The 121,896-nt window shown below is 42.7% G+C and overlaps 2 long non-coding RNA genes and 2 other non-coding genes across 5 annotated transcripts; 2 read left to right on the top strand and 2 right to left on the bottom strand.

Moving 5' to 3' along the window:
- Window positions 1–2,190: 2,190 nt before the first annotated feature.
- LOC116285309 (uncharacterized) lies at window positions 2,191–86,294 on the top strand. Of its 2 annotated transcripts, XR_012063747.1 has the most exons (4): window positions 2,191–2,451; window positions 3,170–3,299; window positions 84,154–84,375; window positions 85,798–86,294. It is a non-coding gene; the product is annotated as an uncharacterized lncRNA (long non-coding RNA). The 2 variants fall into 2 exon arrangements; XR_004194954.2 differs by lacking the exons at window positions 84,154–84,375; window positions 85,798–86,294 and adding an exon at window positions 71,893–71,980.
- Window positions 30,550–30,622, top strand: TRNAA-CGC (transfer RNA alanine (anticodon CGC)). Its single transcript has one exon. It is a non-coding gene; the product is annotated as a tRNA-Ala (tRNA).
- Window positions 69,913–69,984, bottom strand: TRNAV-AAC (transfer RNA valine (anticodon AAC)). The gene has a single exon. It is a non-coding gene; the product is annotated as a tRNA-Val (tRNA).
- An 11,863-nt stretch (window positions 86,295–98,157) lies between the features above and the next one.
- Window positions 98,158–104,508, bottom strand: LOC140688946 (uncharacterized). The gene is made up of 4 exons (XR_012063768.1): window positions 104,434–104,508; window positions 99,204–99,275; window positions 99,017–99,107; window positions 98,158–98,332 (listed from the first exon to the last, which is right to left on the bottom strand). It is a non-coding gene; the product is annotated as an uncharacterized lncRNA (long non-coding RNA).
- Window positions 104,509–121,896: the final 17,388 nt, after the last annotated feature.

Below are 121,896 nucleotides of genomic sequence, written 5' to 3'. Positions count from 1 at the left end.
TCTTTTATTTTAATAAGAGATTTCTAACCAAGGGATTGTTTGACATTGTCCCTCTTTCTATGAGTTTTTCCTCTTCTGTTAGAAAGAAAAACAAAGCAAAATATCCTGTGTTACTTTTATTCACCTCTAATTGTGTATAAATAATCAGAGCTGCAGGACCATAAAACAAGCATAAGAAATAGTCCTGCTCAGAAGGGCTTTGTGTTCTGTGAGCTTTATTATTGCTTCTACTGAGACCTAAACATTGGCCCAGAATTGCCCATAGAGCATCTCCTGGCTCATTTAATATTTTTTGTCTATTAATACTAAGGTAGAATTGTACAATAGAGGGTAAGAAATGTTTCAGTTTTTCATGTCTCCCCTGCCCCACCTTCCAATTCAAAAAGTGCCACTGCTTTTTAATTTTTATTTTAAGTTGCAGTAAAATACACACAGCATAAAACTTACTGTCTTAACCATTTTAAAGTGTCCTGTTCAGTAGTGTTAAATACATTCATATTGTTGTACAGTCCATCTCCAGAAATCTTTTCATCTTGCAAACTGAAGCTCTGCACCTATTAAACAATAACTCCCCATTTCACTCTCCTCTCACCCTTGGTAACAACGATTTCACTCTGTTTCTATGAATTTGACTATTTTAGATAACTCATACAAGTGAAATCATGCAGTATTTGTCCCTCTGTGACTGGCTTATTTCACTTAGCATAATGTCCTCAAGGTTCACCCATGTTGTAGCACGATACAGGATTTCCATTCTTTGTGAGGCTGAATAATATTCCATTTATGTAAACACCAAACTTCATTTATCCATTCGTTCATTAATGGATATGTGTTGCTTCTGTGTTTTGATTATTGTGAATAATGCTGCTGTGAACATAGGTGTATAAGATATTTGTCCCAGTCCCTACTTTCAATTCTTTGGGGTACCCAGCAGTGAGACTGGTGGATCATATTGTAGTTTTATTTTCACTCTTTTGAGGAAACATCATACTGTTTTCCATAGCAACTGGACCATTTTACATTCTTACCAGGAGTGCATAAGGGTTCCAATTTCTCTGCATCCTTGCCAACTCTTATTTTCTGTTTTTTTTTTTTTTTTGATAGTAGCCATTCTCATAGGTGTGAGGTGATACCTGCTATGGACTGAGTATTTATATGTTGAAATCCTAATCCCAGTGTGATGGTATTTGAAGATGGAGCATTTAAGAGGTAATCAGGTCATGAGGATTAATAAGAGTAGTGACCTTGTAAGAAGAAGCCAGAGAGCTAGCTTGCTTTTTCTGCCATGTGAGGATTGGCTGCGAAGCAGCTATCTGCAACCTGGAAAAGGACCTTCACTGTAACCTGTCTACACTGGCGCCCTAATCTTGTACTCCCAGCATCCAGAACAGTATGAAATAAATACTTGTTGATAAGCCACCCAGTCTGTGGTATTTTTTATGCTAGCCTGAGATGACCAAGAAGTACCTCATTGTGGGTTTGATTTGCATTTCCTTAATGATTAATGATGGGCATCTTTTCGTATGCTTCTTGGCCATTCTGCATACCTCTGTGCCTCTTGATAACTCTGCTTGACCATTTAAGGAGATGTGTTTGCTAACAGGCTGCATGTATTCTGAGACATTCTGAACATCTCTGCTGCATGTTGACCTGTAAACATGAGTCTCCTAGGGATAAAATCACTTACTCATTTAATATTACTTAATTAAATTGAATTTTTTTTTCTGATTCAGAAGTAAAAGAAAGCTTTAGTCTTTGATGAGAGAATAAAGGTGCGAAGCCGATATCTAGAGCACACGCTTTCGGTGACAGGCCTTGGGCAGGGCCATTTTATAGGGCCCTCCGCAGAGGGGTGGGGCAGGGTAGGGAGAGGAGGGGAGGGGGGAAGCGGTGGAGAGGGAGGGGAGGGTTCTCACTGGGCATGCGCAGCTGTGCTGGTCTCGCATCAGACCCGTTCCCGTCGCTCACGGCCTCACACCGCCAACTTCAAATTTAACTTTTGTAACACAAGAAAAGAAAGAAAGAAAGAAAAGAAAGAAAGAAAGAAAAGAGAAAGAAAGAAAGAAAGAAAGAAAGAAAGAAAGAAAGAAAGAAAGAAAGAAAGAAAGAAAGAAAGAAAGAAAGAGAGAAAGAGAGAAAGAAAGGAAGGAAGGAAGGAAGGAAGGAAGGAAGGAAAAGAAAAGAAAGAAAGAAAGAAAACTTGTGAACCATCTCCAGAAATCTTTTCATCTTGCAAACTGAAGCTCTTCCCCACCACAGAGGGTCAGCCTTTATAGGGAGGACTTTCGGCTCACCATATCCCACAGTGCCGTTCTCCAGGCACTGGCGGGAAAACAAACCAAGCGCAGTTCACGACGAGGAGGGCTGAGAAGATGGCGGTGGCGGTCTGGGAAGGAGAGGACAGAAGTTGCGAGGGCAGAGGGAAGACTGGGCAGGGACCGCAGGGAGAAGGTAAGAGGGGGCGACTTTCAGGCTCAAAGCGCAGGAGAGACAGAGCCGCTCTTGGTGAGGGTTGGGGAAGGAAGCTCATGAACTTTTCCTGTCAGAAGGAAAGGCCACATGCTAGAAGGTTCTCCCGTAAGATCTGTTCGTTGTCTTAGGCTGCGTCTCCCCAGAAGCAGGCACTGAAACGAGGATTTGAGTCCAAGTAGTTTGTTTGGGAGGAGATCTCAGGAAACGGCCGTCAGACGGTGGAGAAGGGCTGCAGGGGAGAGAAGCCAGCCACTCTAGGGCGCGGTGGAGCTGCTGTTGTGGGCAGCGGCCCTCAAGCCCCGACGAGCTCCGGCCCCAGAGCTACTCCCCTGAAGGGTGAGGACGTGAGCTCCTTGTCCTCTCACTCCTGTCCGTCCCGCTGACAGCGGCTCCCAGGGGTGTAAGCTCCGCACCGTTTCTGGCCCACCCTGTAAGCAGACGCGGACTGGACTGAGCGCAGGGGACATCGGGCGGGAGGCGCGGGCCGCGGCTGAGTGCGGGGAGCAGGACGAGTGGTGCTGGCGGCGTCTGCCGCGCTGAAACTCCTACTGAATGCTTCCAAAATGTTGTTCTTATTTTATTATTATTAAATTATATATTTTATTATGAAAATTTTGTTGTTTTCGTCAATTGTAAGATAGACCCTTCTCCCCAGTTTTAACACTACTAAAATTAGAACCCCACTCATAATCCACAGGACATCTTTCAGTTGCTTGTGGGCAGCCGGTGGTTGTGACAGAGCTTTCCTTGCTTGTGCATGGATGACCTTGGATATTATTCTTGGCGTGACTGGACAACTGCAATCTCTTGATGTCTCCAGTCAAAAGGTATTTAAGAACCATTTGAAAAAGTAGTATCTTCATTGTCTTTAAAAAAAAAAAACCAACCCAAAATAAACCTTTCACTGATATCTTTGGGGGAGTACAAGATAGGACCAGTATCAAAACTTGCAGAATGAGTATCAGCAGCCTGGAAGAAAATTCTGGAGGTAGAGCTCTCACTTATTAGGTTGAGTTGTATGAAATTGCCGTTTTTTGATCACAAATGTCAGCAGTTTCATTTGGTTTCTTATATTTAAAAAGTTGCATCAGTAGCATTGTTGATGAGGATGAAATTGTGTGCAAAAGTATGGACACTAATGAGTCTGAATTAAATATCTGAAAGAGCTGGACTCTGAATATATAAAGAAGTCTTAACCAATTTATTTCATTTATATTTTCTTTCTCTTTATATATGACAAGGATAATATTTTAAAAAATCATCCCAAGTAAGTCTAAGAGCATTTGCAAAAGTGTAAAATAAAATTTTACACGATAAGAATACATTGTGTCATACTTAAAACAGTAGTTTTCCTTTCTTAAATTTTCCTCCCCTTTTATAAAATGATGGGATATCAAAAAGTGTCTCAGATTTGGTGAAATAAGATATTTATTTTTTCTCATGGATATATTACACTGCATTTATCATACTGACATTTTATATCTTAATAAATGCTAAACTAAGTTCCCCTCTTTAATTCTTTATAAAAATCACTTGATTTTTTTTTGGATATTTCTTCTGTATGAATTTTATGAATAAGTTCACTGAGTTCTTTAAAAAGTTCAGTTGGAATTGCACCGATTTTGTAGATTAATTTTGTGGAAAATGCAGGCAATCCATCCAAGAGAATGGAATATCTCCCCATTATTTCAGATCATTTTCTACATCCTTTATTAAAGTTTAAATTTTTTTCCCACAAAGGATTTATGGATTCTTGATTTAGTTACTTCTTAGATATTTTACAATTTTTGTTGCTGTTGTGAACTGTGCCCTATTTTTTAAAGGTAGATTTTTCTAGTTGATTATGCTTGGTTTGGACCAGAAATAGGCACATTTTTTCTATAAAGGACCAGATAGTGAATGTTTTAGATTTTGTAGTCACATTAAGTCTTTGTTGAGTATTCTTTTTCTTTTTTTACAACTCTTGAAAATGTAAAAATTATTAGTTGGTGGAGGCTTACCAAGACAGATTTTTGTGGGGATTTGGTCCTCAGGGTCTTAGTTTTCCAATTCCTGATGTAGAACATTGCTATTGATTTATATGTTGCTCTTTTATTCTGTAACTTTGTTGAGCTCTGTTATTCTAATGGTATTTTGTTAGTTTTTTTTTTTACATAGATGATCATCTGCAAATAATAGCATTTTTATCTCTCCCCTTTTCCTTCTAATTCCTTTTACTTTTTTTTCCTTTTCCTATAGGATTGGGCAGGACTTTCACTGTAATGATCAACAGCTATAGTGAGAGAGGGCATCCTTATCTTGTTCTTGTCTTAAAGGGAATGCATTTCAAGTTTCCCTCTTAAGTATATATTTATTGAAAATTTTGGTATATAATCTTCACAAAGTTAAGAAATTTTGCTTCTAGTCTTAGTCTGCTAGGGTTTTTTTAAAAAAGCCGTAAGTGGTAAGTTTGATCAGAAGCTTTTCCTTCATTATTTGAGATAGTGCAATTTGCTTCCTGTAGCCTTCTAGTGAGGTGGATGAATTTGATAAATTGCCATATAGTGAATCATCCTTGCATTCTTGGGATAGACCTTATTTGACCAGGTTTCAAATGGCTATTATTTTATTTAAGGTTTCTACCTTATCTATATTCATAAGTGAAAGAGGCCTACAAATTTCTTTTCTTATCACGTCCTTACCTGATAATGTAATCAAGATTACACTTCCTTCTTGCTTTTTAAAATAAAATTTGTTCTGTTAGGCTTTCTCCAGTTTTTTGAGTTGAATTATCTCATTTGGTTATAATCTTCTTATTTTCTAGTAAATATGTTTAAAAATATAAATTCCCCTTTAATAGTGCTTTAGCTGTGTCCTCCAAAATTTGACGTATAGTGCTTCATTATCATTTAATTCTAAATATTAATTTTCTTTTAAATCAAATGTTATTTAAAACCTTGCAAAAAAGTTGCAAAACATAGTATTATTTTATAATATGCTTTTTAATTTCAATATTTATAATATTTTTAAGGAAATATTGTTTTTAATTTCTGATTTTGTTGCATTATAGTTGGAGACATAGAATTTATTGAGGTTACCTTTATGGTCTAGTACATGGTCTTGTTTTGTAAGTGATGTAGGTGTCTTATAATTTATTTATGCATTCTCCTACTGATAGACATCCTAGTTTTGTTCCAGTTTTGTAAACATAAAAAATACTACAACAAACATCCTTGGATCTGTTACAATGAATGAAGTCCAGAAATAGTTCAAAGAATATATTGTAACCTGATACATAAAAGTAATATTTCAATTCAGGGAGGAAGGATGATTTATTTATTGAATGATGCTGGTATAATTAACATTTTTTATGTAGGACAGAAACTCATATTCCTTTCTTACATACAGAGAAAATAATCTCCAGTTACAATGACTTAAATGTAAAAAAATAAAAATATTAGGAGAAAAGTTGATAGAATATTCACTTAATTTTAGAAAAAAATTTAAGACATTCTGGAAACCTGGAAATAATAAAGGGGAAAAAAGTGAACAGATTTGAATGTGTAAAAAATTTAAATGTTTTATGTCTGAATATGACACAGATAATGCTAAAACTTTTTCTTCATGTCATCCTAAGGTCAAATAAATGTTTAGGTCCTGGATTTTGTCTGGTGAGGACTGGTGCAATCTTATTACAAAGCCTGCATAACTATACCTAAATATATATCTACATAATTATATCTGATGTTGTTGTAACAGGATTTTGTTCTAATAATTATGTCTCTTGAAATCACATCTCTACATTCTGGAAGTTTAACAGACCCTATAAGATAATTCTTTACTGGAGATTATTGTGTGGAAAAGGTTACATAATTCATACCACTCCAGAATCTAAAATGTTAATATGTATGTGTGTGTGTTGAAGTTTCTTTTAGAGAGGGTTTTGGAAATTTCATTAAATGAGTGATAGAGGTGGTATGATGGCTGAAAAGAATTTAAGAGTAATTAGAGTTCTTTTGTTTGGCATTTAGGTAGCAAAACATTTAGCCGTGGCTGACATGCAAATATACATTTGTATATTTCTTTTTAAAAGGTACTTTGTTAACAGACACCAGATTTTTTTTTCCTAGCTCTGATTAGTTATAAATGGATCAACTAAAGTATTGTTTTGCTCCACTAGCACACTAAAGGAGGATTCACTCTTTTAAATCTTTAGAAAGACATTTATTACTCTAGTTCACTAAGATCAATGGTTATAAATTAGGATGTTTCCTCCGAAATTAGGTTTATGACCAGGGTCTCATTTATTTTATTTTATTTTATTTTATTTTATTTTATTTTATTTTATTTTTTTCCAGGATCTCATTTAATCAGGAAAAGATGATATTGTTCTATTCCAGTCTTACCTGTAGATGAGGACACTGGGGCCAGAGGGATTAAGTAACTTTTCGAGTTATGAATAGCAGAGCTGGGACTAGACCCTTCTAGCTGTTGTTACGTTAATAGTGAACCAGGCTGCAAAGATAGGTGGCAGAAAAAGAGTAGTACCAAAGGCACTGTCTCAAAGGCTCTTAAATTAGGACTATAATAAATGTCTCCCCCAAAATTTCATACTGTCCTAGTAGATGATATTTTATGGGCAATACCCACTTCCTGACACTTTCTTTTGCTTTCTGAGAGAGTCCACTGAAAGCTGATGCCTGCACGGCCACATCCTAATTGTATATGCCCTGAGTTCCTGACACTTCAAATGTCAATGTTTGTGTGCATCTGGAGAATTGTTGAGTGAGCAGATAAGGGCAGGGAGAAGTGACTTAAAGGATTTGATTGGGCAGCAATAAAAGAGGAGACTGCTAGTTTGATACATGTGTTGAATCTCTCCTACATGGATCATTACATTACCTACTTCATTTTAACAATGTAGTTAACTCTAGTAGAATGTACTTGGGCTTCTGTTTCAAGATTAATTGTGATTTCTTTACACTTCAAGTTCAAGACTCATAAAACAGACATGAAGAAGTGGAAGAAGCAAGTGGACACTTTTTTAGAAAAGGGAGGAGTTGGCTGTGAGGAGTAGTTGGGGGATATTTAGGAGGAGGTGTGTGTAAGTTTGCTTGAGGTCTAGGAGGAAGAATGATATGATGCACATTTGTTCCATTCCCTCTCATGATGATATACACTGGTCAGAAGTTTTCAAACTCACATGATGTTAGGACAAATGATGTCCTGTTGATTCAATATCTCTTGTATCTGCCCTCTTGCTTCCTGCCCCTACTGTTAAATCTGTATTTTAGTCCATCATATCTTGCTTGGGAAATTTCAATGGGTCTTCTCATTAGCCTCATTACTAACTAGCATCACTCCTTTTCTGATCCATTTTCTATGCTACGTCCAGTATGATATTAAAAAAAAATGTAAATCCTATTCCATTATTTTTTGTTTGAAACTCTTCAGGGCCTCCCAACTGCCTGAGGATAAGGCTTAAAATTCTCTGGTAGTTAAGTTCTGGCCCCTGAACTCTCCACCTGTATCTCCCATTGCACTCCTCTGGTTGGCCCCATACTTCATTCAATCATCCATTGAATAACTGTTTACTGAGTGTCCACTGTGTACCACGGGGTGTGCTGCATCCTAGGATGTAACGGAAACATGTCAGTACCCCCAGAGGAAGAGAGCTGGCCATGGCTGTAGGGTGGCACATGAGCACATGGAAAGGTGTTCATCACCATTAGTTATTAGGCACGTGCAAATTAAAACCTCAATGAGATATTACACCTATTGGAATGGGTAAAAGTAGAAAACAAAACAAAATAAAAGCCTGGCAGTACCTAGCCTAACTGCTAGCGAGGATGTGAAGCAGCTGGAACTTTCATACATCCCTGGGGGGAATACAAAACAATACAGCCACTTTGGAAAATAATTTTGCGGTCTCTCATTTACCATACAACCCAGCAATTTTACTTCTAGGTATTTACCCAGGGAACATGAAAACTGATGTTCACACAAAAACGTTTATGTAAATGTTTAGAGCAGCTTGATTTGTGATTGCCCCACACTGGAAAGAAAACCCCAGTGTTCTTCAACTTGTGAATGGTTACACAGACTTGGTATATCCACACCATGGAATACTACTCAGCCAAGAAAATAAATGTGCTTCTGATGTACATAATAACATGGAGGAATCTTAAGTGTATTATGTAAAGTGAAAAATGCCAGGCTTTCAAAGCTATGTACTGTATGACTTTCTTGAAGAGGGAAATCTGTATGTACAGAAAACAGGTCAGTGGTTGCCAGAGGCTGGTGGGGAGGGAGGAGTGATTGACTACAAAGGGGCCAAGGGGAGCATTTGGGGTTGAATGAACTGTTCTATATTTTGATTGTGGGTGTGGTTACATGATGATAGACATTTGGAAGAAGTCACAAAACTATGCACTAAGAAGGGTAAATTTTAATGTAGATAAATTGTATCTCAATGAAAAAAAAATCCTTGTTTTGATATAAGAGCCAGCTGGCTGTATCTATAATTTCAGCATCTAGTTAGTCCCACTGTCTGCCATTTGCACTGGGCTGTGGGGCTGCCCAGGTTTGCAGTCCTCTCCTTCCCTGGGGGAGCAGCCTTGCAAACAGCCCACATATTCATACCCAACTCTGTATCCACTGCACCCTGACTCCAGGTTCTGGAGCCTGTTGAATAACCTGATGGGTAATTTATTAAATTTGAATGATAAATTAATAGTCATCTTTTTTTCTCTATTCGCACTACATTAATCATTCAGATGCATTTTAAGGATTATACTTTCTACCTTTCGCAAACTAATAATTTTTCTGAATGAAGCTACATAGCTCCTTTGAGAACTGTTATTGTTCTTTCTGGATTTCCTCTCTTTCTCAGGGATTTCTAGTCTCTACTGAAGAGTCTAGAGAAAAATGCAGAAGTAACTGAGAGAATTTCTTATTGCTTCACTCTTCTATCCAGTGCCTGTCAGTCCTGAGTATTGCTTTGGGAACTGTGATCATTTTACCTACAGCTCCTGTGCCTGCAGGGCTGAGTACATGGTTCCCAGGACATAGTGATTCCAGAACAAGTAGCTGACTTGTCTTTTCCTTGAATATACTTCCTGTTTTCTCGGGTTGGATTTGAGTTTACCAGGCGTTAGGAACCAGTGCTAAATGAATGAAAATGTAATTCTAACCTAGAGAAATACAGTGGTTAAATAGGAATATTCTCTGCATTTCCTGGGCTCTTTCTTAATTCAGATGAAAAGAGGAGGGGGTAGTTCTTGGACTCTAAATTATTATTTTTCGTTTTAATTTTCTTGCTTTACTATGATTTTAGTCCACTTTCTCCAAGCTGAATTTTAATATTTCCCAAGATGCATCTGGATTCAGTTCTACTGAAACAAAATATGTCCAGTCATAATTCTTTCTACATTAAAATAGAACTCTGATTTCTCTTTGAGTGTAAAGAAGTGTTCACTGTCCAGAGCCAGCAGAGAAAGGCGAGGGGCCTCCTTCCCACCCTCCTGCCCCCTCCCAGTTTAATGACATGGTAGAGAGGGTGGGGCAGAGGCCAAGACACAGCATTTCCTGAAGCCCTGAGTCCTCACTGAAGCAGCTTTCAAGCACTTTCCCTTCCTGCAACCAAGGCCAGCATGCTTTCACAATTCCACAGCTGACCCTGCTGCACAGATTAATTTATTTTTCCTGAATCCATCTTGTCAAAAAATTCCAGGGCCAGGAACCTAGCTATTTCCAAATCAACCTTTCACCCCAGTGTTTCCCAGTGATGTTCTTAAGGAAGGGAGAAATATGGTTTGTTTCAGACCAGGTGGCTCAGCTGACCTGGGACAGGTCGCGGATCCTTCTCCTGCAGCTTCTGCCTTGAGTGGGCCACTCTGTGAGCCAAAGTTTTGTTCAATTAAGCCAATGAGATGGCAGCTCAAAAGGAACCTGCCAGATGCCTGCCTGGGCATTCTTACTGGTCCACTATCTTCCTAGTTCCAAGGCCAGCTTAATCCTATTTTCACCAAGATGTTTTCTCCAAGCATTGACTTTCCATGGGTGATGGCATGTTTCCCCTCTAAGGTTTAAGGTCCTGGTTATATATCTTTGGAACTCTCACACGGTGCTTAACATAACATACATTTGCTCACAAATACTTGGGGACGTTTCTGCAGTCTCTGTTTCATCTTTTTTTGGAGCATGGATCTAATTTGCAGGCAAGTAGGTGCCTCCCAGCCTAAGAGGCCCTGAACTTTCTGGGAGGCTTGGCTAAGTGTCCAGATTTTCACCTCCACTGCTGTAGTCTCCTAGCTTAGTCTGAGAACCACCCACAGCAGAGGAACTTAAAGCTTTTGTTTTCTTTGCTTACCTGTGTCTGTCTCTGCCTCAGTTTCACCGCCACTGAATGACGCTGACACCGATAATGATAATGATAATAGCAGCAGGGAACATGGGAGGCAGCTTAGCTCGTGTGGATTCTGCAGGCGGAGTACCTAGGTTATTTTCTCTCTCTGCTGCTTTGCTTTGATGTGTGACCTTGGGCAAGTTGCCTGACCTCTTTGTATCTTAATTTTTCATTTATAAAACAGGGACAGTAGTCTCTATTTCACAGCGATGTTTTGAAAAATGAATTCATGTTTGTAAAGTTCTTAAAATTCCCTGGTGTCTATTATTGTTGGTTGAATGCTTACAAAATGTCAGGTATTAGTGAGGGCATCTCACATATTTTATTTAAATCCTTACAACAACTGTGTAAGATGAATATCCTTATACTCATTTTATAGGCAAGGAAAGTAAGGCTTAGGAACTCACTTAAATCATCTGGCTAGTAAGTGGTAGAGCCAATATTAAAACCTAAGGCTCCCTGTATCTGAAGCCTTGCTCCTAACCAGTTAGCCAGTCTGTCTTCTCATGCTAATGTGGTTGATCATAAATACATGGTATATTAATTCTGGTAGCTGACTTTCTTTTTAATCTGGATTTGGAGGGAAATGCAGACCCCTCTTTTTTTTTTTTTTCCTGCTTCCACGACCTCTTCTTTCCCATCATGGGTGGCAAAATACCTTGCCATCATCTTGGAGTAAAGTGGCAGCTAAGACAACCATCACTCTCACAGCTCTTCAGACCTTCTTTTGAGGTTTTGAGGATGGCTGAGTCCCTCAGGGAGCTGGGCATTCATGAAGGCACAACTGCCTGGATTGGGAGAAATTTTGGGTGACAGAGGAGATTTTGTGGTTATACTTTTGGTTTTATTTCCAGATTGCTCCTATGACTGGTTAATCATTTTTTCTAGAGTTGAGGCTGCAGACATACCTGATAGACTTGTACCATCTAATTAGCCATGTTATCCAGTAGACCTAGGCTTGAATGCTTCTTTCTGCCTTACGGGGTAAGCCTAGAAAATCGTTTAACCTCTATGAAGTTCTCCCAGAAGAAAAAGAGAAACACTTGAATGATCAGGTTCTGGAGGGAGTTAATAGTATATGTGATGTCTCTTCGTAGGCACTCTGCTAAGTATTTGTTTTCAGTCTAGAGCCAACAAGCATTGGCAAGACTTTAAAAAAAAAAATAACAGAAGGGCTTTTTAATGCACCAGACTTAACCCTTATCACTAAATAGAAAACATTCAGTGCATGTCCTATGGACTCGAATGATAACTCAGCCCTAGCCAGGCACTTGACTGAAGTACATATTCATCCTCTCAACTCCCATGTAAGATAGGAATTGTCTCTATTCTGCACTTGAAAAAACTGAGGTTCAGAGAAGTAATTTGTCCAAGGTCATACGACTGATTGATCAGGAGAGTCAAGATTGATCCCTGTGACTCTTAAGCAGTGCCATCTTTCTATGAAAGGGAGAACACAGATGTCTTTCATTCATTCATCAAATGTTTGTTATCATTTGATATGTGCTTGGCACAGTTTTAGAGGCTATGTGTGTAATACAAAGAAACATATGTGGGAGCTTACACTCTAGGTGAAGAAACAATCACACAGCTATTGCAAACTTAAGAGCCTGAACTCTGCCTACTCACTGTACCTTGCCCCTACAAAACACTTGAAAATTATGCATAAAATAAACAAATATTTTTAAAGTAGGTAATTCTTAAGTAGATAATTCTTTATTAAATTCAATAATATAAAAAAAAATCAGAAACTGACAGAAGGGTTAGAAGGACAGGATAAGTAATTTTTTTCCCTAAACCATTTGAGATTAACTTGCTGACCTGATGCCCTAGTACCCCTAAATACTTAAGTATTTAGGCAAAGAAATTCTCCTGTATAACCAAACTACAACCATCCACATCAAGAAATTACATTACATTATTAATTATTAATACATTACCAGCATTACTACTTTAAATCTGTGATGTTAGGCATCTCACAACTTACTTTGACTTTTGCTGGGATGGGAATCAAAAGTTTTACTTCTGGCCTAGAATCTGAATGATAACAGGGAGATTCCTGGTCACGCTGAGGATCTGATTGTGTCTTTTTTTTTTTAACTGAAGTAACTTTGGTTTATAACATTATATAAGATTTATGTGTACACCATTATATTTCTACCTCAATGTACCCTACAGTCTGCTCACCACCAAAAATTTAGTTTCTGTCCATCACCTTAAAGTTAATCCCCTTTACCCATTTCACTGTCACCCCAGCCCCTCCTCCTCTGGTAACCCTTACTGTGTTCTCTGTATCTGTGTGTTTGTTTTTAAACAGAAATGTTTAAATTGTATAAATGAGCTCATAGAAATGTAGAGGAAATCTCCAAGGTCCAAAAAAGAGGAGGAGCTAAATAGCAAAGTGGTACATGCCAGCATCGATGTTGGGGCTCTCCTGGGGACTGGGTGGCTGGTGGTCTTTCAAACTAGAAGCATGGGTTTTAATGCCCAAAGATTAGAGGGAATCTGAGACTTGCATAAATCTGGGACCCTCGAAGGGCCACACTCTCAGTGAAAGGATGAAATTGAGGAGGGGAAATTAACCAACAGCAAAGTAAGACAAGGAAACTTTGCCTGGAATCTGGGTGGGATTAAGATGTGTCCTGTGAGAATCCATAACAAAAGTTCCCTTAGGCAAGTTTGGCGTTTGAATTGAAACTACATATGTGGTCCAGGAGCACCCCGTACCGCCAAGCCAACTGACTAAAAATAGTGCTTCTGTGATATTAACCCTGGGGCACCTGCTAGAAGGAAATGCAAAATGGATCTGGAGGGAGATAGACAGGGTTCTACAGGTAAAGCCCCATAGACTATGAACTCACCAGCTCAAATCCCCAAACACATACACATTCACACACACCCCACCATGAGCCAGCATTAGTACACACAGTGTCTGTGGAAGATGCCACAGAGTAGCAAGGATTTGACAACTCCATGAGTTGGAACTTCAAGGCTAGCGTGGCCTGGGGCTGACAGTGAGTGGACAGGCTGATGTCCTCAGTGTGAAGATCTGGCTGCACAAAGACAAGGAGGTGGGTCTTGGTGAGTCCCAAGGCTTAATGATAATGAGTGGCTGAGACTGGCAGGAGGTGAAAGTTTTGTTTAGGGGGTAGTGAAAGATAAAACTGAAATACTAAATTAAGACCAAGTTGTGAAAGACTTTGAAAATCTTACCAAAGGTGGAGAGGTGACATGATGAAAAGTTTAAAAGAAGTCTTTCCAGAATGTCTGGTGATGCTTAGAAAATGCAAGGAAGAAGTTAGAAAGGAGGACTAGGACTGGTCCAGTGGGACACATGGCAGGTCAGGAAAGGGATAGAAGAGAAGTAGCCTGACCGTGAGACCTGAAGGAGAGCAGGTGGAGCCCGTTTATTTAATCCAGTAGTTTTCGACTGTGTCCTGCAGTGCAGAGCACTCCTCTGAGGTGGCTCAGGGGGCCCACGGGGGAGAACAGATTGCTTATTTGATTTCATGCAGTTTGGCCCTACATCAGCTTTCATTTGGAAAAACAATTTTGCAGCTTTGAAAGAAAGAGTAGAGCTTTAAAAAATTATTTGATTTTTTTAAAACAAAGAAATAAGCTGAAATCTTAGACCAAAATATCCTAGGTGAGAAGTTATTGAGATGGTATAGTTCTTCTGTACAATTAGGTACTTAACACGTAGTCTTCTTTGGGGAAGAATGTGGTAACAGTTGGTCAACCCCCTCCTGGTAGCTCTGTCCAGCATATTGTCAGCTTTGTGGAAGTCATCCCCACCCCTCAGGTCCTCCAGAACCTTGGCAAAATTGAAAGGAAATGCCTAGGTATGGTGACACCTCCCCACCCACCTGAGGCCTGACTGGCATCAAAACCAGGATTCTGTTTATTCCATGACATGGATGGAGAGCAGAGTTCTGCATCAGAGACAGCACATGCACAGGTGAGAAGGGGCCCTGTGCCTGGATGAACCTACTCTTCTCCTCCGCCTGGGCTGTCCTTCCTTCTCTGTGGCCCGGCATGCCGAGCAGTTTGAGCAGGAGCAGAAGGAAAGGTACAGGGTTTGCATGAGCTTTGCACTGGGGGCGCCCTCATCCTGCTTCGTTAGGTCCTTGGCAGAGGAGGTAAACTGAGCAGGGAGGAGAGGGGAGTTGGGGCCTAGAGTTGGGTTGAAACTGCCTAGAAGATGCAAATTGATAAATAAACATTTAAACAATGAGGCTCTGCTCCTGCCCTGACAAAGTACAAATTGCTAACCTAACCTCCCAGCTGGGATGGCTGCCTCAGTGGAACAAAGGCAGCTTTTATAGTTTCTGTTGTGTTTGTAAACTGACGGCACTGGTCAGTTAAATGGATTTACTCTCACCTGCCTCTGAGGCGGAGGGGAGGGGACAGCTAATCCTCTCTTTCTCAGGGAAACGGTCACCTGATCTGACCAGGAAAGGCCTTGGAGGATATGCCAAATATTAGCCACTTTAAAGTAACTGCCAAATTGCTCGTCAACAATGGGTTCAGTGTCTGGAGGGGGGAGGGCTGGCGAGTGGCTAGCCTTTCCAGCTGGTAACTCATGAGAGGCCTTGGATTCCCCACCCTCTCGAGCCTCCAGTTCCAGGGTTCGAGGCCTTCTCTGGGAAGGGTGGTCTTCAGTGCTCGTGGGTGCTCTGAAAGGGTGTCTCATCCAGGCTCCTTCCTATGGGACGCAGCCTGCTTCCCCTACTTCCCTCTGCAGGGCTGTCACCCAGGCTCAAGGTGTCACCTCATTCATTATTCCAACTGACCTGCTGGAACAGAGAGTCTGGCACTGAGCTCTGACACCCACGCAGACATAGCCAGCCCAAACCTAATCACCTAGGGAGGATCACAGATAAGGCCCGGCCTCCAGTGGCCTCTGGTCTCCTTTCCCCACTCGTCACCCTGCCCCTGTCATCCTACTTCCTCCACCTCAAATGTCAAGGCGTCCTGGCTGGCGTGAGGTGCAGCTACCCAAGGGGAAGAGATGGATGTTTCTGTGCAGGAACATCCTGCTGCTATTTCAGATAGAAGAATCTTGCTCACAGGTGCACAAGCTGGGTGTCTCTAAGGTATAAGGATTCCAAAGGTCTTCACAACCCTTGAATTGAGGAGCAGGAAAAAACATACATCCTTTCCAGAGATTGTTACCCAAGTCCCAAACCAGGCCCACAGCAAAGGGCTGATTTTGAACATGGACTTAGACTTAACCAGGAACATGAGGGATGTAGCCCAGCAGGGCCTTTGAGATGGGGACGAGGTGGGTTTTGGGGCCTTCCCTGACCGTGCCATACACTGGTTTAAAGGAGTTTGGGGATGCAGTACCTACTGCTATGGCCTCACTTGACCAGAGGCATCAAGGCAAAGACCCTTGGTCCCAACCATCTGACTGATGTGTTTAGACTGATGAAGAATTTTCTCTGTGGAGACTCAGATGCCTGTTTCAAGGCCCCAACTCTGAGGCCGAGGCCTGGGACTTAGTGTCCAGCGACAGTCTGCAGTAGTAGGGGAATGACGGCTGACGGAACGGGGCTGAGCTGATGTCGTCTTCACTTGGTTTGGATCTGAGGCTTAGCTCACAAAGACCTCATCCCTCTGGGGGGGGACACCTCCTTTGCTTTCCTGCCATCTTTTCTTTTTTGGGGGGGTTTGCACCTCCTATAAGTATCCCCTGTAATACCTTTCCATGCGTGCATTGCCCCTGAAACTGCTCTAGTCCATGTCTCCAGGGTGTCTGAGTGGCCAAATCCAGGGGCCTTTCCAGTCTCCATCTGAGTGGCTGGTCTCTTGTCCTTTGACTCCTGCCTTCCCTGACCCCACACCTGGTTCTCTCCCTCGTCTAGGCCCCTCAGCTGGCTCCTGTGCATCCTGTAGGGCTCACTTCTCAAATGGAGCTTCTCAGAGAGGACTCTCCTAACACTTGGGATATGCCTTGGGCCCCAAATACGTTCCCTCTCTCATTCTCTCACTGCCCCCTGTTCTTTCCCTCCCTGTACCTGTGATTAGTTTCTCTTTGTGTAGGCTTACTATCTGGTTCCCCTTTCGAGACTCGACCCCACAGGGACACTATGTCTGTGTGTTCATACTCTGCACCAATGCCCAGCACCGTGCATGGCACAGAGTGGATGCTCAGTAAACGTTTGTTGGGTGAGTGAATGGAGGGATGGATGGATGGATGCTTCCAAGGTACTAGGTATGATGCTAAGCATGTAGTGGCATTTAGTGAACTGGGGTGTATCTCAACCTGTGACTTAAGGTGTTGAGGCTCTGGCCTTAAGCTTCTCTCCATCCTCACAGCCCCTGGTAAGGGTCTACTTATGAGGCCGACAGGTGCAGTGCTTAGGAGGGAAGGCTCTGAGTTTACAGCCCAGCTTTTACTTCCTCACTTTGTAATCTTGTTTTTGTTTAATGTCTTTTGCATTGACTAGAATGTTAAGCAAAACATGACATGATAATGCTAGTACTCGGTATTTTTGTTATATTTCTGACTTTAATGGACGTGGTTTTAATATGATGTTGGACTCTCTTTAAGATACATGTTTTTATTGTTTAAGAGTATCCTAGTTCTCCAAGTTGGAAATCTATTGAATAGGTTTTTAGTATCTCTTGGGATGAATCTTTTTCATTAAAAAGTAATCTAAGTTTCCATGTTAATAAATTTTCTAATATGAAACCATCTGGGTAATCCTAGGATAAATGCTATTTGGACATATTGATCAATTATATAATTTACTACTTCAATTCAATTTTCTAAGATTTCATTTAGAATTTTCTCATCTCTAGCAGAGTGATCTTTCTAATATATAAATGCGAGCAAATGGTTCCCAGTTCAGATTTGCCTTGTTTCCTGGGCTTCATCTCTACTACACGTTCTGGAACCTACTCGTCTCACCACACTTAATTCTTCCTTTACCAACTACACTCTGTGCTGAAACCACACCCAGTTACTCGTGGTTTTCTGAATGTGTTATCCTTAGACTAACATGCTTTTGGGCGTCCCCAATCCCCAAGTCTGTTGGCAAAATCTCGCTCATCCTTCAAGTCTTACCCAGAGGTCGCCACCTTCACATGGCCTTCCTCCTCCTCGTCAGCAGAGTTCCCCACCCCCTTTTCTGTGCTCTTTTAACATCCCAGTTCCAGGACTCATTACATTGTATACAAATTATTTGCTTACAGGGCTTTCTTATCCACTAGCCCAGTGGCTTCCAAACTGGGATTCAAGCATCCCAGGGGGTGAGGAAGAGGATTCATGGTGGGGAAGGAAAGAAAATGTTACAACTTCTCTATATTTTTTATTGCCTCCTTTTCACGTTTATTGTATGTGTATGTTTTATTTATATAAGTATGTATTATTTTCAGTACTTATATAAATATAGGTATGTTTTATTATATGTATGCATATTTACACATATACACACACATATAACAACAGATCACTATATGTAGGATATATATATGATTAACAAATAAATTTACATAAACTGGGGATATCTGCTCAAATTTTTTCAACTGATGGGGCAAATGATTAAAAAAAACAATGTTGGAGACCAGTGCACTGGACAGTGAGTGGAGTCCTTGAAGGTGGAGTTGTTTTAGCCTCAGTTTATATCCTCCATCACAGTAGCTGAGACAAGATATATGCCTAATGATAGTTGAAAGATTGAAAATGTTGAGAAAAAAGTAGGCACTTGATAAGTTTTTTTGCTGGAGCTTCCTTAATATAGAAGGAGTAGTAAATTATAAGTAGTAAATTGTATAGTGATCCAACTTAAGTGGTAGTTATTCAGGTTAATTTTTTACAAGAATAAAAATCTTCAAAGGGAGAGGAAACGAACCATTGTGAATTAGATTCATGTCATTAACTCCCAATTTTCAAATGGGAAAACAGTTTTAGGTGACTTCTTATATAGCATGTTTATATTTAAGGTTAGATCTATTCATATTAGATAGAAGGTTACATTTGGGATCTTGGAGTTAAGTTCTGCTGCTAAAATCTTTCTGCAGTGCCTCTGTAATGAGGGATTTATTAATCAATGTTTTTTACAAAAGTGATTCATCCCCACTTACAAGAAATATCCAGCTACTGAAACAGGATACAGATATGAAATACAGCAGCTTGTCTGACTATAGGAACAGTCTCTCCTGGGGCTGATCTGTAGAATTATTGCAGAGGGTAGTGCTGGAGAGTGTCCCCCACTGTGCCCACAGGTATCACACACAGTAGGAGCCAAGAAAACACGGTGGACAGCAGAGGTCTGAGGGATGGGCAGGCTGAGACCGCATCCTGGCTCCACCACTCGTCAGCAGTTTCAAGGTGGATGGAACACATGACATCTGATTGAAAAAAAGGGGGGGGGGCGGAGTGGGGGGGGGTAAAAGCTCCATCACTGGGCCATGCTGAGGATTAATTGAGGCAGCGTGTATGAAAGCTCTTCATGTAGCACCTGACAGTGCATTGGTTAAGATGCATCCAGCTGTGGGCAGAAAAGACCCTTACACACACTGGCCTAAATAACAAAGGAGTTTATTGCTTCATGTTGTTGAAAACCCAGAGGGCAGACTTCAGGGTTGTTTTAATCCAGTTGCCCGTTCCTGTGGCCAAGGCCCTTCAACTTACTGATTTCATCCCAAACTGCCGCCTCCATGCAAGGTGGTACCCTCGCTGTGCAGGGCAGCATGCTTTCTCACCATAGTCAGAAAGAAAGAGAGAAGGCGTCTCCCTCAACCGTGGACCCAGAATCCCGGGCTTCCTTTTGATGAAGCTACATTTGGTCATGTGATGTCACCCCCTGAACCAGTGGCCATGAAATGCTCAGTGTTGACTGGCTCAGGTCAGCTTTGGGGGCTCATCCCTGAGCCAATCACTGTGGCAACAGGGATGAATAACTGATTGACTCCAACCAATCAGGGCTTACACCTTGAGCTGGTAGTGGGGTAAATCCTACCCAAACTTCAGGCCTAGAAGGTGGTGGAATTTGTGCTAGCAAGACACCCACAGGATTACTGCAGCAGGTACCCAACAAACATTGTTATTGTTCTTATCAGTAACAAAATTCCACCTTCTGGAAAATGTTTCCTTAAGGCTGATAGGGAGTAGATCCCCATTGAAATAGTAACCATTGTCTTTTGGATTCTAAGAAATATTACACTGCTTTCTTCATACCTATCCCCTAGTCATAGATCCACATTCTTCGAGTGCTTCTTCAATGAATTTTAAGTGGATTTTTATGTCATAGCTGGCTGAGATCCAAAGCTGTCTTTTCTGTGAAGGTAGTGATAGTGTTGGTGGTATCCTCATTCATCTGAAGTAGAAAGAGCTGGAAAAAATTTATAGGCCATCAGCTATTTGGACCTGCCACCCAGCTTGCTGTTGGGTATTTTATCACATGGAGTTACCCTCTGTGGGCCAACTCCATGAAGTGAACATGTTACACGCATTAGATGTGAGGCATATTTGGGGCTTTGAAAGAGGATGGACATGAAGCAAAACCACATGCAGACATTTCGGCTGATGAATGACCTGTGGATGGGCAGGTCCTGCCAGGTACCCTCGAACTCTGGGGAAGGAGTTGGGAGGCAGAATGACGCAGAGGACAGCTTTTAAACCTCTCAGCCTTGCAGCCGTCACCTGGTGGTAATAATCCTGCCAGTGGGGATAAGAAAGAAGCCCTGTTGGCTTTGGTTTCTGCGGATCTTGCTCAATCTCTGCAAAGGGTAATGATCTCCTACATTTTTTACAAGACTTTGGAGTCCTTTCTGTCATGTATCTTTATCCAGCAAGACTTAGAGCTCAGGATTTCCTCTGGAGATGTGTAGGAGACAGATCTTGGGGTTACTTTGCCTCTGACATCTTTCACACCTCACAGGACAATGAGACGCTGCGGTCTGTGGTTCATTTCTCCCCTCAGAGATTGAGAAGACATGTGAGATGCAGCTGTTTTCTCAGTGGGAAGCACTGATGAGGAGGTTATGAGGCATACTTTGTTATGGAAGGAGCAGAACATTTGTGGCTGTATTAGTTTCCTATGGCTGTTTGTAGCACAAATTCAGTGGCTTAAAATCACACAAATGTATTATCTTACAATTCTGGAAGTTAGGAGTCTTAAAATTGATGCATCGGCAAGGCTGTATTCCTTCTGCAGGCTCTAGGAGAGAACCTGTTGCCCTGAATTTTCCAACTCTAGAAGCTGCCTGCATTCCTGGGCTCCAGGCCCCCTTCTTCCGTCATGGGGGCCCACACTGTAGCATCTTCAAGTCTCTCTCTGACCTTCACCTCCATCATCTAATCCCTTTTTCTGATTCTGACCTCCTACTCACTCTCATGAGGTCCCTTGTGATTACATCAGGCCCACCCAAGAATCCAGGATAATTTCCCTCTTTTATGGCTGTTAATTTAATCTTATCTGTAAAGTCTCTTTTGCCAGGTAAGATAAGATACAAATGTCAGGAATTGGAATATGGACCTTTGAGGGCCTTTTATTCTGTCTATCATAGTGGTTTAGTTTTCTCCTTTTCTGCCTGATTTTTACTTGTTTTTCCTTTTAAAATAGGTTTATTTTATCAACTCACATGTCAGAATGGCTATCATCAAAAAGAACACAAATAACAAATGTTGGTGAAGAAATGGAGAAGAGAGAGCCCTCATACACAGTTTAGTGGGATTGTAAATTGTTGCAGCTACTGTGGAAAACAGTATGGAGCTTTCTCAGAAAAACTAGAAGTAGAACTACCATATGACCTAGCACTTCCCACTCCTTGGTATATATCTGAAAAAAACAAAAACACTAATTCAAAAACATACATGCACGTCAATGTTCATGGCAGCATTATTTATAATAGTCAAAATATGGAAGCAACCTAAGTGTCCATCAACGGATGAATGGATAAAGATGTGTGTACACACACACACACACACACACACACACACACACACACACACACACTGGAATACTACTCAGCCATAAAGAAGAATGAAATTTTGCCATTTGTAGCAATGTGGATGGACTTGGAGGGTAATATGTTAAGTGAAGTAAGTCAGATAGACAAAGACAAATACTGTATGGTATCACTTATATGTGGGATCTAAAAAACAGAGCAGACTAGTGAATATAATTTGAAGAAGCAAATTTACAGATATAGGGAACAAACTAGTGGTTACCAGTGGGGAGAAGGAAGTGGGGAGGAGCAAATTAGGGGTAGGGGTGAAAGAGGAACAAACTATTAGGTATAAAATAAGCTACAAGGATACATTGTACAACTCAGGGGATCTAGCCAATAATTTATAATAACTATAAATGGAGTATAACCTTTAAAAATTGTGAACCACTATGTTGTATACCTGTAACTTATATAATATTGTACAGCAACTATACTTCAATAAAAAATAGATTTCAAAAATTTCAAACATAATATTTTCATAGGGGTTATAAAAAGAAAATAATAACAAAGAAGATATACAGATGACCAATAATCATATGAAAAGATGCTCAAGATTATTAGTCATTAGGGAAATGCAAATCTGAAACACAAGATACTACTTTACCCCACTAGACTGACTATAATAAAAAAATACAGAAAATGTGTTGTCAAGGATGTGGAGAAACTGGAACCCTAGTACATTGCTGTGGGAATGTAAAATGGTGCAGCCACTGTGGAAAACAACAGTTTGATGTTTCCTCAAAAAGTTAAATATAGAATCATCATACGATTCATCAATGCCACTCCTACGTATGTACTGAAAAGAATTAAGAGAAGGTACTCAAACAGATGTTTGTATAAGAATGTCCATAGTAGCAGCATTATTCACAATAGCCAAAAGGTCCATCAACAGATGAATGGATAAACGAAATGTGGTACACACATACAATGGAATATTATTCAGTCCTAAAAGGACTGACATACTGAAACATGTTACAGTGTGGATAAACCTTGAAAAGATTATGCTAAATGAAAAAATCTAGACACACACACAAAAACCGAAAATTGTATGATTCCATTTATATGAAATATCTAGAGTAGGTAAATCCATAGAGAGAGAAAATTGGTAGTTACCAGAGTCTTGAGGCAGGAAGAATGGGGGAGTGATTGCTTAATTGGTACAAGATTTTCTTTTAGGGTAGTGGAATGTTTTGGAACTTGATAAAAGTGGTGATTGTGCAACACTGTGAATGCACTAAATGTCATTGAGTTGCACAACTTTAAATGGCTAATTTTATATGTGAATTTCATCTCAATTTTTTTTGAAAGGAAAGCAATAAGCAAGGAATACATTGAACAATCTCATTCCTACCTCTGCCCTATCTGCTCCATTTTCCTCCACCCATGTAGATAACTATACTTAGTTCCTTGTGTATCCTTCCAGTGATTCTTCATGCAGAAACAAGTGGACGTGAGTTATATGTCCTATAACTTTGTTATTTCAAGAGTGCTGTATAAACAGAATCATATAGTATATAACCTTTAGAGATTATCTTTATTCACTCAGCATAATTCTTTTGAGACCCATCTAAGTTATTGTGTGTATCAATAGCTCATTCCTCATTCTGCTGAGCAGTTTTCCAAGGTATGGATGTACTGTCATTTGTCTAACCATTCACTGGTTGAAGGACATTTGGGTTGTTTCCAGTTTGGGTCTATTATGAATAATGCTGATAAAATCATTCACATGCAGGTTTTGTGTGCATGTAAGTTTTCATGTCTCTGGGATGAATGCTATATATCCTTTTACTTTCATCCTTTCCTATACCATTTTGTTTTAAGTGAGTCTCATAAAATAGCACATAATAACTGAATCACTATGCTGTACACCAAAAACCAATAAAACATTATAAATTAAAAAAATTTTTTAAATAGTATGTAATTTGAGCATTAAAAAAATCCATTCTGCCAGTCTCTTTCAATTGATTTATTTAAACTATTTACATTTAATGTAATTATTTCTCTGTTTGGATTTTTATAATAGATGCTTTAAGTCTTTATCAGGTAATTCTCATATCAGTGTCATCTCAGCATCTGAGTCAAGATTTTCCTAGTTCTTCATATGATGAATAATTTGTGTTAGATTCTAGATATTTGGAATATTATGAATCTCTGGGTCTTTTATAATCCTATGGGAAATGTTGGAGGGGTTGTTTGTTTTTGTTTTTTCACAATTTAGTAAGCAATTGACCCAGTTGGGTTCAGGCTACAAGTTCCAACCAGCCTTCTGTGAGTAGTGGCTTCAATGTCAATTCTACTTTCAGTCTTTGCACTGCTTCTCAGATCCTTCCTGCACGTGTGCCACCTGGTGGCCAGTGTGGGTTGTGGGTGGTGGTCCAGCTCAGTTTATAGTCCATCTCAAATCTTTTGGTATACTGTTTAGGGTCAGGTTCACACGCTGCCACTTACATAAAGGTGAGCCCAGGGATTTATAAAGGTCACTTCCCCAAACTCTTTCCTCTCTTCAATGTGCCCCGTACTTTCTGGCTCCCGGGGTTCCCTTTTGAGTCATCCAGTCAGAAGATAAACAGAAAACAGGAAAATTCTCTCTCTTTGAGCATTAGGAGACCCCTTTCCTGTTTCTTAAGCCAGAACCAGAGAGTTTCTCCTGGAGCCCACATACAGTTTTGAGATACCTTCTGTCCAGACTGGGCAATACCAAGGCTGACAGCATGGTGAACTCACTCTTGGTTCAGAGGTACTTTGAACTCTGATATTCCATCCCAATCCATCTGCTCCTATTTCCAGATCCTCAAATTGCTACTCCATCCGTTCTGCCCAAGTGATAGCTGCGTTCAGTGGGAGAGACAGGGTGGAGTATGATTATTCCATCTTACCTGGAACCTGGGGCTGAGTTTTGAATCACACAGTTAATTTGACTAATATCCTATTAGTGGACACTTGGGCTGTTCTTCTTGCCTTTTAAATTGTGATGTTTCTGAGAATCCTGTCTTCTCTTACCTCTTCATAACAGTGGTTCTCAACTTGGCTTATCACTAGAATCACCTAGTGAAATTAAATAAAATACCTCAATGTCTAGGCTATATCTCAGACAAATTAAACAGAATTCCTGGGAGTAGGTCCCAGGCATCAGTACTTAAAATTTTTTCTTTTCTGTTTTGCACACCTCACCCCATTCTGCAATCCTCCCAACCTGCTCGTCTATAAAAGTTCCTTATTTCATTTAATATTGTCACCATCCCCCAGACTCTCAAGTAAGACATTTCAGAGTTGGGCTAAACTCAGCTCCCAAATCCTGCACATCCAGGCTACTCTCCCTCCTAATGATGCTAACTCAGAAATGTCTTCAAACGTGCCTCCATCTTCACTTCCTTAAATCAAGTCCATCTCCCATCTGGATTACTACACAGCCCTGTTTTTTCTCTATTTTAATTGAAGTATAGTCAGTTCCAATGTGTCAATTTCTGGTGTATAGCACAATGTCCCAGTCATGCATATACATACATATATTCATTTTCATATTCTTACATAGTCTTATCATCGCCTCCCTCTCATTGGTCTCTCTCTTCTTTGCTATAGCTCTCACTGATAACAGGGGATCTTCCTAAAAGAAGAATCTCATCATATTACTCCCCTTGCAAAACATCTGTAGTACCTTCGTGCCCACAGTGTAGAGTCTAGACTTGAGCAAAGGACACGAAGCCTGCCATACCTGGCCTGGACTTCTTCTCCTACCTCCTCTCCCATCACGTGTATACTTCTGCTCCCCACATCCCAGAGTCACACAGGCAACTCCTGAAATACTCTAGGCCCTATTATGCCTTCTTATTGTTGGTCCTACTGAAATGCTTGCCCCCTACCTTGATACTTGGCCATCACCTTTTCAACCATTGTGAATCGCTAAAATGTTAACCACTCACCAGTGCTTCCAAGCTGATGTCATTGCTGGATTCTCTGTGTTTCTCCAGGTTTGACTGGAAGTGTAGAAGAGTGTACAAAAGTGTATAATAGTGGCCACGGGTGTATAAAACTCCATTGAAATTGTCAGTTTGCATGACTGCCATCCCCACCAGACTGGGAGCACCTTGAGGGTGAGAATTTAGTAATATTTTGTCTCTTCAGGGAAGAACAGAGTCCCCTGACTCAGAGCAGACCCTCAGTGGACATTCAAACAAATGAATTTATAGCAGATGGTGGCCAAGGCAGCAGCTTTGTGAGATTAGAAAAGTGAAAGAAAGAGGATGAAATGTAGGTATTAAAAAATGCAAGAATGTTTACAAAATGAAATGAGATCACCAAAGTTTCTTAGCTAAAAGAGAGAAGTCATTTCTGATGTTGATACTATCTTGAAAAGCATCTTGGGTGCTTTGTTATCTGAAGGAGAAGGAGATACCAGGGAAATAGAGTAAATTTGTAAAACAGGTGTAAACTAAAACTCTAAGGAGCCAAGGAAATGCCTCTGATTTGGGTAGCAGCAGCATCTTGCTGTATTTGAATTCAGTTCCCAGCTCACTATTTGATGCTGGGTGAACTTGGGCAGGTTAATTAACCTCTCTTATTTCTTAACATGTATAAGGAACATGATATTTCCTAACTTACAGGAATGTTTTGAGGGTTGAATGAATTAACACATATTTTTGGCATGTAGTTAAGGGCCCAATAGATAGTATTATTTTTAATTTCTGGTGATTTAGGGAACAAATTGGCAGAAGTAGATGGAAAACTCCTTGGAGAGAGAGCCGCTGGATTCCCAAGTCCTGAAGTCCAGGGATGAGCTGACAGGCCAGTTGTCCTCCTCGGGCTTTGGCCGTGGCTCTTGGTCCAGTTGGACTGGTCCTTCACTTGGAGAGCTACAAAGCTGACCGAGCTCCAGCACAATCCCTTCATACAGGGAGAGATTTATTTCTCATCCAAGTGTCCTTGACACCTGAAATAATAGAGCAATATTTGAACATGCTTTACCTGGACAGGCCCTATTTGCCAAGGATATTCTAAAAATATACTGTTGGGATTTAAAAAAAAAATCTCCTGTGATTCTAAAGGTCTCTGCAAATGCTACCTTCTAAATTTATGTCAACAGAAATAGCCGGAGCTTGACATTCGTAGTATATGAAGCATTCAGCTACAAAGATTACTAGCTTACATTTCCAGGATGCAGCAATGATTATATTGTTGTTTCTTCTGCTAATTTTATTTTTTATTAATAGATCACCGTTGTTGACCACTGGTGACAATTATGTTCTCTGATAACTGAAAAATACTGAATAGCTCAATAAAACAATCAGTGCAAAGCAATCAATGTCCCTGAAGATGATATTATTGTATCTGTCTGTCCTTAATCTCTCCTCCTACTGGGGAGGTAAAAAGAACTGCATCTTTCCAGCATCTCAGTTTCAATAGGAGGGAAAGAAACATAAGAAAAGAAAGAAAATGGACATTAATGGAGAACTTACCATGTGCATTTTCTATATCTTCTCACTTAAATTCCACAAGCCTTATTATTCCCATTCATATGGTGGAGTAAACTGAGACTAAGAGTTTAAACGGCTTTCCCAGGTTCACTCACCCACCCAAGAGACGATGCTGAGATTTGAATCCGAATGAGCCCACTCTGAAACTGACTTTCATTCCAGCCCCAGTCAGCAATAGCTGTTTAATTTTCACCTACTTCTCATTTGTCCCTCTCTAACATCTTCTCCACCCGCTTTTCCCTTCTGCAAGCTTCCCCACTGTGACTTTCAGCTGCGCGGCAATTCCCCAACTCCCAGGCAGCAATATATCTACAGGAATTAATGGAAGACAGACTTGACAATACATTCAATCCATTTGCAAATTTCACTGTAATGTATATCTGTGTGTGTGTGTGTGTGTGTACAAGGAGGCACACATCTATATTTCAAATTAGCAAGTCAGTCATGAGTTACAACTCCATGCCAGGAACGTCTTTAGATAGCCAGACACACAGATAATCAAGGCATAGATTAACTCGCTTTGACTGTGCAGTAATTTAAAGCTCTCAGCTTATATGGCCAGTTTGTGGTGGTGAAACATTCCTACAGCATATGGTAACCTTTAGTAGAAAACTTGCAGTGAGAAGTGTGGGATCCCTATCAGACATGCAGAAAACATGTGGTTGATATTAGAGTGTGCATTCACCACTCAGGTCCAATGGACTTGGCCTGTTTTCTCTCCTTTCCCAAGACTAGCTCAGGACTTGCTTCTCTGCATTAAAAAAAAAATCCAGAACCATGGGGTTCTTGTATTTGTTAGAAATTTCATGCTGAATTAAACAGTAGCAAAGTGCTTTAGATTGGGAGCGAGGAGGCCAGAGTCTCATCCTCACTGAGTGGCCTCGGATCCGTTACAGTGTCCTCCTCAAGGATTCGCTATTTTCTGAATGATCACCTCCAGCTCTGAAGACTGTGGTTCTAATTATTAGGATCAGAAAGAGTAAACTTCCTGGGCTGGGTATTTGAATTCTAAGGCTCTTTCCTAACATTAGCTACTGATGTTTGATCTTCCTGAGGAGACAGAGACCACCAGGCAAAGACTTCTGACCCCCTCCAGCCCACCGCACACCTTTCCCATATCCCTTCTCCCATGCTCTTAGAAATCCGTGACATGTGTCCTCCATCCTCTTAGAAGCTGGCCTGTGCTCCTGAGGATCTTGCGAAAAAGTAGGTTCTGGTCTCAACGATCTGGGGTGGGGTAGGGGAGCCTGAGATTCTGCATTTCTAACAAGCTCCCGGATGATTCTTGTGCTGCTGGTTTATGGACCACACTTTCAGTAGTGTACTAATGCAGGGCTGCCATAACAAAATATCACAGACCAGGTGGCTTAAATAGAAATTAATTTTCTCACAGTCAGAGACTGGAAATCCAAGATCAAGATGTTGTCTGCGTTTACTTTCTGGTAAGAACTCGCTCCTCAGCTTGTAGATAGCTCCTTCCTTGCCGTGTCCTCAAGTGGCCTTTTCTCTGTGCACGTGTGTCCCTGGTCTCTCTTCCTTTTCTTATAAGGACATTAGTTCTATCAAATAAGAGTCCCATTTGTGTGATCTCATTTAACCGTAGTTATTTCTTTAAGGCCCTATCTCCAAATACAGTCATACTGGGAATTAGGGCTTCAACATAAGAATTTTAGGGGGAAACAGTTCAGTTCATAACAAGTAGCAAAAGTCTAGAGCAGCTCTGGCCATAGAAATAGCATGCAAGTCACATATATAATTTTAAAATTTCTAGTAGCCACAATTTTAAAAAGTAAAAAAGAAATGCACAGAACTTATAATCTTTTATTTAACCTTGTATTCCTAAAATATAATTTCAGCGTACAATTGATGTAAACATTATTGAGTTTTTTTTAATACTAAATCTTTGAAATCTGGTGTGTATTTTACATTTAGAGTACATCTCAATTTGGACTAGCCATGTGTCCAGCATGTAATAGTCATATCAACTCTTGCTGGAATTTGTAGTCTACCCACCTGCCCTACAGATTTCAGAGTTGCCAGCCCCTATTGTCACACATGAACCAATTCTTAAAAATAAATCTTTCTCTCTCTGTCTACACACACACACACACACATGCACAAACACATACACCCTATTGGTTCTACTTCTCTGGAGAACCCTAACACAAATAGTGCTTCTCAAACTTTAAGGTATATATGAATCATTTGGGGGTTTTGTTCATTTGCAGATCTGGACTCAGTACTTCTGGGGTGGGACCTAAGAGTCTGCATTTCTAAGTTCCCAGGTGAAGCTGATGCTGTGGGTCTGTGGGCGACACTTTGAGTTGCAACAGCATATTCTCTGAGTTCTCAGAGCATTTGGGAGTGGGGCTAGGTCTTCTCAGAACTTTCTAAAATTTAAGGAGTTCATAGTTATCTTCTTCCTCAAGGACAAGGGTTGGCAAACGTTTTCTGTCAAGGGCTAGATAGTAAATATTTTAGGCTCATGAGCCATGTGGTCTTTGTTACATCTACTCCCTCCTGCCATTGCAGTATGAAAGCAATCACAGCAGTACATAAACTAATGAGCATGATTGTATTCCAATAAAACTTTATTTACAAAAAGCAAAATGGGAGCTGGATTTGGTCCATGGGCCAAAGTTTGTCCAGTGCTGGTTTATAGAGTCTCTTGAGAGTGAAGTTCCTTGGGGCAGAGTTATTACTCATCTGGGCAGCTCCAGGACTTCATGTATAAAAGGAATTGGATAGATGCTAATGAAAAAATAAATTATTGAATGAGGTCATTAAGATTTGACTATTCATAATTTGCAAAGTGCAGATTCTCCATTGCCAAGTAACTATCTTTCATTGTCTTTTCAGTTTCTGTTTCAGAGAGTGAAATAAGAATATGTTATAATTTTTGTTTAAGTGAACTTTCTGGCACCTGCTTGCTACCTTCTGGTGCCCTGTTCCTTAGGCCAGAGAATTCATAAGAAAATAAATAGAATTTATCAGAAAATTCACTAGTTCAGGGTAGGATACGGAAATGTGTAATAGAAATATCGTGGCCAAAAAATGGTAAAACAAGTACAGGTACAGCCAGTGCATACAAACTAATTCTTAAATTTGTGAACTATTTTACACATATAAAATGCATAATGTAATATATGTGGTATAAAAATTAATACGACTACCAATGCAAGTGGTTTTTATATGTTAAAAATGATTCAAATAAAATGCATTAGATTTTCTTTCCTTTAAAATATAACATATATGGGAGGAAGGTATAGCTCAGTGGTAGAGCGTGTGCCTCGCATGCATGAGGTCCTGGGTTCAATCCCCAATACCTCCCTCAAAAGGTATAAATAAATAAATAAATAAACCTAATTACCTCCCCCCACCAAATAAAATATAACGTATTTTCCCTTTAGAAAATGGGATTTAAAACTCTATAATCCCACAAGCCAAGATCAGTAAAAGGCTGTGAAAAATTGCAGTTTGAAGTGGAGTTGGAAAGTTCCATGTGGTGGCATTATTGGATGATGTTAGATAGTACAGGGCACTGTGGGAGGTTGCTCAGCAGTTGTATCACCGGGGTTCATCTTCTGTGGGATAAGCTGTTAGGGGTCATGCTTCTTAGCCTACTGACCTCTTACCACTGTAAGCATTAAGCTCTAAGGACTTAGGGGAGGGCATCAGGAGGAGTCAGTGAAGGCTCTTAGCTCTTAATGCCATCCTTTTGGATGGTGGGTTTTTAATTCCATGGTGGGGTACAGTAGGCCACATGGCAGCCTCAGGACTATGGCTTCACTAACTGAACAGCAAATTTAATATTTATACTTATTTCCCAGGAGCAAAGCAAGTTTGCTCTTATGGTTACACCCATATTTGCATATAAACCCCACATGAAATTGGCTCCCTCCCTAACCAAATACTCCATTTCCACGTATTGGTTGATGGCTGTTGATGATGGAAAAGATCTATTAGTAAATTATTATAAAGTACTTGGCTAATCAAAATGAGGGCTAAATAACCCTTTGATAAGGCTGGGTTGTGACAAGAACTGATAACCCGGGTCCTGCTGGCCCTTTGTGAGGTCTAGCTTTGGCAGGAACCTGTGTGATATGGTGCCTGTGTCCCCAGCAGTCCATATTGATTGGATGTCCCCCAGGTGCTGAGCATGACAGGAACTCTGCAGAACCCAACAAATGCACAGTCCTTGGTTCCTATCTTAAAACTGATCTCAATATAATGGGGTGACCTAGCCTGTTGGCCAGTTTTTACTAGCCTTTTAGATAGGCACCAAGTGGTTTGTGCATTGGAGGAGAACTTAATTTTAAATGTTTAAAAACACTACTCATCAAATAGATATTTGTATACCCATGTTCATAGCAGCATTCTTTATAATTGTGAAAATATGGAAGCAACTCAAATTGCCATCCATAGATGAATATGTAAGCAAGATATGGTATAGATGCACAATTGAGTATTATTCAGCCTTAAAAAGGAATGAAATTCTGATACATGCTACAACATAAATGAATCTGGGAAACACTGCTAATAAAATAAGCCAGACACAAAAGGACAGGTATTGTATGAGTCTGCTTATATGAAGTACCTAGAATAGTCAAATTCTCAGAGACAGAAAGTAGGATTATGGTTGCCAGAGGCTGGAGGGAGAGGAGTATAGGGAGTTAGGGTTTAATGGGGACAGAGTTTCAGTTTGGGAAGATGAAAAATCTCTGAAGATGGATGACGGTGATGGTTGCACAACACTGTGAGTACTAACTGCCACTGAACTGTACACTTAAAATGGTTAAAATGGTTAATTATATGTTATGCACATTTTATACAATAAAAAATGTATATGCTCACACCCCACTACTCAAAGCATTTTCTTTGATGATTTCCATTTAAAGTTAGAAAACCCCAAAAACTTCATCTTCAGTTTGAGCCTCACCTTCCTGTTGCCTCTTGATGGCTCATGTCCATCTGGGCCGTCTTTGACCCAGTGCACAGAAACTAAGTCAAAGGCAGGTCATTCTGACTTCACCTTGTCTGTGGCCAGAGAGACAGGCTGATGTCAGGTGTTGGCCAAACAGGGAGGAATGAGAATGGGAGTCTGTGGGACTGGGATGGAGAGATAGGGCTATAAGGTCATAAGGAAGAGATTAATTGGCAATTAAAGAAAAATGGCAGCTGGTAGACTTGACCACAACAGGAGATCTTGGGAGGGACAGGAAGTGATCCCTTTGGATCCGAATGAAGGCTGTTCTGGGGGAGGCTTTGCAGGACTCCCGGAAGTGGGGCTAAGCTGCAACCACAGAATGGGCTGAGGGGTGATTTGTGTTGCTCACAGTGGTTTGGTCTAGAGCAGAGCTGGAAACGGCCATTCCTGGAAACAGTGTACTCTGCGTGTCCCCTTTATTTGTCTCCCCTTGATATTCAATCTATTTTCTTAAAAGAAATGGCCCTGCAGTTTCCTATGAATTGGGAGATTTGTGTCAGCGTAGGTTCTTCCCTCACTACTCAGAAACCTCTGGAAATTTGTTTCCTATGGCTGGAGAGCAGAGCTAAAGCAATCGCTTCAGTTGCCAAATGAGTTGGGAAGCCATCTGAACTTGCTGTTCTGCTCTCTGCGGAAGTAACACTAAACATTAGGTGCTGAGGGCTCCTGGCAGGGTGCAGTGGAAAGTGCAGGGAAGCCCCTGGCACAGGGCACCGGGGATTTGCTGCTGCTGCAGGTAACGAGGCAGGAAAGGGGAAGAATTCGACACAGCTGGTCTAACCTTCAGCCCCACTCACCTCCTGGTGTCTCTGCTGCTTAGCATTTCATGCTCAGGCTTCTGCTGAACTTCTATGAAAACCAACCTCTTATGATTCTGTGTGTCCCTCCAGCCCCATCTCCTGGCAGGTGAAAACGACTTTCGTTTAAATATGTTTCCCCTGAAATTTCCATGTCAGGCACCAGCAAGGCTGACTTGGACCACAGACAACCTAAGAGAAGCATCTGCAAAAGACACAAGCAGGCATTTCACAGAAAAGAAAATACATGTGGCCAAGATCCATTTAAAGAGCTATCCAGTGTTCTCAGTGGTTGGCCAAATGTTACATCCTTTCAACTGGCAAAAATCAAAGTCTGACAATACTAAATATTGGAGAGGATGCAAATCGAAAGATCTCTAACACATGGCTAGTGGGAGTAAATTCCTACAACCTCTTTGAAAAGTTGATTGGCATTATTCCCTAAAGTGGGAACGTTTACAGACTTTATGACAGAGCAGTTCCACTCCATGGCATATGCCAAAGAGCGATTCTTGCATAACAACAACAACAACAACAGTAAAAAGCACACACAAGAATGATCCAATAGTCCTGTTCACAACTGCAAAAAATTGGAAATGTCCAAAGAGTGGATGAATAAATATTACACAGCAGTCAGATGTGTGAACTAAATAAAATACAACAATGTTAATGAACCTTAACATATATTAAGTGAAGACGTAAGTTCCAAAAGATTCCAAACAGCATAATAACCTTTTTATAATTAAAAATAACTAAAATAAAAATATGTACTTTAAAATATACATATGCAGACCTTCCTCGACCATCATTAAGTCGGGGACTGTCTGTAGAATCAACACAACTATTTATAAAGGAAAGTGAGGACATGGTGAACAGAGGATCAGGAGAGCAGGAAGAGGGTGAGGATGGGGTCATACAGTTAACCGTGGGTTATTGTCTAGTTGCTTGCTTTTACTTTGGGTGGTGGGTTTGAGGATTTGAGGGTGCTTATTAAATTGGCCTGAGAATATTTGCAAATTCAACTCATTAAAATTCACTTCTTTTTACTTCAGGCACTGTTGCTTTCTATTAACATGCAAACAGTGTAACGCAGGAGCAGCAGAATATGATTTACTAGTCTTGAATAATGTGTTTTTAGAACCACCTCAACTGTTGTTCCATGTCTCTCGCTATAGATTTATTTCATTCCTGTAACAGCTGCATAGGTTTATCTGCACCTTAGTTTATTTAACTCTGTTCTTTTATTGGTAGGCATTTAGATTGTCTCTAGCTTTTACAAAAAGATGCTACAGTAAATAAAATGCTTAGGGAATATTCTTATATGCTTGAGTGAATATGCTGGTAGAGTGAATTTCTGGAAGAATTGCTGAGTCAAAAGAAATACATATTTGCATTTTGGTAGCCACTGCCAGATTGCCTCCAAAAGGGTTATATGTATTTCCAGACTCACCCAAGTGTGTCACAGTGGGTATGATTGGCTATGTCAGGAAGCCAGCTTTTTATAGCTTTCTTCGTTTTCTCTGAACTTGCCCCATAGGAGGAATGGTTCTGTGACCAGGGGCCAGGGGGGAGAAATACTCACTTCCTGACTTTTAACCTCTCCCCTCTGTGTTTTAGTTGCTAACAGGCAGAGGCTTTGTGCTTCCCTCTGGCTGCAGTAGGGGCAACCGTCTCTCCTTGGCCTGCCCTCTGCCCCTAGTCACCCACAGTGCCTTAGTGCCGGGAACTGTTGCAAGTATGTCTCCTGACCTGCCTTGGGGGTTGATACGCTTAGGATTTGTGAAAATGCCTTTGGGATGAAAGGTGCAGACATACATACATTTGCACTTAACCAGCATAGCTCCATAAATAACAGCACTGTTGGAGAGGCCAGAACAGAATGTCACAATGTCAGTGAAAACTTCGTCACTCATTCAGAAACGCGACATCTTTGTTTTTGGATTCAGACTGCCCAAGGTTTGGTTTCAGGCCGACTGCAGTATTCCCCCACCTCATCCACCCCCAGCCCAAGCTCATGGTCATTTATTCCCCCTACTTGTAATCTGATGGCAGAAAAGATTCTTTCCCCTTTTCCCACTTTCACCAGTTTCATCAAGGTTCATTTAGCACGCTTACAGGGAGCTTTCCCTCTCCCAGGGTAAGGTTTTATTAAGATCTGGAGGCAAACATCCTCAGTGCTGCCTGGTGGTCCCCACCTGACTGACCCGCCTGGACTTTGGTGAGGACCTAACTCCTCCTGGACCAGGGCTCTCAGCACCAGCTCCGTGGGCTGGAAAGCAGGGCTGGTGCCCACCCATTGCCCTGCTCTCTCTGGGGGCTCTGACATTTTCACTCTTGTTTTGTCCTTTCAGAATAGAGTGAATAGAAAATACAGCAATTAGTTTCTTGCTGGTAAATACAAATATAATAATACCCAAAGTCAGGATAAAGTTGTGTGTGTCACTTGGCTCCATGTAACCCTTGGCAAAATTGGCACACAGGCTACTGAGCTGTGTGGTCGCTTCTCAGGCCAGCTCAGACCTGGGGTGGCCCTCTGCTCACTTCCTGAATTTCACTTCTAGTTTCTGCCCTATTGTACCAGGAGCCATAAGCAGGCTGTCTTAGAGGTCACTTATACCCCAGGGCCAGGGTTTGAGAACCACTTTTCTAAGCTTAGAGACCTTTGGTGACAGAGGTGTGGGGTGAGGGCTTGTTGAAGGAGGTTGAAATTATGTCCAGAGATGACCCAGACCGTTAGTCTCCCTAGCTTGTTAAACAGTGTGTAGAACTGATCTGGCCTTGGTATGACGAGGATTTTAATTAAGTAGGGGCTATGCATCAGGACTTTGAGAGGCATGGAGAAGCAGGGTGAATTCTTTGGCATTAAAAATCACCTTTATGAGCAGAAAAGCCCAACATGGTTAGCAATAATTTAGAATAACATTAAGAAAGTAAACTTGATAATATGATTAATTTTTACATTTAATACTATAAGTGTGCAACTATAACATCATGCCATTATAGTCTAAAGGTTATGGCTTACATAATGTAAGTTATAAGGATATAATATGATATTGAATGTTTACACACCCCTGGGCTTAATATGTGTTATTTTGTTTAGTCCACAAAATAGTCCTATGAAATGGGCAATACAATTTACCTGTTTTACATGTCATGCCCATGGTAAAGGTCAATAAAGACAAGTGCAATAATAATCATAGTAATAATAATTAAAGTAAGTTACACTTATTTAGTGTTTATTATGTTCAGGGAGCTAAACTAATCACCTTTACACATACTTCATTTATTCCTCCTTATCCCATGAGGTAGATGTTATTATTCCTATGTTCTGTTTAACTTCTCAACTAAGATGGAAGTTAAATAACATATTTAAGGCCACAGAACTATTAGGGCTGAAGCTGGTATTTGGAACATTAACAGATAGGGTAAAGCAAAAGCCATTGTTCAGTTAAAGAGCAGGAAACCTAATTCTTTTTTGGTAAAAAGGAATAATTTTCTTTCAACTTCCACTGTATTGAAAGATACATAAGGCAAAAACACTGGACAAGTGAACACTTCATGTTCCAGTTTGCTGCTCTCTATCTTAAAGTGACCTGCTGGAAAGTAAATCACGTTTTCCCATGGGAGCAGTGTTGTAATGAAGGGCCTTGTTCTTGGCCGAGAATTTCACATTAAATAAATCAAACCAGTGACCAATAATATGGTGGATGAGCAGAACCAAACAATAAAAGTATACTACTCCTAAGTCAAAGGATTTTTGAGTTCAAAGGGGCCTCAGAAGCTATGTAATAAGTAGTTTTAAAAGTATCTAAATAAATCTACCTTTACTCAAAATAAAAAAGTGTTTTAAAGCAGAAGAACCCTTTTTTTGGGAAAATCTTATTAGTCCATATAAAAAACAGCTGAAAAAGGAGCCAGGCCATTTGTACAAGATGGGAGATTTGATATATACATTTATATAAAATATATATACTTGTTACATGTATAAAACATACATATACATCATATATATATCACAAATTATATATACTTGCTATGTGTATAAAACATACACATACATGTATAATATGTATTATATGTTATAACATATATACCTGCTTGTTATGCCTTGAGTACCTCTCAGGGAAACTAAGCAAATGGCAGCAGCAGGTGGGTTGGGTTAGAAGGATCCTTCTGTGTTGCTCCATTCCTTTATATTGTTTGACTTTTTAAACAACAAAACATAAATGTATCAGATGAAGTTGCTTTGCTGTGTTCTTCCTTGCTTCCCTCCCTAGCTCCACATCATCCACTCCAGCCCTGGAAACTGCCAATATGCACTGAACCCTTGAAAACCTATTTCCTGCTACTTAACCAGCTGTGGTATGGGCTGTAGGCACTTCACTTCACTAGGCCTTCACTTTTTCATTTGAAAAACAAAGATACAAAACTCATATGGTTGTTGGGAAGAATGAAAAGAGTCTGTGTACGATAGAAATATAAGGGAAGCCACAAGTGTGAGCCACAAAGGTCATTTCAAAAAAATTTTTTTAGTGATCACTTTAAGACAACAAGAGGAACAGGTGAAATTAACTTTCATAATTGATCTCCCTTAACCCACTGTGTCCAGCATAGGATCATTTCAACATGTAATCAGTATAAAAATGATCACTGAGATATCCTATGCTCTCTTCTTCAAACTAAGTTGTTGAAATCCTCTGGGATTCAATGATCTCAGTTCAGACCAGTATCATTATAAGTGCTCAATAGCTGGATTTTAGTACATGCTTAATAAATGCTAGCTGTCATTAATTTGTACCTTTGCATGTGATGTTCCACCTCCCCCTTTTCTGCTGAACTCTTGCTTATACCTTAAGACCCAGCCAACTGGCCACATCCCCTGGAAGGCCTTCTTGATACATCCTGTCCTGATCCCTCCTCCACTTTTTGCTCCTCCAGTGCCTATCTCCTTTGCAGATACTTTGTTTATCTTCACAGACCCTAAGCTCCTTAAGAATTGTGACCCACTTTTTGTTCTTTATAGCCCTGGGGCACAGGAGAGGGACTGAATCATTTGAATGAATAAACGTCATTTAAATGAATAAGGAGTTGCATGCATGCTCTTTTGCTTTGATGGCAGGGCACTTATGGGCTGCTTGTTTCTCTTTCTCTTTGCCGTTAATTTTTATATACTAGTTGGCAGAGCCAGCTCCCCCTTCCTTCTCAAACTTCCTCTCAAGGTCATTTCCCCAAGCTGGGCCTTGCTGCAGAAAAATCATGATAAGAAAAGCAAATGTCTTCCTTAAACAGTGGGCCTGGAGAGAAATCATGAAATGTAAGCAGGATCACCCAAATACACAAATACCTTTTGTGCACTCTGTTACGTATGTATTATAAACCTTTATGAAACTGAAAGAGACACTTTTCAGTCTCTGTTTGGTTCAGGGATTTGACCCCATGAGTAAGAAGGTTTGTGAAATACTGCGGAAGATGAGGGTGCCAAGGAGAGAAGGGAGGTATTTTCAGTGAGTGTTCTCTCTGGGAGCCAGCTTTTCTGCTGGGGAGTGGGGCGGCACCAGCACAGGAGTGGCAGTTTAAGAAGCAGTGTTGCCGCGTCCTTTGCTCACATTCTCTCTTTAAAAAAAATTTCTTTTAATTGAGGTATAGTCAGTTTACAATGTTGTGTCAATTTCTGATGTACAACATAGTGTTTCAGTTATACTTATACATATATTCCTTTTCATATTTTTCATTATAGGTTACTACAAGATATTGAATATAGTTCCCTATGCTATACAGAAAAAACTTGCTTATCTATTTTATATATAGTAATTAACATTTGCAAATCTTGAATTCCCAATTTATCCCTTCCCACCCCCTTTCCCTCAAGTAAACATAAGTTTATTTACTATGTCTACGAGTCTGTTTCTGTTTTGTAGATGAGTTCATTAGTGTCTTTTTTCCTTTTTTTAGATTCTATGTATGAGTAATATTTTATGGTATTTTTCTTTCTATTTCTGACTTACTTCACTTAGAATGACAATCTCCAGGTGTATCCATGTTGCTGCAAATGATATTATTTTATTCTTTTTTATGGCTGACTAGTATTCCATTGTATAAATATACTACAACTTCTTTATCCAGTCATCTGTCAGTGGACATTTAGGTTGTTTCCATGACTTGGCTTTTGTAAATAGTACAGCTATGAACACTGGGGTGCATGTATCTTTTCAAATTAGAGTTCCCTCTGGATATATGCCCAGGAGTGGGATTGCTGGATCATATGGTAAGTCTATTTTTAGTTTTTCGAGAAATCTCCATACTGTTTTCCATAATGGCTGCACCAAACTACATTCCTACCAACAGTGTAGAAGAGTTCCCTTTTCTCCACACCCTCTCCAGCATTTATTGTTTGTGGACGTTTTAATGGTGGCTATTCTGACTGGTGTGAGGTTTTGTAGTTTTGATTTGCATTTCTCTGATAATTAGCGATACTGCTTTGCTCGCATTCTCTCTGTCACAGCGCTGTAGCCCCATTCTCATGCTGTTTCTTTTCCACCTTGTTTCTGCCCTGGAGAGTGGAGTTGAGGATAGGTGAGAAGGGAGATGGAGGCATTTTTGACCCAGGCTCATTTTCACCTTTTGTCAAAACCGTGTGTCAAGTTTGGCTGTCACTATCCCCAGCACATCCACATCTCCTATAACTTTAAGGAACTGTGGAGTTTCTGCGTTTGAAGTGTCTTAACTTTAACACAAAGCACACCAGGGCTGGTTAATGATCATGAACTGTCATGGCAGCCACTCTACAAAGGTGACAGTGATGGATGGGGCCCTGCAGCACGGAGGGAGGCGGCTGGGTGCAGGGGCAGAAGGTTTATTTAAGCCAAGGCTGATAATAGAGGGGGCTTCTCAGTCACTGACCAGCAGGACTTTAATGGGATAAAAGGGGATGAGAGCACTCTTTCTGCACTGCCCTTGGAAGGGACAGTTCTCACTCTTTTCATCTGGTCTATCAAATAAAAGCATTCCTTGGAGATGCAGATCTATTTGAAATCTTCTACTAGGAGGCAGGGGGAAAGCCCTTTTCTGTGATCAACCTTGTCATCTTTCTTGATCTGGCCTCATTTATCTAACAGTCCATGTTCATTGTACTTAACTATTGGAAAATGACATCTCAAAAGAAACTGTGGGTCTAGGCCTGAGTACAGATGAATCCGGTCTTCTAAATAGGCTTAATCCCTTTGGGATTACCACTGAAATGTGGATAGGAGTAGAGACTTCTATATGTCAGGTGGGGCTCCTTAAGTGATTGTATCAGGGGGAAAAAGTCTAAAAAATTATATAGTAAAATTTTTACACCCATCCTTGTTTTTGGCTTTATCAATCATCCCTCCATCCAGTGCCCAAACTAGGGACACCATCTATGTTTTCTTTAGGTAAATATCAAGATATCATTATCAAGTGTAAACTCGCCCATAGTCCCAGCAGGCAAGCCACACTGTGATGCTCAGAGGTTAGAGGCCAAAACTTCTCTCTTGCCTCAGATGTCATTGTGCCACTTAGGTTTCATTAAAAGAAGCTCCACTTGAGTGGCCTGACCACAGAGTCCTCTTTGGAGATTCCAAATTCAGATCACCTGGGGACCTTTAATCCCCCAGGGAGAGATGTGCTATCAGGGTCCACTGATAATTCTATAGTGTGAGGGCTAAAGCCTGATGGAGACGTTTAGTTGGCTCTCCAATTACTAGATTCAGCAGCTTGTAGCCCCTCCCCATTGCCGAACAGCATAAACATCAGGTTTTGGTAAATAAACTTTGACTATCATGCAACTGTCCCACACACACTTAAGCTGTGACTGACAGCTTGCTTGGGAGGACTTGGAGTCTAGAGACGAAGCTTTTGGGTGCAGAGGCTCTGAGGTTCCAAGATAAACAAACCTGTCGGTGAGAGTGACCAGAGTGTTAGGTCAGTCCAAGGGTCACCTATAGGTCATCCCGCTGGGAGCTTGGTCTCTGCTTTGTGTTTATCCTGGGAGGGGAAAAGCAGGGGGGCTGGGGGTAGAGGGATGCATCTCTACTGGGAAAACATCCCTGGCCTGCTCATCAGAGCTTTTGGAAGTGAATCAGCGCCCATCCCTCTCTGAGTAATCCTGTAAAATGTATGGACGCAGGCTTCTGTTCTTTATTGGGATTAACGAACAAGTATTTTGAGAAATACAGATTACAAAATACGTAGGTCCCACTCACCTGAGCTGCAGAAGCAGTTCAAGGGATTTTCAGAGCCCAGAGTGAGTTAATAGTTTACTGTTATGAAATGGTGGCAGTTAAAACTAGAAAAGCCAATTGGAGGAATGGAAACCTTTTCCTGTTCTCATCCCTCTTCTTGATCTTACCAGTTTTCCTGGTAAATATTTCCTCAGTTTTACATTTCTTACCAGCTGGGGGCTTTTTAAAAAATGATCCTAAACTTTCTTTTTTTGCTGTGCATGGCTCTTTAAGACTGACAGAGAGGTGAAAATGGGGGTATGTATTATGAGCTCCTTAGCTGATATTTAGGAAAGCAAAGACCTTCACCTTCCCCCAAATCCCTCTGTTTAGTTACCTTCCAATTCTGTCTCATTTGGAGGACAGTCTGGCACAGGAAGATGATGTGGCATCAAATGATGGACATTTAGAGATGGTGGCTTTTTTTTTTTTTATTTCAAGGTTGCAGGTGAAGAAGACTGCTTAATCCAAGATTCAGCTGTATTCTCTGGAAAATAGCCTTATCTAATAAAAAGTCTAAAGAGACAGTGTCTTCAGATAAACAGAATGCTGAAAGTACTCAAAAATAAGATTTTGGGGATATTGGTAGACAGCTTTTAAGTAAACTCAATTTACAAAATATATAATACATTGAAGATACATTTAAAGATACGTGCAGAGATACATGTAATGATACAATTAAAGGAATTGAAATCCTATCGAGTATCTATGACCAAAATGGAATCAAACTAGGAGTCAATACCAGAAAGGTATCAGGAGAATCTGCAAACATTTAGAAACTAAACAAAAAGAGAAAAGTCCTTTTATGGATGTCTCAAGGAACACAAAAAAATATATTGAGCTGAATGAAAATGAAAATACAATATATCAAGATTTGTGGGATACGGCTAAAGCAGTGCTGAGAGGAAAATTTATAGCATTAAATGCTTACATTGGAAAAGAGGAAAAGTCTCAAATTAATAATCTAAGCTCCTACCTCAAGAAACTAGAAAAGAAGAGAAAATAAACTCACAACAAAAAAGAGGAAGGAAATTAAGAGCAGAAAATGGTGAAATTGAAAACAAATATTAGAGAAAATCAATGGAACAAAGAGCTACCTCTTTAAAAAATCAATAAAATTGACAAACCTCTAGGAAGAGAGAAAAAGAAGAGAGAATGATCACTAGAATGATACCCAAAGACAACAAAAGGATAAGGGAATACTGTAAACAACTCTACACCTGTAAATTTAGATCTGTGACAACTTAGATGAAATTACCATTGCCTTAAAAAATGCAAACTACCACAATTTATGCAATATAGAATAGTTAATTCAAATAGCCCTATAATTATTAAAGAAATTAAATTTATAATTAATCCTCTAACAACCACAAAAATCTTTAGACCAGATGGTTTCACTGGAGAATTCTATCAAATTTTTAAACAAGAATTAACACCAATTCTACACAATTTTTTTCTCCCAGAAAACAGAAGAGGGAACACTTCCCAATTCATTTTATGAAGCTAATGCTACCCTGATACCAAAATGAGACAAGGACAATACAAAAAAGAAACCACAGACCAATATTCTTTATGAATACAAACTAAAAAATTGTTAATAAAATGTGAGTAGATAGAATTCAATAGTATATGAAAATAATTATATGCAGTGACCAAGTGGTATTTATTCTAGCCATTGCAAGACTAGTTCAATATCTGAAAAATGAAACAAGGTAATCCACCACATTAACAGATTAGAAAAGAAAAATCACATGATTGTAACCATCAGTTATTTCAATGAACATATTTGACAAAGTTCTACATTCTTGATGAAAATCTTTCAGAAATCCAACAGCAGAGAACCTCCTCAACTTGATAAAGAGCATGTATAAAGTACTTTGAGCTGGCATTATATTTGACGGTGAAAGACTGAATGTTTTCCTCCTAAGATCAGGAACAAGGTAAAGATGTCTGCTGTGACTACTCTCATTCAACATAGTGCTGGAAGTTCTATCCAATGCTATAAGGCAAGAGAAGGAAATAAAAAGCAAAAATCGTAAAAAGATAAAAAATAAAACTGTTCCTATTAGCAAATAACAAAATTATCTACATAGAAAATCCCTAGGACTCTAAAAAAAACCCTCCTAGAACTGGTAATTCAGCTAGGATACAGGATACAAGGTGAATATACACAGATCAATTGTATTTCCATATATTAACAATGAAACATGTTAACAAACAAATATACCATTTATAGTCATTCAAAAAAAAAGAAATACTTAGAAAAAATCTGACAAAACATTTATAGGACTCATATGCTGATAGCAACAAAATGCTGGTGAAAGAAATCAGACAAGACCTAAATAAATGAACATATATACCATGCTCATAATTTGAATACTTAGCAGAGTAAAGATTTTAATTCTCTACAAATTGAAATACAGATTTAACTCAATTCCTATCAAAATTCCAGTAAGATTTAATTATTCTAAAATTTTTATGGAAAAACAAAAGAAGTAAAATAGCTTAAACAATTTTGAAAAAGATAAATAATGTAGGAAGATCCAGTTTACCTGATTTCAAGATTTATCTAGCCATACTAATCAAGATGTGGCTTTTGGCTGAGATAAGTACATAGATCAATGGAACAAATTAGAGAGCTTGAAATAGATGCTAATTTTTGCCAAAGGTTCAAAATTCAATGGAGGAAAGATAGTCTTTCTGATAAATAGTAATGGAACTATTGGACATCCATAGGCAAAAAGTAAACTTTGTCCTAAGTCTCATACCTTATATAAAAACTGGTCTAAATTGACATAGGCTTCAAAAAATAAAAATTTTAAGAAAAAAAATAGGTTAAAATCATCAAGATCTAGGGTGAGGCAAAGAATTCTTGGACTTGACATCAAAAACATGATCTATAAAAAAATGATAAATGATACTTCATTAAAATTTAAAACTTTCGTTCTATGGAAAACCATTTGAGAAATGGGCAAAAAAATAAATTAGAGACTGGAATAAAATGTTTGCAAAGCATATGTCCAACAAAGGACTAGTATCTAGAATATAAAAAGAACCCCAAACAATAGTAGAAACACCAAACAATCCAATCAGAAAATGGACAAAAGACAAGAAGATATATTTCATTGAAGAGAATATACAAATGCCAATAAGCATATGAAAAGATGTTCAGTATCCTTAGCCATTAGGGAAATGCAAGTTAAAAACCACAATAAAATATCACTAGACTCCTGTCAAAACAGCTAAATACAAAGTAGTGACAATACTATTTCTGCTGGTGACAATGCTCAACAGATCAGCATACCTTGCTGGTGGGAATGTAATATGATACAGCCTCTCTGGAAAACAGTTTGTTGATTTCTTAAAGAACTAAATGTGAAATGACCCAGCAGTTACATTCCTGGGCATTTATCCTGGAGATAACATAAAAACTTCATAAAAACTTCTACATGGATGTTTATAGTGGCTGTATTCCTGTCAGCCCCAAACTGGAAACAACCCCAATATCCTTCAGCAGTGGAAAAGTAAACAAATAGTGGTACATCCATGCCATGAAATACTACTCAACAATAAAAAGAAATAGAAGGTTAATACACACAACAGAAATTGGATGGATCTCAAGGGCATTATGCTGAATGGGGGGGGGAAACCATTATCCAAAGGTTAAATACTGTATGCTTCCTTTTATATAAATTGTAGAAATGAAGAACAAGTTAATAATTGCTGGGTGTTAAGGAGGTAGTGAGGTGGAAGGGAAGTGGGTGCGGCTCTAAAAAGGCAACAGGAATGATCCTTGTGGTGCTGGATCTATTTTGTATCCTCATTGTCATGTCACTGGAATGCTGTCAATATTCTGGTTGTGATATTGTGCTATAGTATTGCAAGATGTTACCATTTAGGGAAACTGGATCGAGGACACACAGGATCCCCTTGTATTCCTTCTTACTATTACATGTGAATTTACAATTATCCTAAAAGTTTAATTAAATTTTTTCCTGTGTTATCAGGGTTTATAGTCTAATGTCTTTAAATTTTGAGCTTGCATGGTATGTATATTTTAAGTAGCTAATCAAATTAATCCTTAAAAAAATCTACTTTATTTACACATAGTGTTCTGGAATGGACTGTAGTGGAAAGTGACCTAAATTTTTGCTCTCACCAAAACCTCATGTATATCTTTCCCATATATTTGTTCTATCATAAAACCTCTCATCCATTTCCTCATTGATTTTTTTCGTTCACACAACATGTGTGACATGTGGACCTGAACAAGGCTGGGAGACACACACTGTCCCATTTTGGCGGAATATCATTTAAGTCAGAATCTTTTCACCTGGATTCATGGCTCTCAGATATTGTAGAAGGGAAATGCTGAAGTCTGCTTTAGATTCCTTTGTGAATTTGTGATAATTTCAGAGTGTCCATTTTGGGGCTTTTGAAAAACTTGCTTCAGAATTTGCAACCCAAAGAAGGTACAAAAGGCCAGAAAGCTTTTGTAGGTGAAATATGACAGCCTTGTGTCCAGATGCCTCTCTGATTTCTCCCAAGATATTGCTCTTTAGATCAATGGGCTTTTTAAATGACATGGAAAGCAAAGAAGCCCTTTCTTTTTCTCCTTTATGGTTTTGTAGATCACATATATATTATTTAACTCAAAAATATGGATGAAAATATAAAGGATAGTTAGATCGAGATTTTTCCTCTCAATCCTATCAAAAATGAGCCTGCCAATACCAACTTCAAGCCTAAGGATTCTTAATCTGTGCTTCCTGCGTAAATCTGGGCATCTTCTCAAATTGTGTATCGTGTTTTGGTATATGTACATTTTCTAGAAAGAGTCAAGAGATTCCCTAAGTCTCTGACTCAGAAAATATAAGAACTTCTGCTTTAATGGATGAAGGATCCAGGAGAAGTAGCCAAAACGAGAGATATGTGGCGAAGAGCCTGTCCATAGGCAGAGTCTCATCTTGCTGATGGCAGTCTGCAAGGACTGGCTCAAAGGGCTCCTCCCTTAAGAAGTGTGCTTGATCCGTTTACCTCTACTCAGCCAGAAGTCATCTCTTCTGTGAACTCTCAGTGTCCTTGTTTGCTCCTCTCTTAAAATATTTATCACTTTCAATCACATGTGAGAGTCTAGACTTCACCTTTGTTTCCTACCCCTGTGTTATTATGGATTCAATCTAAGTAGATAATCTATAAATATTTGTTGGGTGAGTAAATGAATTGTAGATGGTACCCATCGAGCTGTCAGTTGGTCTTAACAGGTTTGGCAGCAGCCCTTGCAGAAATATCTTGGAGGGACTTGGAGGTTGGAATGATGGGTTCTTTTTCTTTTCAACCTGCCAACAGGAAATGTAAGGCACTGGGCATTGACTAGGATTTCGTGTGATGTCGGCTGCCCAGTGTGGAAGGTATAATCAGTCCTTCCACAGGGACCGGTGGATCTCCTAGGGCAGCCCAGGTGCAGAACTGAAAATTGCACCCTTCCTTGTCCCAGGTGTCTTATTTGGGAAATACTTTAAAAATCCTACCAACTCCCTGAGTTCAGGTTTTCTGTAGCTTAAGTCCAGTCTTCGAAGGGAGGGTGGGAGTGGAGAGAGGGAATCAGTTATTCCCTGATCCAGTGGAATTTGCCCCAGTGTACCTCAGCATCACTTCTAGCCTAGGTCTTGCATTCTTGGCTTTTGAAGAGGAGAGGCTCCCCCTTCTTATCTGGGATTAGCTGCTTAAACAAATGCAATGTGGTGGTATTGTCCTTTGGAAACTTAGTCTGGGACACTTCACCAAGTGTCTGCAAACATTTAGATGCGCAAAACTGCCCACTGTAAACGTCGAGCCATTGTCTTGCCTGAAAGTGGCTTGGGGTCGGGGGTGGAGGTGGTGAGAGTGGGCCCAAGGGAATCGCTCAGCTGGGGCTCTGGACTGGGGAATTGTGCTGCTGTTTGTTTAAACAACCTGAGTGTAATTGCTATTGTTTGAAATGCCCAAGATGTTTGGGAAGGTGGGGGTAGGGAGGCAGCTTGCTGGGGGAGTCACCAGCAGGGACTTTGACGGGTGGCTGGCTGAGTGGTTGTCAACCTCCTGATTGCAAAGCCAGTGGGAAGGGTGGCCCTTCCGGCTTGACTGTGGGCACACCAGGACCTGGGTCAATAGGTCGGCCCTCAAAGTTGACAAAATATGAAAGCTAGCATTTGAGGGGTGGATAGGATACAAGGAATATGTAACTTAAAACCAGTTACCTTTTAAAAATCATAACAACTCAAGGGAAGCACAAACACATAGATATTTGTTTGTTTGTTTTCAGCTCTTAATTTTACAATCCCATAAACACAGTTGTAATGACCAACCCAGGTTTCAGTGAGGAAAGTAAGAATGCTGGGTGAGGAATTCCTTAGGAGCACTGACATCATCCCTCAGGACACAGAAGGGCAATTCGCGAGTATTCAACCAGCTGGCCAATCAGAATGTCTGTTTTTTTATTGTAAAGCTCATACCCTTTCCTTTGACCTGGGGAAAATGTCAGAGGGCGTTAAAAAATGAGAAGAATTTGGGAATAATAGAAGGCATCTCTGCAATGTGGGGCCTGGCCAGCGCCACCCTGAGTGATTAGGCCTTACATGTCCCTGATTCTCAGGTCAGAGGCAAGTGGGCTTGGGGGAAGACTCCAACACCAGGTGTGACTACTTACCACAAGAAAGGATCAGAAAAATAACGAGGCTCCTACTGCATGGCAGAGCTCAGCATATGTTATTTTATTTTACTAACAGTACAAACCTGTGACATCAATTTGTAGAAAAAGAGACAATGGCTCAGAGGTGTGAAATTAATGTGCCCAGACTATGGAGTGAAATGGTCAGATCTGAAAGTGAATTAACATCCTTCTGTTTTCAAACCCCTTTCTCTTTCCACAGCATCATTCTCAAAATACCTCTCCTCAACAAAGAAAGAAAATGTAGAATTCATCACTGTGCAAGTTAAGAAACAACTATCTTTTGATATGCTAATGGGACATCACACATGTAGGCCTTCAGCTAAATAAACAAGCATTAAGGAAAGGATAGAAATGTTAATATCTGTCAAACCTACTGATCTTCTGAGTATTTGTGGATAGAGTGCTTGTCACCTTCATTTTAAGGTGGCTATTGGTTTTTTACATTACCCCTTATACTTTCTTAAAATAAAATTAGAACCAAGTATTCTATAACGGATTTAGTGGAGCAACACCTAACAGGATGCGATGCTCTTTCGCTGTTAGTGTGAACAGCTCTATAACGTGAAAATAGCTTTGCAAAGTTAAAAAAAAATTCATGGTGGTATTTTGACAAATACTTTAAACTATTGCTTTCCGAGAACAGGGCTTTATATATTTCCTGAGCAGCTCGGTTTCTTGCAGACGTGAAAGTCGGCTACTTTTGTTGCTCTGGGTGGCCAGGATCATTTCATGGGCACAGCAAACCACAGAGCAAACAGTGGTGTCACAGAGCACAGAGCACTCCCTGTTCCGATTGCATTTGGCAGCTCCATTCTCCTAGGCTCTGAGGGCTTCCTAAGCTCTGAGCCAAAGAGCTTTTCAAAATCAGACCATGACCATGCTTGTTTCAGTGGAAGCTGGGAGCTTCTTCTAGCTCTTCAGGTTTTTGACGCCGGAAGGCTGCTTGGCTCCAAACACTTTAAAATGAAAGATCTCAGCGAAGTCAAGGGAATATTTACAATATGGATAAAAGTAAACATGGCGAGGCCGGCAGTAGGGTACTAGAGAGTCAGATGGTGTCTTTTTATCAATCTGTGCAGTTTGTAAAGGATGTGAAGGGTGAGTCTTGGGGACTTAAGAGGGGCTGTGACGCTGAAAGCTACTGGGGGCGACCCTGCTGGCCTCCGTCAGGGCCCCCAGATCCCATGGACACTAGGAACCACCTCCCGTTGGCCAAGCTGGGGATCTGAGCTGTGATAGGTGAGCCACTTTACGTTTCTTTTCCCCATACAAATGTCATGTTGACAAATTTTAGAATAATAATTGCTTTGCATTCTGCTGTTCTCACTAAGGCATACACGGCTCCTTAAAGGTTAGGAAATTTTTCTTAGATTAGATGGAGGGTCCTTCCATACTCTTTTTAAAGAGTGCCCCCTCCTCCTCCAACTTCCATCCCAGCTCCCCAAATTCTGAACTCTGAACACTCAGAAGGTTTAAACTTTGTTGGTTTTAATGATGGCACTTTACAATTGACAAATATGTTGGTAATGGGCGTTCTTTCCTGTAGGTTTGTTTAGAAGTGAAAACAATGTGGCTAGTCATAAAAGTTTCTATTTGTTTTAGGCCCATAGCTCACTTGTTCAGAGGAGGAATGGCCCCTGACAGTCAGCCTTAGCCTGATGTGTATAATGAGCTTCATGGCTAACGAATACAGACTCATGTCTGTGGCTCAGGAGAAATAATCACCACTTTAATGGATTCAGATTCTGTTACACATAATAACTACGACTTAGTTTAAATAAGACTCTGTTTCACAGTTGTCAGAACACATACTGGTATATGAAAATATACTGAATCAAGAGGACTCAGATATCTGGCTGGAGCAACATGGTAGATTGTGGTACCATTTCCTGTAGAAAGACCCTGGAAAAAGTTTGTCAGGTATTTATTCCCTGTTTTGATCATTTCCAAAATGTCATTCTCCTCTCGTTAGTGAGCGTTTTCAAAATGATTAAAGAATAAGGAGAACAGGTTGGGGTGTGTATGTGTGTGCATCAAGTCCAGTGCTCAGAACTGCAAATGCTGGATTCAAAGTTTACGGATTCAGATCTCACTTTCACCACTTACTGCCCCTGTGATGTTGGGCAAATGGATTTATCTTTCTGTGTTTCTGTATCCTAACATATAAAATAAGTATAATTATAGAATGAAGTCAAATCATGTATATAAACTCCTGTGCTGAGCACATGGTAGATGCTCAGGGAATGAAAGGCGTGTTTACTAGTAGTTGTGGTAATGGTAGTAATAGTTCTCCTTGGGAATGGCTCAGTCTAACGAGCTAATGGTAGGTGTGTCCTGATGGGCAAACACAACAGGAGGGAACAAGGTCCCAAATGTTACCTGTGGCTATGAAGAAAGCCAGTAGCAAGAAAGCTTTGATACTGACATCTTGGGAAAAATGATGGTGGGCTGGGCTTCAGGGAGATTGGAGAAATGAATCCTGGAATTTGGAGCAAGTTCTCTGAGCCTTAATGTCATCATTTGTTAAATGGGGATTAAATATATCTAAAGGACAGGGTTGTTGTGATGGTAAGCAGCGTAATTATGCAGACATATCCCACTTGGATGGATATGCAGGAAATGTTTGTTTTCTAAATAGAAGCTGAGTTGAACTGAATAATGAATCACTGAAGGCTTATGGTTCTCAGAGCTTGGAAGCCAGGAGCAACCTTTGAAATACACCCGGAAGGAGCAGGTCACTCCCAGCCTCAGACCATTCATCCAGGTGGCCTTTGGTCCTTGTGCTCTGGGGGCAGGAGCCTCAGACTCACGTCTTTTCTGGCCCGGCCCCTTCTTAGGCCCATTGTTCTGCCAGGCCTTGTGCTATTTGTTCATCTAATCCGTTAGCGAAAAAGACACACTGAATATCCTTCACTTGGACCCCTGGCTTGTGTCCTGCTTGCAGTAGTCTCCGCTCTGCCTGTACTCGCTCCTCTCTGGCCCCTCTGGAAGGCCCTGTGCAGAGAGCAGTGGCAGCTGCCTGGGGAGAGGTTCCCCGTCTCTGCCTCTTCAGGCTGGCTGGGACTTGGTTCCTTTCCTTCTAATGCCAGGCAGGGCCCAGGAGGGCCCTGGGACAAGCCTGTCACTGGAGAGCTGGCCACCTCCTCTCCACACCCCTACTTTTAGGGAAACACTGGACATGGGGCAGCTGGCTGAGTGCCCTTGACCACCTCTGGGACCAGCCTGTGAGTCGCCACCTTGAAAACGACCCATGGGTCAGAGCCGGCAGGTGCCCAGCTGCCTGTCACCTGACCCTCCTCCGCGCCACTAGCATCCCCCTCACCTGGTTCTTTTATTCATTATTATTTTAAACTAGGGCCAGCAGAAAGAATACGATGAGAAACCATTATTCTGCCCAAGTTACTAATAAAAGTAGCTAAGGTTCACACAGGTGTGATTCTTTCTTTTCTTATGTATTAAATAGTGAGGCCAGGATCCAAAGCCACTTTTCCTAATGGTAGGTGCCCTGCTGACTGCTTATCATTCTGGCTGCTGCCTTTCTTAAGCCCTTCCACTGCAGGATGACAACCACGCTCTCTGGCCTGGCTTCCGAAGACCCCAGGGTAATCAGCCCTCCGGCTGGCAGGCATCCCACCCAGGCTTCTCTGCCCTGTCTCCTGGACAGGGGCCCCTCCGCCCTCTCCACTGCTCCCTGAAGATACCCTAGGTGCACTCCCCGCTCCCTGGGCCTTCGGAACAACATTCCCTCCAAACCCCAGTATTCCTTTAGGTCTCGGCCCACGTCCTGTTCCTTTGGGCTCTCGTGCTACCTAGTCTGCTCTCCGAGGGTGGGTGGGGGGTGCTGCCCATTGGTAGTCTGCCGTGCAGTCGCTGCTTTATCGTCAAGAGTTTTCTGTTTAATTTGTATCTTCCTGCACCTCCCTTCCACCCTATACACATATTCCAGCTAGATTATAGGGCCCCTAAAAGACATCCAGCATCAGACTACCTGTGGCTATTGCAGAGGTTCCCCTCCTAGGAGAAGCAAAGACTGTGTCCCCTTTCCTGCAGACTCCACAATACCCTGTTCCTGCTTTGTGGGAGGCCAGTGACTCACCACTAGTGAGCCCCATCGTCCAGACTCTTACTTTCCTAATTTAGACTAATTATGAAATGCCTCTTACTGTGAGGTTCTCTTCAGGACTGGGTTGCTAGAGAAAAATAGGTGTTTGAGTCGATAAGTTTCATTAGTAACATAAGTAAAGTGTGGAGTTCCAAGGAGAAAACTCTGGAAAGACCTCCCCAGGGCCTGTGCTTAATGAAAGGAACAGCCTCCCTCGTCCATTCCTATTCACACCTGCGGACTGAATGTTTATTAGCTGCTGACAGCCTTCAGGACTGAAGTTTTCTCCTGCCATTGATGGGTGTTCATGTTCCTGAAATGAGATGGACAGTTAAATATCTTCAATATCATTCTACATATGCAGACATACACACATATATGTATATGTATTTTTTTCTTTTCTTTTTTGTTGTGTGAAGTCAGAAAGGTCTGGCTGATTTCAGATCCCTCATCTGCTACTCTGCTACACCAGCTTCAGGACCTTGGGTCTGTCTCAACCTCTCTCAGCCCATTTCTCATCTATAAGATGTGGCCAATATGCCTTCTTTGAAGGGATGTCAAGAGGCATAATTGAGATAAAGTGTGTGATCAGGGACCTCCAGGGACCTGCAGCATCTCAGGGAAGCTTGTAGAAATGCAGAATCTCCAAGAGCCACAAATCAGAATCTACATTTAACAAGATTCCCAGATAATTTCCATGCGCATTAACTGACTAAGAATCCCTGTCCTCAAGGAAGGAGTGATGAGTGTATGGATCTAGTGGCCTGGATAAGAGTATTTGTAGAGTTCTTTTCAGCCCTTTTGAGGTGACTTTGGACTCAGCAGTGTAGACTGGAATTGGGTCTTGATAATGTCTTGACAAATAGCCTTAGTGGCAGGTAGAATCTGAGACAGGTCTAGGAGCAGACTTGGGAGGGATGAGGGGAGGTTGTGTGGACTATTGGTGGAGGAAGAAGCTGGGAAGGGCATGAGAAGGGGTGAGGTACCTGAGCTTGAGGAAGAGTTCTTTAAGGGTTTGGGAGCAAAGGGAGGAGAGACACAGACAGAAATGAGTCTACTTACATAGAATTTGCTAGAGCAAAAACTCAAAACTCACTCAGTTTATAAAACTCACAATAGCTTATACATTAAACTCAATCCACTATGATACATCCGCATTTACAGGAGATGGTAATAAAGCAAAATTATGATCAGTTTAGAATATAGGTGTTGGAGTAGCAAGGGAATTTGGGGGATCATCATTGATCTAACCCTTTAGCCCCTGAAACCCGCCTAGTTTTAGGACTTCTCACGTCTGCCACTTACAGTATGATCTAGAGTAAATGATCTCCTCTCACTAAACCTTTTTTTTTTCCCACCTGGGCTGTGAAATGAGAAGGTAAAAGTACCTGAGTTCATAGGTTATTATGAGGATCCAGTGTGGTAATGCATGGGAAGTACCTATCACAGGCCTGATTCCAATTCAATAATTACACATAGTTTTATCACAGCCAGTGACCCATAGGAAGTAGAGGGAAAACCACCATAAATACCACTATTAGTATTAATAAATAGCAAGACAATAAGTTAGAGGTTCAAAGAGTTGAATATGTTTCTTGTTGGTACCAATCTGGATAATGTTGAGGGTTATTATAATAATAAAATCAACAGTACCCATAACAATAATGATAATGCCATAAATACCAACCATAGCCAGCATTAATTGGGTGCTTATTATATGCCAAGCACTATGTCAAGCACTTCGTTTGGATTGTTTCATTTGATTCTACAAACATATGTTGTTTATAGTACTACCGCCAGTTTATAGATGAAGAAACAGAGGCCTAGAGAGATAAATAATTGGCCCAAGGCCCAGAGCCTGTAAATGGAGCTGGAATTTGAATCCAGACCAACTGCTCCCATAAACTGTTCTCTTATGCACTGCATTGGCTCCACACTAAAAAACCAACAAAGGAAATGTTCTTTCCATTGGTTGGTAACATATGCACGTGCTGTTTGTTTTCTGGCCTGGTTCTCTACTACATTTCAAAGAAAATGCATTGCTGCAGGATGAAGAAGAGGGAGCAGCTTGAAGGCAGAAGAAAGAAGAAGCAGATGAACATCTGTTAACCCACTGTGTACTGGGTCTGTGCACTCACATGCATGAGCTTGCTGATGCTGATGGTTCTCCTTGGATGTGGCCTACATACTTACAGTGGGCACCACTGAGGCTCAGGGAGGTTCAGCCACCTGTTCAGCTTTATAAGTTAGTGAGTGAAGGAGCTAGGATTTCAGCCTGAGACCAAAGCCCACACTAGTTCAAAAAAGGCCTGGATTCATGACTTGTAATTGTATCTAAAGGAAAATTACACCCTTCCCAATTTCCCAGAGTCCCTAAGACCTGAGTCTATTCCCAGACCCCTCCATCACAAAATCTTCAAATAGTTTGAAGAAACGTCCCCGGGTTTTGTCTAAATTCCCATCCTGGAAGGGCACACACATAAAGCTCCTTGCTAGAAGTCTTTGATTTTGACTTGTGGTTCATCCCTTTCCAATAAAAATTTCATATTTCAAGGCATATTCTGGCCTTCAAGCTAGATTGTAGGGTGGGTGTCAAGCTCTTCCTTTGCCTGGGAGGTAGGTCTTCTGACGAGATGCGTGTTTGACTGAGGAGCCATAGGCCTCAAGGTGTGTAGCAGTTTGTAAGTTCCTACTTCCTGTCCTCTTTGGTACCGGTTGTATGTGATGTTTCGTTAAAATACCTTTTCTCTGTAATGCACTCCCTCCAGTCACCTTGCATACCATTCCATTGGAGGGGAAGGCACAGCTCTTCCCATGATGCACAAAGCCTCCTCCGCAAAAAGATGGAACTCCCCAGCTCTGGGCAAAGGGGCCCACCTGTAGCGTTTTCCTCATTTATGGCTATCAGAAAAATAGGGCGGGAATCAGCCTACATCACATGGACTCCACCTTGTGTCAACAGCCCTCACAAACAGAGGGGCCCAGGAGCAGCCTTTGACACCACCTGGTACTGTACACTGGAACCAGCTTGCATGCTCCGCAGAAAGAAAAACAGGTGCCGGCCCTGTTCTGATGGCAGGCCGATAACGCCGCCCCTCCAGTCAGGGCGCCATTGTTCTTTCCCTCTGCTCCTTCCCTCGTTCCCTCCAAGCAGCCCTGATAAGTCTGTGCACGGGGCAGGCTTGTGTTTGAGTTGGGGTTGTCAAACCTATTACTCAAAGGGAGGATGTGGACTTGCTTTGGGAAGGGCAAATTCTGGTCTTAAGGAGTAGGAGAGAATACAGATGATTTATAATTAACTAAGTGGCCACACTGTTGAGTTTGGTTTCACTGACTGCTGTTTGAGTCACGGCTCTTTTGTGTGGCTGGTGTGTCTCCATTGAGATGTGAGTCAAGAGTGACCACAGAGGAAGTCAGGCAAGAAATTAATGAATGACTGGCATTAGGGCAGCCCTGTCACCGCGTGAAGGGAGAGGGGCACTTTGATGTGACAGGGACCCATTAAACAGGTACCCGAGGGAGTTGAACTGGGTACGATCCTGTGGATGTCACTGGAGATGTAGGGAAATTTATCTGTAAGAGTGAGTGAGGATAATATTCTCCTTAACTCTCCCCACTCTCAAAGCTTCAGGCTCCTTTATGAACTTCTACTGGGAGTGAAGAAGCAGCACAAAAGAGTGTTTTTCCTGGTACCGCTGGTGTTAGGGCAGCAAAGGGTGGGAGCTGACTGAGGTGGAGGGGTTGGCTGGATGAGCTGCCCAGGGCCTCTTAACATATTTTTTTTTTTCTGTTTTGGCCTCATGGAGGGTGTTAAAGTCTAAAGAGTTAGTTTCCTCGAGTTGGCAAGAGAATAAAATGTGTGAACACACTGAAAAAGCCGACGTATCATGCAGAAAGGAGGCAGTATTATTATTTCCTTTTGTGCTGACTACAACTCTGTGAGGACGACATGCCAGCTGTTACTGTCCTCTTTTTTAATTTGCATAAATGAAGGCCCAGGAAAGCGAGGGTGCCCCTCCAAAGCCAAACAGCTGGGAGGCCACATCTCTGAGGGGTCAGCCTGGCTGGTATGGCAATAATGTAATATCTAGGAGGAAAGGTAGGAAAGATAGGAATTTGACTTAAACTTCCTTTACCTTTTAAGAACATTTCCTTTATCATTTAAGAAATTAAGTATTTTTTTTCTTAATTAAAAATTCCTGATGTGGAGACATCCTATGCATGAGAACCCCCAGCTTTTTCTCCCCCTGGAGTCCCCGAGAACGAGAAGAATTCCCTGAGTGGACATGTTCTGTTGTAGCACCTGGGGGGGGTGTGTGTATGTAGCAGAGACTTTCTCTCAAGCTCCAAGTTCTAGGAAGGAATTCAGAACACCTTTTGCCTTGAAAACACTTTAACAAGTTAATTTCCCTGGGTAGCCTTTGTAGTTTTTCCTCAACTGTAGCCCATACTTAAAACTTCATGATTTGCTAAGAAGTCATTTCTAATATTATCTACTTTTCATTACAAATTCATACACAATATTTAGAAACTTTATTAAATAGGCTTTCTGAACTAGTGCTGGGATCCAAACTCCATTTGTAATGTTGTTTCTATTATAAGAGGTGTTATAGGTTCTAAAAAGCCAACTTACCCATTTTAAGAGCACTGACCGACTGTCACTGGAAGTCTGTATAGGTGCCTGTACTGACTGTACTGCTGTCGGTGAAGAGTAACTTCCCTTATTACAAATTTCTCTGGTACCCAAGGGCATTATCTGGCGGGAGCATGCTAACATTTACGCTACAAGATAAGCAACAGGAAAACACATCAAATGTAAAAACAAATGGAAGATTCCAAACTTTCTGAAGTCTTGTTCCTGATTATTCTAAATTTAGTCTCTTGTCTTCTGTGCTTTTGGCATCCTCTCTTCTAATTTTCCAGTGCTTTAGACACCACCCCCAACCCCTCTCTGTGGTCCTTCATCCTCTAGAAATGAAGAGAGGAGGAAAAGACTTCTGAGAAGGCTTGTGCATTAGAAATTGTAGAGTTCCAGCGGTGTGACTACTCACTTCTCCGTCTTTGGTGACCCCCAGGCTATCAGAGAAGAAGAAACATATAGTGGCAGTTGTGAAATAATACTTGGTATTCTTACCCGTACTGATGTATAATTATTTTGATTTGTGAATTCTATAAATAAAAGTACTGGCTCCAGTCTAACAACAAATGGTTTAGTCATATGTGTAGAGCTTACTCCTTGCTCATTTTTGCTGTCCTGAAAACATGATCTTTAAAGGTGACCTGGGTGATAGGACCATCCAACATTTTATTCTTTGTAGTCTTCTTACTTCACTGAAGAATACAGTATTTACAAACCAACTTATTTTCTGCTGTTACAAATTACATATATACTTTCAATTTGCTGTGTTATTTTAGACATTCTACATTTGAATTTACATTTAAGACCAAACATCTCTTTTGTTGCCTTTAATATTACTTTGGATACTTGGCGAAGTGATTCTTCCAAGGATTCCATATAACATGTAGAAGAATTATATCAGAACTTTTTTCAATTGAATTTGTCTTCTGTGGTTTATTTATTTTTGGCTCTTCGAGACTTTAAAGATGATCAGCCTACATTTATATAATTTTGATGAAGAATAATAATTATAACTTATGGCCATTGTATGAACTCTCCTAGTCCCTGCACTAACGGTGCAGCAAACTGGCCCATCTAGAAATACTAATTGACGGAGATTTGTCTGTGTTTTTGAATCCTCTCAACATGGTTGCTTTCTCATATTCTGCTGTGTAGACTGAATTTCAAAACCAGGACTCAAATTTATGTAGTTGTTCACATCTGACTTGAACAAATAAATACAGGTCTGAGTTATTGCTTCACCAGCTAACTTTAGACCTGGGTCCATCTTCCCATCATAATTTTCCCATTTTCCCGTCTGCTTTCCTCGTCAGCCCCTCCCCCACTGTGATCGCTGCCTTCCTTTTATTGTTGCGAACATTTTTTCTCGTACTTGTGGGCCAAGAGCCTATTGATTAGGAGCTGGTCTGTGGGCCCCGAGGGGAACTTGTTTGGACTCCGCTCATGAAGCCTTCTCGCTCTAGGTGATGCATTGCGTGGCCAGGGGCCAATGGTTCAGTTTTACTGCAGCCTTTCAGTGCAGGAGCCCGAGCCTGGAACTGGGGAGCGTGGCTGGTTTTTGGCTCTGCTGAGCCTTCCTGATGTGTTTGTAAACCTTTTGAGCTGTGTAAGTAGCCCAGCTTACTAGATTGCTTAAGCACAGACCTGGAAATCAGCCCCTCTCAAGTTCTGATCCTAATATTCCTCATCCAGACATGAGTGTAGCCATTTATAAAAGTTATTAATATCACTTCCTTCCCAAGGTCCCTAGTCAGGTGTTTTCCTGTTCAGCCCCTCTAGGGGGCCTATACTTGGCATTTCAGGGTCTCTCCAATCTGACTCCAACCCAGTTCTTCCTATTTTCATGCTTTTATATTTTGTTCTGCCCCAAAGGGACCTCATACTGTGTTCTGAGACTGCTCTTCTTTGTGGCTCAAAATCTTGACTCTCTGGGATCTGGATATACTCTCCAGTAAATGCCTTCTAGAGCCACGTGCTGTTGGAGACAAAAGGAACCCGGAGGATCAGAAAAGTTTCAGTGAGGTCGGGTGGAGTGCTCTGGGACAGTGAGGTCACCCTCCTCGGATCGCTCATGGCTCTTCCAGGGCTTTTCTTAGGACCATACAACAAGTTACTTTGGGATGTGCTATTGCAAGTGATTGTGTTTTCTTCTTTTGTGTATGTGTCTTATCTGCACCCTCTCCCACCCAATTATGCTATGAGTCAAGACATTCTATGCTTGTATTTTGAAACAATGACTCCTAAGAGAAAAATACTTCCTTTCTAGAGAGCGCCAGATCTTTAAAGTATGAATGAAGTGAAGGTGATATTTATAAAACCCTTTGGATTGAAGGGTGAAAGGGCCTTTAAGCAAACACTCAATAATGGAAAAATCAATGAAAATGTTCTTAGGAAAAGAAACTGGCCAATCTGTCTTTCTTTGTGGGTCTCACATTTCTTTGCTCAAACGGCTTGTCTTCCATCTGATGTTTGCAAGGTCTGCCATTAGAAAATGTGACATTAAGATGGCTGAACAATGAATGATTTTTCAGCTTTGTCAACCACTTTGTTTTATTTGTCAGTGGATTTCCATATGACTCTGTTTTTGAAGATTATATCTATATTATTAAGAACATTTTTACTGATGAGCATTTTAGAGGGTTATCCCATAAATATTAAATTACTGGTTAGCTTACTTTATCGAGCCTTCACACAACAGTCTCAGATGCAGCCCATGACTTAGGACAGGGACAGGAAAAGGCATAGATGTACGAGAAGTGTAAAATGAATTTACAAAATAAAATGGATTGAGTATTTGAAAGGAATTTCACTGCAACTGCAGCCCATGTGCACTGATTGGCACCCTTAGTCTCCAGTTCTGGCCTCAGTTTTGGCTGCTACCACATCAGATTGACAATAAGCATTAATTATAATTATAAGGACATTGATGCGTGTGCAAGGCTATTCTTTGTAGGATTTTAAGTAGCAAAATTTCAAAATAATCTAGATGTTCATCAATAAGAGTTAGTTAAACATATCATGGTACATCCACACAGAATACTGTGCAACTATTAAGTAAAAAAGGGCACATCTTCATATATTATTATGGAAAAATTTCCAAGCTATATTGTTTAGTTTAAAAAGAAAGCAAGATGTTGATCAGTGGGTATTGTATGTGATCATTTGTGTAAAATAAACCAAGTGCTAGATATTTGTGTTTAATTGTATGTGCATAAGATAATTTAGGAAGAAAACACAAGCGACTGATACTGACAACCAGTTGTTTGGGGGAAGGAAATTGAAAGACTAAGGTGGGAGTGAGACATTTTTCAGTGTGAATCTTTTTGTATGGTTGGCAACTTTGTAGTGGGTCATCTTGCCTAGGCTGAACTACATTTCCCAGAATTCCTTTTTCTGTATGTTCCAGTGAGAGTAGGCCCCGCCAAAAGATTATTGTATGAGATTAGGAGGGTGGAAGTGAAGCAGAAGCTGTTGTCTAGCTCAACACATTGTTGCCTATCTGCTGGCCACCCCTGCTAGCATTGGGCAGTAGCTGGGCCCACAATGAATCACCTTCCCTTGGATTCTTTTTCAGCTTTTCTGACTTCTGAGCCAATCTGAATCCTGTGTTTAGTTGTGTGACAAGAGTACCAGCTTCTCCTGCAGGACACCAACATCAAAGGCAGAGAGAATTGACACATGTTTTAGTCCATCCTCATGGGGTCTAGAACATACTTGTGGGTTCCTGCTTATCTTTGCTCTCCCTCACTTTACATCCATCTTCTTGTGGACCTCAAACTCTAGCATCAGATATGAAGACAACAGTCCCACGGTGACTACTTAACTAGCTTCTGCAATTGTGCATAACATCCTTTAGTGTGTGTGTGTGTGTGTGTGTGTGTGTATTTCCTAACTGTTCTGCTTTTCTGATAGAACTCTAATATAGATTGTTACATTTTTCAACATTTACTATCAATTCAAAAAGTAAATAAAAATTTAAAATACAGATTTAATTGTCAGAGACTGAGCATACTATCAGTTCACATTAGGGGTTGAAGGAAGATAGTCTGGATTCATGTGAGAAGGTTTGAAACTGCTACAAGACTGCTGGGAAAGTCACATATGGTTGGGTTAATATGCAGCTTAGAATCCTCCAAGAAAAAAAGTGGGGCTCCAAAGCATGCTATTATGTTCCTGTAACAGTAAGTTGATCATGATGTACCTGGGTGTGATTTTCTGTTTCTATGCTGGTTGGGATTTGTAGACAGCCTTATATAGGTTGGCTTTTTCACCGAATTTAGGAAATTTTTGGCCATTCTATACTTAAAAATTTTTTTTCTCTCCTGATCTTTCTTCTATAGTTAGGATTCCAATTACCTGTATGTTTGATCACTTGATATTGTTCCACAGGTTATTGAACCTTTATTCATGTTAAGTCTTGTTTTCTCTTTGTTCTGTATTGATAGTTTCTCTTGACCTATCTTAAACTTCACTAATGCTTTATTCTGTCGTTTCATATATGCTATTAAGTTTATCCAGTAAAGGTTCCATTTCAGAACTGATATTAATTTCTTTTCAGTTTTAGAATTTTTGATTGGTTATTTTTCACAGTTTTTAGTTTTCTACTGTGGTTTCCCCATATGTCTACTCATTGTGTCCATCTTTTTATTTATAATGTTTAAACACATTTATAATAGCTGTTGTAAAGTACTTGCCTGCCAATTCCAATATGTGTGTCATTTCTGAGTTTGTATTTCTGTAGAAATAGACTTTTTTTTCTAGGTTATGTGTCACACTTTCCTCCTTCACATGTCTAATAATTTTTGATGGTTTACTGGACATTATGTACTATGTTTATGATAGTCTAGATTTGTTGTTTTCTTTCAAAATGCATTGAATTGTGTTTTGGAATCAGTTACTTTCCTGGTGGATCAGTTGGATAATATTAATGCTTAGTTTAAGTTTTTGTTGGGGAAGGGCTAGCCAAGCCTTTACTCTTAGGCTAGAGTAGCCATTTTTCCAAGTATGGCATTTCTGGAGTCTCAGCTGAATGCTTGGGATATTCAGGGAGAGCTCTCCAATCTAGCTGGTTAGAACTCCAATTCTCTCAGTGATGTTCAGTCTCTGGAATCTCTCTGTTCAGGTCACACACAGAACTGTTGTCTGCTGTACCTTGCAGGATCTCACTTTGTGTCTATATGACTTAATATTTAGCTGAAGACTCAAGGACAGCCCTATACAGATTTATGGAACTTCTCCTCTGCACAGTAACCAGAGACTCATGTCCTTAAAAATTTTTAATATTAATTCTTTGATAATTTTCTCCCTTCCTATATTCATTTGCTAGGGCTACTGTAGCAAAATACTGCAGACTGGATGGCTTAAACATTAGAAATTAATTTTCTCACAGTTCTGGGGCTAGAAGTTCAAGATCAAGGCGTTGACAGGTTTGGGTTCCCCGTGAGACCTCTCTCCTTGGCTTGCAGATGGCCTCCTCTCACTGTCTCACATGGCCTTCCTTCTGTGTATGTGTGTCCCTGCTATCTCTTCCTCTTCTTAGAAGGACACCAGTCACATTGGATTAGGGCCCCACCCTAATGGCCTCATTTTAACTTAATCACCTCTTTAAAGACCTTATCTTCAAATATAGTTACATTATGAAATACTGGGGGTTGGGACTGCAACATATGAATGTTGAAGGGATACAATTAAGCCCATAACACTTCCACTTTCTTTCTTTCTGTAATTCTTTGTATTTGGAAGGAGAATTTCCTGGATAGAACCTCTTCTGTTTGACTTCTCAAGAGAACGACTCCCAAGTTTCATTACTACTAAGTTTGGGGTAGAGGTGTGGTGATGGTGAGGAGTACTTGCCTGGCTGTGCAATAAAGGTGAGGAACTGACTGCTTCTGACGGAGACTTTCAGGCAATCCCTTTGTTTTCAGCACCCCTCTCTTATCCCCATCTTCTATACTAATTGCTGCCTCTAGTATCTGAGCATTTCTAGGGTTTTGCACAATAAATGGGGTTACTATCTATCCCATACACCACACTCTGCAAAATACTGAGATTTGACCCTCCTCTTTTGTGCTGAGTTACCATTTTTCCATCAACATTTGCTCTTCCTATATTTTTGTTTGAAGTTTACAGATCTTTTAGTTTCATCGAATTTCTAGTTTTGTGTTAGTTTCTTGTTCTCATTGTTTCACGATTTTAAAAAAGGATTATTTTGAGAAGAGAAGTGAATGGAAACATCTTGACTCTGCCATCTTGGAATCAAATTTTTGAAATCAATAACTTTCTCTCCCTGCCCCTCTGCTTCCATTCCTTTCCCCCAGGATCTCTAGTACGGGAAATCTAATTGTTCATTGTCCTCAGGTCTCCCCTGATCATGCAAGTCCTCTTCTTTCACATTGGTGCAGTACAGTAACAGAGACAAAAAAGAGAAGAAAAATCAACAAGTATCTAATTACAGAAATAAACACAGTGGAAAAGATGAACATGATGCTGGGGAAGAGAATGACGGGGCAGGGTGGAGAGGAATTGGGGAGATATTTAGAGAGATAGGCCAGGGAAGGCATCTCTGAAGAAATGCCACTGTCATTGAGACTTGAAAAGGAGTGGCCTTTGAAGAGGAGGAAAGAGTGTTTGAAAAACTGAAAGGAAGCCAGTGAAGCTGGAGCAGGTGGACAAGCAGGAGTGCGGCTCTGGATGGTAGGGTCTTTTAAGGCAGCTGGGATCTTGAGATTTTATTTGAAGTGTGATGGAAAGCCATGGGGAGTTGGAGTGGGGGTAGTTTAAGCGGGAGAGTGACACGGTGTCTGCAGTTCTGCCTTCCAAAATATCATGGCACATGCTTCATGTAAAAGAGATTAGGGGGTGCAGGTGGGAGTCGAAGTTGAGGGGACAGTCAGAGGGCTGTTGTAGCAGTTCAGGTCGGGGTGGTGGTGGCTTTGACAAGCGGGGCAGCAGTGGAGGTGGAGAGAAGTGGATGGAGGCTGTGTCTGTTTGGGAGGGAGACTAGACAGGATTTGTGCGGGACTGAGTGTGAGGGGTGAGGGAGAAGGATGCAAGAGTTTGTAAACAGGATGCATGGGGGTCTGTAATTACCTCCCCCAGCCCCATAACATACATCTGAGATAGTGGTTTCTTTGTATCATCCTCTGAGATGGGCATGTCCTCCTAGGGCATGTCCACACACATCTGTAAGGCTCTGTAAGGCGTAGACAGAAAGTGGGAGTTCTGAAAAGAGGTCTGCACCTACTTCAGGGCATTGTGTCTAGGTTGTGGGAGGGAAATGGTAATAATTAATATGATGATGATGATGACAGCCAGTGTTTGTTGAGTGGTTACCATGTGCCAGTCACACACAACACCCTATGAGAGGGTAAGGACCTTGTCCTGAGTCTTGCGGTGGCATGTGGATTGGCAGGATGTGCCCCCAGACAGCCCAGCTCTAGAATTTATTGTCTTTCCTATTCTGCTACTGAATTAGCTCTGACTGTGGGCAGATGAATCTTGCCTGAAATTGCCATCCAGCACCCTTTTTGGGTGTGGAACCAGCAAGATCAAGTTCAAATTCAATCAGTATTGGTGACAGATCTTAGAATTTTAGAACCAAAATTAATAACAATCACTTCTACCAACATCACCAACAATCAAACAATAACAAAAGCCTAATAAACCTGAAAGGGGACAGCCCTGGCCAGCTCAGAAGTGAGGGTCCCCATTGAAAGCTCAGGGTTCCCCCCTGGCTCCTCACTGGCCCTTGCTGAGCTGGGTCACGCTCCTCATCTCAGGTAACTGGCTCTCGCTCTCCTCCTTCCCGGGGATGAAGATGAGTCAGCCTAGAAACCTTCAGCAGGGAGCTAATCATTAACTGGCCCGATTTCTGCCCCTCCTGGGCCTTAGCTTCCACCCCAGCTCAGACACAGGACTGTCTGGGACCCCCGCCCCCCCAACCTTGGAGATGGCAAGCCTGTACGTTTTTAATTACAGGGAGATACACTTATCTCTGGCCAGTCCTTTTCTCCATTAATTTACACCTTCTCTTATCTTTTCCATCTATTGTCTCTCTGCAAGGACTGGTCTTCTCTGTGGTGCTCTGACTCTGTCACTGCATCTTAGTGTAGGCACGCCTGTCCCTCCGCTGACCCCTCGGGCAGCCTCATTTGTCTCCCTGCCAGCACTCCCTCCTCCTGACCCTGGCCAGGCCTGCTTTGATCTACCCTTGCTCCCCTCTGCCTTCACCTAGAGTCTCCTTTCTCGGTTTTAGGCGAGGTCCCTGCCCATTCCAGGAATTCTCCTGACTCCAGGAGACAGCGTTTCTGGGAGTAGAGCCCCTTTTTCCTTCCAGAAGGACGGGAAGGTGAGAAGGGGAAGTGGTCGTTTGCGTAGTCCAAGGAGTGGGCCTTGAGAACACAGAGGGGTGAGGTCCCTGGGTTCCTAATCAAAAGAAAAGAAGGTCAGAACAGGGAGGCAGGAAGCAGCTTTAACTCACGCCTTCCACAAACAGGCATGCATGGGGCACCTACTGTGTACCAGGTGCTGTGTGATGTGGCTAAGATAGGAAACCAGAGGAGACCTGGTCGGCGGCTGACTGGCCCCTCCCTACCCCGGACGCTGGGAAGGAACTTGGCCTTGGCTGGCAGAAGGCTGCCTGGGCACCCAGATGTTGACCTCTGGTGGAGGCTGGCCTGTGAAGAATCCCCAGCTCTTTTTTTTTTTTTTTTTTTCTGATTTGGCTTTGTTTTGGCTTGAGCTAGCCCTCAAGCCCTCTTGTTAACCTCCCTGTTTCCAGCCTCTTCAAAGGTAAGTGTTAAAACCTGTAGGGGTTTCTATGCCTCCCTTTTTTCCTAGGTGTCTCTTCACTCCAAAATTTCTCCTCGAAATGCTGGTGCTGGGCTGGACCTGGGCATTCTGCCACCTCCAGCAGATTGAGAAAGAAATTTTGGACTTCCTGTTGCCACCAGTGTTTGCTGTGGCCTGCAGGGGAGGGGCAGGCTCACCTGCTTGATGGACGGAACCCTCCAGTGCTGAGGGTAGGGGGTGGTTGGACCCTACTGCTGGGTAGATAAGAAAGTCAAGCACCTGCCAAGACCTGTGAGGACTGCTGGGCAGCTTGTGGTGGTATCTCACCATTCATTTTCAGGTCAAAAGCTTGAGATTAGTAAGCAAAAACCTGAACTCTGGAGAGATCCATACACAGCTGTCACCAGTGGGTGCCTAGAGGAGGCTCGTGTGGCTGGAGACGCAGTCAGTGGGGGAGTCCAGGGTGAGGGAAGAGTGGGCCTTTGAAAGAGCCTTGGCTTTTGTTCTACATGATTTGGGGGCCTTGGGAAGGTTTTGAGCAGAGGAGTGACACATTCTAAAGCTTTAAAAGAACTGCTCTGACTATTGTTGGAGAATAGACTGAGTGGGGCTTGGGTGGGAGTAGGGAGCTACCAGGGAGGCTGTTGCCATAATGTAAGATGGTGATGATAGCTTGGACCAGCTAGTGACCACAGATGTGTAAAGAAGGGGTCAGGTTCTGAGTGTGCTTTGAGGAGTGGGGCTGGCAGGGCTTTCTGATGAATGAGATGTGGTATAGGAGAGAAGTCAGGAATGACTTCGAGAGCTCAGCCAGAGCATCTGGAAGAATGGAACACTCATGTGCTGAGAAGGTGAAGATGTAAAACCACCTCCTGGACCAAGTCAGCATCCCCTTCTGACTCTACAGCAGCTACAGTCATGAAGGGATGGCAGGGAAGAAAATGCCTTTGGTGCCTAGCGTGGGCCTCCTGTGCTGTCAGCAGGCACTGTGGAAGCAATGGAAAAAAGTGAAAAAAGAACAGGAAAGGAAAGCAAATATTTGCCTAATGGTATGTGAGCAGATGTTGGGCTTTCTAGGGACAAGGGCCCTACAGTTTGGGACAATGGGTCGAAGAAATGTTGGGGTCAGTGTGAGCATTCAGGACTCCTGTGGATTCTCATTTGGGTGTTTGGTATCTCTAACTTCATTTTAAAAATTGCAAAGCTGTCATAGTCACGTCAACTAACAAGAAATGTAAAGATAAATAAAGTGCTCAGCATGTATGTTTCTGAACAAATTCTAGGATTGATGCTGTATAAGAAAAAGTGAGGTTTTATTCCAGGGGATGGGGAGGGCACCTCAGTCAGCCAGCTTTACTTTTTCAGCAGTCTTAGCTATTTTAGCTGTGCTCAAGGACAAAGAATTCAGCAAAGAAAGGACACCCACTAACATTCAGGGACTTTCCGAATTGAAGGACCTCATAGATCCTCACTTGGAGCCTAGGAACTCTTAGTTAAGGAACACTTGTAACTGACTACAGTTGTCTGGTAGACCAGGCCAGCAGGAATCAGTACAGCAGAGTGGTGAGCAGCATGAGCTCTGAATTCGGACGGCATAACTTCCCACTCTTGCCTCCAGCTGTGTGAAGAAGGGCAGGTGAATTTTTCTCTAAGCCTGTGTGTCCACATCTGTAAATGGGGGATAATGATAGTACCTGCTTCGTAGGGGACTTATAAGGATTAAATGAGGAAATATTCCTAAAGTGCTTAGCATAGTGCCAGGTATATGGCAACTGCCTAATACATAGCTATAAATCAGCATTAGTTATTATCAATATCAGCAACAAATTAGGTGCTATACATTGGAATGATAAAAGCAGTTTTTAAAAGTTACAGGCTAACATCAAGGAAAAGAGGCAGTAAATTCTAAAAAGGCATAAGCATAAAATTTAAAAATAATAAATCCCATGTCAATGTAAAGGAAAATAGCTCAGTGCACCTCTATAGCACTTGGAGGCATTTGTTGTACAGTCAGTATGTAATTAATAAAATCCTGAGTCACGAGGTAATGTTCAGGCAGGAAAGAGGCAGCACACTATGTTAGTAGGCATACTTTAGCTAAAACAGCTTTGTTTTGTGCAGGCACTTGTGTGGAACAGATTGTAAACCAATAATGCCAAAGAAGTGAAACTCCCTTATTTGAAAACTTCAAGGGATTTACCCTAATGATGACTTTAGAGTGCACCATAATCTCTTTACATATAAGCCAATGCAGTTGTCTCGTGTTTTAAATAAGTTGAGTACAGAACCCTTAAAACTTTACAGTTTTCAATGAGATGGATAGAATTAACGGAAGTGTGTGGTGAATGAAATTCTCAGGGTGTAAGTCAGAGACAGAAGCAGTCTGAAGCAGTAGGTTTTCAAGCGTAGTAACAACACACAACACACACAGAGTCACGTGACACTTATCTCAGGAAAACATTATTTTCAAACCACAAATTCGAACCTATCAAATGAGATGTACAGACGTCCTTAATTGGGTAATGGATAGAATATTTACGTTATAGAACTTCCTTGGGCCACTTCCCTGCCAGGTGTGGCTGTTTCCCATTATCTTGGCTTCCAAAGGCCAAGTGGTCCCTCCGATTTGGGCTCTTGGGCTCATTTCTTGCTCTTCGGCAATTCCAGTAATTCCCTTCTGACCCCCAGATAGGGCACCCATTGGGCTCTGTCAACCCAGACAATCATAGGTTGGGTTCTTTTGTGTCTAATGGGGACGCAGCTCCCTCCTCTTCAGACCCCAGCTCCTAGCAGAGAATTTGTTCTGTATGTAACAGGCTCTCAATAAATGCTCATGGGATGAGATTGAATTATTACGGCTGAGAATTAGCAGGGTGCCCTCACTTCCTGAGCCACCTGGGATGGTACCTCCTGGAGAGCCCTGGCCCAGACAGCCGGCCTGGCCCTGCAGATGGCCTCATCCTGCGCCCCCTGGGGGAGCCAGGCTGGCTGCCTCCTTCTTCCTGGGGACATGGGGCCTGGCGTTGGGGAGCGTCCAGCCGGGCCCTGCTTGAAGGCCACAGATCCCAGGGAGCCCAGGTGGATTGCCCTGAAGCAGAGTTTTCCCAAGGCTTGGCTGTGCTAATTATTCCTTCCCCTCCTGGTGCTAAAACCTTGGACTAGAAAATGAACTCAAGAGAGGGGGTGTGGAAGGACAGAGGGGAAGGAAAGCAGCTACAAGCAGAGCAAGGTCACCCATCTGCGGACGCCGTCCACTCTACTTATCTGTGACGCCAGCAGTCCCAAGGTCCCCTCTCTTCATTAAAACAGTTGAATCACCTAAATGATAAAATTAACTAAATTCTGGCCTTCTGCCTTAGACATAACAGAGCTTGCCTTGATATTGAGGCTGCCTGAATGGAGGCGGCTTCTCTCCTCCCTGCAGCCCTGAAGTAGGAGAGGAAACCCAACTGCTGGTGGGGAGGTTAGTAGGACACCCTGGGACCTGGTCTCCCTCCTGTGCTGTCACAGGGCTGGTGACAGGTTTCCTGCCTGGGCGATCAGAAGCACATTTCTGCAAGATTCTGTTTCCCAGGCAGGCGAGAGACGGAGCTGCCGACTCCTGCTTTCTGACAGGGTTGTGACAATACCTTGTCATCCCACACCTCTGCAGGGGACCGGGCTAAGCTGGCCCAGCTCCTCGAAGCCAGGAAGCCAGAGCACCTTAAAAGCCGTGATCTGTGTACCAAGAGGAGACACAAAGAATTGCGTGGGCAAACTCTGTCCTTGACAGAGGGCTGGGATGGAAGGGTAGTCCAGGAGACTCCAGGAGTTGTATGATCCTGAGCAAGTCACCCAGTCTCAATGTCTCCAACGGCAAAATAGGAATAGTGACCACTATGTCCTAGGATTAAAGAAAATAGTGTATTTAAAGCTTCTAGCCTGACGCATATTGTGGTGCTCGGTTAATGTTCGATTGTTCAGTTATTCTTAAACAAACGCATTAGATAAATCTTAATGCAACCACCAAAACCAAAGCAAAAAGTTAAAGCAGGGATAAGACTAATATAGAAATTCCTTAAGATTTTTAAAAATCATGGAAGCATGATAAATACTATTATTCACTCTCCATTTTTCTCCCAGCTTTACTGAGATATAATTGTGTAAGTCTGAGATGTACAGCATGATGATCTGATAGACGTATATATTGTGAAATGATTATTACAATACAGTTAATTAACATCTTCATCACCTCACATAAATACTGTTGTGTGTGTGTGTGGTGAGAACATTTAAGATCTACTCTCTAAGCAACTTTATTTTATTTTATTTTTTAAGGGGGGGTGGTAATTAGGTTTTTACTTATTATTTTTAATGGTACTGGGAATTGAACCCAGGACCTTGTGCATGTTAGGCACATGCTCTACCACTGAGCTATACCCTCGCCACTCTCTAAGCAACTTTAAAGTATAAACACAGTATTGTTAACTACAGTCACCATGCCATGCATTAGATCTCCAGAACTTACTCAACTTATAACTGGAAGTTTGTACCTTTGACCTATGTCTCTCCATTTCCCCCACCCTCTAGCCCCTGGTAACCACTATGTTTCCCCTCTTTTTCTATGAATTTGACTTCTTTAGATTTCACACTTAAGTGAGATCACACAGTGTTTATCTTCCTCTGTCTGCCTTATTTCGCTTAGCATAATGCCCTCAAGGTCCATTCATACTGTTGCAAAAGGCAAGATTTCATCAGCCATAAAAAAAAGAAAATTCATTTTTTAATCTAATGATACATCTTGAAGATCATGTGAAAACAGTACCTATAGATCTGCCTCATTCTTTTTGAAATATAGCTGCACGATAGTCGATTATATGAATCTCTTTAGACTGACAGGTGCATATAACCTTGTGCTATGTCCTACCTTGTGACCGTGAATATCCTGTACATATTTCTTGGAGCACACGAATCAGTATACCTGTAGCCCTTCACTTTCTGACAGAAGGTACATGTTTCAATTTTGCTGCAAGGGTGAGATAATACAATTGGTGGGCAAAATTCCATGTCTGTCTCCACTAGACTGTCATTTATATAGTCCTATAAGTATATGTTATGGCCATCCTTTATATATCGAGTCCCTACTGTGTGCCAGATACTGTTGCAAGTACTTGGGATCACTGAGTAAAACCAACCCAGGTCCCTGCCTTCCTGAAGGTGATAAGCTAGCAGGGGAGGATTGTGACCAATAAACACAATAAATAAGGAAATTACATAGAATGTCAGGAAGAGATCAGTGCTGTGGACAATGAGGAAAAGGTAGAGCAGGGTAAGGGAGATCCAGAATCCAGGTGTGACCTTGATGCTCGCTTAGTTTCATGACGTATTTCCAAAGTGAAATAAAACAAATACAGGTTAAAAGGACTTTATTACCTCACAAAGCAACAAATGAAGTATAAATTAATATCACTGTCTGGAGGAATAAGGATGAACTTTAAAATTAAAACTTCCAAAATTTACTTCGAATTTTCAGGAGGACTCTTTAGGGTAAGGAAAACCATCTTAAAGCTATGGACAGACTTCCTGTGATTCTGTGACCATGTGTTTGATGTGAAATACCAAATTCAGGGTAGGTAGTGAGGCCCCTCACAGCAGTGGTGATGCGGCCAGGCGAGTCTGGAACACTTAAAAAACTTCCCCCAGAGTCTTTCAACATAAACACGGGTGCTCTGCCGAGAGGCAAGACTGCTTAGGGGTGGGGGACAGGTGATGGCCTGAGGGGCTCTCTCAGACCGTGGAAGGACCCCCTCCAAAAGGGAACAGCTGCACTTCCCATGCTCCTGCCTCCTGATTCCTCACTTCACCACCCAGATGCTGCAGGGGGCAAGGGGCGGTGTCAGAATGCATCTCCCCGCCTTTACTCCTGTAGTCCCTTACCTGTGGGTTCCATTGCCCTCTGAGAACTGAGGAGCGTGTGGGCCTCTCCTGGGGAGCTCTCTGGACACATATGCAAATGTTGCCGGCAAGGTCTGCAGGTCACAGACCAGGGGCCCATCTGGTGGCCTCTGTTAGAAACCCATACTGTTGTGGTAACTGTTTCCTCTGCCTTGGAATGTTCATGTTTACTCATCAGATTGCAAATTTTTGGATGATGGTACAAGATCTTAAATCATAGTATTATCCCTGGCCTCAACAGAGTTTGGGGCACATCTGAGAAGCTCGTTAAATATTTGTTGAATTGAATTCCCACCTTAGTTTCAGGGACAACTGCTTTCTTGTTAACACAGAGAAACTGCTTCCCCCCCCCCCCAATGGAATTAATATACCTCTGCTTCTGCTTCTGCCCTTCCAGCTGCAGGCAGACCACGAGGAAATACAGCACACAGCTGATCTATGACAAGGTGATCTTTACATTTTTTTTTCTTTTGCCCAACTCTGAGCTGTGCACTTGAATAATCCCGGTTTCCGGAGACCAGACTACTGTAATGATAATCCAGGAAGTAAACTGCCCTTTGAAAAGCAAGGAAGAAACCAATCGACTAAGTATTTATTTATATGTAATGCTCCAGGGCTTCTGTTTCCAGCTTTGAAGAGTTCCTGGCAAATGCTTCTTGAAGTCATTAATCCTGGGGGCAAATCTACATGTCTTACGGGGTGCTCCTGGCCCCTGGAGCCTGGCACACTATGTTTATAAGCTGTGGGCTTTCCAGAAAGACAGGAACATGGGGAGGGAGGGGCTAGAGGCAGTGAAAGTATAAGGAACAGTTCTATTTTGAATCTGTGCTGGAATCTTTGGTCAAAAGTGAATTCTCCAGAATGGATTGATTTGGTTTTTTCAAATGAGGATGACCTGCCCACATGCTTTGCCCTGAAGTCAGGCACCCGCCCTTCAACAATCCACCCCCGTCTGCCTCGGGCTTATATCCAGGGATCCCTGTTGGGTGACATCAGCTCTGGCCCACCTCAGGATGACTGGCTTTTTTTGTGCAAGTAATCTTTGTTCATGATAGAAAATTTAGAAACTGCAAAAAAGCAAAAAGAAAAGAAATCCTAAATGCTTCCCGCATTTTATTTATTTACATAGATAGAAATATAAGCAACAAAGTGTTACACCATGAATATTATTTTATAGGCTGTTTTCCTCACTTTAATAATATTTTCTTGTGGATCAGTGAATATATACCGAGAACACATTGTTTTGCAAGGCTGCATAGCATATCACTGAATGACTATGCCAAAATATATTTAACCAGTTTCCCTGTTTGGTCATTTATGGCTGCATGTGTCTGCTAGGGCTGCTGTAGCAAACTTCCACAGACTGGGTGGCTTAAACAGCAGGAATTTACTTCCTCGCAGTTCTGGAGGCTGAAAGTCCCGGATGAAGGTGTCAGCGGGGTTGGTTTCTCTGAGGCCTCTCTCCTTGGCCTGGATGGCTGCCCTCTCCCTGTGTCCTCCCATAGTCTTCCCTCTGTACCTGTCTGTGTCCAAATCTCTTCTTATAAGGACACTACTCATACTGAACTAGGGCCCACCCTAATGACCTCACATAACTACTTCTTTAAAAACCCCTATCTCTAAATACAGTCACATTCTGAGATAGTGAATGTTACAACTTCAGTGTACAGAATTTTGAGGGACACAGTTCAGCACATAACAATGGCTACTATTTTTAGAAGGCTTAGTATGGGCCAGGAACTTGCTGATTGCTTCAAATATGTCATCTTGTTTAATCCGTTAACAACCCTAAGATATAGATACTATTACTACTCCCATTTCACAGATAATGACACTGTGGCACCGAGAGGTTCAGTAACTTACATCAAGGTCACATAGCTAGTAAGTGGTGAAGTTGTAGTCAAACTGATTCAGCTTGAATCTGTGCTTTTAAGCATTTTGATACCCTTATAAGGTATCACTTTGGAAATTAACATTTTAAAATTTCTTTCTTTATTTTAGGGAGTGGTAATTAGGTTCACTTATTTATTTATTTATTTTTAGAGGGTACTGGGGATTGAACCCAGGACCTTGTGCATTTGATGCATGCGCTCTGCCACTTGAGGTATATCCTCCCCCTATAAATTACCATTTTTGCTATTATTTCCTGGATACTTACTTGATTTCCTGGATATATACTGAAATGTGTAAGTGAATGTGTTTGAGCATTTTTAGCACTTTTAATGCAAATTGCCCTCCACAATGCCTGTACCCATTTACATTTCTCACAGCAGTGCATGAGAGAGCCAACAAAGACAACCCTTGGCTGTTGGGTCCAAATCACCTCTGTGTGTGTGTGTGTGTGTGTGCGTGCACACGTGCACTGCACATCTGAGGCTTCATAAAATGGTTGACTGAGGTGAGGCACGAACCTAAGAAGAATGAGTCATGGTCAGGCTCTTTGAAGTTTGTCTCTTAGATTTTCATTCTCAGTTTGTCCATCCTGTTGTGCAAGGAAGAATATGCAACTCTGACTGGTACAAATGAAGTGGACAGTTTGGTGAACAGTGCACATAAATATTACCTGGGAAGTGAAAAGGGAAATCCCATAAAAGTGCTTTTTGGTGTATTTTTCCCCCTTAACTTGGGTTTATTGAGATATGCTTTACAAACAGTAAAATTCACCCAGTTTAGATATGGTTCTATGAATTTTGCTACACACCACCACAATCCAGATATAAGACATTTGTATCAAAAGTTCCTTTGTGCCCTTCTGTCATAGGGTCTCCACCCCCAGCCCCTGACAGGACTGATCCTTGTTCTGTCCTATAGTTTTGCCTTTTCCAAGATGTTTTCATAAATAGAATCTTATAGTGTGTGGGCTTTGGAGTCCGGTTTCTTTCACTTAGCACAATGCATCTGAGATTCACCATCTTGCTGCAGGCATCCTCTTTACCCCTAGGCAGCGTGGATGGAAGCAGTATGGAAGTAAGCATGGATGTACCAGCTTTTTTTTTTTTCTTTAATCCATTCACAAGTTAAGTAGATTGTTTCTAGCTTTTTACTACTGTGAACAAAAGCCACTGTCAACATTCCTGCACGTGTTTTTGTGTGAACACATGTTTTCATTAATCTTGGGTATACACCTAGAAGTAGAATTGCTGGATCGCATAGTAAGTGTATGCTTAACTTTACAAAAAACTGCCAAACTGTTTTCCAAAGTGGCTGCGTCATTTTGCATTCCCACCTTCAATGTGTGAGAGTTCCTGTTGCTTTGCATTCTCATCAACACTTGACATTGGCAATTTCCTTTCCTTTCCTTTCTTTTCCTTTTTTCTCTTTTCCTTTCTATTCCTTTCCTTCTTTCCTTTCTCTCCCCCCACCTGCCCCTTTCTTTTTGCTTTAGCCATTTGAATAGTTGTGCAGTGCTAGCTCATTGTGATTTTAATTTGCATTTCCCTAATGACTGAACATCTTTTTTTTTTTGACTGAACATCTTTTATGTACTCATTTGCCATCCATTTATCTTCTTTGGTGAAGTATATGTTCAGATGTTTTGCCCATTTTAAAATTAGGTTGTTTGTTTTCTTGTTATTGAGTTGTCAGAATTCTTTATATATTTTGGATACCAATTCTTTATCAGCTGTGCCTCTTGCAAGTATTTTCTCCCAGTCTGTGACTTGTTTTTTTAGTCCTTTTAACTGTATCTTTGGAAGAGAAGACATTAAAAATTTAATAAAATCCAATTTATGAACTTAAAAAAAAATGGTTTGTGCTTTGTGTGTCTTACCTAAGTGTTTTTTTGCCCAACCCAAGGTCACAAAGATTTTCTCCTGTGTTTGCTTTTTAAAGTTTTATAGTTTTAGGCTTTATGCTTAAGTTCATGGTCCTTTTAGAGTTAATTTTTGTATATGATGCAAGGTATGGGTTGAGATTCTTTTTTTTCGCTTATGAATATTCAGTTGTTTCAGCTCTATTTGTTGAAACATGAAGGCATCTTATGATCTCTGATACTTAATAAGTCATTAAAGACTGCAAATTATTTCTCTGGGGACGAGACCTGGAGGTGGCTACTGAAAGGCTCTAGCTCCACAAATTTGCCCTGAGCCCAACATCCTTCTTCCTGCTCAACGCCAGGTGTGACCTGAAGGACACTGAGGGGAAGGCTCCCATGTGAAGCACCTTTTAGGGGCTCCATAAAGATGACACTTGAGAGCAAGTAGCCTTGGGGGTCCTGGGGCCCAGTGTGGGATGCAGCATGGGCATCAGGGCTGAATGAGAACTGCGTTGTCATCCTGAGTGACACGTTACCTTCAGACCCTCTCTGGGGTACTGGAGACGGGCCTTTGGGGATCTTTCTCATGAAAGATACAGTTGGAAACGCTCTTCTGTGTGGTACAGCGTCAGGGACCCTCCCTGTGATGTGAGGGAAGCCTGTTTGCAGCCTCCACGGCATCCCAGTGATGCACTTTCTGTGCTCCCAGAGCCATGTATGAATCTGCTCCCTCCTTGTTCAGATGGAGACTCCGAGGCTGAGAGAGGCTGATGCACTTGTTCAAGGTCAGGCAGCAAGGGAGTCCCACTGGCCTGACTGAATCTCCAGCTGCCTTCCAGGCCCTCCATCAGCTCTCAGCTCCTCAAATTCATTGTGTCCAAATCAGAATTCCTTCTCCCTCGTGCCCATCACCTGCCCACTTTCACCTGCTCTTCCTCCTGGATCTCCTTTCTTGGTAATGGTTTACGAACCACCCCGCTACCTACACAGGAGACCAAGAAGCCCTTTGACACGCCCTCCGCCTGTTCCTCCTGCACCAGCTCAGCACTGAGCTGAACCGCATCTTCTTTCCAAGCCCTCTTAACTCTGTGTCTTCCTTTTTGTCCCCTCCCAGTCCTCCCTGGGTTCAGAAAGTCACCATCTATCATCTGGAGGATTGAATTGTCCTCCCCGTTGGCCTACCTTCCCCTCATCTTTTTAAACTAATCTATTGCCTAAGTGATCTTTCCAGAAGGAAGTCTTGAGAATGTCCCTCTTCTGTTTAGAAGTCTCTTGTGGCTCCATGTTGCTTCTCTGGTAAAGATCAGGCTCTTTAGCCTGGCACCCCCGATCTGGCGTAGGCTTGGGCCACACGCCTCCTTGCCCCTTGTGCTTCAGCAATAAGGAGCTCTTATTATATGTCTGCTGCTTCTCCTATATGACAGCAGTCTTAACAGTAACAATTTGTTTACCCACCTGTCTTCCTCACTAGACTGAGAAGTGTTTGAGGGCAGGGACTGTATTTTCCCCGTTGAAGCACACTGCACAGGGCTTGGCGTGAAGTCATTACGCTCATTCATTTGATAAACATTTGTTTAATGTCCACCATCATGTGCCACATTTATAGAAAATATGACTGTCATGTTGTCCCTTTGCCAGAGTCTCGTAATAATTCTGAACTGAAGATTGGGAGTGTCATCTTTTAGGACCGTCCTGACTCCTGAGCACTTTGGACCTGCTTTCCACAGTGAAGAATGTTTGTAAATTAAAATGCCAGCCTCTGAACCCCTTTAGTGAGAATAACCCTGTTTCATGCTCCACTGACCATTTTGCTCTCTGGAAATTGTGGTAGGTCACGTAGCAGGGCTTTGAGGGGTCTTTCGGGCTGCTTTGGGAGGAGGTGATAAAAGACAAGCCTGTCCCCAACGAACTCATTATTTTGCCACCATCTCTCCACCCCATCTGGGTTGCTGCTCCTGGGTACCCATCGTCAGATGGCATCACAGGATGGCCAGCCTCTTCCCTGGCTTTCTCCCCTCACACCCGATATTCCAGCCTCTCAGAACTTTTCTGAGTTCTCTGAGGACACCCCGGACACTGGCAGATCTTCTTGCTTTTGCACATGCTGTGTTTACACGTACCCTTCGCTTGGGGGGCTCTGCATGCATCTTTGGGGTGTGTGTGTTTGTGTGTATGTGTATACGTGTTTGTACGTGTGTGTATGTATGTGCACGTGCACATGTTTTTACCTTCCCTGATCCTGCTCAAATGTCTCCTCATCCATGGGATTTTCCCAGCTCTTCTTGGAAGAATCAGTCCCTGTTTCCTCTTTTCTAGGACCTTTCACTTTGTTGGGATTATCTGTCTCTGTGTTTCTTCGTATAAACCGTGGGCCCCCAAAGCACAGGGACAGTGTTTTCTTTTTCTTCACAGATGTCCCCCACCCCAGCGCAGTTAGTGTTGAAGCTGCTCCCTCCCTCCATTCATTCATTCGCTCATCAGTCACTACCAGGCTGGTATCTGTTTTTCCTAATGCACTTCCCACTTGGTACAGGGACTTCACAGACAAAAAATCATCCCTGGAGACTGCGCCAAGGCTAAAGTCTTAGCCTCTCCTTGCCTGCCATCAGTGCCCCTGCATTCCTTCCTGAACACCTCAGGCTGTTTCTTTCCCCTCTTTCCTTCTTTAGAATACCCTTGTCTCTCTTTGCATTAGGATTTCCTCTCTATAAAAACCTGGTGTTTTCTGAGGGTTGGCCTTTTTGGGACGGATCATTGAAACCTTCACAGATGAACCTCCCCATGATGTCTGAGGCTGGGGTTCTCACGTTGAGAACAATCTCATTGGTGTATCTTTTTTTCCAGCAATATCATCTCTTTCTCAAAAATGAATCACCAGACACCTGAAGACTGAGGAGGAGGGAAATCTGGGGTAAAATGAGGCTAATTTGTGAACCAGGAAGAAAGGAGATCCTGAGGCCAACAGGAGGGGAGGGCAGGAGTAGGGAGTCCTTCGGCTGCTCAGTGAACACCAGGGGATGAGATTGCAGCAGATTGCTGGTGACCTTGCCATCTCTCCTGATCCCCCAGCCTGTCTCTCGGGACAGAGTCTGAGCCATCCCCTCCCCCGTTGCCACTATCTTCTACAACCTGCCTGTCACCCATCTGTCACCATTCTGCCTTTTGCTTCTTCAAAATGTCTCTAAGATCAGCCCTTTCTTTTCCACCTCCATCTTTTCTTTTCCATCCCTGAGGCTGATCTCCTCTGCAGCCGGTTCTGCATCTGACCCTGGTTCTGTCCTCCACACACATAGCTTTAATGATACCCCCCCCACCAGCTAAAGAAACATTAGTGCCCTCAAGGTCCTTCGTGATATACTTCCTCCCCACTATGCACACTAGATTCTTACTCCACCCTGAAAGAAGGCCTTCACTGCAGTTGATGGAGCTGGCCCTGTCTCAGGCAGCCACCCTCACCTCCCCCACCGCCCCACCGCCTCTGCTCCTTCCCCCACTGTCCAAGAACATCCTTCCTCCTCCCACACACCTGCATCCTCTAGTCCATGGACAGAGCGACTCCAGCCCAATCTCTTGCCTCCTTCTTTGCTTGCGTATTGACCGTGCCCACCATGGCTGGGGCATGTTGCCATCCTGCTGCTGTGTAGAATTGTATTGCTTTCAACCACAAGCCTTTGCAAAATTCACAGAGCTGTGTGATCTGTGACCTCAATTGCAAAGACCCAAATGGAGCAAACTTAAAGCAAATTTCTAGATGCAGGGATGGTAGTTTAGCATAAGGTTGTTTCAAATGATCCCCTAGTTGTCAGTTTTGTCCCCCAGTCTGTCTGCAGCTGCTGGAGGGGCATTGTCTCCTGCAGAGTGTTACTCAGGGAGGGGCTCAGGGGGCCACTCACTAAACACACCTTAATTGATTTATTGATTTATTCATTCTGTCTTCAACAAACATTTATTTACTCCCTGCAGAGAACTCCCAAGTAGACTTTTTCTTCTCTGCCCAAACTACACTGAATTTCAATGAAAGCCACCCAGCGCCTGTCTGAAAAGGGACTTTGACAAACTGAAGCAGCCCGATAACAGGTTTTGCTGCCTTCAGCTCACCTTGGGCAGGGCTGGGAACACGTGCGGGGAGCACACTTGCTGCTTGCTGTTTGCTCAGCAATAACCTTCCTGGAGCACATGTCTGTTGGTGAGAACTTGGCCTGAAAAAGTCAACAGAAGGCTTCTGGCTGCTTCTCTGGGAGCACTGGGCTGCTGATGCCCTCAACACAGATCTAGAACTTCCTGTCCTGGGTTTAGCAATTTTACAGCACAGGGAGCCCTGGCTGGGCCTCCCTCATCACAGGCCTGTGGTCGGGGCTTGTGCTAACTGGAGCATCCTCGAGGGAGGGAGCTTGTAAACCTATTTCTAGAAGTGGCCTCCTCCAGCTGCTGCAGCTCCCCGGTGCTCAAGCTAGAAGCTGCATCTGAGTAGATAAGTGGATGGTGGACTCTGAGGGCCGCAGGGCGGCTACTGGGGCAAAGGAAGGAACTAGTGGGAATATTTATTGGCAACAGAAATGCAAACAAATTTTCAGTTGACATGGAAAGGCCTAGTCAATGATTACATATTTTTTATTATTTACCTGGTAAAAATTCCCTAAAAAAAAAAAGAGAGAGAAAGTGAGAGAGAGTGACAGGAGGCTTGATGTTTCTCCTGAATTTTAGGCTCTGTTCAGTGTTCTTGTGGCCATGTTGGTCCATCTGAAACCTGGCTTCTGGGCTAGGCTCAGAGCAGGGAATTCGGCTCAGAGGCCAAAGGCTTGCAGACCTTGGCCTGGAAGAGGGTCTGCTCAGAGCAGAAAGTTCGGAGCCGGAGGGAGGCTGCCACCCAGCAAGGTAACTCTCCCAGCCTCCAGATGACAAAGGTTGCATTTACACCTGGCCAGGAGGTTTAATCATCTACCATTTCCAAACACAGCAGGCTAACAACCGGCTGGACTGAAAATCGTAAATTAAAAAAAAAAAAAAAGTCACCAACCAGAGGCAGTATAGGAGGGAGAGAAGAAGTGGGTCAGTGTCTTTGCTCCAGAAGCCCTGAGTGGTGGGGGCCCCTAGGTGGGGCCCTGGCTAGGGGGCTTTGGGTAGGAGGGCTGTGGATGGGGGCCATGGTTGGGGGGACTGTTGGGGGAAGGCTTTGGGTGCGGGCCCTTGCGAAGGCCCAGGGCGAGAGGCAGAGCCAGTGTTCCCCAGACAAGCACAGGCAGCCCAGTTGCCATGAGCCCGGTGAGAAAATGACTGCCTGTGACACTGGCTGTCTTTCTCACCATGGCTGTGACCGAAGAAGTCTCTGCCATAAAGATCTTCCCTTGGAGGCTTGCAGAGGGGACCAGGCCAGCTGCTGGCTCTTCTGTGCTATTCCCTTCTTGCTGAAGGATGACCAGCTGTCTTTTGGTCATCAGCTTGAGTGATCTGGCATAGGGTTGCCGGCCCCCTACTTTGTGCCAGACTGTCCAGGTTCCAATCTCAGCTCCAACACTCACTCGTGGCTTTGGGTAGATAACTTCAGCTGCCTAAGCCTCAGTTTCCCTCTCTATAAAATGTGGATGGTAACTATTCCTGCCTCACAGGGCATTGCCAGGGTGAAATGAGATATGGTGGGGTTGTTACTTCCTGGGAAAATGCAGTTCGGGGGGAACCAGTGGTCAGCCTTAGCTGTAGATTAATAGTGGCTGAGCTCAATGTGGATTAACCAAAATGATGATGAATTTCAGGTGGGAGAGACTTGGAGGTGGGAGAGACTTGGAGGCACTTGTGCCCATCAGATGGGGGTTATGTGTCACTTTTTCATGCGTGGCTTTGAATACATCGAGAAAGAGCCATGGATCCTCATGATGAGTAGGATCTTCATAATAAAGTTTTTATTGCAGAGGAAAGATCAATCTTTTTGGTGATTAGCAATAAATATTATTGAATGTCTGCCATATACATGACATGCTGGGCAGTGCAGGCAGGGGACGTGGCAGAATTGAATCCAGGCCCTCCTCCCTCAATAAATTTACCGTCTCGATAGGGGACAAGACATACATGTAAATAGATAACTAACAACTCAAGATAACATATGTTAAATGCCAAGAGAGTTGTGTTGTAGACAAACGTATTTGTGTCTTATCTTCTACTCACTCTGTGAAGACAGAAACCACATCTGTCTTGGTCACAATGGTCCCTCTGCCCACATCTGCATTATCACTAAGACTTCCTGAATATTTGCTCTGGCTGAGGCAATGTTCCGACCCTTTCTAGGCGTTCACTCCTCTAAGCTTATGATACAGGCTGTAGTGGAGACACTATGAACAACCCTATTCTCATGATAAGGAAAGTGAGGCACAAGGATGAACAAGATTCAGATCAGCAGGAAATGTGAGCAAGAACTGGAAGTGGGGCAGGAAGGCTGCACAAAAGACTTGTCGTGGGCTTGTGCCAGCAGGCTGGCCAGAGCAAATGATGTGTGCGAGTCGGCATGGGCTGGGACAGAAAGGTAGCCTGGGAACAGATCACAAAAGGTCTTGAGTACCAGGCAAAGGAGGGGAGATCCTGAAGGAGGAGACTCCACAGAAATAAGCTGGCCATGTTTTGAGGGTTTAATATTTCTGGATCTTTAGCTGGGTCCAAACATTTGATAAACCTGGCATGGCCCTTAATGTCTTCAAGCTATAGTTGTATTGAATTACATAACACCTTTAATCAAGGCCACTGGAAAATTACACAAAATGTTTATGTCATATGGCTTGGGAAAAATTTTAAACCCTTGAAGAAAAACGCCCGTGCCCTCCGACCCTCCCTGTCTGCTTTTCGTACTTTTGAGTTAATGGACTCTCTGAAGTTGTACTGCCTTATGATTGTGGAAATGGAGCGGGCAGTGAGGCCCAAGGCGTGGACTTGTCAGGTGACAGGAGAGCTCGATGCAGCTGGAAACTGGTCATTTCCATGCCAGGGGCCCTGGGGTTCTGACCCAGAGCTCTCTGTACCTCTGCTCCGAGTTTGGGCTTCCTACTGTGTGTGTGACCTTTGACACAGTTCCTGATGCCTCCAAGTTTTTGTTATTCCACCTGTGGAAGAGAGGATCTGGTTCTGCTCCCTCTGCCTGCGTGAGTGTGGTGATGAGTAAGGCGGTGTTTGCTGAAGGCCAGCAGGAACCTAGATCTCACACAATCACCTCGAGTTATGACTCTGGGTAGAATCCAGCTGCTGGACGTGTTCCTCTGTTTGTCCTGTTATAACGGCAGAACCTCACTTGACACCCCAGACCCCTCTCTTTGTTCAAGTGAAGCCAGGATGGGGATGGAGGAGGTGGCGGGTGGTGACAGAGGAAGTAAGACAAAGACTGTTTTTTGCTTTTTGGTTGGCATTTCTTATTTTGTTTTCAGTGTTTTCTGGACATTTGGAAAGTTTTTAAAAATGTATGTAACTTCAATATCTGACAACCTACACTTCGATGAAAAGTAGATAAACTTGGCCAATATTAAAAGTCAGAAGATGGAGGCACTGGTATTTAGCTCTCTAATTTCATGTATAGCTCTTTGTATTTCTTTTTTGTTTATTTTTGGAAAACCCGTTTTTTAGGGAGAAAAGACAAAAATAGCTTTTTAAATTGCCAAAAAGAAGTTAAAGGGTCCTTTGTAGCTGTTGTAGAATCTTCTCTCCCTTGTTTTAAGCCTCAGAAAAGTAAGGTGAGGTAGAGCCAGTGTAACTGTGGGTCATGTGGGACTTACTGTGAGGAGCAGACTCATCTGAAAATAGGTTTGAGATTTTCCTCAAAACTCAACGTGTATTCCAAATGGGTATTTGAAAACCTTTGATTAAGCATGCCGGCTTTCTTGTTTTCCTGTCCTCTTACAAGATTCAAACTAAGCTGGCCACCCACTGATATGAATCTGTAAATAGACTAAATCCTCCCTTTGAACACACTGGTCCCTTGCTTGCTATCTTATGAAAATGTTTGAGGGATGACAACATCAGAGGCTCAGCAGACATGAGTGTGTCTGCCCTGTGCTAAGAAGACCTGGAAGGCGCTAAGTTCTCTTGGAGAGGACAGGAGTGCAGAGGACAGACAGATGTAATATGCCCGCAGAGATTCTGGCTCCCTACCCCTTCCTATCATTGAGCGTGTGTGTGCGCGCGTGTGTGTGTGTGTAGTGTGGTATGGTGTGGTGTGTTTGTGGTATGTGTGTGGTGTGTGTGTGGTGTGTATAGTGTGGTGTTTGTATGAGGTATATGTGTATGTGGTGTGTGGTATGTTTGTAGTGTGGGTGTGGGTGTGTGTTGGTAGTGGAAGATACTGATTCTGTAGAGATCTTTATTTGCATTTAGCCTTGTGCCTTGTGATGAGATAAGAGAAATGTGGAAAACAGAATTTTTAAAATTACTATTTTTATTGAGATATAATTGACATTAAATTATTATAATGTACAACATAATGATTTTATATTTGTGTGTATTGTGAAATGATCATTACAAAAGTCTACTTAATATCCATCGTCACACGTAGTTACAAATTTTTATTGTGATGAGAACTTTTAAGATCTACTATCTTAGCAACTATCAAATATACAACTCAGTTTTATTGGTTATAATAACCATGCTGTACATGATATCCCCATGACTCATTAAAACTTTAAAAAACAATTATCACATTACTTAAGCCCAATTTTTCTGTCTTTTCCCTTCCCTCGCCTTCCAGTGTTTCGTATTTCCTCTCCTTTCTTTATTTCACTTTTTTCTTTAAATGGATCCTTTCTGCTCCCATCTTATTTAATTTTTCTCTCATCATCTCCTTTCTCTCTATTTTTTTTAAATTTAATTTTTTTCTCCTCATTCTACCATTAAACTTCCTTCCTCTGATCGATTTCTCTCTTGCTGCTCTTCCAGGAGCTGTAAGTCGGAGAACTTGAACTTGACCTGGAGCACGGCCAGAAGCATCAGTTATACTATAGATGGTGTTTCTTTACAAGAAAGCCCACCAGCACAAGAGTCTTGTGGGGTTCATTGTACTACATGTGCCCAGGTCTCTGCTTTTGTTCTGAATTCTGAATTGACATGTGATTTTAAGAGCTGCTAATCCAACAGAAGTGGCTGTCTTTCTCGCTGTTGGTGAGTAGGCGAGGAGCAAAACGGTGACAAGGAGTTGAGGAGAAGGTTGTGTTAGAGCCAATTCAGGCTGACTTGTGTTCTCTTTACCTAATGGTTGCACTAGGGATCCCTGGAGTTTATAAATTTGAGGTGAAGCTTTATAAGTAATTTGCAAAAGATGTCACAATGGCAGAAAACTGGTAAAATAATCATGTTGTGGGTATGGGAGTCTGGAGAAAAGAGACGACCTAAGCTAAGAACTGTCAGAAAGTTTTCCCATATTCAACCTTCAGCACCTCTGAACCCCCCGCCTATTTCCTATCTGCCTCTGCATTTGTGTTCTTGTGCCAGCAGAGTAGGGGCTTCTGCAAAGTAGTTAAGGCTCTAGGGTGAGACTAGGTTTGAATTCTAGCAGAATAACCTCTCTAAGGCTCAATTACCTTAACTGCAAATAGGTACAATCAGACCTGTTGTTAGAGTAGGTGATCCAAGGAAAGCGTGTGGTGCTGTGTCTGACACTGATAGTTATTATTACTCACTATGGAGGAAGTCCTGAGTCTCAAAGGAGTTAAATGTTCCTCCCTCCTCCAAGGAGGGTCAGAGAAACTCAATCCCCTACCCCCCAGCACATAGTGATTGCCTTGCTACCCAGGCCTGAGCCCGTCCTAATTTTATGTGCTTCGTTGTAAGCCAGGAACTTTGTTGAAGGAAGGTGAAAAACAGTCTTTTACTGTTAAGATAGACTTTTCCCCGTTTTATCAGTTATCTATTACTGTGTAACAGATCAACCAAAATGGCCTAAAACAATGACTATTTTTAATTACTCAAGATTCTGTGGGTCAGCAATTTGGATAGGGTTCTGCTGGTCTTGCCTGGCTCTGCTGGTGGGTCCGTGGGGTGAGGGATCTCTTCATATGGTCTGTCACCCTCAAGGAGTCAAGCCTGGGCTCTTCACAAGGGGGCAGCATTCCAGGAAAGTAGGAGCAGAAGCTACAAAGCCTTTTGTTTTTTTAATTTAAAAAATTTTTTTTTATTTTTACAGTTTTTTTTGTCAGCCTTTTATTTTATTTTTTTAACTTTTTTTATTGATTTATAGTCATTTTACAATGTTGTGTCAAATTCCAGTGTACAGCACAATTTTTCAGTTATACATGAACATGTGTATATTCATTGTCACATTTTTTTCTCTGTGAGCTACCATAAGATCTTGTATATATTTCCCTGTGCTATACAGTATAATCTTGTTTATCTATTCTATAATTTTGAAATCCCAGTCTTTCTCTTCCCACCCCCTCCCCGCCACCTTGGCAAGCACAAGTTTATATTCTATGTCTGTGAGTCTATTTCTGTTTTGTATTTATGCTTTTTTTTTTTTTTTAGATTTCACATAATAAGTGATAACATATGGTATTTTTCTTTCTCTTTCTGGCTTACTTCACTTAGATTGACATTCTACAGGAGCATCCATGTTGCTGCAAATGGCGTTATGTTGTTGGTTTTTATGGCTGAGTAGTATTCCATTGTATAAATATACCACATCTTCTTCTTTATCCAGTCATCTGTTGATGGACATTTAGGCTGTTTCCATGTCTTGGCTATTGTAAACAATGCTGCTATGAACATTGGGGTGCAGGTGTCATCCTGAAGTAGGGTTCCTTCTAGATATATGCCCAGGAGAGGGATTCCTGGGTCATACAGTAAGTCTATTCCTAGTCTTTTGAGGAATCTCCATACTGTTTTCCACAGTGGAAAACTGTGCAAGGCCTTTTGAAGCCTAGACTGGAACACTACCTTTCTTCCACAATCTACTGAAGGCCTCTTCACATTCAGACTGTGGGTAAAGAGGCTCTACCTCTTGATGGGAAAACACAGCCAAGTCCTCCTGCAAAGTGATGTATGTGCAGGGGTGAGAGAGGTTTTTGTGCCCATTTTTGCAAATCATATACCAAAGTCCACCTCTGGCCATAATCAATCACATCCCTTCTCCATAAAAAAATACTTCTCCCTACAGGATTCATTCCATTAGGGCCTTAGGCTTAAAATTAGGTCCAGATCTGGATGAACCTCCTCTGGCACATCACAAAAAGCACTAGAGTACGTACAGGGGCAGAATGACTCAGAGAGCTTGTATTTTTAATTTATAGGAATCTGCACCATTCAGCCCCTAAACATACTATGATGAGAGAGAGACCAGACAACCACTGTAGATGTTTCCATTCAGAAAAAGGGAAGAACTAGAGACACATGACAATTCTAGCCCAGGTTTCTTCAGAGGGGCAGCCTCACAGGAGGCCAAGAGTGGAGGCTGCAAGGCGTCTCATTGGCCTGGGCCCAAAGTGGTAAAATGTCACTTTTGCTACGTTCTGTTGGTCAAAGCGAGTCACGAGGCTGGCCCAGACTCAAGGGGTAGGGAAATGCACCTCACATCTCATTAGGAGAAGTGGCACAGTCACATTACAAAGGAATGTAAGACAGGGATGGAGGAATTATCCCAGCCATTTTTGCAAAAAGTCTACCATACCATAGTCTTAAACATAATGTTCATCTTTCCCTCCCAGTTCTACACATCACATAAAATATTATTCCTCCTCTTGTTTATTCACCTGTACACCATGATCTGAGCTTCCTCCACCATCCAATTCCCCATTGGTTACCTCGGCTCAAATGTTCAGGCATCCACTTATAGCCCAAACCCCTCTGTGTCACTTCCACACCTTTCTCATGAAAAGCCAATAAAAAGGTGAGGCCTGGCTGTAGTGAATTCTCTCTCAGGTGCTCCTGTCTATTTTTCATAAGAGTCTACACACACACAAGTCACTGTTTAACTTCCCAGGTATTGCATTTTACTGTCTGCTGTCTTAGTCACTTCCAGTATCCCGACATCCTGCCCAGCCTCTGGTTTAGTTAGAAAACCAGCCATTTCCGACTCCCTGCTGGCTCTCTTATTCCAGTTAGAATGTGGATAAAATGTATTCAAATGTTGCTTCAACACTTCAGGGATATTCTGATCATTATAAAGTTTCTCAGTCTACCAGTTGTTCGTAAAACTGGTTTACATGGTGAAGCCATTTTCTTAAGGTATAAAAATAAATTAGTTGTAGTGATTAAAAATATTTATGTGAAAATCCTCTTCCATAAAACTTAAATGATTTTAAACCTTTAGAAGTAACCAGAAAATCAAGTGGTAAGTTTGGAGCATTGCAAGGGAATAATGAAAAATCCCGTTAGACTGTATATTAAGCTGTTTTGCAATTTTCCTCCCCTAGAAAGGAGAAAACCCCAAACACTTTCTACCCCAAACAGCCTCAACAATGCTGAGATTTTCTTTGCACCCTGACTGTCCTTGGGCCACATTCTCAGTTGCTTTTTGTGACCCAAATGTCTGTTTACTTTCAGGAGAAACATGTAAAAGGAAACACTCAAGGGCACCCCCTTCAACATTGACCTTCACAAACATTTTGGCTAATTCAGCTCAGCTTCTTTTTATTAAGAGCTGACCAGACACCCAAACTCTGTAAGGGGCTGTGGAGGAGGTGACAGGAGTGAGAATGATTAGGAAGCCGCCCTTCTGGGCCGCTTTTACAAGCACCCTCACAGCTCTGCACAGCTCTGCAAAGCAAAGCAACTTGACTCCCCGTGGGTGTGAGTTAGCCTCTAACGTTTCTCAGGCAGCTATACTGGGTGAACAAGTTGACACGGTGTAGTAGCGGTCAGGCTTTGAATCTGGGATCACGACTTACTAGATATGTAACTTTGGACAAGTTGTCCACCATCTCTCTGTTTCAGTTGCTTTATCTTCAAATGGCAACAGTAAGAGTACCTCCCTCTTTGGGTTATTGTGAGGATTGCACAGATTAGAAGCTTACTTGGTACTCAGAAATGTTATATGTATTCAACAAATTAATTAAGAATAAGAAGAGATTAAAAAAATACCTTTGATGTATCTATGCATACAAAGGGAACATTAATACATTAGAACATCCAATCAGTGTGAAGGGGTGTTGTGAAGAGAGGCTTGGTTTCCAGCAAGTGTCCTTGCTGAGAAAAACTCCTGTTTCCTGGGGTATGAGATGAGACTGAACAATTATTTTAACTACTATAAAATGGTATAATGCATCATATTTTAGGGCCCTCCCTGAGAAAAAAGCCCATTTTTTCCTTTTTCTCAGGCATTCCCCTCTCCCATATCCTTTCTCTGGCTGTGGATGATTGTTTAAGTGCAAGGATTTTGGAGTGAGATACACGTGTCATCACTCAAGCTCTGTGACTTTTGAACTGGTCTCAGTTTCCTCATCTGTAAAATGGGCATGGGGTTTAACGTGAGCATTAGGAGAGACAAACAAGTAATGTACTTAACAGTTGGCTTAATAAAATGTATTGTGATGATTATAAATGTTTCCCTTAGTCACAGATCATATTTCCCAGACTGAAGCTTTGTGAAAGTGGGAACTTATCTCACTCCTACAAAGGTCATTTATGATAGTCAGCAAGTGATAGTTGTTGATAATATAATGATGATTGATACTAGAAATTCTGGAACTTTTTTGGAGAGCTAAAGAACAAGAAAAATCCTGGCCTGGAACATCCCAGAAGACCCATTCTGAGGCCAAAAGGGAAGTGGAGATACGGAGGAAGCCTGTGCTTTCCATTTCCAAAATGTTCTTTGGTCAAGAGCCCCACTCTGATCAAAGGGAGCAATTTATTACCTGATTCATGTTACTGTTGAAATATCGGCTCTACAATATTACATTTAAACTTAATTTTTTCAAGATCCTTTTTTCTAGCTTTATGTGAACAATAATTAACGTTAATAAATGGACTCATTTAAAAAAAAAAAGCCCCATTCTTGGCTCTGCCCCTGATTTGCTGGGAAAACCATCTGTCTTCTTTTGGGTCCTGGTTTCCTCATTTAAAAATTGTGATATTATTGTGAAGGTCCTCTTTACCTCTGAGGTGCTTAGGGAAGGTCCCAGATAGAACTGGTTCTAGCCAGGTCATCACACTCAATACTGAAAAGGAAACCAAACAGCCAAGATGAGGAATTTCCTTTCAACAAATATCTTGTAATTATGCTGATTTTAAGCCACATAATCAGTCTAAAAGCAAATCCCATCTCAATGGAATTTATAAAAGGATTAGGAAATGGAGAAAATGAGGGCATATTCTCAAGCCCATTTGATTTAATTTCCCTTCCTCCTTTACTATTTTTTAACTGAATAGGGTGGAGAGCACAAACAAGTCACTGACTTCCACGCCTGTGTTTAATTTTCTTGATCTCTGGCTGGCTAGTTTCTGACCTACTTTTAAGAGGCTCATCCTTCAGTCATGATTCTGAAGGAATATGAAAAAAGAATCTCTTGGAAGTGGCCCGTGTTGATACCTGAACAACAAGAAAGACATAGGTAAGGAAAAGACTAGGACTCTTAGTCTCAATCCAGAAAAAGAATGTATGTCACTTGGACTCACAACTGTAGTTGTGGGCTTGGAATCTAAAGCCATTTACTGCTTTGCTTTCTTGTTTCATTTTTGTAGATTACTGCGCATTCCAAATAATCAAACTGTGTCAAATGAAATCCCACTGAATCTGAGTAGCATTGAGACAAATTCACACAACCTTTTTCATCATGGATTTTGTAGATGAAGTGTATTAACTAATGCTGCTATTGATTTATCTAAAGTTGGCCACATCCAAATCCCCACCCTGAGATTTGCCCAAAGTCTGGGTCACTTTGTCCTGTATAAAAATAAGGCACTTTGAGGGGGACAATGTCCAGCTTTTCATCGTTGACTTTTGGCTTTAGTCTTGGAGAAGGTAAGAAGATAGGAAGTTAAATAATTTAAAAATGGTGCAGACATTTGTGTAGCTTTTCAAGGTGTGTAAGCACCCTCATCTGCATGAAATAAACGAATCCTGATGACAGTTCTCCAAGGCAGGGCCTGGGAACACAGTTCTTTTTCAGATAACCTTTTTGTGTACATTTTACAGTTTTCAAACTGCAATTTTAGTTCTCTCGGCAAGTTAGGAATTTTGGTGTTTTCATCGCGATTTTACAGTGAGCCAATTGTGATGTGACATTTCAGTGGCTTTCCCAAGGTCTGCTGCTGCTCAGTGCCAGTCCCCTGTGGACCCCAGCTCGCAGTCTCAGCTCAGGGGCCAACACCAAGTCAACTTCAGATCAGTTCCTGAGCCTCAGGACTTCAATTCCACTCTCTACTGTCAATCTAACACTCTCATCAAAGTGCTTACTTTATAAATTCTTAATTGCTGGCCTTCCAGTCTCTACTCTGTTGGTGAATTTAGTGCAGGAAATGTCTTCTTCTTTGTTTCTCTAATGCCCAGAATAGTGTCTGACATATATGGGAACTTGCTAAGTATCTGTTAAGAAACAAATAAACAACCGAATTCACCTCACTAGGCAGATTCCAAAACTTAGAAAATATTGTATTGATACCACAATTTTTCCTTTTAAGTATTTTACTGTAAATTAGAATTTTGACTACCCCTGATAAGGAGAATTGAGAGGTTTTCTATATCAAACCATTCTGTTTTCCTTAGACAAATGTTGTCCATTCACTCTGATTTAAGTCTTGGAATCTTATCAATCAACAAATATTTGAGTATCTACGAGGTACACGACACTGTGCTAGGCACCATAGGGGATCAAAGAAATACAAGAGACCAGCCCTTCTCTCAAGGAATTTATAGCTTTGTGGAGGGTTGGCTTGTCTTTGTGCACTCAGAGGCCTTTCCATGGAGTTTATAGTACAGATAATAGTCACAGGGTGGGAACAACCACAACAGAGTGAACATGAAGACTTTTTTTCGGAAAACCATCCAGTTGTCCATTTAGGGTCTTACATATCCAGGCCCTCAGCCGTGGCTGGTTAGGGGGATGAGCATATGCTTTAGAAGTTAATTCTCCAGATAAATAAGAGGGACAACTGCAGAAGCCTACATCCCACAAAATGCAGGAGATGGGGAAGTGTGGAGAATAGTAACCCTTTCATCTTCAAGGCAGGAAAAAATATTGCAAGAGTCCAGGACAAACAAGTCATAAATTTCAGGCTTGAGCCCCACCAGAGCTGCCTCCTAAATACAGCCCAAATCAAGGCTGTCAGGACTGAGTCAGTCTGGAGTCACAAGGCAGGAAAGAGAAGCTCTTCTCCACGCCAGCGTCAGCCCTCAGACCCCCAGGGGCTGATCCCATCTCTTCTGAATCCAGCTTAGACTCTCAAGGGTTCCAGCATCAGAAAGTGACAAAGAAGTAGAAAACTGGTGGTGACAGCCAAGAATGTTTCATAGGCTGGGGGAACGGGGTCCCCCTGGAGCCAGAACTTGTTAGTTGTAAAACTCTCCGAGCCAGACCAAGAGAAAGGAGCAGATTTCTTTGGGGTTCTGTTGTTTATGGCTAAGTGTTTGGCCTTGGAAGACCAAAATGGGCCTGTAAAGCTCTGGCCCTTAGAGATTACAAAGAGAATTACTTTGGTGTAGCCAGACATATCATCTGTTTCTCTTTATTTTCTTTTTAATGTCTTCACTTTTCTGTGCTGATGGTATCAGAAGCTATGTATATGGTTTTGTGGGCTCAGATCTTTTATGTATTTTATACAATGAGGGCCAACATTTATTAAGTGCTACTCCTGCCAAGCACTGTTTTAAATGCAACAGCCTGGGTGATAAGTATTATTATTACAGTTATTATTATTATTATTACTATGCCCATTTTGCAGACGGGAAAAATGAGATGCAGAAATTGAGTAAGTAGTAAAATTGGAATTTGAACCCACATTATGTGTCTCCAGAATCTGCTCACATAACCACTAACTATAGTGCTTTTTAATCATATATAGTCCAGGTTCATATGCACAAGAAAGGAAAAAATCAAACCATGTAGTAGAAAATTCTTTCTGAAGGTAATCTTGGAGACTCAGATTCTGAACTCACAAAGCCAAAAGGGGTTGGTAGACCACTTCTTATGCTGCCTGTCACAATCCAAGATATCAGACGGTGGAGGGCAGCCTGCTACTCTAGCCTTACATCCCTGGATACAATTGCCAGACATGCTCACAGAAAAGTGGAGCCTGCTCCAATGGGACTGAAGTGCTCTGGGGTGTTGTGTGTGGCGGGAAATAGAGGCAACTGAGGTGTCAGACACCAGGGGACAAGATAAGTTAATGTTAGTGGATGTAAACTATGAAATTCTGTCCAGCATTTGGAAGTAAGGAATTTGATATAGGTATACCAACATGTATTTTAAAAGCATATTGTCAGTTGAAACAGTGAAAAACAGAACAAAGTCTCTAATCCCTCCATTACTAAAACAGATTAAAAATAGGAACATAAAACAGCACAATGTATTTTACAGAAATATGTATTCTTGGAGAATTAAGAAGGGGAAAGGATCAGGAATGAGAATCCAAAAAATAATAATAAAAAAGTAGAAAAACACAGTCTGGAAGTGACATGATCCACATTGAGAATGTGGATGGTTAAGTCGTTAAGTGTCATATCATTCATTCCTTCATTCATTCACTCAATCACCTAACAAATACAGTATTCATGGCCAAGGGGACAAGAGGCAGGTGGTGTGGGGGAAGTGCAAAGGCCCTGGGATCAGGTAGACTGAGGTTCCAATCCCGTTTCCACACATATTTGCTGGATGGCATTGGTTAACCCCTCTTAGGACCAAATTACCTGATTTGCAGATGGGAAATAACACCTAATCAATTCATAGGGTTGATGTGAATAACGTGTGCAAAGCTCCTCACACGCCGTACTTGACCCAGAGTAGACACAGCAAGTCTGTATTAAATGGGAACTGCTTACCCTGCTGCACTGGTGATGGAAACAAAAAGTCCCTGAGGGCTCTTGGAGGAGAGAACCATAGACAAATCAGTGTCCAAAAAAGTTTAATGATCAAAATTAGTGCTACAAAGGTATAGAGTGATATGAGGTCACTTAAAAAGCTCTGAAATTATCCTGGGGGCTCACTGTCAGGACTGTAGAGATACTTAAGATATTGAGTAACTTAAAAGTCACATTGAGGAGAACAACCAGAAATACCTATGTAGCTGTCCCAACAACGCCCTCAGTGCCCACGAGAGTGATGACATCAGGCAAGGGAATGTCAAAGGCACCGGGTCAGCCAGCAAAGTGTCCAGGGGAGGGTAGAGGCTTCAGAGAGTGCTGGTGGGCTGGTCGGAGGGACCAAGGGCTGGAGGGAAGCTTTCGGGGATACCCACTGGGAGGGATGAGGATGCAGGGTCTGACCAGGGACTGGGAGGGGAATCCAAGGCCAGAGAAAGCTGCCTTGTTCAACCCTAACCCCTTTTGGATAAGCTTCTCCTGCCCTCCCCACCCCACACACAAGTCCCGAAGATGTTCTTTTGCTCCTCTGGATTGGGCTAGCCTCTGGTTATCTTCTGTGGATCTGCACTAGCCAAGATTTTATCGAGCTTTTCTTTCTGTAATTATTATTGGGACGGGATAGACATTTGTTTTCATTCCTCCCCTACACCCCCCAATAAAATTATCATACAAATTATGCTTTTTAAGTTTCACCCACCCCTCCCTGGAGCTCCCCTGCTCCCCACCACTGTCCACCCCTAGACCATTGATTGCAAAATAAGTAGTGTGGGCGGGGGAGAGATAAGCTCCCCTTGAAAGTAGGTTAAGGCCAGATAAGAAAGAGGGCCTTAAATGTTGCTAATGTCCCTGCTACTGTAACTACCCCCACCTGAGGCACAAATTCTTCTTACAAGAGGTGGGCAAAAGAAGGCCATTTAGGGGCACATAGGAGGGGAAGGAGCCTACCTCTGTGGGACCCCCTTCAAGAAGGCAGCTCTCAGTTCTTGTTGGATGGGGAGGAGGTGGCCAGATATATAAAAGAATTTTGTTTAGTTAACCCTGAGGCTGGGGAGTTGGGCAGCTGTTTTCCACAAGATCTGTCTCAGCCTACTTTTCTTATTCTAGAAAACCAGAAGAAAGGAATTCTTCCCATTCTGCAGGCTTCAAAAACCTCACTCCTTAAAGAGGAGCTCAACTCAGTGTCTTCAGTTCTAACTTGGAATCTCTAGGTAATACTGGGTGGATATCAAAGGGGGAGAGGGAGTTCTCCAAGTCATTTTAGTATTACAAATAGCAGAATATAAAAATATAAAGTTATCAAAATTTTGCATTACCAAATTAATTAAATTAATTAATGCATTGACCTGGGGTAAGATGCATACGATAAAGAAGCTCAAGTCCTTTTTACTTCAAACTAGAATCTTATCTACCTAACGTGGTGACATTAGTCATATAGGCTGATTGCAAAGAGATAATTCTTTAAATGCACTTTGTTTGGTAGACAGGGTTTTCAGCACATGGAATCCATGCAATAATAATAACAACAATAATAGGGGGAGGATATAGCTCAGTGGTAGAGTGCATGCTTAGCATGCATGAGGTCCTAGGTTCAATCCCCAGTGCCTCCATTAAAAAAATAAATAAGTAAATAAATCTAATTACCAACCCCCCAACAAAAGAAAAAAAAAGAGTAACAACAATAATAATAAAAGGCAGTGGTTGAGCAAAGATTGGGGTCCCTGGTTCTAAAAAGTTTGTTGAATAATTGAAAGGAGAATCAAGTTCTGCTAAGAGGGAATAAGGATGTAGGAGAGTGGCATTAGCCTGGCAGAATGCCTTCTATCCAGGGAAGAGCCACCATGGTCAAGACCATGGCATCTGGAAGAAAAGAAGACAAAGCAGAGGTGTTCTGCCACTCACTTCTGATTGTCTCTGAGTGGAGATCACTGTTTGCAACCGACCTTAGGAAGAGTCCTGAGACCCATCAGGCTTCCTGTACAAATTTGCCATAAGTTGGTACCTGCCCATTGATGCACATGTTTGCAAGGACAAGCTAAGAACCTCCCTCCTCATCCCTGCTCTCAGCCCAGAGAAGCCACATTCAGGTTAGCTCTGTCCAAGACTTGATATTTATTCTCATTCAATTTTGATGATTAGAAAGACTCTTCATCCACCCATTTTCTCATCCATTCATTTAACAAATGTCTTTGTGCAAGGGGTTGTGAGGCTATGAGGGCCTCCATCTCTGAGCTCAAGGTCTATGAAGTTGATGAGGCCCTAAATATTGCACTGCCAGCTCAATGACAGTAGCAGGGATGATGATTCTAACACTAGGACAACCGCAGTGATGAAATGCAGTTAGCCGGTGTCTGGCACTGTGGTTGGAAGCCTTCTAAGCCTGACGAGCTAGGAGAGATTGTCTGACAGGGCAGGCAGCTGTGGTGCCGGGGGTGGAGACGGGGGAGGGGGAGTTGAGTCTGTAACCAGGACTAACTAGTTAGTGGTCTGGGCAGGGTCAGCCTGAGACAGTGGTCTCTCCCAGAGGTGCGCTACCCACCGCTTCTGCTTACACACCTGACCTGGGCTTCCTCCCATGCTATTTCAGGAGGTGGGCCAAGTATGGATTGGAAGTGGGTCCTGAGGGCAACATTCTTACACATGGCACTTTTCTGAGCTGTGGGCCTCCTAGTGGGTAGGACTCAGGAGACCAGAGCGCCAAGAACCCTCTAACATCTTGCCTTTGTCCCCTAAAATCCCCAAAGTCTAGGTAATTGAGCCCCTGACAGGTGTCACCTGCCAAGGGAACAGTTGCCTGCACTGTTGCAGGGTCAGAGTGGGCTTCCTGGTGTCAGCTCACCCAGTGCTTTCTGAAAGTCAGCGAGGGAATGTCAGTGCACTTGACTGAGAACAAGTCCCTGTCTGATCTCAGCCTTAGCCCATGGGCCGGCTAACCGGAGGCTGAAAGAAATATGCTGCTCGGTGGGTGAGGAGGAAGGAAAACAGGGGCTCCATTGAGGACCTACAAAGCCAGCTCCCAGTTTGGCACCTAAAATCGTCAATTTTAGCTGATCAGTTTCATTTCGCAACTTGGTTATGTGATTCCTGAACTTCACCTCTTATCTCTAAACAGAGGTGTGAAAATAGAACCGACCTGGCACAGCCTGGCTGCCTAAAGGAGGGTCTTTGTGTGAGGTTCAAGGCTTGCGGGGTAGAAAGGGACATGGATGCCACCCCCATGCCCCTTGCTGCAACTCTTCTATTTTTGCCTCCTTTCATTCAAATCAGACCGGACACAGGTCTCTTTGCATAAAAAAGTAGACCCTATAGTGAGGAGGGACAACACTCCTGCCACAATGTGGGGCTTTGGCCTCTGCCTGGGGTGAACCCCTAGCCCCAAATGAACTACTCAAATAGCTTGTGGGCTGTCCCCAAACCTGTAGTGAGGCTTTTACACACAAATATGCAGCCTGCACTGCTCACCGCCTCTTGAGAGTGAGGAACAAGCCGGCGTCGTGCCAGCAGCCTCACAAAGCTGCGTTGTTAGCACCCCTTCAGATGCTCCTGTGTGGCTTCATCCGAGCAGAGGAGGATCTGTTTACGCCGACTGGCTCCTATTGATTCTTGTGGGGGATGGGAACTACAATGCCGGCCTCTGTTAGTCTCCGGAGTGTGTTGGGAGTGCTTGGCCAAGGCTTGAGGGTGTCCTGTGATCCTCCTTAGTTGGAGTGATACTGAATTACACCCCTGGAGGGTGAGCTTATTCCTGGGCCTCAGAAAACAAGTTTCTGACTAGGTTTGGGGCATAGGGAAAACTTCAAGCATCAGATTCTTTGAGAAGCCCATTGTCTCCTTAACGATAAGTTAAAGGCAAAGTTTCCCAGGGTTGGGTCCTGGAAAACCAGGGCTCCAAGAGTTCATCCAAAATATCTGTGACAGTGAGATCTGTGGGGCTGAAACACATCTTTCTCCAAAATCACTTTAATTGTAGGGAAGGTCTCTCCTGTTGAAAAACTCCAGCAGTTATTTAGCTGTAGTTTTGGTCCTCTTCTTCCAGAAACGCTGCAGGCATTTCAGGCCCTTTGTCCTGCTAAAGGGATTACAAACTGAGCAAAGGGAAGCCAGAGTAGCTGGATCAGGAGGTAGGGCCCCAGGTCAGAGAGGACCCCAGGCCAGCCCCCTCGAAGGGCTCAATAGCCAAGTCAGTCTTGAATCTCCTCCCTCTTTCTTCCAGGGACTGCCCTCACCCTGGGACTCTGCCCAGTCACATTCCTGCAAGACTTTCAGCAGGTGGAGGGGTCTAAGCTCTTCCCTGATCCTTCTTCATCAAGGGCAATGTACTAAGTTAGTGAAGTCAGTATCTTCCCTAGTGACTTAAACGGTACCTTTCTCAGAAACTCACATCTTTATCCCTGACATCTTTTCCCCTCTGCCCCTACCTCCCAGTCCAATAGGGTGCACCTCCACACTTCTGCCTTGCAAGTTCTCCAGTGTGGCTGGAGAGTCCCTCACTGAATCCCTATGTGCAGAGCTCTGGGACCTCTCAGCCTACTTCCTCATCTCCATTCTGGCCTCCCTTCATCCAGGCTGTACCCCATAGCCAGAGTGAGTTTCCTAAATTGAAAAGCTGCATGTCACTCTCCAGTTTAAAATGTGTTGATAGTTACCTACAGTTTTTGAGAAAAGCCCTCTGATGGCATTCAGAGCCCTTAAGGTTCTGGCACCCCCCTCCCTCTTTCTTTTCTTGTCCCGTGCTGCTTGCACATTGAATTTCTCCAAGTTATTTCTGATCCACGTCTGTGGCTGTCTTGTACAATCCTGCAGACCCACATTGACTATTCTGCTGAGACTAGACCTCCCTTTTCTTCCAGTCTGAATAAATGGGGACAACCATGGTGTCTTATTTGTCTTTCTGTCCCAGTATCCTACAGAGGTGGCAAAATACAGGTGCTCAGTAGTTGTGTGCGCAGTCATTTTAAGTAGAAATCTTCCCAATATGTATGATCTATACTTTCTTAAACAGAGCATTCTTGAAAACGTGTAACTATTTTTGGTTGGCTCCATTGTTTTCCTGAAAAGACTATATGCTCAGTATCTTGGAGAGGGTGCTGGTCCGGAGTCCTCATGTTCCGCCTGAAAAGGAAAGGAAAGTATTTTCTGGGGGCATTCTTACATTAAGTAACAGCTTTTAAAAATGAATTTGGCCTAAGAATTCTACTTCTAGGATCTCTCTGGAGTGCAGCTCTCAAGAACAGTGTATTGGAGCTGATGGTCAAAAGATCCAAGGAAATTTATACCACATTATTTATAAGAAGAGTGTAGGTTTGTATTTCTGACTTGGCAGGATGTCCACGGTATTAGATGAGAAAGTGAGTTGGAGAAAAATTTGATCAGGATCAGCCCCAAATATCTGCATGTGATTTTTTGTGTCTGTGGGAAGAGGTCTGGAAGGGCACACATCAAATGGAAGAGTATGTTCATTCCTGGGAATGGGATACGGAAGAGTGAGGGGAATTGCCATTTCTACATGGCATTTCATGGAGTGGCTTGAGTGCGGAATGACCCTGGCCCAGTAGGGGCAGTGTAGGGTTGGAATACATGACCTTAAAGACCTAATGTTGTTTGTACTGATGTCATTAATTTTCTCTGCCTTCCCTCTGTTTTGTCTGATAGAGGTCACTATCCTGCCTGCATTGCATTTAAACAGGGGATTCGGAAAGATGGGGAAGGTTTTCCAAGAAGCAAAGTCACAGTCCACCAGTGGGCAAGGTGATGGCAGAGGGGACCCTTATGGTCAGGGGACTTCCCTGAAATGACCTTGAGATGGCCGGTGTGGGTCCGAGGCTCCACGGCTCAGGTTTGTGATGTGGAGGGCTCCACAGCAGCACCTTTGATCTTGGCAGTCGTGCTGTTGGAGAGAAAGTCCGGGGTTGGGTTCACGTGCAGGTGTGCGCTGGGGGAGGAATCCTAGAAATACCAGTCGGCACCATTTACGAGCGCTTACCGTGTCAGATGGGGCAAAGCGCTTTACACACAGGCCCCATCTCAGCCGGTGATTAACTTCTCTCCGTGAAGCCTGTAGAATTAAAAAAAAAAAATCCTCTCTCTCTTTTCCTGTGACATGAAAATTAAAGCTCCTAGATAGTAAGTGATAAAAGCAGGTCTGGCTATATTCCAGACTTCATGCCTGTTACCACTCCACAGCCTGCCCTCACTAACCTTAGGGGGTAGACAGTGAATGAACTGAGCCAGTTACTGTAGCTACAGTCACATGGGGGATTTCGGGACATCTGTCTGAAGAGGCTTCCATGACACAAAGAGACAGTGCAGTATAATGGAAAGGCGCTGACCTCGTAGGCCAACTGACCGCATTGAATCCTGTCTCTAAGTTGATAGCAGGAGGGCAAGTGCCTCTCTGAGCCTCAGTGTGGTCATCTGTAAAGCGGGACAACAGCCCCTACCTCACAGGAGTACAAAACAAAGGCGCCAGCCTGCCTGCTGTGCCCGGCGCCACTTGGCACGGAGGAGGATAGCGACTGGTGATGTGGATTCGGACACCACTTCATGCTCTGATGACGATGAGCTAGTTTGTAACAGCAGCAGAGCTCCCTGGGCCCTTTCACAGGCATCATCCCCTTCGACCTTCTCAAGTTGCCCTGGAGCTATCTTCCTCCTCCCTCTAATTGCTCTGCTTAGGGGCAAGAGTTGTTTACACTCAAGTCTCAGCTTCCTTGCTTCCATTTACACCTCAAACGGCTGGAATGTGGTTTGGACCCACCGCTCAGTTGGAACTGCTCTGGCCAAGGTCACCTAAGACCTGCTTGGGGCAAAATCCAAGCAGAAGAGTTTCTGTCCCTGTCTTAACCTGACTCCACAGTAACTTTCTTCCCTTAGCGTCCGGTCTCCCTCTCGCCAGGTTTCCTTCCTGCCTCTCGAACTGCTGCCTCACCATCTTCTTCACGGGCTCCTCTTCCCCTAGGGTCCCTTCCATGTGGTTGTTTCTCAGTGTCTGTCTGAGACCCTGCCCTACTTCAGTTTCCTTAATTTCTCCAAAATCCGCAGACAGAATCACCTCCAGCTCTGACCGGGTCTCTCTCTCCTCCTTCAAACCTACCTTTTCTCTTAAGATACAGACCCCAGTCTTCACTCAGCATGGCCACCAGGTCCTGCCACCAGGTTCTTGACTACCTTTCAGGCCTCATTTTGCCCCAAACCAACTCTCAGTCTTAGTTTAAAGATCACTTCCTCAGGAAGCCTTTGCTGATACTGCCCACCAAGCTGGGTCCTCCTGGTGACACGTTTTTCTCCGCACACCGTACCTCTCCCTCTTAGCATTTAACGTAATTGTAGTTCATTACTTGCGTAATCATTTGTTTAATATTTTAAAAATATTTGCTCCCATGGGTCTTATTCACCCTCCATCCCTGCTGAACCCAGTGCCTGTAAGTGCCCCCACCATCCCTGTGGGTCAGAGGAAGGACTCTGGGCCTCGTGCTCTTCCCCAGCTGGCCGCTCTCCCTCCTCCAGTCCCCATCCACCCTCCAAACCACAGTTATCTTTCCAAATACAAACTTGATCACATCATTTCCCTACTTAGAAACCTCTGCTGGCGTCCCACTGCCCCAGATCAAGTTTAGACTCCACTCTGCTGCTCTCTCCAATCTCGTTAAAAAAATATAAGCTCATCCTTGGAATCCTAAGTTCTGTTGAATTGAACAGAACTCTTTCCGGTTCCTGTAATTGGTCATCTCCTCTGTCTTCTATCAGATTTCATATGCTTTAGTTCTTAATGAGGAAACCCTCACCCCCACCCATCTGTCTGATTCTTTAGTCTCCCTGGCTTGGCTGGGGTGTGTCTCCTGTGTGTTTCCTGTGAAATCCTGTGATCCTGGGTGATGTTCTGTTTGAACCACTCTTCCTACAATAGCTCATTATGGTTATTTGGGATGGATGTCTCCTACCAGACTGTCAGCTTCTGGACTACCATTGGTAGCATAGATCAGAATGCCCAGAATGTTGTGGGTTTTTAATAACCATTAATTAGACCGAATGCATTGGGAACCTCAGCTGCTTTTGGATTATGGTGGGTTGTCAAGAGAGTTAGATTCCTTTCCTCATTCACACTGAGCCAAGAGGCTGCACCCTTTTCTCTTGTCCTAATAATTCACCCTTCATGGCATGGGCCATACTGACTGCAGGAAGTCTAGTTGAGCACAAACATTAATTATAGGATTGTTCTGAGGGTCTTAGAATGCACTTGGAAGGGTTCTGGCCAAGTATGAAGATACTAAAGCGGTGAACTGAACACTGTCTTGCAAATAGATTAATCAACTGATGAACTTCATGGACTTTATCCTAAAAAAAGAAGTCCCCCCAAGTCCCAATTGCCTTGGCATCTGAAGCTTCCCTTTTCTTTTCATTTATATACTCAGTATTTAATCAGTGACTACACTGAGATAGATGTGCTAGCCTATTAGTACATTGGTGAGAAAGACCAATACAGAGAGATATATATGAAACAGGTAAATACATTATTAGAAAATATATCACAGATGATGATATGTGCTATGAAGAAAAGTAAGTAAAGGGATAAGGAATGATGGAGAAATAACTAATGCAGATATTTTGTTCAGAAAGGGATCTCTGTGGTCTTAGTTTGGTGTTCTATGAATATACAGTTCCTTGTCAAAAGTCACCTAGTGATTTTTACAATTGAAAATCTTCATTTGAATCAGTGTTTTTCCATGGCCATCATTCCTTCTATATTTATTAGTTTCCTTCATGCTCTTTGATAAACTTGAAATCTAATGGGAAAGGCAGAAGTGTTTGATTATATTCTTTACATGACTTTAACGAATTTAGCCACCTGAAATGGTGCACTTGAAATTTTCTGACCTTCTCTCATTTATGTATCATTATGGACGTGCTGGTTTTCATTGGCTTAGTATACTTTAGCCCACCGTGATCTTTGATGCTTGATGCTTAGTTGTATGAATGTGGAGTAATTCCTTATGGTGATTTTTATGTACCATTGACTTGACCCTGACTCTTGAATTTATTCTTGCTTCTGAAGCTTTCCCAGGCTCACCCTATACCTTCCCTATCCCTGACCAGACACTGAATTGGTTAAAAGTGAGTCCTTCTGGTCTTCCATGTTTTATGTGTTTTGTTCATTTTTAAAAAAATTAATACTAGCTATAGCTCTAAATTTTATTTTATAATTAGCATGTTTCAGTAAGAAGCTTCCTTTTTGAAACTCAGAGCTGCCTGTCATACTCTTAACCAATTTCCACTGCTCATTTCTAAATATTCCATCTCAGCAGACGTCTAGCCACTCTGCTACCACCATGCATGTTCCTCAGCGCCTCCTCTTTCCTCACATTCTTCCCTGACCTGGAATGGATTCCAAGCTATTACTGAGAAAATCTGACCAAATGTCAGACCCTGGATGTCCCCAGCCAGAAATAATCTCCTTCCCTTCTATGCTTCTGAAATAGTTACTTTCTTACCATTTAAGCACTATTCATTCTGTAAATATTAAGCACCAAATATGTGCCAGGTTCATTTATCTGTGGTCTCGTTCTAGATTACACTTATTTTTGTTTTATCCTCCTGAGGACAGTGGCTGAATCTTGCTCTTTCCTCTCTCTCCTCTGCCCTCCACTCAGCAAGCAGGGCTTTTCATAGGGTCACGTGCAGTAATAATGTGGTTGACCGAATTATGGGTCTTGTAAACAATATTCTCCATAATGTGAACTGGGCATGGATTTTCTTCTGGATAAAAATATATCTATTTGGACCTATCAAGGCTCTGGGAGTCATGAGATCTATGGAAGGTTGGGAAGTGACTTCAGAATGAAGGGAAGCCTCCAGTTAGGCTCTGACACATAGTGACCCCTGAGCTCTACCAACTGATTTTATTAAGGGTTAAAAAAATGCCTTCTCCAGAATTGCTTCTTTAGCAGCCAGGGCCTGAATAGTTTGGCAAGTGAGCTACAGTGACTGCGCTGCCATCCTGCTTCCCCCGGCTCCCCGCGCTCCTTGTGATTTGCACGTGGCTGTTTCCTGCCCGGCGGTTGCTCCGTGTGAACACATATCCACAGAGTTCTGATCTAAACGGCTGGGGTTTTCCCACTTTGAGCAAGTGTCCAGGTGGAGTCTATCCCCATGGCAGCCAAAATTCACCGGAATGCTCTAGCCAGACACCTCCCTTGGATTTCCTCTGCATGTCTTCCACTTCACCTTCTCATAGCCACCCAATTCTCCTCTGGCAAGGTGTTTGCTCTCCTGGTGACCGGGTGAGGGCTGCTATTGGGTTTCTTGATAACTAGATTGAGATTTTTCCAATTCCTACAAGGGACTACCCAACCCATTTTTCTCAAAGGCTAGAAATAAATCCCACGCGACTAATTGCAGATTTAGAACACAACAAACCCAAGCCTGGCATCCGTTCCAAGGTCTATCCCAGGTTTACAAGGTCAGGTTCTGTCTTTCTTCTTCTCAACTTGGAGAGTGCTTTCAGCTCTCAGGAACTTATCAAGGACAAGAGAAGGAAAGATCGAGAGAGAGACATAGCAAAACTGTGACAAAAGCTGGGGGAAATGAAAGGTCGCTGTATGGACGGCGGCCTTCAGGTGACTTTGTACAGAATGTAATTTCTGTGGGAAACAGTTTTTACAAAGTCAAGATGAATTGGTGTGTTAGTACAAAGATTTTTTCTTCCTTCTACAAATGATCAAGGAAAATGGATTTTCAAAATGTAAACATTCTCTTGTAGTATTTACAGCTTCTCTAATGTAGGGGGACAAAGGTCTCAAGTTTAAAGTAAAAAGCAGGCACAGGGAGATAAGAGTTCTTTTACAGTTTGATTGTAATCTAAATATAACAGGAAAATCACTCTCTACATAAAGCACCGTGATGGATAAATATCTGGGTGAGATTATTGCGTCTTTTTCCCTTTTTCCTTCCTTTTTCTTTCCTAGAAGTTTTCTTTGTCTTTGAGAAAGGCCTTTCGTGATGAAGACAAATAGTGGTTGAATGAAAAGCCAGTGTTGGGCTTTGCTGATAGAGGGTTTGGGGAAATGATTTGTTCAGGCAGAGAAGCTAATAGATTAAATGTGAGACCTCAGAGATCACCCAGTTCAATCCTTCATTTTACACATAAGATACTGAGCCCAGCAGGTGCACAGTCTAGGGGAGCACAAAGCCTCATCTCAGGACATTTCAAGACTCACCTGTGTCAGGATACTTAAGGGATACACTTGTTTCCCCAGCAACCTGGTGCTCTAATGAAAACTCCCTTAGGAAAGAAATCCTTCAGTTACCCCCATAATGACCTCTATTGTCTGTGGCAGTGATGTCAGTTGGTGATGGAAGGTTCGTTGTTGGGGGAAGATTGTTTCTCCCCCTAAGCGTGTAGGTTAACATCTAGTGAATCTGGACTGTGCTGGGTCACTCTATGGTTGACCCTTCAAAGGTGTCCCATCTTTAGGTTTTGTCCCTGCCCCCTCGTTGGCCAGTCTCACCCCCTAGCAGAGTGTTTGGTGAGCGTGGTAGGGGCAGTGGTGCAGCAGGGCCCTGGGGGCGGTGTTAATGATACTGGCTGCCCAGGGCCCAGCCTGACAGTCAGAGTTCTCTTGCTCTTCTTGGCTCTGGGGCTGCTGACAGCACATGGCTCTGTCCGCTGGCGCCAGCTGCCAACCTCAGCCTCTGTTAATACTGTCTGTAGCGGGGGCTTCTCTGGGAGGAGGATAAGCCCCCCTCAGCCCAGGAACCCTGTGGTGAATTTGGCCATGTTCTCCCTCCAGAGAGAGGGGTCCAGCCATCCTCCTGACTCCTTGCCTGACCTTCTGGTAGCAATTCCTTCATAGCTGCTTCCCATCCTGCCTGCCCCCAAGGAGTGTCTCATTTACCTCTACATCCTTGTGTTTAACCCAGGGTGGATTTTTAATAGATATTTGTTGTAAGAAGTGATGCTAACTGGCCATTCGAGTTTGTGAAAAACCAAACCAAACCATACCTTTCATTTCAGTCCCTTATTAATAAGCATTTATTGGGCCCATCCTACAGTGTTCCCAAGAAGTGCTGGAAATGCTGTCTCTGCTCTCGAAGGACTTTCAGTTAACTAATATGACAAACAGAATTGAGTAACAATCAAAATGTGCTCACCAGTGGCCTCATGATGGGGACTAGATGCTCATCATCACCAGAAGGGCACTGGGAAAAGGTCAGTGACATCAAAGTCATCTTGGATATCGTTGTTGCCATTGGTAACGTTCAGCTGGCATTAGATAGTGTGTAGGTAAAAAGTAATGGTTGGTCTAGTCCTTCTTGGTTTAACCACCCATTCGTGTGTATACTCTCTGTGTATCTCAAAGAATTTCTCCCTGCAGGGGAGAGAAAGACTCCAAGCTATCAAATCGTTGGTGTCTCAGATACTGTTTTCTAAGGTCTTCTATTGATTAGAAGACACTGACTTGTCTCCTACATCTTTCTCTATTAATAATCTTCAAGAAATTGTCTGGATGATAGTTTATGTCCTTTTGGAGAAACTACTCTTTACAGGAGAAGATACGTTGTGTAACACCAATAGCCAAACTTGTAAAATGTGTTCAGAGCCCCAGATGTATGTTTTACCTAAGAAAGTAAGCAACCGATATAAAATATGTTTTAGAAAATGCACCCCACTGCCCTTGTAAAATACTACTGGGCGGAGAGCAAATTCTACCCTTGCCCTCCGAAAGGGAAGGAGACTCAGGCCAGGGGGGTGTAGGGGTGCTTTATTTGCTCAGCATCCAATGCCAGACCATGCTCGTGACAGTCCAAAACGCGGCTGTGAATAGCAAGTCTATCACAAGGGTTCTCAAATATGAAAGTGGAGTTGGAACAAAGAGCAGGCACCAGACAGACTTCCTCTGTTAAAGATTATCCAGCGTGTCACCTGGGTGCCAACATTCCCATAAATCCCAGCAGCGATATCTCACCTAGAGTAACGTAACGGCTTTGAAACCCTGCCCGGGACCTAGTAGCATTCCATCAAACGACCTCATCACAGGGGAATGAACTTTATCTCCAAGACTTTAAGTGTGTTTGCTTGAAAGATGATTTACCATGCTCAGCAATTACCAAATTTTCTAAATTAAACCTGATCTCTTGTTATAATTATATATCTCACAACTTCATCCAGAGGAATATGTCAACTTGGGGAATGTAAATCTCTCTGAGTTGGCTTCTAAATGAGTCTGCAGTCTGATTCCCAGTTCAAGAGAAGCAAAGAGAGGAAGGTTTTTCATTTGAGGAAGGCAGAAACCAGAACCATTGCCCGGGGAGAAAGGCAGGTTGGAAGAACCTTCCTCCTGAGCTCTGCCCCATCTTTCTCCTTCCAGATTCTAATTCCTTGTCTCTTTTTCTTTCAGAAAGTGAGGTTCTTGAGGTCCATGATTGATGGTAGAGAACTCTAGTTTCTTTTTTCCCTTTGCCTAGGACAGTAAGAGAAGCGTCACTGGGGGTGATGCCACTGAACTCTTAGGGAGGGCCAGACCCCTACCCAGTCACCCTCTTATTTGTTCTGTCCCTTGAGCGGCAACTCCCAATGGCTTCCAACCATCCAGCTTGGTGAGAAGAGAATGGCCGATATGCCTTGCTGAATTTTGTGTCCTTTGCTGCACTTGCTTTAAGGCATTTACAATCCAGTGAAAGATAAGGGTTTAATCCATGAAAACCATCAGAGAACAAATATAAGACAACAGAATTCAAAATGCAAGCAGATGGGCCATAGGTGTGGAGATGGGCTTTGTGTAGAGTTGATCCTTGAGCTGGTCCTTCGAGAGTGTGTAGGGTTTAGTCGGGCAAGGAGGGGATGTTCCAGATGTGGGAAATGGCACATCGTCAGCAAATAGGAGGCACGTGCTCACTTTATAGACGTGGATCCTTTGTGATGTTTTGTAACAACGTGACAGAGCTGGGTGTTTTCAAAAGTGAAACTAAAACACTGTGATTCTGGAATTGGGCAGCGGGTCTTGGGGAAGAGCTGGATTAGAGGACCATGGGGGTGCTTTCTGGCTCTAAAACGCCCCGTCCAACTGGTGTTGCACCGACCTGAGGTCACTTTAGCTGAGGCTACTCATGACACATGGCAGCAGGGACCACAGGGTTAGACATAGCAAAGAAGAAATTCTGACTCGACTCTTACAAGCTTGGATATGTGACTTAGACTCTTTCCAAAACGGGAATAATGATGTCCTCTTTCCAGAGTTAATCTGCAGGAAAATATGAAGTAATGTATGTAATGCCAGGAGCGCCGTAAACGCTAGTTTCCTTTTTTCCTTCCTGTCTTGTGCTTCTGGTAGGATTTTGCTCCTCCTGTCGTTTGAATTTTGCCTGCTGGAACTTCCTTTCTCCACCTCCCGCCGCCCACCCCACACTGTCCCTGGGCTCCGTCTGAAGGACCCAAGTATGTGTACGGAAAGATTAAGCTGTCCTTCTTGTAAAGGAGAAACGAATTCAGAATGGGGCACATCAAAAGTGAATGTAGGTGACAAATGTTTATATTTGGAAAGTGCTTCTGCTTTGATCCTGGTTTCTATTTTTTGAGAGCTTGACAAATGTGCCCTCTGGGCCTTGGCTTCAAACATCTTCAGTCAGCCAAGCACTTTAGAGGAGGGGAAACTCATTTGATCCTGCGCTTGCTGTTCTCCCCAGGCCAGGAGACCCGCAGCCACAGGACAGGCCTCCTCTCGTCTCCTGGTGCCCTGGCTGGAACCGGCATGGCCCAGGGGCTGCCCGCGTCCCTCCAGCCTGGTTTTTAGGGCCACAAAGGCTGGAGGCAGGGAGGCTGACCTGGGATCCCTTCTCAGAAGCCCTGGAGCATCCCTGCCTTCATGAATGGGTCCCTGACTCCTCTGCCTTCCTCCCCTCCTGAACCTTCGCTGAACAACCTCTGACCCACTGCTTGGGAAGGTACCCATGGTGATTCCCCAGGGGGAACTTCCTCAGGTACTCAATTCACAGCAAAGTCTCCGTGTAATCGGCCACAGAACTGATTTTGCCAGGGCTTCTTAGACATCCTGGGAGAAAACTCTTGACAGGATTTAAAGAAAATGTTTAAGCCACCACGTCTTGCTGAATTCTTGCAGGGAGGTTATGAAACGACCCCACGTGTGAAGTGATTCTGCGTGACAGTGTTGTTCACAACCTGGGCTAGTTTTTGACGCCCTTGTCCAGCTGCGGGGATGATTTTTATCGGACGGCCTCCTTGTCCACAGAGTGGTTTCCTTTCGTCCAGACCAGTTTCATACCACATTTGGATCTTTGGGCTGAAAACAGGACCGAAGGCCACTGAGATGGTATCTGCCATTCCTGCCAGGGTGAGTGTCCAACCAGCGAAGACTGGATCCACCTTGAGCATTTCCAGCCGAGGAACTGGTTGTGTTGGTGGAGGAAGAGCTGAGAAGGCAGACAGGGGATAGGGAGGCAGCCAAGAGGTTAGCTACAGCTGGGGGCCTCCAGCACCCCTGGCTGGAGGGACGAGAGAAGGAGGTGGCACCACTCGAATGTCATCTGGCAGAAGCTGGGACCACAGTGAGTCTGTCTCTCGGGAGCTGGAGCTGGAGGAGATGCATCCTTTACCAGCAGAGAGGGAAGTGGGAGAAACGCTCATCCTCCTCCCCATCTCCTCCTGGAAACTCTTATTGGCCATTGCTGAACCCGGAGTGTAGTCCGTTGACACAGATCCTGGGAAAGAAACAGCCTGCAGAGATCAGCCACTGTCCCGACCCTTAAGATTCAGGGCAGAGCAAGGTGCTCTGGCTCCCAGGGTTCAGAAGCCTGAGTTGGGACTGCCTCCTCCTTGGAAAATCAGAAAGCCACAGGATGAGGGGAGAAGGCCAGGGTCCTGGAAAGAGAATGGTCTGAGTCTCTGCCAAGCCTGTGCTAAGTGCAGACAGAGCAGCATTCCCATGGGCGCGCTCCCAGGCACCGCTGTTCTCACAGAAACACTCATCCCGAAATAACTCCCGCAGCTCCCTCACCAGTGACTGTGACCCGCGCCTCTGTTCTCAGAAGGGTTGGCCTCGGCAGGTGCCATTTCCAAGAATGCTCTGGCTGGGATTAGCAGGTTATGAATTCCCCAAGGGGGTCACTGAGAAATGTGACTCTTGCGTGCCTTGATAACTAAGAGGCACAATTGTTTGGCTTCTTATGGTAAATACCGGGTGGTGGTGACATTTGGGGTATGAGGACACCATTGATTCCAGGAATCTGCAGTCTGTTCCACATCTCTGATTTGATTGGTCTCATGCAGCTCTATGGGCACTGCCTGCTTTCTTATCTAGATGTGTCCAGTGTGTGATGTGTGAGAATATATTCATTGAGAGGTTGTGTGGGAGGGGCATGGGTTGCTAAGCACCTCTGGAAATGCAGGGCTGCAGAGTTTACACTTCTGAGTCACCTCGGGCACGATGCTCTGCTGCTCTGGGCCTCAGTTCTGTCTCTTGGCAGATGGGAGATATAGATGCTTCCTAAAACCCTGCCACCCTCAAACATGGCTCTCAAACACACTCTTTTTGATGGTTTTTAGCAACAACACACTTTTTCTTTATTTGTAAAAGCATGTTCATCATAGATTTGGAAAACAGCAATATTTTAAATAGAAATTGCCTATGACTCCATAGCCCTAAAATAACCATTGCTAATAGTCTTGTGAATTTACTTTCAGCTTTTTCCCCCTAACTGAGTGTAAGTTTAAATTGGAGTCATACTGTATATGGAGTTACATACTTTTCCATCTAATATTTGGTGGAAAGGTGTAGGAGTATTTCGTTTTTATTAAGAAAACATGTTTTCTTTTTAAAAAATCAATGAATAATATCCTATTCAAATAGGTGCACTGTATTTTGTTTAGTTATTCCTTATTATTGGGTGTTTATACTGTTTCTAGTTTTTTCTCTTATGGTTAAACTGTGGTTAACATTCTTCCCATAAATTTAGAACTTAGCACATCTGAAAATAGAAATACAATTAAGGGATGTTAAACTATGAAGAAGAAAATATTTGCAAAAAAAGGCAAAGGATCAATGTTCTTAATATATGAAGGGCTTTTAAAAATCATTTAAAAAATCACTATTACCTTGTTGGTAGAATGGACAGCAAAATGAAACAGAAGGATTATCTAGAACCAATAAATATATGGAAGTAGTTTCAAAATCACTGGTAATCAAGAGACAAAATTAAGACAACAATGTGATCTTGTTTTTGGTGCCTATAAGGTTGGCAAAACAAAAAGCAAAAAGCAAAACAAAAACCAGAAAATGTAATGCTGGTGATTGTAATAACACAAGTGAGAGAGAAATAGCAGGTTATAATATTCCTCATGGAAAAGTAAATTGATACATCCTTTGTGTTTTTAAAGAGATTTTGTTTATTCATTTGTTAGTCAATAATTATTGGGAGGCAGGGTATAGCTCAGTCGTAGAGCGCATGCCCAGCATGCACAAGGTCCTGGGTTCAATAACCAGTACCTCCATTAAATAAATAAATAAACCTAGTTACTCTACCTCACCCAACAACAACAACAAAAAATTATTAAGTCCTTACTGTATCCAGACATGTCTTTAGGTGCTGAGAGTCATATAAAAATGTGTGTGATGGGGGAGGGGATAGTTCAGTGGTAGAGCACATGCTTAGTGTGCACGAGGTCCTGGGTTCAAAATCCGCAGTACCTCCATTAAAAAACAACAACAACAAAACATGTGGGCTATTGCTCTGATCCTTATGGAGGTTATGAGCAAGTAAGAGGGAACAGAGACTTCTGAATAAAGATAGTACAATGTAAAGCTGACAAACAGAGGATCAGATTTGGAATCAGAAGACTTGGGTTTTATTAGCTGTGTAACTTTGGCAAAGTCACTCTACCATCCTGGGCTTTAATTTCTTCTGAGGAGGTGGGGAGTTTTAATTTCCTCACCTGTGAAATAGGTTGTACAATTAAATAAAACCAGGGATCTAAAAGTATTTTGTAGATTGCTCACGCTTTCCCATGTAAAGCTGGTATCTCTGCAATTTCAAAGGAATAGGTCATCATCTCCTGTTGGGAAGCCTCAGAAGATTAGTGGAGGAGTAGAAACCATCCTGGTGGATCTTGACACTATGAGATTGTACAGAAAGGATGGGCGAAGTGGCAGGACTTGAAAAATGAAGCCGGGGGAAAAGGAGAGGGTAAGAGGATTTTAGGGCCTTGTGAGTATCAGGTATCTGGCTGAGGTATAAGGGACCTATGAGGAGCTGAGATAAGCCCTGAGGATCTGGATTGGGACTAATCATGAGAGAGCCTAATGCAAAACCAATGAGTCTGGGCTTCGTTCTGCAGATAATCAGAACTACAGAGACTTTAAAGCAGAGGAATTACTGGGAGTTTAGGCTGATGTGTAGAGTAGGAGCAAAATGGTAGGGGAACCCAGCATGCAGATCTTGGTTTCCAACACTATTCTCTAGTGAAAGAAACAAAAGCTCCTTGGAGGAAAGGCTGATGCTAAGACTGGGGCAGGGAAATACGAGATAAACCTGAAGCCTCTTGCCTGGCTAGAAAGTAAGGAAGTGCTAAAACAAGACAAAACCAAACCAAAAAAATGATGGAGCATGTCCAAAAGACACAGGACCCCATCTGAGAGTGCTCCCAAAGGCCAAATCTGGAACAACGTGAACAACAAAATAAATAATGTAGTACTGGGTTATAACCCAAAGTGTAAAGTAAGTACCATACTGATGTAAACAGATGAGGAGAGAAGAGGCCAATCTTTGTAGAAGAATTCCAAATAATTTACATAGATATGCCTCCTGCCAGGGGGTGGACCTGAGTTCCACTCCAGGCCTCTCCCTACCTGGATTGTGGGCGGTGATAGGTAACTTGCTTGCAAAGGGTAGAGGGGGAAGGGGAGTAACTTTAGTGTGGAGGAATCTGGCAAACACTACCTTGGCTTGGTGATCAAGGTCAGTATCATCAGCGATAAGTCAAGTTGATAGCTTGTACCTTTGATGTGATGTGGTGACAAGAGCATGTCACTCCCTTTGTGGTCTTACCTGTAACCCCATATAACCATCAGAAGATTATAGACTCAAATGGAGGGACATTCAACAAAATACCTGACCAGTATGCCTCAAAACTAAGGTTATTGACAAACGAGAGAAGTCTGATAACTTGTCACAGACCAGAGGGAACAGGACAATGAAATGCAATGTGGTATCTTAGACACTATCCTGGAACAGAAACAGGATATCAGTGGAAAAAACTAATGAAATTGGGAGAAAGCATGAAGTTTAGCTGATAGTAATGTACCAGTGTTGGGTTCTTAGTTGTGACAAAAGTACCACAGTGACAGAGGATGATAACAATAGGGGAACTGGAGGCAGAGCATCTGGGAACTCCCTGCACTACCTCTGCAGCCTTTTTGTAAGTCTACAACCATTTTAAAGTCAAGCGTTTATTCTACAAAAAATTTGAGAAAGATGCGTGCCTGCTGCAAAATTCATTGTAGAAGGTGATGAAAAATTCTATGGCGACTTTGATGGAAGGCACTCCACAGGGACAGGTAGAAGGAATGAGCTGACTAAAAAGAATTCCTACACTGGACACCCCATAATTTGACTCCCACCTCTCCTTATTTGATATTGAAGGCTGTGCTTTTTTCCTGTAGCTTAGAAATTTAACCTGGAAAAAACACGTGGTCACAACAAACGTCTTGCAAAATCTAGCCAGAAATTTCATTTAATTTTTCCTTGTAATGCTTCAAGATTCCTTTGATAATCATTAAAGATATACCTAGCCAAGTTTTCCTGGACCCTAATGTCTGTAACCATCTTTTCTTTTTCTTTTTGGACCTGGGAGGATAAAATATGACAGGAAGATTCTATAGGTTCAGGTTAAGACCATAGTATGTACAATGTGTGACACCTTCCAATCATGGTATTCTCCACCTCCTCGAAGCCTATGATTCTTCCATTGAGATGTCTATTTACCATTAAGGGTAAATTAAAACAAATTAAGGTAAAATAGTTTTCTCCTTGACCCCACTGCCCAACCACCGCAACTTGAATTTCTTCATGCCTCCTGCCAACAAACCTCTGAGTCCAATCCAGAAAGGGTCACAGGCAGCCAAGAATGTGTTCTCTATGCTCACCACCTTTCCTCCAAAAAGGAAAGACTCATTTCCACCAACTTTTCATTTGCAGATATTACCTGTTTACAAGCTGGCCAATGATGAAAATTAACTTGGGGCCTTTTTATTTTTTTCTCAAAGACATTATTTGATAAGCACACTTTGATTTTGCCTTTCCACTTTCTTGTTGTTAATGCCCTGTGCCTGAGAGACAAGACTGCTACCTAATTTGCAGGACCCAGTGGCAAATAAAAATGCAGAGCCCCTCGTTCAAAAATTATTAAGAATTTCAGGAGAGTGAGAGCAGAGCACTGAGCCAAACGTGGAGTCCTCCTGAGCTCTGAAGGCGGCCTTGCTGAGGGCACTTATGTTATTACGGGGCTTCTTGTTGTGGTCATTGGACCATATTCCAGAATTAAAATGAGGAAGAACTTTGGATCCCACTGTTTATCAGGCATTCAGAGAGGCTGGTAGGGGCCAGAGAACCAGGGAGGTGGGTGCACAGAACCAAGAGTTCTTTCTCCAGCAGCTCAGCCTAATCCTTGTGATTAGAGAGGCTGGGACAGGGTGGGCTGGGGGGTTCAGGGAGGGACACGGGATGGCCTGGAATTAAGTTTCTGTAGATGGGTGACAGCACCTTCCTCACAACATCAGTGAGAGGGGAAGGGGAGAGATAGAGAGTTCCCTACTGGGGCCATCTGGGCCTCCCCAGACATAAACTGAAGTTCAGGTCAATGGTTATTGAGCAGCTACTGAGTGCCCGGGACAGAGCCTTAAGTTAGAGGTAACTGTAAAGGAAGGAAGGAGGGAAGGAAGGAAGGGAAGAAGGAAAGAAGGAAGGATCGATCTACTCTCAAGAAGACAGTCTAGTTGCGGGAGGCATATGTAGATAGATTATATCAGAATGAATATGTTAGATGTTTTAAAACCCCTCTTAACCTTGCCTTGGTCTTAGGGACCCGAGACCTGATCTGACCAAACAAAACTGACCCCTGGCTCCACATGCCTGTGTCTGACCTGGATGTGATAGGTCAGAGATGCTACACGTTCCCCAGCAAAAGTCAAGAGAATCCTCTCATGCCGGCGTGCAGCAGGGATCCCCGCCACAAACCCCTAGTGTCACTGTTTTACGCAAGTTCTGTCTAAATGTATCTTAAAGGCTCTAGGTATGGGTATGACTGAAAACCTAACATATGGCAGAGTTTGCAGTGGATTAAATTTACTATTAAATTCAGCAGTTGAGATAATTGAAGTGTTTATCCCTTTTTTGAAAAAATAGCAAAGTGAAGAATCCCATTGAATTATGACAAAGCATTTTCTTTGAGTCTCTATCACAACTTTGAAGGGTCTTTTCCAGTGTTTGCTCAAAATCAAACTGTTCTCCAGAGCACGTAGTTTGACCTTTCATATCATGTGATACTTTGGGGCTATAAGAAGATACTGACAGATGATTCCACATCAATTGTCATCAATTCATTTGGTTTGCAAGTTGACTGGTGACTGGCCCCACAACAGATCAGAACAGTCACCTCTCAGGCTGAAATACCCGAGTCTCCTCAAATTGATAATGATGATTTTTATTTGATAATTATTTGACCAGGTCAAGCACACTCATAGGGACAAGAGTCAGAGGGTTTAAAACTAGGACGGTTGCTCACAGGCCTTTATAGCTGGGGTCACTTGAGATAGTCACCTCTGTCCTCCCCTATAGCTGTCCCTCTGCACGTCTCTGACCTGAGTGAGGCCTGTTCGATGACACAGCCAGACAGTCTGAGGCTCCAGGCCCCAAGACGTCCCCTCCTCCCTGCGCTGGGTCCACGTGAGACGCTGAGTGAATGAGTAAATGAATGATTCCCATTTCTTTCTTTTTTTCCCCCATTGCTTTCTTGCCAGCATTCTTCTCTTAATCTTGCAACGGCCTCGAGATGTGGGTAGGCAGAAAGAAAGTCCATTTTGCATAAAGAAATGGAGACCTGGTGAGCTAAACAAATTACTCACAAGGACACCCTGAGAGGGGCCAGGACTGCTGGCCGCCTCCGGCTTCTTCTGTATGGCTCTGGCCTGCAGACTGGAGCCACCACCTTGTGTTAAATAACCAAATTACAGTTCAAGTAACAAATGTTGGCTATAAACCCTCCTATTACAATTGGTTAATTATGGAACTTGCCAACTAAGAGTAACATCAAAAGTATTTGACAATTGACCGTTAACCTCCTTTGGGGAGACATTTTTGGAAACAAGATGTTAAGCCCTCAGTGAGACAGGGAAGAGCTGAAACCCAGTCCAAGCGCAGGGATTAGACTTCTCTTACTACCTGCACCCTCTGCATTTTTCTTTTTTCGTCAATAACACATAGAGACCAGGAACCGTACATCTGGGATTAGTAACTCGATTTTCTATGATTTAAGAAGTATTACGAAAAAAACCCCACCCCAAACCTGGAAGATAGTTTGAGGAAATAAAAGTGTTAATCTCATGACGAAAGAGGTCACTGGGGGGTTCTAGGCGTCTACAAAAGGGGAACTAATACATCCTTGTTATAAGGAAATGCAAAAGGAGAACCATGTTGTGGCTCTGCCCTGGAGGGCAGCAGAAAGGCCAAGGCTTATAAAATAGAAGAATAAACAAAATAAATCAGTCACCATGGAAAAGTGTAAAGTGTACAGGGGATGGGAAAGAAAAGAGAGAAAATCTGATGCTGAAGTTTTTTTTCTGAACTGAAGTTTGTAATTAACGCTACTTTTTATGTATGAAACATTTTTAGGGGGTGGTGGAAACGTAAATGGCAACAGAAAAATACACACATATGGATGACCCAGGATTTGGGGCAGGAGTCAAGGGGGCTTCCCCATCTCTGGTAGACAGTGGATAACCAGTTGCCTAGAATGGCTGGGTTGTCCATTTGCCCAGCAGCAGTAGCAGACTGTGCTTAGCCCCCTGGGAGCAGACGGGTAGTGTGATTCCAAGGGGGAAACAGCAGTCATGTGATGTGGCCGTGGGGACTTAATCCCTTACGTTTTATTATCAGGGAACAATTCCTGTTCTTCAATAGAACTTGGCCCTCAGCTCTAATAGCTATGCTGTGTGTGTGTGTGTGTGTGTGTGAAAATTATTTAACATCTTTTTATGGGCAGGGCTGCAAAATGAACTTTCAGTCAAGGATGGAAGTAGAGAAAGGCCTGTACACTTTGCTGTTTTGAAAGGTGATCCTTTCAGTTTCCCCTTCTATGGGCTCTTTTTTTCTCACTTAGCAGATCTGAGAAGGATCCAACCTCCTGGTCAGAGGGTCACTTCCCAACCCTCTGGCAGAACAGACAGAGGCTTTCCCATGGGCTCATTCACGGTTTAAGGAGAGACGGCTTGAGTGGAAACCATCAAGGGAAATGTTAACTGTGAAAGGTATTAGAGAAGAGAATCAGTGATTTAGTGAAACATCGAACTCAAGACTCAGGAGGGCACTGACCCTCCCCTCTTAACTTTCATCTTTGAGCTGGGGTGGATGTGAACACTTTTCTCAGTAAAACTGGGTTTGGGATGCAAGAAGAGCCCTTCCCACCCTCCTGCCTCCTCCTCTAACCTAGGTTTGCTTGATGTCGGGCAACATGTTCTCATGAATTGAAATTTGGTTCCAAGCCCGTATTCTATAAAAATTGAGATATAATTGACATATAGTATTGTACCCATTTTGGTTCTACAACATAATGTTTCGATATATGTATAGGCTACAAAATGATCACCACAATAAGTCCAGTTAACATCCATCACCACACAGTTACAGATTTTTCCCCTTGTGCTGAGGACTGTTAAGATCTCTCTTAGCAACTTTCAAATACACAGTACAGTATCGCTAACTGTAGTCACTGTCTGCACACGATGTCCCCAGGACTTACTCATCTTATAACTGGAAGTTTTCAAGCCCCAGTTTTGCAACTAATACCTCTTTCCATTCCAGCCCCATATCCCTTCTCAGAGCAACTAACAACTGTCGTTGCCCATGTGTGTGTTTGTGTGTTGGAGTGTGAACAGGGGAGCTGGACATCACTGTGGTGGAAAGCGGAAGCCTCTTCAGGCTTGAGTCATTCTTGGCTCAGGGGTCTTCATATAATGAGGTGATCATCACTCTGCTTTCTGAGCTGCTCACGCAAGCTGGAGAAGGCTTCAAAATAAAGAATGCCTTTCCAATCAGAAGACTGAGAGCTTTGATAGGCATGTGCCTCTACAACCTTTCTTTGACCCCCCAGAGCTTTTGAAAAAGTCCCTTTAGACCAAAACACCTGCATCACAGTGGGCTGACACACAGGTAGATGCAGCTGCAACATCTGGGCGGCTTGTTTCCATGTTCTTTTAGCCAGAAAGCAGCGGGGCCTAAAGCAGCAGGGCCACTGATTTTATCCTGGGCAGTTTATGATGTAATCTTGTGCTCCAGAATTAAAATTTAAAAATGAAGGTTCATTATGTCTTCCAACCAGATAGGGGAAACAGGCTTCTTCTCTTGAGTTAGTTGTTATTTTCCCAGGTGTGTTTTGTTTGTTTTTTGGTTTGTAGGTCTGAAGTGTGTTCTATGAAATTCACTTCTGATGAAAGGTGCTCTTAATTGAAAAAGTGGAAGATGATGTTAGAACTTCTCCCACTTCACGTAAGTGTTTCTGAGATTTCCAGGCTTCCCAAAGAACAAAAACAAAACAAAACAACCCCCACCCCTCCAAAAAAAAACCCAAATACCACAAGAAGAAAACACCTACGTACCTCTTGTTTCTTGACATTTAAACCAGTTGCTGTCTCTTTGGGGGTCATTCATGTCTTTTAACGGTCTGGTTCAGAGACCTAGCCCTCCTGGAGGTCTGACAACATGCCAGGAATGGGGCTATTGAAACACTTGCACCAAATCGCTGTCAGGACACGTTGGGTTAGAGACAAGTTATCTTGAGCAGAAAGTCCTGATAAAAAATCCTAGAGCCTTCAATCCTCTTTCCCTTGTTGCAGTCCGGGTGGGTGGGGTGGGTGGGGAAGAGGTAAAACGGTGGGGGGATTGAACAGCAATCTCATGAGTAAGTTTAATTTAACCTGTAAGAATTTATTAACTTGCTCTTGGGTAGAAGTTCTAACCTGAGATCTGAGTCTTCCTAGGTAATATGCATGATTTGGGGGTGGGTGGGGTGGGAGGCACATTAGTCATGGATTCGGTTATCAAGGAAGCTCAACACCGGGACAGTGGCGGCTCTGTATGCAAGTGTCTCCTGCTATCTGTCTGCTTGATACTCCGAAGTCGCATTGTTCTCCTTGGAGATTACACCTTCCGACCCACCACCTGATCCCCTTTTGAGTTTCTGTTCTCAGATTCCTCTGGAAGTAAGGCCCCCAGAGGTGGCAAGCAGGCAGCAGCTACAACATCTGGGCGGCTTGTTTCCATGTTCTTTTAACCAGAAAGCAGCGGGACCGAAAGCAGCGGGGCCAACAGCAGTGGCCCCCCAGCCAGCCACGCCCCAGTGGGGCCTACCTGGCTTTGCTGGCTAAGGGGTCTGGCTAGAGCAACAAGAAAGAGGGGCCACAGAGGTGAATCAATAGGATCATGTGAGCTCTGGCCAGCAGGACTCTTGCTGATTACTCAGCATTTCCCTTTCTTCCACCCTCAGGGACCAAAAGGCCAGGTCTTCATGAGAGAATCCTCTGTGGGTCCCCACCCTGCACTCCCCTCGCTGCAGCTGAGAAGTCTCAGTAGATTCAGAAAGGACTCTGGTTTAGGAATTCTGTGACTCTTGTGGGGACTGTGGAGGCTGCTCCCTTGTTGACGAGTTTAGTGCCCATGCTGTGTGGAGATGAGGAGTAAAGATAACAGGGCCAGGGAGAGTGTTCCAGATCCAGGGACCCAGCACCCATCAGTCAGGGAAGGAGGCAGTCACTGGGCCCAGGCGAGGCTTGTCTCCTCCAGAGCCCTGTGAGGGGCCTGGGCAGGATGAAAGGTGCCAAGTTGAAAGGGATTTCATCTTCCAGCAGAAAGCATTTAGCAGCTGTCTGAACGCTCATTTGGAGGAGGGGGAGATATTATGCCAATTAAATCAAGACAATAGCATCTTGTTTCCCCTGCAGTGAACCCTGATGAAATTGCCTGTCCAAGGGAAGGAAAGTATTTCATTATTGTACCTTTGAAAAAGGATAATCCTTTCTGTATTTCCTCTCTGGGGGAGAGTGTCCTTTGTTCTTGTGCCTCTGACCCACAGCTTCGCCCCACCTTTAGTTTCAGGGGAAAGAACTTGGTAGTTATTAAAAAAAAAAGAAAGAAAGAAAGAAAAGATTGAATGACTGAGCTGTTAGACAAGGCAGGACTCATCTCAGGGACTCTGCTCCGTAAACCAGGATGACACCACAGTGATCTCACAGGAGCCTCCTTGCGGGTGGGGGTCCTGGTGGGCTTCCTGGTGGGCCCTGCAGAGCCAACTTCTGCAGGGCAGACATTCTGAGTGTGATGGACACAGCGATTCTGGAGACCGTTTAGACTCCAGGGCCGTTGGTGAGCACTCCAATGACCTCACTCCAGGATGGAAAGTGTAACTGGAGAAGTAACTGCTAGCTCAGAATCACAAAACTTTGAAGTGGGAAGGGACTGCAAAGCTCAGAGCCTAATGTCGCTGTTTCACACCGGAGGACACTGAGAGACTTTCCCAAGGTGGAACTTGGTTCCTGCTGAGTGAGTCCAGAGTACTTGCAGCCCACGGGGATCATCCCCACATACTGCAGGCTCCAAGGATGTTAGAGAACAACAAGGAAGATTAGAGACACCGCCTAACACAGTTAGTTCCCCAGGTCACCGCGTTCTCCTCATGCTCAGGAAGTTCCAGGCATCCTTTCATCAACCTTAAAAGTTGTTTTAATCATGAAGCGTCCCCCAGTGAAGACAAGAGCCTTTCCAGGCACAAGTGAGGAATGTCTGTTTTTCAGGGTCTCCAGGGGGGCCCTTTTGTTCAGGTGAAATGCAAAGACCTTACCTTTTCTCAGATGGGTAAATAACTAAAACCATCTTTTCCCGACTCTCGTCATCACCTTAGTAGAATCCTAACTCCAAAGGAGTGGTAACAATCAGGTTTCAGATGAGAAAGCTTTTCCTCACCCCACCTCAGGGCACACCCTTTCTGGGAACAGTCTGTACTTCCTTTGGGAGTCTCACTAATTGTTGCTGTTTTGGAGGCACTGGCTTTCCTGGGGACCTGATCGCAGGCATCTGTACCAGTCTTCCCTGAAAGGTTGACTTCTGGCTGAGTAGTAGGCTGGGGAGGTTTGATAATACTAGCGGGGACGGAGTGTCGGGGAAGTGAGGAAAGAAGGGGGATCCTGGCCTGGTCCTGGACTAAATCTTTTGGGAAGAGATTTACTGGGAATGTTAGTGGGGTAGGGGCGGAGCTTGCAGAATTGCCATCTAATAGCTGATGTTCTTGGAGCAACAAGACAGAAACTTCCAAGGACCAGGGCTACCCCACTCCACCTCAGCACTTTGGTCCTGCCATCCCTATTGTTAGAATTTGGAAAATATTTAGAATCCTCCTAGGGCATTTATCCTTGAGCCTCTCTCATCAAAAATTCTACCAAATGGTCTTCCTTTAAAGAAAAATAAAAGGTAAATCTGCAATTCTGGTTTTACTCTTATTTGGAGTTAAGAGTAATTTTGATACTTTTGACAGTAAGAGGAGAGTAAAGGATAAAAGATGGAGAAATCTGCCCTGCCTCACAACTCCCAGATCCCGTTTCCAGCTCAGAGGTGGAGCAGAGGGAGCCCGAGTGTGTGAGAGCCCTGCCGGACAGGACCACGGGGCTGGGAGGGAACACATTCGTGACCGCCCTTCCATGGTCCTTCCGTGACCTCTGGACTCGAACTTCTCTAGAAGGGAAGACAACAGTACTGAGAGGGGAGGGGAGGGGAGAGGGCAGGAGGCAGTGGAGAAGGATCGTTGGAGTCATTTCTCGGTCGTTTCTGGCACAGGCCGCAGCAGGGCACCGAACTACCCTGAAATAAGAATGGTGTGGTCACCACTCACCAGAAGCCCAAGTGAGGCTCCAGCAGCCCAACCAGAGCTGATCACTTCTCCTGGCAGAATCGTTCCCATTTTCAGCATCTTTCAGAATTCCAGGTTGCCTTCAATCACCAGAATGAAAGCTGTTTCAAAACCCCACACATCCGTGCAGTGCACCACCACCAGAACCATCCTAAACCCTCCACGCCCTGGCGTGTGACTAGCCTGCATGAGGTGAAAGATCAGCTTTCTATTATTTGTTGAAGCACTCAGCAACCCAGAAATAAACACGGACGCTGAAGTTGATTTGAGAACTAAAGGATATCTTTCAAGTCTAATAAATGTGATAAAAATAAACAACATCCTTTCATAAATTTAATGGAGCATGGCTCTGTGTTTATCTTGTGTCATGTACTTGAGATTACCCCTTTGGAAGAAGAAAACACTTGATTAATGCAGGGAGTCTATTTTGTAATCTGCAGTGGTTGGAAAATATTTTTCTACTTCCTGCCATGCTCTTTTTTGCTTCTCTAAGGAAGTTGTT

Source organism: Vicugna pacos, chromosome 24, assembly GCF_048564905.1.
Source record: "Vicugna pacos chromosome 24, VicPac4, whole genome shotgun sequence".
NCBI lineage: Eukaryota > Metazoa > Chordata > Mammalia > Artiodactyla > Camelidae > Vicugna > Vicugna pacos.
This window is presented reverse-complemented; position numbering and strand designations above follow the sequence as displayed.